The following is a 123493-nucleotide window of genomic DNA, read 5'->3' on the forward strand; positions in this document are numbered from 1 at the left end:
AACTTCTCTGCCCAGCAAATGAACTCCCTGCTTCCACAGCTGCCTCTCTGGTCTGTGCTCCACAGTGCAGCTGGGTGAGCTTTCTGAAACAATCTAGTTGCAAGCTTTTCCAGACTTCAAACCTCCTGGGTGCTCCCCAAGCCCCCGAGATAAAGTCCAAATTTGGGGAACACAAAGATCTGTGTTGTCTAACTCCGGCCAGCTCTACATCAGCTTCGCCATATGCCCACCTGTGCCAGATGGCTTTGAGATGCGGACCTGATGCTAGTTCTTCCAAGCCTTTTTTTTTTTTTTTTTGCGGTACGCGGGCCTCTCACTGTTGTGGCCTCTCCCGTTGTGGAGCTACAGGCTCCGGAAGCGCAGCCTCAGTGGCCATGGCTCACGGGCCCAGCTGCTCCACGGCATGTGGGATCTTCCCGGACCGGGGCACGAACCCATGTCCCCTGCATCGGCAGGCGGACTCTCAACCACTGCGCCACCAGGGAAGCCCCTTCCAAGCCTTTGCATTTACCATGTCTTCAGCCTGGATCCCTTCCTTTACTTAGCTGCCATGCAAACTTCTCCTTGATCTACCTGCAGCATCCTCGCCTCCAGGAAGTCTTCCTAGTTCCCAGGACCTCCATGGCACTCTCATAGCCCCTGTGAGGATGTCAGCCACAACACTCAACATATGGTGTGGATATTTGTCTCCCCATGTTGCTCCCTGCTACCCGGGAGTTCACTGAGTACAGGGACTGCCTCTTTCCCTCATTCTGACACAGTGACTGGCACAAGGGTGTCCAGCAAACGATGACCAAACAATGACCATTGTGGATGCAGCTGCCTTGGGGGCTGAGTTTAGGCCCGAGAGGAAAGGCAGGCATGGCGCCAGTAGCTACCCGGGCCTGGGCAGTACGGTTGACCTTCCTCTGGGCCTCGGCATCATACAAAGGATAAGCAAGCTGGGTTCTGGTGGGAGGGATTGAGGCCATCGCGCTGCAGAGGTGGAGGATGACTTTCCAGGCTGTCTCTGCTTGTCCAGCTGGCACTGTCACTGCAGTTCTGGGCCACTATTCCCAGAAAAACTGCAGGGCCTCACCTCTAGCCCAAGGTTGGTCTTTTGAGGGTCTGAATTCAAAGTGTTTTTCTGAATCTTTGAAGCCACCTCTGTCTGAAGAATAAATGTGTTTCGTGAGGAGACTCTTACAGAACAGAAAGGTCTAGGGACACCAAATGGCTCTGTGTCTGCAAGACAAAATATGCCCAGGCCCCATAGGAGAGGCATGTAGGCCCCCCCATAGGGGAGAGTCTTGATCTCTCTACCCCGCACCACCCTCTCCCCCAACCATGCAAAATTTCTATAAAAGAACGAATGTGCAAATGAATGGACAAGAGCCTCCTGAACTTGACCTTTTGTTTCTCACTGCAAATGAGTTCATAGATGTTCTGGTCCCTATGAACCTGGTCCATGAGAGTCTGCCACAAGGTGATGAGTAGTACACTCTATGTGGTCTGACAAAACAGATTTCCGGTCCTGAAATGCTAAGAGTACCTTCTGGAAAGGACCCAAGTTCACCAAGGGAAAAGCCTTGTGGTAAGAGCAGTGGACCTGCGAGCAAGATGCATGAGTTCAAATCCTGCTCCTGTCACTTGCTGCATAATCTTGGGCGAGTTACTTAACCTCCCCGTACTTCTGTGTTCTCACCTGGAAAACGGTAAGGTTACAGTATACACCACATAGGGTTGCTATGAAAATGAAGTGGGTGCTACATGTAAAGCACTTAGAACGATGCCTGGCAATGGTTAGTCTTCATTAGATGATAGCAGTTGTCATTCTAGTCTGTGGGGGCCTATTCCTCTCAGATGACACAGTCTCCAGGGCAATGAATTTTTCTCTGGAGTTTTCCTTCATGGAGCGGGGGATGGTAAGGTAAGAATCTGGGCAGTCATGCCCCCCCCCCACTTCCAACACAGAAGTCTGTCAGAGGATAGAACCTGGGCAGGGGTGTCCTTTAACAATTGGCCCTCCATGGTCAGGGGAGCTCTAATTTGTAACATATGCCAATCTCTGTGGTGTAAATATGCCCACTATGGCCTATTTCAACTGGCTCACAATATTCCTGAAAATTTAACAACTGTATCAAAGGACCAGGGAGTCTCAGATGGTCTATAATGAGTACAGAAAAACCTGCCATGGGATACAGAAACCAAGAGAAAAGGAAGAAGGGGGTCATCTTGTCTTGGCAATAAACTGGCATCCTTTAGACTAAGCAATGTTTCTCAAAGTGTGGTCCATGGACTATCCGCTGTGTTTGGGGTATTTGTAAAAATAAGTTCCTGGGCCTCAATCTGGATCTATTCAAGCAGAATCCTGGAAGTGGGACCAGGAATCATTTTTAAACAAGCTGCCCAGATGATTCTGAGGTTTGAGAACTGCTGGGTTAGGGACCCCTAACTTACCCAAGAAGTCAGGATGGGCCACAAGGCAGGTGTGAATTCTACAGAATGTTTTCATACCGCGGTTCATTATCCACTGTGAAAAATCAGAAACCCTGGCCCTGAGAAAGACCAGAATAAGCAGGGAAAGCACCTTAAATCAGGCACAAGGAGATGGTTCTAGATGAGGGAAATGACCATGGACTAGTTACATCAGTTCTTTCTCTGGTCTAACTGTTTAGGGTAAACTTTGGAGTCAGCGTGGAAAGGCCTTGCCTGGCACAGAGCACAGCTTTCTGTTGAGACTTTGCAGACCTACTGGGTGAGAAAGGGCCCACAGAGGGGGTGGGAGCTCTAGAGGTTTTGTCCTTGGAGGAAGGTGAGCACAGCCCTGGACAGCCCCACCCATGGCTCCAGGCTATCTGTGTATCGGCCCTACTCGGCATCCTGGACACTAGGGCTCTAACAACTTAAATAATTTTTATTACAAAAGGAAGAAAAGACCAAAACATCCCCAAAATTTTCCCATGGGCTTCCCCCTCGGTGCCAATAAATAAGGTGGGGGAGACTGACCGGAGGAGGGGTGGGGGGTCATGGTTCAGCAGAAGTGGGAATGCAGAGCCTGGGCAGGGGTGGGAAGGACATCCAGCCCCTCACCCAGTCCTGGCACTACGATTACATTGGCCGGAACACGGAACTCTGTACACTGATAGCGACAGTCTCTGGATGTGTCCCAAGGAGCGTGGCCAGAGAGGAAGGTCATGCCTCAGGATGGCCAGGCTGGCTGCCCCACCCTGCAGCCTTCTGAGTTCTGGGCAGCCTTGAGTCCAGCCGGCTCACTGCTGGCTCCCAGGGAATCTAGCAGCATCAACTGAGGTGCAAGCCCACTTAAGAGGGGCCTAATATGGATGGAATGAGCCCTCCCCATCGCGGGAGGCAAGTATGAAAAATCATAGTGAGAGCTGGCTGGGTTGGGACCCACTGGTCTCTAGGATAGAAAGAGAGGCCACCCCCCACTGCCAGCTCAGCTTGCAGCTTTGTCACTACACCAGGATGGGGGTGGAGGACGCTGGCATTGCCCAAGTCTCAGTGATGTACACCTGTGGTGGAGGAGATGGTAGAAACCAGTGTCCCCGCTCAGGCCCCTTCCAGGGCCAGCGCCCTCCTGGCAGGTAGGCTTTTGGACCCATTTGGGCAGTTCTGGGAGGGCAGTAGAGGGATCCTTTCAGCTCCCTGCCCCAGCCATGCCCAGTGAGTGGAAGCTGCCCTCTTCCAGCAAGAGACGTCCCAGGCGGTAGAGCAGCTGGGGGTACCAGTGCACACCCTCCCCTGGGGTCCAGCTGCCCCACGCCAAGCTGTGAAACAGTCGCAGGGGCCAAAAGGCCAACTGAGCCAGCTGGTGGTCAGCCACGGCTGCGAAGCAAGAGGCCACCACGTCCTCCACCACCAGTGTCCCATGCCTCGTTAATGGGGCGTAGGCCCCAAGGGCCACATGTGTGGAGACGGCTGCCACTCGGGCAGGCTGCAGGCCTGGGACCCCCGCCACCAGCACATACTGGCCGGGCTGCACTTGGCTGGCAAACGTGGCCCGGAAGTGGGTGGCCGGCTCTGTGTGATTGTTGGCCGTGAAGAGCAGGTGGGCGGGTGTGAGTGCCAGTCGGCGCGGGGGGTCCTGGGTCTCGATGACCTGGAAGGCCCTCAGCCTGTCTGGTTCGCGATCGAGGAAAATGAGTACGTCGCTGAAGGTGGGGTTCCCATCCTCCCCCATGGCCAGCACTCGGTCTCCTGGCCTCACGGCTGACAAGGCCACACGTGCCCCACTCTCCAGGCGCACCTGGGCTCCAGCAGGGAAGCAGCCGCCTGTCTTGGCCGCGGCCGAGTGCTCTGTGGGAAGAAGGGACATGAAGGCATTACTGCTGTGGAGCTTGGATTCCCGGTCACAGCATCCCTCCCCAGTCCAGCCAGAGTTCCTCTTGCTCCCAGGCTGCCCCCCATCACCATATCCTGTCCCCTGCCCCCCACTTTCCATGCAGCTTTGAATCCACCCCAGCCCACAGTGTGACCTCCTGCCCTCCTCCCCAGCCTAATGCTTTGCCAATGAGAGGAGCACACTGAGGCTTCAAGACCCAGTGGGTGGGAGGGAAAGGGCCCTCCTGAAGCCCATGTGAAGCCCCCCCATCTGCTCCCAATCCTGACAAGGCTGTGAAGTAGTCAGGCCAGAGGTCAGCTGAGCCAAGCAGTGGTCAGCTGTGACCTGACACCCAGAAGCTGCAGCTTCGTCGAGAAGGCAAGGTGCTTAGCTCCTCTGGCATCTGGATGTCCCATTATTTCTCACCCATTGCTCAGATGCTCCCCAAAATTGCCCTCTCAGACTGACACTCCAAGTTCTGTGCCAGAACCGGCCCTTGGAGTCTATACCCCAAGGGAGAGAAGGACCAGTCAGTGGCGAGAATACAGACTCCTGGGGAAGCTCAGAGTGAATGGCCAGGCCAGGGTGCGGCTCAGTGGCAAGGGTGAAATCACCATCTTCGGTTCATGTGCTGGGTCCTTGTGCGGGGACGGGACACCATGGCATCAGTGGGTGGGATGCAGAATAGTGTTTGGGGGTTAGGAGTTATGAAGGCAAGTGGCCACCCTAGGAGCTGGCACCTGGCCGACGTTAGCAGGTGAAGGGTTGATGTGACTTGAAGCAGACACAGTTGGCAGGGAAGTGCTGAGGGGAAAGGTCAGGGTGGGGTCACCACTGTGAGCCCAGGTGGGATCAGGAATAGTAAAAGCCTGCCTGGTCTCAGTGTGCCAGGTCTGTGAGTGTGACAGCTGCATGGGGCCGGCACGGAGGGCTGAGCCTGCAGCGAGGGGGGACCACGCTGGCAGTCACACAGGAACCATTTGAAGCATCCATGACTGGGTTCAATGCAGGTGACAGGGACGCTGACAAGATTTGAAGGGAGGGGGACGAGGCCCCAGTGCCTGCCAATTCTGATCAACAAGGCGGCCGATCTGGGAAAATCCACTTTATTAAGTCCACTCTGTTTATTCTTGCCCTCATGGCTGGCTTTGCCCCCAAATGTCCAGCTTCAGGGCCCTGGAGGAGAGGCTGGGGACGCCTGCGCCCCCTGAGAGGGGCGTACACAGTGCCTTAAAGGGCCTGACCTGCAGCTGGGCCGTGGGTTCTGAACCTCTGGGCTCCTGGCTCCCGCTCAGGCACGCTGGTGTCTGGGCACACTCTGGCCCCTGGTCCCACCCCACCCCCTAGCGTTCTGCACCACACTGGGTGGGGAGGCCGTCTCTGTCAGCCTGGCTTCCTCCATCTGGCCAGCTTGCTCTGTCTTGCACCTCCTGCGGCAGGCTCTGGACTGTGGACCGCCAAGTCAGCACCCAGCGTCGCTGGGACAGGGCCCTGTCTCCCTAGGCTCCTGCCATGACACTATCAGGCACGGGTCGAGCGGTTGGTCAGGAGCAGTAGCGGGGAGCGCCGCGGACGTCCTCTTCCCCGGGGTCCCCGCCTCCATCCCTGGGAGGGTCTCTTCACCTTCTTGGCCCCGGCGGGCCCAGCGCCGCCTCTCCACGCCCTGCGGCCCCGGCCCCGGGCCCAGCCCCCCGGCAGCGGCTCACCGGACTTGACGGAGCAATGCACGTGCGCCTTGGACTCGTAATACACCCAGTCGAAGCCGGCCTCCACTGCCAAGCGCGCCAGCAGTCCGTACTTATTGCGGTCGCGGTCCGACGTGGTGATGTCCACCGCGCGGCCTTCATAATGCAGCGACTCCTCCGAGTGGTGACCATCTTCATCCCAGCCCTCGGTCACCCGCAGCTTCACCCCGGGCCACTGGTTCATCACCGAGATGGCCAGCGAGTTCAGGCGGTCCTTGCAGCGCTGCGAGAGGAAAGGAAGCCGAGTTAGGGGGAGGAGCTGGCCCGCGGGCAGGTTACGGCGCAGCCTCGTCCCTCACTCTCCCACTGCACTCGCTGGAGTCGGGAAACCGGGGAGGGTGCTCTATCCCTCTCTCCTAGGAACAGAGAGTCCTAAAGTGCTCCTTCCCTTCTAGCATCAGCTGCCCCAGGGACCTGGCCCGCGCGGTGGCGCCACAAATCTGGAGGGCGCATTGATCCGCTCACCCTTGGGGGCTTTTCTCTAAGCTCTCTCTCTCTCCTGCTGGGATTACTGATCCCTCCACAGACAGGACTCCACCTTTTGAGCGCCGGGTCCCTCGGTCTCACCGCGGGACCAGGGGCCAGGGACCGCCTGCTGCCTGGAGAATAAAGGTGGTAGCAGAGCTGACTGCCGGCCGCCGGCCTGCTAGGCGTGCAAGCCTCGAGGCGCCCAGTAGGTGTCACCGTAGCCCCAGGGCTGAGGTCCCCGAAGCGGCCAGGGCGCAGCAGGCGCGGCAGGTGCGAAGCGCCTCAGCAGCCTGGGGGTGTGTTGGAGGGGAATCCCAAGCCTGCCTGGATCCCTCGGCGCCACAGAGCATTCCTGCTGGGACCCTCATGATCCAAAACCGGCCCGCACCCGCTCAGGGGAGGCGGCAGCCCGGGAACCAGAAGCTGGTGTAAAGGCCAGCGCCTGGCCTGGCCAGATGGAGGACCATGCGGATGGTCTCCCGCTGCAAGGGGTGCGCTCCGGGTTGATAAACCCAGGCAACGTTCTCCCTGAGTCGAGAGCCCTCAGCACCTCTGCGCCGCCCCTGTCTGGGAAGGGACCCGAGAAACTGAGCGTGTGATCTCAGGGAGCCGGCTTCATGCTCCGCCTCCCATGGAGTGGGAGTCGAGCTGTGCCCTGGGGGAAGGACCGCAGAGATCATCGTCTGTGCTGGCTCCCTTCGTGCCTGGAGCCCAAGGGACCCCGCAGTTGACTGGGGGGAGGGGCCTAGGGGAGAGGGGCCTTTCCACAGTCCTTCACTTTGAGGTGCCAGGCGCTCCCAAGTGTAGGCAGCACAAGTTTCGAACTACCCCCGCCCCTCAGAGCCCGGGCCCCACAGACCCTTGGACTCGGTCTCCCAGGAGCCAACAGCGGCTAAAACCCAAGGCCCTGTCGGTCCTCCCAGGATGCATCCCAGGATGCAATCTAGCTGGGGGTGCTCACTGCCCGGGGAGGGAGCTCCGTGTGTTCCTTGCCGCCAGGCTTCTAGCCACCCACCTATGTCCGCTCCGCGGCCCCTGCTCCCCGCCCTTCTATCCCCCACCACCCCTCCCCTCCTCGGGTCCAGAGCCCGGGCACGCGCTGTCAATGATTGCCCAGCCCGTGGCCCGGATCCTTATCTGCATTCCTCGGCGCCCGGCCCGGCCCGGCCACCAGCCAACCTTCGCCCCGACACCCGCCGGCCAGACCCGGCGCCAGAGCGCATGCTGAGGGCCGTGGTCTAGCTGCCGTTCCCAGAGCACCTAGAAAGCAGGCCGCCTGCCTGCGGTGGAAGCCCCGGGAGACCACTAAGGAAGGGGACGGAGATGTCTTCCCTTGCGAACCCGGCAGCAGGGAAGAAAGTTTGCTCTCCACCCCCCCACCCCCACCTCTTCCCGAGGCGCTTGGGTTGAGTGCTGGTCCTGTTCCGAGCACGCAGAGACTAAAGTTAGCCCTGCTGTGGGGCTGTCCGGCATCCCAGCCCCTCTCTTTCAATCCATCCCCGCCACCAAATCCAGGGACCCCCCGCTCCCCACCCCCCCGAAGTTAGGTCTCAGAGCCCGGAGGCCTGGCACCTCACCCTTCAACTGCAGCTGCGCCGCTCAGCTCTCGGGACAGACACGTGGGCTTGCCCTTCAAGTTCCCTTCCCCACCTCCACCTCCTGGCTCTAATATTCCCCGCTGTTCCTTAAACCCAGACCCCGCCGGGGCGCTGCTCCAGGAGGGGGCAGCGCTGAGAACCGAGAGCGCACGGGAAGGAAAGGCCAGTGGGGCCCTCCGCGCCCGGAGCTTCTTCGCCTCAGGGGTGCCAAATCGCCTCGAAATGAAAGGAGCGCAGCCGTGCGGAAGATTAGGCCGGGAGGGACTGGTGCATCCCGGAGGCGCAGGAGGCAGTCAGGTAGAGGTACCTCCAGGTGCCGCATCTGACCTGAGCTGCCAGCACTCCAGGGCAGAGGGGCCACGGCCAACCGGCTAGGCTGTGGCTCTTGGCAGCGGGGAGCTCTTCTCACAGCCTCCGGCGGGCTCCGGGAATGCTAACACTCCGCCGGGACCCCGGCCGGCCCATCTCGGCGAGAAGGGCAGGTGCCAGGGGGCGTGCCAGCCAGTCAAGGAAAGGTGCCAGGGGGCGGGTAGGGCCGGGCAGGTGGCGGTGCTTCGGCGGCGGCGCCCAGCGAGGGCGTTTCGCGCTCACCTGGGTCATGAGGCGGTCGGCGCCTGTGTTCTCCTCGTCCTTGAAGATGATGTCGGGATTGTAGTTGGGGGTGAGCTCCTTGAAGCGCTCCGAGCTGCGCGCGATCTTGCCTTCGTAACGCCCGCTGGCGCCCAGGGTCTTCTCGGGCACGTTGGGGCTGAACTGCTTATACGCGAGCGGCACGAGCTTGCGCGGCGGCCGACGGCGGCTGCCCACCACCCGGCCCGGCCCGCAGCCCCGCGCCGCCGGCACCAGCAGCAGCAGCAGGAGCAGGCAGAACCGCAGTCGGGGCCGGAGCCGGGCGGGAGACATGGCCGGGGAGCCCGGGAGACCGGCGGGAGAGGACGCCTGGTGGGCTGATGGGTGGGCGAGTCGACGGGAGCGCTGCGGGGTCTCAGGCGTCCGGGTGGCTCCGGGGGGCTCCAGGTGGGGGCGCCATGGGCTGCGCGGCGCGGCGCAGGGCCGGCGGGACTCAGGTGCAGGGCGGGGGCCCGGGGCCCTGGCTGGTGGCGGCGCTCTGTCCCCCTCGGCGCCTCGACTCTGAGCTGCCCGGCTCGCCGGCCGCCAATAAATAGGCCGGCCCGTTTGTTTTGGCAACGCGGCGACGGCGGGGGGCGGCGGGCGGCGGGGCTGCGGGCCGCCGGTCTGGGCTGGGCTGTCCGGGACGGCGGGCTGGCGGGCCCCGCGGTTAGCACCCCGGCCCGGCGGTCAGGCGGCTGGGGCGGAGCGGGAGCTGCTGCCGTCTGCGGCGCAGCCCGGGGCCGAGTGAGAGGGGAAATGGAAGAGATCCGGGCTCGGGCCCCGCGCAGACCGCACCCTACCCATGTCCCTGCCTCCTGTGCGCTCGACAGCAAACCTGAGGCAAGGGAAGCACAGCCTCCTCCCCCTCGGGCGGGCGGCCGCGGCACTAGCCAGCCCTCGTCCCGCTCGCTCCTCCGCCGCGCGTCCGCCCGCCCGCTGCCCTTGGCGCCCCCTGCACTGCCTGAGTCTGCCCTCCCCGCCCGGACGCGCCCCACCCCGCCTTGGCCTCGCCTCTGGGCTCCCCGCGGCTCCGGGGTGCCCCGCCAGGAGCTGCCACCCCCACAGAGACCGCAACCCACGGCGCGGCCGGACGCGAGGGGCGGGGGGCAGTGGCCGGACCGCATAGCCGCCTACGGTGTCCTTTGCGGGGATGTAAACCCAAAAGGCAGGAGGCCGCTCATAACCTGGTGCCCCACCCTGGCCCAGGAGGCGCGCCCTCTCAGCTTGCTGGAGCTGAAATTCTGTATCAACCCGGTGCACATCCCACGGCCGTCCGGTCTGAAGCTGGGAGTGGGGCATTTAGCCTCATGAAGAGTAAAGGGGCGAGGGTGGGGGTTGAATTGGAAACACTGTTAAAAGGAGCAAGATGAAGTTGCGAAGGAATAGGCCAAGGTGTAGAGAAGAGAGGCTAAATGGTGACATCAACAGAAAACGGGAGAACCCCGACTGACCACGTTGAAGACACGGGCAGGCACAGATCGCAGGGGCTGGGGCTTGCTGAGAATGCAAAAAATGATTCAAAGCCGCAGGACACAGGAGCTGCTAAATAACTCTCTTAGTTCTACTTCACAAATGAACAAGGGCAGAGAATGCGTGGTGGCAGTCAGAGATGTAAACACGGGTTGTGTGTGTATTTTAATATGACATTCAGGAAAGCTGAATGAATTAGGATTCATTCTGTTAAAACAAGAAAAGACAAGTGTGTTAAAAACAAACACCACCATCACAAATTATGTAATGTGTTTGCAGTATTTTCTACAAATTCAATAGAGATAGAAATAAAAGGGTGAGAAATAAAACGGTTTAAAAATTCTCATTGCAAGAATATTAATACAATAGGTACTGCTTATGTGCCTGATATATGGAAGCTATTAGATATTACTATACTAAGCATTCTACTTGCATTATCTAATTTAAACTTACAACTCCAAATGAGCTATTATCATCCGCATTTTGAAATTTTGAAGATTGTACAGTTCAGAGAAGAAAAGCAACTTGCTCCTGGCTGAGGGATTCACCCCATCCCCCACACCAACTGACCCCAGAGCCCGGGCCCTCACTGGGCAGCACTCAGCCATCCAGTACAGCCTGGGTTTTGGACACTGGTAGATTTTCACAGATGTACTCACATTTTCTCTGGATCGATTTTATGAACACAAATTCAGAATTGGAAGGGACTCAAAAGTGAGTGCTTAATCCAAGCACTTCATATTACAGAAAAGGAAACTGAGGCCCACAGAAGGGAATTTAGGACGGCTCCACCAGGGTGGACGGATGTCTGTCACTTGGAAACAAAATGGCTCGTTTCCTTTACTTCTCTTTGCCTGTACTTCCTCCCCACACCGCATGTCCGTTCTTATATTTGCATTCAGATTCTGTGTCTCCCAGTCACAGATTACTGTAACATTGCTTCTTTTCCTTGAAAGCTTCCAAAGTGCTTTAATGTATGTTTCTCGGGGTTCAAGAACTATCCCTGCAATATTCCCCACCCCCTCCCTCTCTCCTGCTCAGATTTCTGGGGCACACTGCTCAGCCAGGTCAGTACCTCTCCCAATCCAGACAAACAAGGCTCTGTTTTTCAGAGGTCCGAAAAAGAAAATCCCATAGGCTCCCATGGTCACCTATCCCGGTGTTCTATAATAACTTTTTAGAGAAGTTTTGCTTTAAATTCAATCTTTCTTTCTTCTTCGTCTCAAATGCAAATTCAACTCCTTTCCTCTTTTTCTGGCCATAGAGATTAGGGCCATTATCCGGCTTATTATCCAGTATGCATGGTCTTGAAGAGTTGTTAAATCCACTTTCAATCTTCTTTTCTCCAAGTGAAAGACAATTTCTTTCAGCTTCCCTCAGAGGTTCTACCTTATAACCATTTATTAACTTTACCATTCTTCCTCTCATTTCTTCTCTTAAGCTGTGATCCTGTTGAATACAAATCTCTGGCAAAGATCTGATCAGTGTCAAATAGGAATTTCTTATACAGGGCAGATATAGCTTGGCATCAGGGGTGCTTCCACAGCAGGGCAACCTTGTTGGTTTAGATTGCGCTGCACTAAGTCTAGACCCTCCTCGGCCTAGCAACTTAGGAGCAGTGACCAGGGTGTGTCCTGGGAGAAGCAGATGGGGGGCTAACATTTATTTAGTCCTTTGTCTATGACAGGTGCTTTAAGCACTTAGTAAAAACCTTCAGAATAACCCTCTGTGCACAGCAATTATTCTCATTTTGCCAGTATACAACTCTAAAGCTCTAGAAGTAAAGTAATTTGCCTGTGGCCCCACAGTCAAGACTTGAACCCAGAGCGTTTTTGCTCCAAACCTATAATCTTTTCTCAGGACACAATGGCTATTCAAGATCTGAATCTCAAATTTAGGTCGGCTTCAGTCCGATCTCCTTCAGTGGAGTTGGGGGGAGAGGACGACAGAGATTGGAAGCATCATAATTTCTACAGCAATGACCTTGGAGCACTTTTAATCCAATTTGGGGCCTAAGGACCTTGGTCATTTCTTAGCTGCCTATGTTCTTAGCTGTTCAGTTGATGTAGGATAGCTTCTGAGTTGGCGCAATCCATTTGACCTCTCAGACAAAGCCTGGCTCTTTTTCTGGTCACTGCCAGGCTTTTGCCTGCAGTAAAATTGGAGAACCGAGGTGTCCCATTCTGGAGGCACCAATGGCCTGAGGTCTGAGCAGCAGCAATAGAGCCTTATCAGGGCACCTCACATCTGAGTCCTGGGCCTGTTGGTAAAATCAGTTTTCTTCTCTCAACTTTGGATCTCTTCTACCCCTCAACCATCTCTATTTTGAAGAAAACAAAGTAAAATCTATTTCTTTGGATAATATGATTTTTTGCTTACAAGAGTAAAAGTTGGGAAAATAGTTTGGAAGGAAAGGGAGGGAGGAAAATACACCATTAGAACCTGATAATTTAAACATCTGTTTAGTAGATTACCATGTTGGCATTTTTAGTCAGTCTTGAATTTAACACCATAGTACAAATACGCTGTACTAATAGCGATACACACACACACATACACACACACACACACACACACACACACACACACACACACACAGTGTAGGTCCACACTTCTATAATCAACTAGTCTTTTTTCTCCTGATCCTGCTTCTTGACCAGATCTATCCTGCTCTAAATCCACAAGTGCTAAGCCACAACCAGACAAGTTTCAGGAATGCAGTTAGTCAAATATCCTCCACTGATTCAGTGTGCAGCAGCCCTGGCTCAGTAGAAAGAGCACTAAGGCCTGGAGTTGGCAGATCTGTGTCTGAAAACTCTCTTTGATATCTTTTACCTGTGTGGCCTTGAGCAAGTCACTTGACTTTTCTGAATTTTAGTTCTCTCATCTATAAAGTGAAAATTAATATCACCTACCTCGTAGGGTTGTTAAGAGGGTTAAAAATACAAGCCGTAAAATACAAATCTTAAGTATAATTCATTTTCATCCTCTGGACGGTTCACTGGCGGTAGCAGTTCTCTGATCCTTATTACTCGTCCACAGGAAATACATTAGGATGCTCATCTATGTGCACCCAAGACAGTGGTGGGGATTAAGAGGCCCTACTTCTTTATATTAGGGAAGTATCTACATTGTGCATGCTAGTGTAATAGCCACAAAAGGATGAAAAATGCAAACAGAAAAGTAGAAGACATAGTTGTCTTCAAGGTATTTACTATCTAACCTCAAATCATGAAAATAAAAGGCAGTTACAAAGCCATGAATGCCATTCATAAATGAGTACAGAATAATGCGTTCTAAACTAGATAGGTTAATAGATAAGATGAATTTGATCTAGAAGAATATGGAATTAAGATACAATTAGCGTGGGGTTAGACCTCTTGGAAGAGATGTTTTGAAGGAGGGAAAGGAATGACTGGAAGAAATGAAGAGGATACTCAGGAAAGGACAGTGGCCCGAGCAAAGATGCTGGCATCGTAATCATGAAGCGCCAAGTTGGATGATCTAGTAGAGGGGAGAAGCCCTAGTATTATCTGATGTAACCTTCACAAAAACCTTATGAAGTTCACACAACCATCTTCATTTTATGAATGAGGAACTGAGGTTCAGAGCTTCTAAGTGAGGAGGTTGGAGGAGTTGGAGTTGGAATCCAGGCCTGTCTGACTCCATAATAATCCAGTTTCTTGGTGAGTGATTCCTAGCGCAAGCATGCTGGGTTGCTGAACTCTGTTCAAGTCACTCATTTTCTCTCTAAATCTAGGAAACTCTTACTATCTTCATCTTGGGCTTTAAAAATTCATACTGTCTTTGACTAACCATTTCCCCAACTGGCTGGGATCATTCTGACTCCTACTGTTGATTTTTTGAAGAGGTTGGCAACTCCACCAAATTTCACCCAAATGCTGAAATGAAAGAAGCATGCCTGTCTTTCAAGCCTCTGATCAGTGCAGAACACATTTGGAGATCCAGTTAGAGCCACTCAAAACTAACAATGCTTTAAAAGCTGGTTATTGATTAGAAATGGGAATGTCAAGTTACCTTTGCCCTAACAATAAGCTCATTACAAGGCACTTCAGAGAGATTCAAGCATTAAAGACCTTGCTTTGATGACTTTGACAAGGTAGGAAAAAGTAGCAGAATTAGTTACAAAGAGAGTATTTTCCCCTCAAGTCAGAGACTTAAAGACTGTGTGAAACTCTCATAGACAGAAAGACACTTGCAGACAGAAAGACATACATATATTTCTGTATATGGATAATAACATGTTTACTAACTAATGGGCTTTATTTCCATCCCAGTGTCTCTATTTGGGAAGAAATTAGTTGCTTAAAGAGAATCTTGGAAGATACTAGTTCAGTGAATGAATGCAGTGGAGTGGGAAGGGGTTCTACTCTTTTACTACTCAAGCGATGCTCCTGACATGCCTGTCAGCTTTCTGTAACTGGGTCTGTACTAGTCCACCCACACTCTCTCACCCGTCTCTCTTGGTCAAGATAGCACCCTAAGGATGCCGGATCTATAGCCAAGGATCTATAGCCAAAGAAAGCAAAAAGGTGTATAGTAACTTACTTTTTAATAACGTGTATTCTTAGTTTCTGTAAAATGACAAATTCATTCTGTTATGGTTATAGCTAACAAAATGGTATTTAATCCCCACTCTCACCTTATGACTGGTTGCCCCAAACAAAAAAGATTACATCCATTGATATCCACAAATTTCTAAAACCACTTCAAGATACTGCTGCTGTGGAGGGGTGTGTGTGTGTGTGTGTGTGAGATAATCCTTCTTCACATATTCACTCAACAAGTATTTCTGAGCATCTACTACGTGCCAGACACTGGAGAGGTGCTCAAGATGGGAGAAAAAAAAAAAAAGATTCCTGCCCTTATGGAACTTTATTCTAGTGGAAAGGCATTGGGGAGACAAAAATAAATATAAAAATAAAGAATATTACTATATATAAAATAGATAAACAACATGGTCCTACTGTATAGCACCAGGAACTACATTAAATACCTTGCAATAACCTATAATGGAAAAGAATTTTAAAAAGAATCACTTTTCTGTACATCAGAAACAAATACAACATTGTAAATGAACTGTACTGCAATAAAAAATAAAATAAAAGTAAAAAAGCAAATATGTATTATAATGTGTTAGAAGGGAATAAGGGCTGTGAACACAAAACATGAAACAGGGTAAAAGGTTGAGAGTACAGCCAGCCTGTGGGCAGCAGTCCGAGGCCAGGAGGCAGGTGGCTCTGTTAAGTAGGGGGATTAGTAGAGGCCTCATTGAGATGGTGTGATTTAAGCTAAGAACTGAAAGAGGTGAGGGCTTCAACCAAGCAGACACCTAAGGGAAGAGCGTTCTAGTCAGAGAGAAATGCAAAGAGCAAAGGCCCTCAGGTGTTTGCATATTAGAGAAATAGCAAGGAGACCAGTGAGATCAAAGATGAAAGGGAGATGGAGTGAATAAGCTTGACTTTCTACTTTCTGATCATGGGAGTGTTTTTCAAACTTTTTATGAAGCTCAGAGTGAAGATAACTTATCCTTTAAAGAGATTTATGTATTGACATGTAAATACAGACACAATGCAGTTAAGTAAAGGCAGGTAACAGAACGGAATTTATCCATAGGATTCTTTTAAATTTTTTAAAAAAGAGATACATACTCATGGCTCTCACTTTCTTCTTCACACTTTGGGGGAAAAAATCTATGCTTTAAATATCATCTTTGGATTGTAGACTTCTTGAGAGCAGAAGATATGTCTTTGTGGCCATAAGACAGCAAGTAGCATAATGCCCCATTGGTGGGAATGCTAGTGAGTAAGCATTCAATATATATATATATGAGTTAATACATGTCTAGGTATTCCTGTTTCTTATCGAATGTGGGTTTTTCTATCTCATTCCCAACACATTTCCAACAAACCCATGCCATTCCTTTGAATTCCTTTGCAGTGATTTAGAATGTTCCTGTTGGACTTCCCCATTTTGCAGTTCACGTCTCTGTACAGCGTAACCAACTTGGTTTCTTACATCCCTTTCCTGGTCAGGAATATAGCCCATTCTTTAGAGATTCCATGGGGGATCTTTCTTCACACTGAATTCTTCCCACTAGTTACCCAAGTTTAACTGTTGAAATGTTTTCCGTCATCTTTAAATCATCTTGATATCAGTTTCATACCTGCTTCAATTTGATTTGATGACTGCCATTAAGGTATTTTTGAGATTCCCACACAGAAGCATACACCTCTCTTAGATTCTTAGTCCAAGGAAGTATTTCCCAGATGTCTTTCTGATGGGAAGCTCAGTTCCCACCAAGCAGTCCCTGCTTTAAAATGGCTTTGATGAATGACCCACAGGAGCCATGCCAGTCCCTGAATCATCACATGGCACCCCAGGTGGGAAACATCAAATGTCCTCTGATGTTGCTCCACTCCTGCCCTATATGAAGAGATTAAATACCTGCAGTTTCGTTTGGCACAGCTCTGCTATTTTCATTCTTCAAATCCTAAAAATGCATACACGTTGACCGTTCAATAGTCCACGGTGCTGGAACCAGGGCCTCGCTGTACTTCACCTCATTGACTGAGGACACCTCCAAAAGCAGTGTGGTGGCAACTTGTGCCCAGTGGGTGTGTGACAGCCAAGTACAAACTCAAAGTTGGCCCCTTCGCAAGCTGGGTGCCCTAGGATCTACAACAGGAACATCCTCTGCCTTTTCCTGAACGTAGCACATGTTAATTTTCCCCTTCCGCACAGTCCAGACACTGCATCTTTCTGGTTTTTTTCCAAAATGCCATTGCACAGCTTACCTATTCCCTCTGTCCTGCTATTCTAATTATATAAATTACCCTGCCACAGTTAATTCGTACTTATTCAAGAGAGCACCACAATGGACATTACCACTACCAGGAAAGCACTCAAGTTGGGGTATCAGTATCACCTTCATACATCATCACAGCATTATTTATATTGCCGATATATCAGGTTACTAAATGAAACAGAAATATTTATTACCAGCTCCCCTTCCCCCAACCAGTGCCTTCCTATTCCCCCATATGTGACATATGACCAACTGGCATTGCTTTGTGCCCTGGAAGCACCAGGCAGTAGTAATAAATGAAACTGGCGGTCTTTCCTTCTCATCTGGCAGGAGTCTTTTTCTGTCTTGAATAAGGGATCTCTTTACCAACCAGGATTCCCAGCAGTACTGCTCTTGACCCCTGAACACACACTCAGACCCAGCGGGGGCTTCCCCACCAGCTCCAACTTGTTTCACCACCGCCTGCTCAACCTTCAAGGCCTGGAGTGGGAGGGGAAAGACAGGATGGAGTGCCAGTCGAGAGGATTACCCTTCCCCTACTCCATCCTCCCTGCTCTTGTCACCCATTTCTGACTGGCTGTCGATCCTATCAGGGGTCCATAAAGCCAGGAGGACTCTGGCCCAGGAGAGGGGGGTAGGGGTTAGGCAAACAGGCCAGGGAGGCAGCTGGTTGAAATTTAACCACAATATTCTTGGTCTCTATTGTTTTGAGTGAGGCCCAATATTTCCACAGCAGGATTATAGGATCTGATTAACCATGTTAGACAACAATGCCGAGCTGGGATGGGCTTCCCCTTCCAGCTGCCAATATGAAAAAGTAAATACAACACCCAGATTTCAGAAGGGACTCCCTGCAGCCCCCAAGCCCTACTCCCCAATTCTAACCCCAAAGTGAGGGGAGGGAGGAAGAGTGTGACACTGCATGCTCCTTTAACTCCTGGCCCTCAGCCGCCGGCAGGACGAGTAACCTGGCACAATATTCCCAGGTGAGTCAATGGCTGTGTGCTCCCCACACCCTGGAGTTTTCCAATGCTTCTTCCGGGTTCCCTAGGCTGGCCCAGATTCTCACAAACCCATGAGAGTTAGGTGCTGAGAGGCTAGCGCTCACTCAAAGGGTCCAGGAGTGTGGAAAGCACAGCAAAATCTGTTGGGTTCCAGGACAGAGAAACCGAGGGCAGGTAGGATTTCACAGCTTTGAAGAGACTGAGCCTTTGCTAGAATGCTTTGGTGCTACCTCATGACTTCCCATATGCCAGGGTAGAAAAGTGAGACCCAAGAATTGAGGGGAAGCTTAAAGCCCACCATAAATGCAAGTCTCAGGAGAAAAGTATTCCTTGATAGCTCTGGGATGGAAGACAGAGGATAGATGGGCTTCTAGATCCTCAAGTAGAGATGGATTCCCTAGGGTCCCTCGCCCATCACAGACAGACAAGCTACCTCACACCCTGCCTTCTCTGAATGTTTCCCCTCAGGGTGGGATCTTCTGAAGCCCTGTCCAAGAGAACATGGAAGAAGAAGAGAGCATTAAGAAGCCCTCGACAAGAAGACCCTGCAGCAGCTTCCAGGAGGTCACAGCAGCCAGGGGAAATCCTCTCTCCAGAGCGTGGGCTCCCTTCTCTTCTGGCATTTCTCTCTGTATCTAAGTGCTAGCAGAATCCACCACAGTTCTGTGAGTCCGTGCATTTACTCATGTTGGTGACAGGGACTAGGAACCAAGGGTCTTGAGCTCTGAGTTTAGTGGCTTCCTTGTAGAATGTCACTTGCTCCTTTTGAACAGTTTCTTCTTCAGGAAAATTAGAAGACAGAAAAATACTTCTGGGAAGAGCTCAGAAAAGCATATCGTGATTGCATGAAAACCCAGCGAACATAACATTGCACCCCTTAGTAGTATAATCCCAACACGGTGATATTTTTTGATTTAGCGTTAAAAACTGACCCTGTTCTCAGAGTATATGCCAATGTAAGGATGAAAACAAAAAGCCCATAGGAAATCTGTATATAAACACTGATTATATTAACAGCACAAATAGCAAGGAGGTGGGCAGAACAGATAAAGTGAGCTTACTACATCACGAGGAAGGGTAATTAAGAGGATTTTAGGTTTCCCCGATACTCTCTGGAGCAAATCCCCTTAGCTTTGTAAACAGGAGGAAATGAAGGACAGAATAATTGGAAGAAGGAAATGCCCCTGGTGACAATGTCAAGAACGAGACCAAATCTAGGACGAGGAGAAAAGGCACGGGCTTTTCCATCCCCACTCCCACCATCTCTGTACAGACAATGACACACCGGCTCCTGCTGATCTCCCAGCAGACCAGGGAGGAGGAGGTAAGGGCTTCGGAAAATGGGAGGTTTAAGTGAACAGGAACGCAAGAAAAGGGAGTTCAAATGGACCACCGGATAAAATTAAGAAGTAGTGGGCTGAGTATTCAGGAGACTTGAGCATCTCTCCCTCCCCCAAGTGCTCACCGAAGGTGAACTGTATCAGACCCGTGGAAGGATCTTGGTCCAACAGGAACAGATTCTTTCCAAGTCCAGAGTACAGGAGCTCAGATCTCACTCTTTGCCACTTTACACCCTAGGGACTCCAGGGCTAGTTCCTCAGGATTCAGTGGGCAGAGACTAGAAGCTCCTTCCTCCCTTTTCAATAATTTTACTACCCCTTGGAGACACTCCTTGATCTGGGAGATTGGATGATTGGTGACAGAACAGAGAATGACCCTCGTGGGGTTTTCCAGGACCCAGCTCGGGCTCTGCCCTCAGGGCTGCTGAGAAAGCCCTCGGTGAGGCCTGAAGAGAGGAGGTGCTGCCCAGCTGGAGTGCTAAGGGATGAAGATTTCTCTCCCAGCAAAGAGCTGGCCTCTCCTGGCTGACCGTGGGGGAGGGGTGAACCACCAGCAGGGCCAAGTAGGCCTTGCAGCCTAGGTGGCGCTATTTCTCTACTTTTTAGGTCAAGTTCCTGCAGGAACTTCCTCGAGGTCCCTACTCCTGCTCCTGGTTTGCTGGCTTGCTGCTGTAAACCACCTTATATTATTTTTTTTTCTAAAAATACTCCAAAGCAATTGAAAGAGTCCCTTCTCCCACCAGCCAGCCCTGGCCCCAGCCCCAGCCCCGGGGAGCGGGTGGGTAGGCGGGGAGGTGGGCCACTGCTTTATTAAACACAGGGAAAACTAATATTTACGGAATAAAATTTATGGAGCAGCCACGAGAATTCGACCCTTTTATGTGCATGTGGAGTGGGGCTGGGCCAGCCTGGGGGCCTCAGGGAGGGGCCCAAGCCAGGGGGCAAGGCTGGAATACAGCCTGGCTAGGCCAATTTGTCAAGGCAGGGATTTCCCTGGAGTTACCCTGGGATGAATGATTTTCAAACACCACCCTTTGCTTTGGGGGGCAAGAGCTTCAGAGCAAGAATGACTGAGGCAGGGCCTTGGGGAGCAATGTTTCTCTAAGGGTGTGTTTGGGCAATACCCCCATGGGGGCAGCAATCTCTGGGGATAAAGGGGGCAGTGGGCGGGGAGGTCGTGAGGCATACTCTTACTTAACCTTTTTAAAAAGTTACACATTCTTTTGAGAACATGAAAAGAAAAATTCTGCTGTTAAGATTTTACTTATAATTTTAGGGGATTCTAAAACCCCTGATCCCTCTCTGATTAAAAATGCCTGCTCTTGAGACTGTGCTCTTAGGGCAGAAGGATTATCTAGGGTAAAGAACCCTTACTTTCCCCCAGCTTGCTGCGGAAGTCTTTCCATTTTTCATGTGGTCTCATACCTTGAAATCTGGCCATCTAAATTATGCCAAGAGAAACTAAACAACAAAGTAAGTCATCTGATAGATTGTTTTTACATAGTTCCCAATTCACTTCAATGACAGTCACCACCAGGGCACAGACTGGGTCTGAGGGTAAAGTAAGTTATCAGCAGCAACTGGGAATGAGCCCTGGTGGAGCTCTCTCAGGCTCTGCCAGCAGGTAAAAAGGCCTGGTGGTAAGTCCTGGAGTCCGCCAAGGCTCCTCCCTTGAAGAGCTAATAGGAAGTAGAAAGAACATCCTCTTTGAAAAGAGGCAGCCTCACGGGAGAAAGAAGGACGTTACATCCTTCCTGGAAAATGTTTTCGGTAATGTATGTAATAATGCAGTTTAGAACTCAGCTGTCTGGGTTCAAACTCTGGCTGTTACTTATTAGCTGTGTGACCTCTGATAAGTCACTTAGTCCCTTCAAGACTCCATTTCCTAGTGGGTTAACAGTATCTTCTTCATATGATGCTTTGAGGATTCAATGCCAGGCACTTATTAGAGTACCTGGTATACATTAACTGGTAGCTGTTTTTTATTGTTATTATAATCATTATTATTTTATGATTACTTGGATCATCCTCTTTCCCCCCAAGACTTGACATGGGGACAGACACACCAGTCCCAGCCAGAGAGGACATGTGGACGAGGAGGCCTTTGACCATCCTAAGTAACTGAACCAGAAAAGGCCTCTACCTAACAGCTCCCAGTGAATATCTGAGTTCTACTTTCCTTCCTGTCTCTCCAAGGTAAAGTTTCAGATGGTCTTACCTATAGAGGAAAACCTAGCAGAGAAGGCCAAGGAACTCTGCGAATCCTCTTCTGCTAAATCTTCTTTTTTTTTTTTTTGGCCATGCCATGCAGCTTGTGGAATCTTAGTTCCCCGACTGTGGCCACAGCAGTGAAAGCACCGAGTCCTATCCACTGGACAGGCAGGGAAGTCTCAAATCCTGCTAGATTTGTTCAAAGAGTTCACTTTCTAATTAAGATTCTGCCTATCTCATACAGTCTTTACATATTTTCCTGCTAAGCACTATTCATTCTATACATCAATTCTTTTGGTTCCAGAGAACTCCTCTGGACATATTTCCTGTTCCCTGTCATCCTATCTTTTCTAATTCTTCTAGTTACTATGTTATTTGAAGTGAAGTGAAGGATGGGAAAATAAAATTCCTTTTTCTCCCACTCCGGGAAACTAACTTGGCCCTAGGGCTCAGAGCTCTTTGTAATTTCAATCCCATATTCAATCCCATATTAACCTGTTGCCTATGCCTTGGAAATAGACCAAAATAAACCCATATCAAGTTGGATGAAAGAGCACAGAAACCATATGTTCTGCTATCTTGTGCCCACCATGGAGAGAGGTCTCAAGATCAAAGCTCTCGATTGGAGGCTTAGCACAGGCCACAGAAGAGAAGTATAAGAAGAACCTGAAGGATTAGACCGAGGGCCTAGACTTCATCCAGAGACAACAATGGGGTGGGACCCAGTAAAGTGAAGTGAGTTGGTTATGTGTTCCACAGATAAGCAATCTCAAAAGCAGGGGAGTGTGAGTGCTTTTTATTCCATGCTAAGGAGAGGAGAGGGTCTCTGAGGAACACCTGGGACTGGCTAGGGACTCTTAAGAAAGGTAGACAAGGCTTCCTAAGCATGCTGTGCCTTTCTGCAGACCTGCCCCATACACCTAAAGTCCATGGTAGATCCTGGGTCTAGAGAACCTTCACCAAAAGAAAGGAGGGTATGGGATTCCCAGAGATTGGCTTCCACTCGGACAGGGAAGGCCAGTGCCCGATGGATTGGAGCCAGGATTCCCTCAGTTAATAGTATCCATGCCTGTCAACATGAACTTCAGTTATCTTGCCCTTACAGTGGAGTCCCTGACTGTGTAACTCTGTGTCAGAGATGCTGCTGTCACAGGACCTCCTTTCAAGGTGACACTAGGAAACTACTCTCTGAGTCCATCCTCAGCAGCTGAGACAGTGACAGGTTAACTGAAGAGCCCCCTTAGCTTCTTCCTCTTGACCTTCAACAGCTGAGGTCTCTGCATAGGGCCTGAAGTAACCTAGAAAAAAAGGAACCCAAGTTAATAGAGGTTTTAAACAGTTCCACTTAAGTTAGGAAAAGAAATTCCTTCCTCCCATGGCTCTGGTTAAGACGGGTGGCTGACGCAGGAGTTCTGAAGTCCGTGTCAGGCAGTGAATGTGATATAAGACTCTATGCAGGAGATACGCACATCACTTCTCCCCTAGGGAAAAACCTCATAGACCATCACTGCAAGTGCGATAAGGCAAAAAAGGAGTCAAGGTCCATCATTCAGAAGAACCGCAGAGAGGAGACAGCAAGGGAAGATGTAAAAGACCATGACTCTGCATCCAGAAATCCACAATTTAGATGCCTGGTCACAAATATCCCCCAGTGCTGTTAAGGCAGTGTCAACTAGGTGACAGTTCCAGGGACCACTGGCTTGGGAGCTATAGGTGCAGACTCTCCCAAATCTTGAAATGCAGTCTAGGAAGCTGCTCACGACTTACTGTGGGCTCTTTTTCAGGCACTGGGAGGGATGGTGCTGAGGAGGCCGGCTCTTCTGGCTGATTCAGAAGTTGGCTATCAGTTCCTTGTGAGGAGGCACTGCTTGAGGTCTGGGGATCTTCTGATCAGAAAGATCAAGGGAAGATAGTGATAACTGCCTTCTTCTTACCAGAAAGGCATTAGCATTTACCAAGCATTCTGATAAAGCCCAGGCTTTGGTACTAATATGTAAACAGACACAAATCCACTTCCAACTAACTTCTGGAAAGCGCTGTTTCTATGATGAAGATTCTCCAGGCCACTTTAACCACGTAGGACAAGAGTTTCCCTGACCCAGAACAGCTCACTGTTCTTCTACATATTGCCTGCCATGTCTCAGGTAGGGAGATTAATTTTTTTCCTGGTTCTCTCACTAATTCTCCTAAGCATGTAGACCAGTTCTAATAAAGCTTTCTGCAGTGATGGAAATGTTCTGTATCTGAGCTGTCCAACCTGGTAGCCACTGGACACATGTAGCTATTGAGCACCTGAAATGTGCAAATGAGGGGATGAATTTTTCATTTTATTTAATTTTTATTTATTTAAATTTAAATAGTCACTATTGGCTAGAGCTACCATATTGAACAGCACAAACCTAGACCCTAACTCTAACCCCAGGAGACCAGGTACCTCTGGAGCTACTCACCAGTGCCTCGAAGCTTCTGTCCCACTTGGATCTCTTGTCTGGTGACTGCCATATACAGACTCTGTAGATTTGTGACAAAGGGTTTTCCATCACCAACACTGCATGCCTCTGGTAGTTTCTACAGGGGAGAGGAGATGCTATCATTGGTGACATGGTATTGCTAGAGAAAAGAAACTTGATATCCCACTGGCAGAACTGGCATCAACCCTAAAAGAATTTATACACAGAATTTAGATCCAATATAGGACATCCATATCCAAACCTGTTAGGACCAATATAAAGACCTCTTGGGAGGTCTTCTCCTCTGAAAGGCAACTCCAAACAAATATCTTTATTTCCTTCAATACTTATGTCTATTATGTTTCCCCATGAATACCTCATAGGTTTGTAGGTTCTTTTGTCCAAAAGGATGACCTCTTAGAGGACTGTTTTATGAAATCATCTTCCCTAAATTGTCCCTGAGTTGTACAGATTACTATTTTAATTAAATTCACTCCTAAACTTCTACACTGGAGAGAGAAAAAGGATGAAATCCAGGAAAGGGGAAAAAGAGCAAAATGGGAATGACAGACTGAGAGAGAAGAATAAATTATGGAGCTATGACATTCAGTCAAAGGAGATGGGAGAAACAAAGTTAACAAAGCTTTGGAGGCTTGCCTGCTATACTATACATTGTGCTTTACTATAATCCATGAACTCACATTGGGGGTGATATTTCCCCCAAGTGGGGAGAAAATTTGCTCTTGGGGGATGAAAAAAATCTTACTCTTTTAAAGTATAAAGCACAGATACACAAATAGTACATAAACAGAATTTTGGTTTATCTATGGTATTAAAATTTCCTGAGGGGGGATGATTAGGGAAAAATGTCTTAAAAGGTTCCTCAGGGAGGTGATAATGAAAAAAAATTGAGGAACACTGCTACAATCATATTATATTTATCTGTTTCCTTCATTATGGAATGAACTGTGGATTTATATCCACAGCAAAATGCTTTGCCTAGTTCAGGTTTCATACACTTGGCTGAACTGAGTTTAAGTAATGGCTGAAGACTTAAGAAAGTGCAATAAAAATGAGATGAAAGAGTATGGTGTCCAGTGGACCTAAACCTGGCTGTACTTCAGAATCTTGGAAAGGGCCCAGAACCACTTCGTCTGTCCCTATGCATGCAAATCGCCATGGCTCCCAGCCAAGTTAGCAGGTTCTCCAAGGGAAGCCAGGCCAGCAGCTCACATGGGAACAAGCCCAGGAATCCTGGATTGGCCCACGTCTTATGTCAAGGGCACTCTCTCTGTGCTATAAGGGCATTCATTTCTGAAAACCCACTGTGGGAGAAGGATGGAAGAGAGAAAGTGGGAGAAGCAGTGAACTAGTTGCTGAACCATGGTTAAGATTATACAGCTCTTTCCCTGAGCATGGTGGTAGCTGAAAAACTTATGGATCCCCAGGAAATGTAACATAGATTTCTACTCCAACCCTACTCACATAAAGACTGTATCAGTCTTGGACTTTCACTGGAAACCGCAGATGTAACATTGATTTCTACTCCAACCCTACTCACATAAAGACTGTATCAGTCTTGGACTTTCACTGGAAATCGCAATCAGTCAGGAGCCTTGAGTGCAGACGTTGCTTCCAGCAGTAATCTCACTAGGAGTATAACAGCCCTCCTCAGCAGCATCCCCTGAGGAATGAACTGAAACAGGCCACCGACCTCTATCTCACCTCACTCTCCTTCCTAAGTTCAGCTCTCCAACCCCCAAGCCCCAAGCCACCTCCTCCAGCAGAAGGTCCTCTACTCTACGGCCAGAGAGCCCTGACAGCAGAGAGGCAAACGGCTGTTCTCCGTCCTCACATCTCATGTCTCTGGGGTCTCCCTTCATACTGTGGCCTCTCTTAGGGTCACCCACACGTGGTTTGGTAGGCACTGCGCTGTCTGTACAAACGGGCCAGGCAGAATCTAGGCAGTCCAGGGTCATCTCCTCCTGCCCTTTCTATGGAACTAAACAGACTCATAAAATTTCCAGGGTGACCTTTAGCCAGTTCATCTATTTAATCTCAAAATGAAGTGCCAGAAATAAAAGGCCACTGGAGCTACTGCTGTCCTGGACCTAAGTCCAAATCCAGAACCTGTATCTTAGCCCTTCCTCCATCCTTCCCCTTCTCAGGGAGATCTGGTCCTGGAGCTGCTACCAAAGGTCATCCCACCCGATTGTCTATTCTCAGAAAAGTACTAGGAAGAGAATATTGGTACATTTCCTGCATATTTACTATGTGCTAGACACTGCTCTAAGTATTTAAAGGTATCAACCCATTCTGTCTTATTCACTGCTATTTCCCTGGCACCTAGAACAACCTGGCCCACAGGGGATGCTCAATAACTATGTATGAATGAAGGACTATGGTTGGCATGAGTATGACCCCATCTTGCTGAGGCAGTTACAGCTAGTAAGTGGTGGAACAAGATCAGAATCCAGACCATGTGGCTTCAGGGCCCTCGCATATAACAGCTACCCTATTTACCTCTCTGAAGCATAGAATTTTAGTCTAAAGGGCAATACAGCCTTCCCCAGGATTACAGCCCTTAATTCCTTGCATCACAGATCATCTGCAACACAGATCATCTGCGTCACAGATCATCAGCTGCACCCATCCAGCTCAGAAACAAGCGCCCTCAGGGGACAAGGAAAACGTGAGCAGATATAAAGGAGGCAACTGGCCCTACCTGGAACTCTCAGAGGGCTGAAGGGCCATACCCTTAATCCTGTCCTAGCTGTTCCCCATCATCAGTGATCCCTTGGGTATCATTCTCAGAATACGCTAGGGAAGACAGGTGGTGAGGCCTGAGCCTGGGAAGGAGAAATACTAGTTCCCTGTGCAGGACAATGGTAGGGGTGAGCTGGGGCGGGCAGCAGAGATCAAAGGGAGAAGCTGGAGTCAGGACTAAGAAAAGCAAATAGCAGTGCCCCCTGCTATAAGTACACCTGAGCCAGGAGCAAGGTGTACCAGCCACAAGCGGGTCATTGCCCAGAATGGGGCGGGGAAGAAGAGCCAGGTCAGTCTACTGTATAATATGTTCATCTGATTAACCCAGAATCAATTCTACTCAGCAGAAAGGTTACTGAGATTCTACCACGTGCCAGGTGCTACAGGACTGGGGGAGGGGAAGTGGATGCACCAGTCCTTCCCTCCTCAGAACAGGACAGAGTTAGTATAAAGATAAATAAGTCAGGGCTTCCCTGGTGGTGCAGTGGTTAAGAATCTGCCTGCCAATGCAGGGGACACTGGTTTGAGCCCTGGTCTGGGAAGATCCCACATGCCTCAGAGCAAATAAGCCCATGCGCCACAACTAACTGGGCCCGTGCTCTAGAGCCCGCAAGCCACAAATACTGAAGCCCGTGCACCTAGAGCCCGTGCTCTGCAACAAGAGAAGCCACCACAATGAAAAGCCCGTGCGCTGCAATGACGAGTAGCCCCAGCTCGCCACAACAAGAGAAAGCCCGCACACAGCAATGAAGACTCAATGCAGCCAAAAATAAATAAATTAAAAAAAAAAAAAAGATAAATAAGTCAGGGGCCCTGCCTCAAAGAGTTTACAGTCATACGTGGGACAGAGGCAGATGCAGGCATCCCCCACTTTTTGAAGATTTGCTTGATGTCACTTTGCTTTTAGGAAAAGCCTACATTAGTACCTGTTTTTGCTAACTGGAAGAAATCCAAAAAAGATTTTCGCTTTTATGAAAGAAGGTAATTTCTCCTTCACTTTACCCCATTTCAGCTTATGAAATGGTTCATAGGAGTGCTCTACTTTCAGATAGAAGGAGGAACCTGTATGTGTGTATGTGTGTTTTTCAGGCATTATGCTATTACAGAGTTATAAACAAAGGGTAATAAGAACCCAGAGAACAAGGAAGGGACAAAGTCTCACTGAGAGTCCCGCAAAACACTTCAGAGGTGGTGACATTGAGTTAAGCCTTTGCAAGGTTAGACTTTGAATGTGGTGGAAGTATTTGAAGCACAAAGGTGTGAAAGGACAGGACAGGTGGACAGATCTCATGGGAAATGAGACTGGAAGGCTAAATTCATATCCACAAGATGGCAAAGGACTTTGTTTTCTGAATTAAGGATATGCCCATGGGAATCCCTTTTGTTTCACAAAGTGGCTTTCTCTGCTATACAACTACTTGCCAAGGCTTCCTTGGCATCAAACTATTACTGATAAAACATCGAGGAGTCAGAAATTCCTCAAGGTTTCCCTTTCTAGGCTTTCTACATTTAGAACCTCTTCACTACTTACTGCTGGTACTGTGACCCTTTAAGAGCCACAAGAGCTACATCACTCTCCTGTCTCCAGTAGCTCTGTTACTCTCACCTCCAGTCCACGAGGACTTTGGCCCCTGCTATACGGCCACATCAGAAGCGTTAGGAAAACCAAAGTTACAGAAATCATAAAGGGCATTTTATTTCCCCTTCTTGTCCCTATGGCAGCCCATCTTGGTTGCTAGGCCCCAAACTCCCCTCCTTTAACCATAATTCCCATCTTCACTGAGTCTAAAACTCACTCCCAGTGGTCTGAAAATTCTAAGACCCCCTCCAACCCCATGATCCCAACAGGATCTGTTGGAGCAATCCCAACTGCCACTTTCAACTAGAAATGAAAGGTCTGATCCTACCTCCACTCCCCACCCCCATCTCATCCCTCCTTTCCTCTGAGGCTGCTTCAGAAAAGAAACCTTTAGAATCCTGGGTAAGGAAAGGCTGGACCCGGATATACTGCTCACCCTACTCAGTATGGACCCACTGGTCAAGTATACAGGTTTAAAAGACAGAAGAGAAGGGAGAAATGAGCAAACTGGAGCCCCCAACACTAGCCCTGAGTAGGTCTTTGGTTCTGGCACCAGCCCCAGAAGCTGGCACAGCCCCAAGGCCCTGACACTGACCATCACAATATCATAACCGCCAGGGCAGGGCCCCCAACAAGTGACTTCCCAAGGGTAAGAATTCTCTCCTCCCTCTTGCAATGTGGTAAACTGCTGTACTGGATACAAACTTCCCTCCCTAGAGGGCCCAAGTCAGGTTAGGAAATCATGGTAATCTTCATCATTAGCTCCTCTTTGCGGTAAAAGCATACTGAGAAACCCTTCTAACGTCTCAGATTACCAAAGGTTTACCAAAATAAATAGGGAGGAACAAGAAAACTGGTTTGGGAAGAGGACTCCAAGGAGAAAGACTCTTCGGAATAGAATTCCACCCCCCACACACCATCCATTCATTCGACAAATATTTACTGATTACCTACAGTGTTCGCGATGATGTGGGTGCTGGGGATACAGTATATTGAACAAAAGAGATAAAAATTCCCTGCCCTCGGGCTTCCCTGGTGGTGCAATGGTTGACAGTCCACCTGCCGATGCAGGGAACACAGATTCATGCCCCGGTCCGGGAAGATCCCACATGCCGCCGAGCGGCTAGGCCCGTGAGCCATGGCCGCTGAGCCTGCACGTCTGGAGCCTGTGCTCCGCAACGGGAGAGGTCACAATGGTGAGAGGCCCTCGTACAGCAAAAAAAAAAAAATTCCCTGCCCTCCTGAGGTTTACATTCTAGAGAGGGGAGATCAACAACAAACATAGCTAATTAAACCATATTCTCTATCAGATGGTGTTAGCACCACAGAGAAAAATAAATCAGCACAGGCTGATCACGGGATGGGGCAGGAATGTGTTGCAATTTTAAATAGAGGTCAAAGAAGGCCTCACTGAGAGATGACACTTTAAAAAGGCCTAAAGGAAAGTAACAGGATGATCCACTGGCTATCTAGATCAAGTGACCAGATTCCCAGTTTGCCTGGGTCAGTCCCAGTTTGTGCTTGTTGTCGTTTATTAGTAGAGCTCCTTTTCTCTCTTATAAGTGTCCCAATTTGGATGATAAATTAGATGGTCACCCTATATCAGAGGAAGAGCATAGCAGGTCTGTGGATATGTGTCTGTGTGTTTATTTGAAGTCGTGAGATAATGTAGCATATGATCTTTTATCCTGTAAGATGGGAAACCACTGGAGTTTATAAAGAGAAGAGTGAAATGATCTGATACACATTTTAAAAAGATCACTTTGAATGTAGAAAGACAAGTGGGTAGATCTGTTAGGCTGCTACAATAACCAAGTGGGAGAGGATAGTAGCTTGGGCCTGGGTGGCAACAGTGGAGGTGGTGAGAAGTGATCAGATTCTGGATACATTTGAAGGTATGGCCGATAGGATTCATTGATGGATTGGATATCAATCCATCAATGGATGGAATCCATTGAGAGGAATCAAGGATAGCTCTACTCCAGGGCATAAGGCAGATGTTACAGAGGGATGATCCAGAAACCTAAAATAAAATCAGAGATAACTTGAAATGGCTCATGGGTCGAAAACACAGACTCAACCTGGGTAGGAAAACAGGGAGACTCAGTGGGAAAGGTGAACCCAATGCCCAAGAGAAGTATCAAAACGTTTAAAAAGAGGAAGCCATAAGTGGCTTCTCACTCAAAGAGGACGAAACAAAACCGTCTAGGAATTAGGGGGAAAAATGTCTCAGAAAAAAAAGATAAGCAGAAAAAAGCTTTAAGTTCTGGGTTTAGAGTTACAAAGACTCGGATTTGTACCTAAGGTCTTCTATTTGCTAGCTGTGACACTTTGGGCAATTTACTGTATTTAATCAACGTCCTATTTTAAGAGAAAAAAAGAGATGGAGGGTTGGGTAGATATGGGGGGTGGGGAGGGAGGACTGAGACAAACAATATCTACATCATAGAGTTCATGAGAGGATTAAACAAGCCAGTAGAATAAGTACCCAAGAAATCTCTGTCCCCTCCCTTTGCAAGACAAAGGAGGCTCAAGAAATGCCCTAATGAGCTCTAGTACTTAGAGAAACCAGGGTCTCACCCAAATGTTAACCTTTCCCCACTGTGTCCCAAAGCATATGATCTAAAAATTCAGTGACTACTCAAAGCCCAGGTCAGGGAGATACAGTCACAGAAACCCAGCTAGTTACCTGTGGGTAGTTCACTGTCCACCATGGCCACACGAGCCCAGTCCTCAGTCTCCAGTAAGGACCAAGGTCCTGGCTTGAAACTCTGGCTTTGCCAGTTAGCAGCTATGTTACTAACTTCTTTTAGCCTTTGTCCCCTCACCAGAACAATGAGGAGACCAATACCTACTTTTATGAGACTGATAGAAGGATTATATGAGGTAATACATGTAAAGGTTGCCTGCTTCTTATAAATTATGTCTCCTGACCTCCCCTCAAATGCTCTTATTGCCTCTCAAATATCTCCTTTACTCTCCCAATGTGCAGGACCTACCCAAGACGCCAAGGTTTCACCTTCATTCTCCTCACCCTCCTTTTTTGGGAGGTGGTGGGTATAATAGTGGAGAGTAAAACTTCCTATTCCAGAAGCACACAAAACACAAACAGCTTACTCCCTGAAAAACTTAACTGAAGTCCAACAATGATTCCACCAGGACCCCTTTCTCACTGCCATTTCCTGCTCCCCAATGAGGTCTGGGCAAGGGGCTCTGCTACGGTGTTTCCATTGTAAAGTAATATACACTCAGTAAAGGCTATTTGGAAAGCAGAAAAACGTGATCTGCAGATATGTCATTCAAACAGTCAGTCATATGTTTTTGATGGGATTAATCTCACAGCTTCTTCAGAGCTTGAGAGGGAAAAAAAAAACATTAATAGGACAGAGAAAAGAGATGTGGTGGTGATGTCCAGGTTTTCAAAAGACGACCAGCTCACTCTCCCTTCGCCTCCCTTGAAATTTTTCCACAGCAGCTCACTTGGATGAGGTGTTTCAGGCAAGATCTAAGCCCAAGGGGTCCCTCTGTGTTGTCCCTCACAGAATACGCCTCTGAATTCCCTCAGTTCACTGATCACAAACCCTGGTGATTTGGGAGAGACCCGGCGCTCTAAGGATACGAGGCGCGCTGCCCTTGAGATCGTATGTGAAGCCGACGAGACAGCTGACCTGCTCCTGTGTTTCGTCTGGCTTGGCTTTGTTGGGTCTGCATCACACGAGGCCCACCCTGACCATTGTGCCCTGCCGCAGCTGACCTCACCATGCTCTCCCTTTGGCCTCTGGTTCCTGAGCACCCACCCACTCAGCACTGGGCGCTACTAGGGGAAAAAACACAAACAGACCTGAACTTAATCTTGTGTTTGAGACCTTGCAAATTAATTATAGTCTACCCCAGCCCTCCCCACTTTTAAAACTAGGTGGGAGAATGGATGCATGCGTATACTCACCTAGCCAAGCATGCATACATGCAATCCAGTTAAATCATTACAGCACCTTCTTCGTGGTCTGCCCTTCAAAGTGGGATCATTTTGCTGCCTCACTCTCCCTCACAGTGCTGGAAATGCAGCCGAGATAAAATAGGTGCAGAGTTCAAAACAGTTTGAGATAAAGTCCAGATGTCTCTGGTTCTGCTTGAGGCCTAGGTAGCTCCCTGAAGTGCACAGTCAGAAGAGAAGGGAGATGGGAAGAAAGACTATAAAGGGAGGTCCAAACAGAACGCTTGAATAATATTAGCAAGATGAACATTTTGGAACGCTTTCAGTGTACTAGGTACTAGGCTAAGCATTGTAATCCATTATCTCAATTAATATCCACAGTAAGCCTCCCAGGTAGGCACTGAAATCATTCTCAGTTCATACAGGGGAAACAAAGGCTCAGAGATGAAACTTGACTAAGGCCACAGCTAGAAAGTTGCAGAATGGGGCAGCAGAAGGCCCAGGAAGCTGAACTCCAGAACATACACGTGAACCACTTCACTGTATCTCCTTGTAAAATCACCCACTGAGACAGCCATTTCTCCCTCCTATCCCCCAACTCCCACTCCCCAGAAGGAGGACGGTCCCTGGTCTGAGACCTAGTGGTACTAGAATGTAGCTCTCTCGCTTTCCTTCTGAAACCTCCAAAGAGCCCAAGAGACTGATAGAGGGAAAAGACAAAATGCCCTCCAGAGAAGGAGAGCCTTACTTAAGTCCTTGACTGTCCTCCAACGGGACTAGAAAATCAGAAAAATGAATCTCTGGTATGGGGAGGCTCTAGAGTCTAAATCTCCTTTTAAAATAAGTACAGCCCCTCAAAGTCATAGCAGGAAGGCCCCTCAGCTCTGCCCCAAAAGAAAAATAATGGTAAAGGGAGTGGAAGTGAAGGTGGGGGCAGGGGCCGCCGCTCTCATAAGAGCCCTTTGTGGTGGCTGCCTCTGAAAGGAGGTTTTGCTAGACAAGGTGGAACTTCTCAAGGTGACAAGCAAATGGTACAGCCTGAGCGGTGACCCTCTGCTCGCTTGCAAGCACCCCCTCCCCTCCGGAGGGCCAGAGCCTACACTGTCCCCGAAGCCCCACCCAGCGCCAGCACAAACCACGGCTTTCTAACTAACAAGGAGCAAAGGGGCTGGGGGGACGCAAGTGGTTTCCTGGGGGGAAGGAATCCTCAGAGCCCCTCAGAAAGTGCAGTAGCAACTCTCATTCCTTCTTTTTCTACTCCCACTCCTTCTCCAGGAAGAACAAGCAGCTCCTGTCAGCTCTGGCTCAGGGTGGGGGTGCCAACCAGCCCATCGGGGACAACCAGTCTGAAGGATAGTTTAGCCCCTCTCTCAAAGTCAGCCACCTCACCATCCTTTCTCCAGGTGGAAATGAAACAAGGAGGTAAAAACCAAAAAGAAAAGAGCCTCAGGTTTAAGGACAAAAAGAAAATCACAACAATACAGCAGGCATCTGACTCTGAAAGCTTGTGATCCCTGCCCTGTGCCATGAGCACTACACAGGAACAGATACTTCACTTTTTCCCTGTATCAGTGGAGAAGAGAGGACAGTCAACTGGGTCTGTAGGGCACAGAGGTGATTTAGAGGACCCGGCAGTATTATCTGTAGGACCTCTACCACCAAAGGGATTCTCTTTCACTCCCCATTACACGCTTGACAGCTGGGAACACAGCCCACGGCGGCTGTGATCTCATGGGCTCCTTGCCCCCGCCCTTCCTGTCCTCTCCACCCCACGTAACACACACACACACACACACACACGCACATACGCTCATGATAAGGGCCTGATCTTCATGACCTTAGGTAGGCAAAGATTTCTTAACAGGACATTCATAAAGGAAAAGATTGATAAATTGGACTACATCAAAGTTAGGAACTTCTGTTCATCAAAAGATACAAATAAGGGCTTCCCTGGTGGCGCAGTGGTTGAGAGTCCGCCTGCCAACACAGGGGACACGGGTTAATGCCCCGGTCCAGGAAGATCCCACATGCCGCGGAGCGGCTGGGCCCGTGAGCCATGGCCGCTGAGCCTGCGCGTCTGGAGCCTGTGCTCCGCAACAGGAGAGGCCACAGCAGTGAGAGGCCCGCGTACAGCTAAAAAAAAAAAAAAAAAAAAAAAAGATACAAATAAGAGAGCAAAAAAGCAAGCTATAAAGTGGGAGAAAATATTTGCAATACATATAACCAACAAAGGACTCATTTTCAGAATATTTGAAGAACTCTGAAAAATCAATAAGAAAAAGACAAATAACCCAACAGAAAATTGACGAAAGGCTCGGTCATAGCTAAGTGATCAATAATTACATGAAAATGTACAGAACCTCATTAGTCACTGGGGGAGTTAAAAAGCCACAGTAGGATACCACTACATATTCACCATAATGGCTAAAAAGAAAAGGCAGATAACACAAGTGTTGACAAGGATGTGATACAACCAGAACTCTCATATACTGCTTGTATGAGTATAAATTGATACAGTCGTTTTGGAAAACCATTTGGCAGTATCTACAAAATCTAAACATATGCATAACTATGAAGCAAATGGGTAAATAAATTGTGGAATAGTCTTACAATAAAATATTATACAGAAATGAAAATTAACAAAGTACAACTAACATGGATGAATTTCATTAAAATTTTGTTGAGTGAAAGAAGTCAGACACAAAAGAGTACATACCATATAATTCTACATATATGAAATTCAAAACAGGCAAAATTAATCTATCATATTAAAAGTCAGGACGGTGACCCTTTGGAGGCAGTAGGTACTGAGTACTGGAAATTTTCTAGTTCTTGATCTGGGTTCTGATTACACAGCTATGTTCATTTTGTAATTCTTCAGGCTGTATGCTTATGATATGGGCACTTTTCTGTATGCATCTTATACTTTGACTTTAAAAGTTTATTAATAGAAGAAAAACAATTTGGCAGTTCCTCCGAAAGTTAAACATAGAGTTATTATATGATCCATATAGTTATTATATTGCGCTCCTAGGTATATACCCAAGAGAATTGAAAACGTATGTTCATACAGAAACTTACACACAAATGTTCACAGCAGTTTTATTCATAATAACCCCAAAGTGGAAAATGACCCAACTGTCTATCAACTGACGAATGAATAAACAAAATGTGGTATATCCGTATAAGGGCCTATTATCCTGCCATAAAAAGGAATAAAGTACTGATACTTGCTTCAATGGATGGACCTTGAAAACAATGCTAAGTGAAAGAAGCCAGACACAAAAGACCACATACTGTATGATTCCATTTACATGAAATATTCAAGAGAGGTGAATCTACACAGAGACAGAAAGTAGATTCGTGATTTCCAAGAATGGGGGGAGTGGGGAATGGAAAATGACTGCAAGTGGATATAGAGTTTCTCTTCGGGGGTGATGAAGAGGTTCTGGAATTATATAGTAGTTGTAGTTAAACAACTTTATGAATATTGTAAAACCACGGAATTATATACTTTTGCTTTATACTTTTTTGGTAAATGTTATGGTATGTGAATTATATCTCAATTTTTTCGAAAAGATTTTTTAACAAAGATAAAGTCTCTAGTCTCCCACAGTCCTCTGCCTGTCCTCCACTCTATTCCCTCTGTCAGGAAAAGACTCTCAGGCTCCCAACAGGCCTGGACAACGTTCAAAGGACTTTAACACAGTCAGTGGAGCAGATTCCTGCCTAGTGGCTGAGTAACTGGCGTTATCACAGAATGGGGACAGAGCACGGGATCTAGAGTCACATGGGCCTAGCTTTGAAAATAAGCCCACCACTTACATATTCTTTTTATGATCTTGGCTAAGTGTCTATTAATCTCTTTGAGCCTCAATTTTCTCTCTATGAAATGAGTAGAATAATTCCTATCACTGAGGGTTGTCGTGAGGATTGTTAAATGAGATCATGGACGTAACATATTAATTCTGCTCTCTTGGAGTTCCAAGGAACCTCAGCTACCTGAAGGCAGCCAGAAGCACTTTAATTTGGCAAAACAGTGTGGGCTCTGGAGTTGAATTGCTTACACTCAGATCCCAAGTCCATTACTTTATCCTTCTAAGCCTTAGTTTCTCCAGTTATACAATGGGAATAAGAATACTACGTGCATTTTCGAGTAATTCTGAGGATTAAATGAGATAACGCATGTAAAGTCCTCACTACACTGTCTGGCACATAGAAGGCACTCAATAAATATTAACTGTTATTATTAATTCAGCCATTAATCAAAACTGTTGACTATGTCAGATAGTGTGCTGTGTCCTAAGGATAAGATGGAGTTCACTGCCTTCAAGGAGCTCATAGTCTGGTTGGGGAGTCAGACACATAAACAGATAATTGTTCTTACGGCTGGGCACACACTGGAGCCTTTGACTGTCAGTCAGCAACACTAGGTCTAAGGCATTATAAAACCAAGCTGGATACGTACGGGATGGTGTGGGGTGGGGGCAGCGGTGAACAGACTAACCACGAATTAACAGTAGACCCCTTCTTTTTTCTACAAATAGCCTACAAGAACCTAGATAAATAGGCAGGCAGACTTCGACTTCCTCTTCAGCATTGCTACTAACTGGCCAGGGGCTTAAGGGCATCTCCTGTATGTCTGTCTCCCCCTACTCTTCAAGTGGCTGGTTCCTTCTCATCTTTCAGATCTCAGATCTCAGTTCAAACGGAACTTCTCCTGGTCCCCTCACCATGTCATCTAAAGTATTTGTTCTTATAGCACTCTATTCTTTTTCCTCAAAACAGTCATAAGAATTTTCAATTATTTATGTTTACTTGTTTCCTTTCTCTCCCAGGAGACTGTGAGCTCCTAGAGTTCAGGTTCATTCAGCAAATATTTATTGAGTATCTGCTACATGCTAGGCTCTGAAGTATGTGCTGGGAATTCAGTTTGGGGGTACAGACATGGAGCTTATACTCTATATTTGTTGCAGAGATTTGGGATGGAAGTATATCCCAGTCCTGGCTGAGGACCTCTTCTGATTAGCCCAGTTAGAGACAAGCCCTTGGCTGCCAATCTCTCAGAGTCCAAAACGCAAGGGGCTGGTACTCTTGGGACATCTTAGTTCTTCCTTTTGCAGTCCCAGATTCCCATGCTCACAGTCCAGCAGAGCTTAAGCGAGGGCAAACATCACAACCTCAGAGACATTTCAGCAAGTTCTTTCCTTACAAAGCTATTCACATCAGCATTCTAAAAGCAAGAACAGTCAGTATCGGGCAAGGGACGTACTGTCTGGGATGGGGGTGGGATGGGAGGTGGGGATAGGGAGGCAAAAGGCTCCTTTTAAGTCCTGCAGAGGAGGAATAACTCGAGTCCTCAGCACTTTTCAAATTCAGTGCCCTGAGATTGCTGCTTCCCATAGTCTGAGCTTCTCTAGCATTGATCCTGACCATTCCAAGGCTGCTTCCTGCTAAAACCAGCCTGAGGTCTAGGGATGCTCCATTAGACTTTAGTAAATATATTCAGCAGCAAACTCTCTGGGGATAGGCCAAGAGAACATTCTTTTCCAGGATTGGGAGATAATAAAATTGAAAGGAATATTTAAAAAGCTGCCTCGAATTCTTTGTTAAATGAACAAGAGTGTACATACACACACACAAAATCAATCCTTTACTGATTGATTGATCAATCTATCAATCAGTGTGACTCTGAGCCCCTGGCCCCAGCTAATTAGACCAAGGGTGGACACCTGACCCAAGAGAAGTCAATCTCTAGATCAACCAGATTCTCTTCATTGGGTGTGTGACCCGAAAGCCACAGCATGGATGCTTAGCTTTTTGTGTGTGCTATGGACTCCTTTGCAGTCTGGTGAAGCCTGGGGACCCTTTTTAAATGCATAAAATAAAATATATAAGATTACAAAGGAAATAAATTAATTAAAATGCCATATTCAAGTATTTTTAAAATGTGGGGACTTCCCTGGTGGCACAGTGGTTAAGACTCCATGCTCCCAATGCAGGGGGCCCAGGTTCAATCCCCGCTCAGGGAACTAGATCCCATATGCATGCTGCAACTAAGAGTTCGCATGACACAACTAAGGAGGCCACGATCCACCACTAAGAGGAGCCCGCCTGCCGTAACTAAGACCCAGCGCGACCAAATAAATAGTTTTTAAAAATAAATAAATAAAATAAAATGTGTAACAGAATAATATATGTACTTCTTTATTAACACATTAAATTATAAGATCTAGTAGTAGGTCAAATAACCACCAGAATTTCAAGTAGTGATGAGTGTAAATTATATTTCATGATATCTGTAGCAACCATAAAATGATATGAAAATATCTGTGATTTCTATTGGTGACAAAGTAACAGATACTGCTAATGACATGGTGAATTTTGCTTACATTTGTTTATTTTTTTAATTGAAATATAGTTGATTTATAATATTGTGTTAGTTTCAGGTTACAGCAAAGTGATTCATTTATATACATATTTTTTCAGATTATTTTCCATTATAGGTTAAGATATTGAATATAGTTCCCTGGGCTATACAGTAAATCCTTGTTGTTTATCTGTGTTTTGTTTTTTGGTGTTTTTTTCTTTTAATTAAAAAAAATTTTTTAACAGATTTATTGGAGTATAATTGCTCCACAATGGTGTGTTACCTTCTGCTTTACAACAAAGTGAATCAGCTATACATACACACACACACCCATATCTCTTCCCTCTTGCATCTCTCTCCCTCCCACCCTCCACATCCCACCCACCCAGGTGGTCACAAAGCACCGAGCTGATCTCCCTGTGCTATGCGGCTGCTTCCCACTAGCTATCTGTTTTACGTTTGGTAGTGTATATATGTCCATGCCACTCTCTCACTTTGTCCCAGCTTACCCTTCCCCCTCCCCGTGTCCTCAAGTCCATTCTCTAGTAGATCTGTGTCTTTATTCCCGTCCTGCCCCTAGTTTCTGTTTATCTGTTTTATGTATAGTAATTTGTATCTGTTAATCCCATACTCCTAATTTACCCCTCCCACCCTCTTTCTCCTTTGATAGCTGTAAGTTTGTTTTCTATGTCTGAGTCTATTTCTGCTTTGTATATAGATTCATTTATATTATTTTTTAGATTCTACATATAAGTGATATCATACACTATTTGTCTTTGTCTGACTTACTTCACCAGTATGATATTCTCTAGGTCCATCCATGTTGCTACAAATGGCAATATTTCATTTTTTACAGCTGAGTAATATTCCACTGTGTGTGTGTGTGTGTGTGTGTGTGTGTGTATATATATATATATATATATATATATATACCACATCTTCTTAAACCAATCATCTGTTGATGGGCACCTGGGTTATTTCCATGTCTTGGCTATTGTAAATAGTGCTGCTATGAACACTGGGGTGCTTAAATCTTTTTGAATTACAATTTTCATCTTTTTGGGATACATGTCCAGGAGTGGGATTGCTGGATCATATGGTAGCTCTATTTTTAATTTTTAGGGAACCTCCGTACTGTTCTCCATAGTGGCTGTATCAATTTACATTCCCACCAACAATGTAGGAGGGTTCCCTTTACTTAACACCCCCTTCAGCATTTATTGTTTGTAGACTTTTGGATGACAGCCATTCTGACCTTGTTTACATTTATAATAGAGGAAATGCTAAATTTGTTACAGGTTAATGAAAATAAAGATGCAATCCCCCCCCCGCATCCAATTCATGAAACCCTGAATTCTAAGCATGAATTCTCAAGGTATCCATGGATCCCAGGGTGAAAAACTCCTGCTATAAAGACTTGCATTAGATAATAGTGCTTGCTTACTTAGAAAGGCCATGCAGACCCAGTCAGAGTTAGCAGTAAGGCAAGCCAAAGCCACATGTCAGTCAATAGCTTACAGGAGCAGAAACAAATCTGTCAGTGGGTCTTGAGATGAGCGATCTTGAGATCCCAGAGAAAGACGCTAACTTTCCAGTTCCTGTGAGACATGGTTAGGTATCCTGAAATTAGACACGGACAGATCTCCTTGTGCCTTTTCAATTTACCTAAGCTAATTGAAGGGATTTTCTTCCTTACAATTAATTACTGAAATAATTCTTTAAACAAATGAGTGAACTGAAACATGTTTATAATATACTATGTTTATTTGTATACATTAACATCCTACCGGATTATGAATTCCTTAAGAGTTCAGAGTATGTGTAATCTTAACTCTGTAAAGCCCGTAGCTGCTGATGTCCATGAGCTCGCTGGAGCAGATACTAACAATATCAAATGCCTCTGAGGAGGAGGGAAAGCTGCCTTTCTTCTGCCTATGTGGCTAAACCTGGCAGGCAAACATAGGCAGTTTAGATAGTGAGCTCATAGGAGCCTGACGAAATGGATTAGGATGAAAAATCAAGAAAGAGGTCCTGGTACCATCTGAATCATTGTAGAGCTCTAGGTTTAGGGAGGGCAAGAGCAAGTAAAAATATTTTAAAAGACAGTGAAAACAAATCAAATCAAACATCCAAATGAAAGTGTAAAAAATATTTAACGCAACACTGCAGTGACTACCAAAGTCCAAGCATGGCAAACCTGTTGAGGGTCATGCTCTTCAGACTTGTACCAGTGCCTGGCCCCCCTGAACTCTGAGTTTAAAGAAGGGCACAGATTCCAAGAAATCTGAGGTTCTAAGAAAAAAAAAATTCTAGATACAAAGTCACTTTCCAGAAAATCAAGAACCCGGCAGGCTTCGAGGTTAGGAAGCTGAAGTGCTAGCACGTGAATCGCTAGGCCTGAGTCACCTGCACAGTTCAGCTCAAAATATTCATTCACAACAGGGCACCTGCCTGACACATAGCTGGGGTGGTGACGGAGGGGTGTGACCCAAAGTTGTCCACTCTAAACTCCAGTGCATAGGGAAAACTAGGCAGGCCTAATGAGGCATTAAAGAGATGCCAGAAAAAGATGGAATACTAGGAAAAAAGTGGAGGTTAAAAGATACGCTTCAGGGCTTCCCTGGTGGCGCAGTGGTTGAGAGTCCGCCTGCCGATGCAGGGGACACAGGTTCGTGCCCCGGTCCGGGAGTATCCCACATGCCGCGGAGCGGCTGGGCCCGTGGGCCATGGCCGCTGAGGCTGTGCTCCGCAATGGGAGAGGCCACAGCGGTGAGGGGCCCGTGTACCGCAAGAAAAAAAAAAAAAAAGATACGCTTCAACCAGACCACAACTCAGAACAGGAGTGTGGTTGCACTATGGGGGAGTTGAGGGTGGTGGGAGAAGGGGGCTGGAGAAACAGAGAAGTGTGACTCTGCAGAGGGGTCAAGGCAGGCTTGATTAGGAGGGAATTTTCCTAAATGGATGTAATCAGGCTTGACGCTAAAAGCTGCTTTCTGAGCCTTTCTAGTCCCTCAGCCCAGGATTTCTGCATCCCTTGTCCACTCTCCCCGCTGTAGTCCAGGGACCACAGGGACTCGAAGATGCCTGGATCATTTCTAGGTACAGTACATATCACACTCCTTTGGATCTAGGTTTCACTGAAGAGGAGAGAATGCCCTGGTTACCTAATTAAGCGTTTCCTAACTGATACACTCTCCACTTCCTCGTAGGAAGCCATAATCTTGTGGGTTTAAGATTCCCACTGAGTTTGCTAAACCCTTATCCTCAGGTTCACTTAGGAGGCAAGAACAGGCAGCCCTGACACCAGGCTGACCCTAGGGAACAGAACAGCTACTCCAGGGTTCATCTCCAGGTGAGGGGACGAAGGAAGGACCAAATCTAGGCTCTGGTTACAGGGTATCTGCAACACCTGCTGATAATAAAACATTATCTGTCAAGGCTTTGGCCCTCCAACCCACCAAAACAGAGGAAGAGGGTGGGAGAGGAATTTATTCCCTGTGATGCCCACCCCAGGGGCCCCCCACCCCCACACCACCCCAAAGGCCACTAGCCAGAGTAGAAAGACACCTAAGGGAGAGTCTAAAGAAAAGACTGACCAAGAGATGTGAAAGGCTGTACTGGTCCCTTCCTAGAAAGGGAAGGTGGGCAGTGGATATGAGAGAAAAGCTAAGGAAACACTTGGCCAAATCAGCTTTCTTCCTTTCCCACTTCCACTGAATCTAGTTACAGAGGTGGCTTTTGTAAGATCTGTGGGAGAATAAAGCAGAGAATGGAAAGGAAATATTCAACTTGAATATGTTGCGTTTGAGATGTCTATTTGACTTTCAAGTGGAAATGCTGAACAAGCAGCTGGAAACACAAGTGTGGGGTTTGGGAAGATCTGGGCTGGAGATACAGGCGTAAAGATGGTATTTGAAGCCATGAGATTGAATGCAATCAGTCAGAGTGAAGGTGGGTAGAGAACAGAAGAGGACCCAGGACTGAGTCCTGGAGGGAGTGCAGAAGAGAAGGAATCAGCAAAGGAGCTTGTGAAGAAGTAACCAAGAAGTGGAAAATAAAGCCAAGAAAGTGCACAGCTCTGGAAGCCAAATGAAGATAGTGTGTCAAGAAGGGTGACCCGCTGTATCAAAGGCTGCTTGTAGATCAAAAGAGATGAGAACCAAGAACTAACTATTGGACTTGGCAGTGAGAAAGTCAGCAGTGACCTTTTCAAGAACAGCTTTGGTAGAGTGAGAGTCAAACCCCACTGAAATGGTTTTAAGAGAGAACAAGAGAGAAAATGAGCATCATGAAAATAGACAGCTCTTAAAGGAGTTTTGTAGCAAAGGGGGCAAAGTAGGGTAGTGATTACTGGGCAAAGCAGGGTATCAAAAAATAATAGCACATTTGTATGCTAATATGATAAACTTATAGAAAGCAAAAAGTTAAGAGAGGGGAGAATTACCGGAGCAATTTCCTTGATAGGTAACATGGAATCTAATTGCACAAATAGAGGGACTGCTTTTAGATTGGTAGATGGCTAATTTATCTATGCAAACAAGCCAGTATATGAGGGTATATGTGCTAGCAGTAAGTAGAAGTGGTGGCGTAAGTCTGTTACCATTCACTTCTTATTGATTCTTCTTTTTCCCCCAGCAAATTAGGAAGCAAGGTTAAGGTGATAGGGACTTAAGGAAAGAGAAGAAGGTATGAAATAGTCATCTAGAATGATGGGAGAGTGAATGGATTAGGGAAATATAATATGACTGCCTGGCATTATTAAGGGTGCACTTGAAGTTCTTGGTCAAGAATTTAAATTGAAACTAGTCAGCATGCTTGTTTGTTTGTTTTTTTTTCTGACTATATCTGGCTGCATATGCAGGTATGGGAGAGGTAGAAAAGTTGGGTTTAACTGTGTATGACACAAGAGATGGGTAACAGAATCAAGAGTGCATGCAAGGGGGCTTCCCTGGTGGCGCAGTGGTTGAGAGTCTGCCTGCCGATGCAGGAGACGTGGGATCGTGCTCCGGTCCGGGAAGATCCCACATGCGGCGGAGCGGCTGGGCCGGTGAGCCGTGGCCGCTGGGCCTGTGCGTCCGGAGCCCGTGCTCCGCAACGGGAGAGGCCACAACAGTGAGAGGCCCGCGTACAGCAAAAAAAAAAAAAAAAAAGAGTGCATGCAAGGAAGTGATTATAATGATTGACCATAGAAGCTGGGTAAGGAAAGGAAGCAGGACATCAAAGGAGTCAAGACAATGAAAAGGAGGGTAAGGTCAATGGACTGGAGGTCTCTGTGGAATTAAAGGAATGTTGAGTCGAGGTAGAGAAGGAGAGCTGGAATGATAAGAAAAGGAAATGGTTGGAAAGTAGGATGTATAAAATTGAGATTACGGAGGGGTTGTGATAACTGGTGACGACAAAGTCCAGAGGAGACCCTAGAGCAGCTTCTAAGCAGTGGCACTACTGACCCTTTGGGTTAGACAGTTCTTTGTCATGGGGCCCATCCTGTGCACTACAGGATGCTGAGCATCATCCCTGGATGTTACATACTACACTAGATGCCAGCAGCACCCCACCACAGATGGTGACAACCAAAAATGTCTCCAGACATTTCCAAAGGTTCTCTGAGGGCACAACCTCCCCTTGTTGAGAACCAGTGCTCTAGAGTATGTCCACAGTAATCAGTGAATGAGACAGAGCAGAAGTCAAGGTAATCAGAGAAGACTGGAGAAAGTGGTGGTGAGTCAGGAGCTAAAGTCCCCAAGAAATGAGTTGGAATGACTCAGAGTCAGTGCGTTACAACAACAATGAAGAATAATGGATGATATAATCTTATGACACGAGATTCAAAGCCAGGCTTTTTAGGGAAGAGGAGGGAGAACAGTCGGAAAGCAGCAATTAGAAGCATGGAGGACACGCATCCCACCTTCAAACTCAGTGGTAAGAGGACTATGGGAGAAGAAATGGCTACCATGTGAGAGGGGTGTAAAAAAGAAACATCCTCAGGGGAAAGCCAGGTTTCTGAGCAGGAAGGAGAAAGAAATGCCCAGAGAAGAGACTGAAGCTAAAGAAGATTCTGCTGCTGATGTACTATTAATTCCAGAAGGTACAGTGGAAGGGTTCAGCAACTGGGGAAGGGTGGGAAAAGAGGACAGAATGGAGAAATGCAAGATGTGCTCCTCAAACTGGAAGGTGGAATCCAGTGGAAGGTCCACTAAGGGGAGTGGTGTTGCAGAGGACACAAATCTTCAGAACAGAAAAGAAGGAAGCCTCTGTTATCCTGGCAGGAAGGTGGACACAAGGTAACAATCTGCTGGGAATACAGCACATGCCACTAGGAGTCATGCTATAATTACCAACCGGAGGCTAGAACTAGTCTAGAACAAAAGGATAGATTTCTAAGCTCCAAAGAATAGCACCAGCTTTAATATTAGGAAGTCAACCAAACAGACACATATCTCTCAAGAGATGAGAACAGGGTTTTCAAGAGTCCAGGAGCTAAGGAAACTTTCAAGAACGGTGAAGCTTGTGTAAGGTTAGTGAAGATAGGCCTAAAGACCTAAGTAGAACTCTTGGGGCCCATTAGGAAAGTGCCTTCCTCATTAGATTAGAAATTAGGGCGATCTAAGAGGGCCAGAGGAGCTCTAAAGAAGCAATGAAATATGGCCAAGAGTCCAGAGGACTTGATCTCGTGCTTACACTCTGGAAGAGAATTAGAATTTGTAAATTCCCGGAGGGACTGAGAATTATCCCACCGGCAACACACCCACCAAGCCAGACAAGACTGAGGAAAGGAACAAGGACCAGTGGGCACCGGAAGCTAAACCAATCAACCAGTCTAAGAAGAGGCAAAGAACTCTATCAGGATAAGGAATTGGTGCTGGGTAAACTCATCCATTTATTTTTCTTCCTTTTAAAAAGATTACAGAGAAACGTACTGACTTAACACTTAAGTTTACACTTAACCCAAGTTTAAACACTACAGAAGTATATAAGTAAAAGACTCCCTCTCTTCACCTCCAGTCCATTCCTCAGAGGTAATCACTGTGAACAATTTGGTGTATATCCTCCCAGACATTTTTCTATTCTTATATAAACATACACAGAGGCGATTTTCCCCCTAAAATGGGATCATATTACACATATTTTTATGCATTTTTCTTTTTTCACTTAATAGTATATCATGGCCATCTTTTCAAGGTATAGACAGGTCTACCTCATTCTTTTTAATGGCTTCTTTGTACTACATTGAACGGATAAACCATACTTTTTCTTATTTACATAACAGTAGGCATTTAAACTGTTTCCAATTATAAAGAACGCTACTTTGAACATACTCGTGTATATCTTTGCATGTTAATAATTCTACAGATTACATTCCTACCTGCTGGATTAAAGGATATATCTGATACTGCCAAAAATTGCGCTCCAAAACTAATGTATCAATTTACCTTCCCACTAGAATTGTATAAAGAATGCCCAATTCCCCACACTCTTGCCAAAACTATAATAATCTACCTTAATTTTTACCAACTGATAGGAGAAGATCGCATTCTTGTTTTAATGTGAACTCCTTTTTGTTTTGTTTGTTTGTCTGTTTAGGTAGGGAAGGATATTTCAGTGTAATGATAAGGAGAACTAATTTCAAATCCATTTATATACATGAACATTGAACCAAGGGATGCCATCTTTATTAATAATACTGATTGCTAAATGGAAAGAAATATGAGAATAATAATTATACACATAACCAGTACCTTTGAGGGTTTATGATGTGCCCAGACACTGTGAAAAGTACCTAAGTATATTATCTTATCAAGCTCTTACATCTCTATAGGGTACATTAATATACCCATATTACAGAAAAAGAAACTGAAGCCAGATAGGTTAAGTATCTTTCTCAAAGTCACACAGCTAGTAACTGAGTAGAACCATGCTTTGAAACCAGATCACTTGACTCTGCAGCCCCCACTCAGACGAGTTAAGTAACTTGCTCAAGCGAAGTTGCACAGCCAGCAAGTGGTGCAGTCAACCCAGACTGTCAAACCCAGGCCTGTCTAACTCCAGAGCACACATATGTAAGGTGTTTGTTTGTTTAGTAGAACTTGCATTATTTATGTGAATAACGTAGTGATGGTGTGGGGAATAATTTAGTCCTAAGTAAATGTGGGGTTTTTTTGTTTTGTTTTTTTGGTTCTAGTTTTGGTATTTTGGGTTCTGTTTTGTCTAAGGTTTAAAAAAAAAAAAAGTACTGAGATTGCCTTGGCTGAACTAACGGCAGAGCCGCTCAGTGCGTGACTCCAGGGCATCATACTTTATGTGAACAGAACTCACTGGAGTTGTGCAGTACACGACCTGCAGGGCCAAATGTGGTGGCCCCAGGACCAGACACAGACTGACTAAAGGAAAAGGGATATTTCTCCCATAATTAGGCCAAAAGAGCTAAGGGAAACAGAGTGGCCCCTAGTGGCTCAGAACGGTGTTAACAACCACCAAAGTCTGGCTAGAAATCTCCAGAACTGCTGAACTAGGGTAGTTGCTGTAGTGAAATCAGGAGATATGAAAACTAATTGCTGCTCTCTCTACCTAGAGGGCTCCCTTATAAGGGAGTGCAAGATATATCAGGACTACTCTTTATAGAACAAATGGTTCCCTAGGGAACAAAGGGGAACAGAGGGTAAGTATCACCCACATCTTGGGTCTCAAGAATAAGATGCCTACAGAATAATGAAGAAAGGAAAAGAAAATTATTTTACTAATCTAGAGAAGGTGGTAGAGAAGAGGGGATACATAAATAGACTCAAGACTAGATAGTCAGTCCTGGAAACTTCTTAGCAATCTTATAAAAGGCACCGCCCCCTCCAAAAAAAAAAAAAAAAAAACCTAGAAAATTAGGAGAACCTTGAAAATGTTCTCAAGGGGGAAAATGATGCTAAAAGAAACCCAGATGTGGTGAATATAAAATGAATGGAATTTTGGATTCATTCCTACTGTCAGCCTCTCTTAGAATTGAGGCAAAGGCAATTGCAGACTTGGGAAGAAAGGCTTAACTTGACCAAATTAAAATGGCCTAAAGCCATGAAGAGACCATGGGTAAAACAGAAACATACATCAGCTGGGCAGAAGATGGGCCTTGAGAATCAGCACAGTAACTGAAAGAAATGGAGCAGATTCAGCCAAGGTAAATATGATTATAGTATCAATCACATGCTTGATTGAGAAGCGGATATTCTGGTTAATCATATTTTCTGCTTTAATATTTACCATTTGTAACATATACAGATTATCAATTTTCAAAGAATTCAAAAGTATACTGTAAAGTAAAAATAACAGTAAAATATAAGACATCTCATAATCTTCTAATGATATGGGGTGTTTATCAAAAGTATCCATCATCACTATTGCCTAAGGCTTGTGCAGAATCTGCTCTCTGTTACTGACGTGTCAAAAATCTAGCTAAGAAGAAATAATCTAGAAAGATGGAGATGGCACCACATAGGGAGATGACAATGCCCAGAGGGTTGAGACATGATCTTTTTCAGTTCAAAGGACTTAGTACAGTAAGAAGCATGATGAGTGATAATAGCAATGGGACAGAGGAAAAAGGTCACATTCGTTTAGACAACTCACCGGACTGTCAGTTCTCTGAGAGCAAGGACTTTGTTTTGGTCACTGCTCTATCACCGCACCTAGCACAGTGACCGGCACACAGTTGGCACTCACAAATATCTAAAGAAGGAATAAGTGTTGTTCTGTTTAATATGCCCCTTTCCCATTCTCTCAAAAAATATTTCTGGGAAGAAAGAATGAATGTTGTTTGCTGCGTCTAATATCCTTTTCCACATTCTCTACTTAGGGAAATTCTTACCCTTCAAGGTCCAGCTCAAATTTCTTCTCTTTCTCAAAGTCTTCCCTGATCCCTTCCTGCTGCCCACAACCCTACCTCCTTCAAAGAGCCAAAAATCAAACCTACTTTATTCTTTTCTTCCAGAGCACATTAGTTCGACCCATATTTGCTCTCATTTCATTCTGCACTGCATTACAGTTCAGTATATACACGTCAGGGGCCCTTCCACCGGGTTATAAACTCCTTGGGGGCAAAGTTCTGGATACAATTATTCTTGAACCCCCACCTTCTAACATAATACCTTGCAAATAAATAGTCATTACCTAAATGTCTGCTAAGTTTAATAAAATAGAATTATATTCTTGGTGTCTAATAAGAAGGAAGCATATAATAGGTGCTCAAGAAATGTTTATTACATGAATGAACTGAAAGAAAGATAATACCAACAAAAAGAAAGTTCCCTGCCTCAAATCCCAGGGCTGGGAGGCATCATGCCTTGAAGTTAGAGAAACGGTCTCTTTCCTGCCTGGTTCATGTGCCCAGTATTGGGCATTCTGGCACCGAAACTGTAGAGATAAGTTTGGGGGAGCTCCAGGAAGAGTCACATAACTGACTTGGGGTGAGGGAGGAAAGGATAAAAAAGGAGTGATTAGGGGCTTAAGCCAGGCAGATGGCCTATGACGTCTGAGACTGGACATGATAACCTTCTGCTAACATTGGGAGAGTGTAAACACCCAAGAGGGGAGGAATTGTTTAGCCTGGTCCAAAGAGCTAAAAGTAGGAGAAAGGATGAAACAAGGAATGGAAGATCAAAGCCCTGGGACAGGAAAGCCAACCAGGAGAGACACTGCTCTCCCTGGACTGAGAAAACAATGTCATATACATTTTCAGATATCAGCAAGTGTTATTATCCTCATCTCCAGGCCTAAAGGAGGTCTACAAGCAGACGGATTACTGAAACTAGAACTGAAACCTAATATCAAAGAGCCTATGCTTGGAACAGAAAGTCCTTTTACCATTATGCAAAATATAGTCCCATACTCAGTGTTATTAAAGCAGTGTCCAAAAAAACCACTGCTTCAGACTGCACCCGTAAGTAAAAGCACCTCCAAGAGAAGATGAAAGAAGAAACGGTAAAGAGAAAGAGATCAGCAAAGCAACGGGCCTGGAATCCCGTCGTTCAGTAAAACACATGAAATCTCCCATCTGTGCTCTAATTCGCTATTTTCCATTTTACTCTAACAAAGTCATCTCTCAAAGTGGAGTGTGCTGAAAACATATTCATTACTTCCTATGCCCAATCCCCTCCAAGTCTGCCTGCCGGCCTCTCAGAGAAGTATTAGTGGGCTTTAATGCTGCCTACAACATTCATAGTAAGTGCAGTGAGTGGCAGAGATAGAGAAGATATGGTTTCCTGCTTCAAAGAACTTGCAATCTACTTGAAGAGACAAAATATAAATATGTGAAAATAGCCAGAAAATAATTGCAAAGAAACATTTGATATATGCAAGGAAAGAAGAAAAATATATCCTGAAGAAGAAAAATAGAAATGGACTGATTGAAATCAATATATGGGTTTATAAAAGCTCGAAGGAACCTTATGGGATAGTCTATCAAGATTGCTCACTGACAGATGAATTAAACAGAAGCCCAGGGAGCTTAAATAATATGTCCAAGTGACAAATAAGTGGAAGAACTGGAATTCAAATCAAAGTAACACCACTGTTCATTGCAGCATTCATTACAGTAGCCAAGTTATGCAAGCAACCTAAGTGTCCATCGATAGATGAATGGATAAAGAAGATGTATATATATATATATATATGGGTGTGTGTGTGTGTGTTGGAATATCATATATATAATGGAATATTATATATATAATGGAATATTATTCAACCATAAAAAATAAAATCTTGCCATTTGTGACAACATGGATGGAACTAGAGGGTATTATGCTAATTGAAATAAGTCGGACAAAGATAAATACCGTATGGTCTCACTTATATGTAGAATCTAAAAAGCAAAACAAACAAACAAAACAAAATGAAAACAAACTCATAAACACAGAGAAAAATGGGTGGTTGCCTGAGGGAAAAGGGGTAAGGGAGACAAAATAGGTGAATGGGATTAAGAGGTACAAACCACCAGTTATAAAATAGATAAGCCATGGGGATGTGATATACAGCATAAGGAATATGGTCAGTGATATTGTAATAACTTTATATGGGGACAGAGGGTTAGTAGACTTATCATGGTGATCATTTCATAATGTGTGCAAATGTCAAACCATTATGTAGCACACTTGGAACTAACGTAATACTGTACGTCAACTATATTTCAATAATAATTTGAAAAGTCAAAGTATTCTGACTTCAAATCCAGGGCAGATGACAGGAACAAATGCAGAGAAGCAAGAATTAGCAATGCCTGTAAGGAGGAAGGTGAGCAGATTGGCTTAGCTGTGACAGAGGGCCTGTTTCATAGAGTGCTGAGAACTAAGAAGCCCTTGTCTATTCCCAGATAACGAGTGGCTCCATGTGAGACCCTACTTCTCTCCCTCCTCAGGAACACCCACCATATGTTAGTGACAGGGGCCCTGCAGGACTTCCGCATTTCCCACACAGCATGTCCTGCTCTGAGACCTTATCTTCTAGCAGTCACCATTTTTACTCCCAGATGCCCGCTAGTCCTGAGGGCCCCAAAAGCTCCAAGATACACATATGGCAAAACTAACCCAGAAGCTACTCCACATATGAACTTCTGGTTCTGCTCACAACCCCACCCTCCTCCTTTGCCCCCACCAATGCTGAAGAAACCAGATGTACAAATGGTTAACGGAGAAAAAAAATCCCACCCAGACCACTTGAAACGCGGCTAGCCTGGCTGGGCTTCGAGTCCACTCAGCGACTGCTCCATGTCTGCTATTTATAGCCTCTGGGTGCCCAGCCCGGCTTCCAGGTCACTAATTGTGGCCCAGCCCCGAGCCAACCCCCACTCCTCCCCCGCCCTGCAACACAGGGAACGAGAAGCAAACCCAGCTCTGTCCAGCCCAGGAAGAACAGCCAGGAGTGAGATCTGAATCCAAGACCCTATATTATATGTCCCGCGGAAGGTATCGGAACTGTCCCAAAGGGTCTGCCCTCGTACTGCATATCGTGGAGAGCTGAGTTGTATCTCTTCCTTCTATAGCAGGCATCCCTTCCTGAATTCTTCAAGATCATCCAAAGTTGAATCCTGAGTTCAGCCTAATCCATTCAAACACTAGAGAGGGGAGGACATCAGCCAACAGTCCATAAAGAGCATATCTCTTTGAGTAAGTGTCTAAGCATCCATGGATTGGCAGGCTTGCCCCTTCTTAGGGTCTATTTGTTAGATTATCTACCCATGTATTTGAATTACTACGCCACAACAAGGCAAGTACCCGAGTACTTTTTAGTTTTATTAGAGTTCTATGTATTAAAAATCCCTTCTGACTCCAAGACGCTATTACTTGAGTATTATTCCATAATGCAGATGATTCTGAGGCGGACAATGACCATTGTTTGATATGTGAAGCTTTGTGAAGTCACCCTGAGTGGAGAAAAGGGGTTTTGGGTTTTTTTTAAAATAAAGGCACAAAGATTAATGACAAAAAGACTTGGCAAAAAGACTCGGTGAAGCTTTCTGTGTTGGACCTGTATCTGTGCCGCACTGGGACAACCGCCAATGGGCCACATTCTCAACCATCAACTCTAATCTGAAGCCTTGCCTCCATCTCAATTAAACCTGACCATTGTCAATGATGTTCACATTCAGAGCAAAGGATTACAACTAGAAGTAAAAGAAGAGGTAAGGGCTTAGAATAAAAGTGAGAAGTCTCCTTCCTTTCCTGGTGCTCCAGTGCCTCGACTACGGTTACCATCCTTCTCAGACAGCCCAACAAGTTCCCAGCCCTCTATATCCTTGACCGATACTGCCCAAGACTATACATCCCAATGTCAGTCTTCTCCTTCTCACTTTGGGGTTCATTTGGGCCACTGGGTAATATGCCATAGATTCTGATTATTGGAGCCAGAACCAGAATGCTGCTGTGCTATCTCATCATCACCCACAAATACCAATTCCCAGCCCCAAATGGCCCCAAATCTTTCCTCCCAAGACCACAAGGGGGAAAAAAGTTTCCAAATTAAAAAACTAAAACTGGCAACAAAGGTGCCCCATGGCGGTAACCTTTAAAATTGGCCATTAAAGTTTATAAGTCAGACGGGCACCAACATGAACGATCAAGAAGAGAAAAACAGCCCCCTCCCTTGGGGACCTGGAGCCACAGCCTTCCCCCTAAAGCCACAGAGCTGATGTCACAAGAAGGGCTTGCCACCGTCAAGGGCTCTCTGTGTCCTGACTACAACCACTCACAATGTAGGCAGCCTCTGTGTGCTGGAGGTGGGTGGGTGTCTGACTGAGAAGAAAGGAAACAGGAGGGGCAAGGAGGCATGGGTTGGGGGTATATAGGAGGTAGGGAAAGGTGAAAAGGAGGAGAAAAACAACAAACAACAAATCTCCTACCATGAGGGTTGCCTGAAATTCCCAGGTCAGGAGGGGACAAGCCTGTCAGCCTGCCTAGGACAGTTGTTCTCGACCTTTTTTTCCCACCCCAACACATATGAGGCATACCAAGTATTTTCATCAGTAACTACAGGTCATTATGCAATGATCCTAACCATCCTGGGGTTGGCGGGGGCACATATTGGAATTTTTTTTTTGGTAAGGGTATGAATGCTCGGAAAAGCCTCCAAATCATTCTGATCACCTCCCCTGGGGGCTATGTACCCCCTATGAAGAATCATCGGTTTAGAGAGCCTACTTCTCCTTCCCTCCCTCCCTTCCTTCCATGTATTCAACAAATACATTTTGAGAGCTTACACGTGCCAGGCATTGTTCTAGAGGCACTGGGTAGATGGCAATCCCTGCCCTCATTGAGAATCCATGCCTTCACAGAGGAGGAAAACAACATAATAAAAAGGTAAAAAGTAAAATCTGGGGTACACTGGGTAATGATAATTACTAAGGAGAAAAACAGAGCAGGGAAAGGGGACAGAAAGTACTGGTGCTGGTGGGGGTGGGTGGAATTTTAGATAGGGTGGGCAGGAAGTCCTCAACTAGAAGGCACAGGGAAAAGGCCTGGAGGAAGAGGAGGAACCAGCCATGCAGGTATCTGGGGAAAGAGCATTCTTAGCAGAGGGCCCAGCGAGTGCCGAGGGCCTGAGGTGGGACACACGTCTAGGATGTCCAAGGAAGACTAAGGAGGTAGCCACTGAGGCTGGAGCCCACATCCCACTGTTCACATCAGAGTTCTTCCTCCACCTCAGATCCTGTGGCTCTGATCACCCGTTGGACTAAATTGTCGAAGCCAGGAACGTGATCACAAGCAGAAAAAATGTAAATACCTTGGTGAAAGGGGGCACAGGTCAGTAGGTAAGATGAGCTTAGTATTAAAGTCTTTCTCATTATTTAAACAGCTCAGAGTTCTTTTAAATAAAATCTCATCCATTTGCACAAAATCCCTCCAAGGAACAAAGGTCATATCCCCTTAACTAAGGACCAGAGGGAAAAATGGCTAGCTCAAAATCATTTGTTAAATGATTTTAAAGCTAGAAACTGGAATAGAATTTACTCTTGATACCCAGTCCGATGCTCCATTATTCATCAGATCATAGCATATTAAAAACTGGAGAGTCCTTAATAGATTATATTATGCATTCCCCTCATCTTACACAAGCAGCAGCTACCAAATTAGAACCCAGGGCTCTTGGATAAGGGTTAACACTCCTTAGAAAGCAAAGGAGGGGGATAGTGCAGATTTTAAAAGAAGGGACCATTTCTCTCAAATCTCACATTTCTAGAGTCTCTCCTGCAGAGGGAGGTGATGGTGATGACATTAGGATTACCGAAGACTAAATAGTGTTCTCTGTCCCCTGACCCCTAGAAAAAGTCTGTTATCTCCACATGCGAGGCCCACTCCCCTTTACCTAGCTCTCTTCAGCCCAAATGTCCTTTGTGAGACAGAGCCTGGCCAAGCCAGTGGGCCGCAGGTCTGGAGGCCAGATGAAGTCTACAGCATGGATACAGATACATACACACACACAGACCCACACAGTCAGGGGGAAGGAGGGAAAAGGAAAGCACACACAACACAACACACCAGGGCAGCTGCAGAAAACAACTGCTTGTTAAGTTAAAATTAAACTCTGCACAAATATTGACCTTTGGAGGGGACAGAAACCGGTCCCATATTTACCAGTTTTATAAATGGGACTGACCACAGCTGCCCCACGCGCTTGGCCAGCATGATGGCAGGATGGGGCGAGGCCATGCTTTGGGGGTGGGGGATGAATGAGAGGGGCAGGAGACGTTTTAAACACTCTCTTAAACGTAGTTACTACTGGTAGGTCAAAGTTCCCAGAAGCCTTAAAAGAGGAATTTCTAGGAAAGCAAATAAGGCAGTCTCTGAAAGTGGGGGGTCAGAGAATTAGGGATAGAGAGGAAAAAGGAAGTGTCAGAGAGAAAAAATTGCTAAAAATAGTAAGAAATATAACAGAGATTGAAACTGAATGGAGAAAACACTGGGGAGCTTATCCTTTTGAACCCTGGCCCTTGGTCAAACCAAGAGTCATAAGGTAGAAGACCAGGTGACCAACTTAACCCAGTGGAACAATCTAAACTGACTTGGATTGAGTCTTGGCTCTGCTGCTTACTTGCTATGTAACCTTGGGAAATGCAGGGACCCCAGCTTCTTCATCTGTAAAATAGGGGTAGTAATATAAAAACATTGTCCTAATTCACAGAGACCACAACCAGAAGACAATGTAAATGTAAGCACTTTGCCAACTATAAATACCACACAGATATAAATCATTACTTTTATTAATTCTATTCCAGCTAACTATGCACCTTTATGCTCCAAACTGGCCAATAAACTGCAGTCTCTCTAAGAGCAAAGTCAGGAGGGGTCAGAAGGGAGAGCCTGAGCTTCCCCTGAACTTGTTTAAAAGCCTCCTAAAGGCATATACCTAACCCTTCCCTTGCTGCAGGATGACAGGGAGGCCAGCTTGCTGAAATAGTCCCCGAAAGCCACACTCACAGCTGCAAAAGGCCTAGATAAGCAGGAGGAGAAAGGACTCATCAGTATTATTTCCCTGAAAGCTGATCTCTGGCAACCTAAGGTTTTGCAGGAACAAACATCACAGACGCTGGGCAACTTAGTTCTGTTCCAAACTCTGATGCCTTCACCCTCTTTTATCCTTTCCTTTACACACATGACTTTCATGATCAATAATAATACACATAAAAGGCCTGGATCTAATCTCTACACAGGGCATGATAACACCCTCTCCCCCAGTTGTGCCACCAAGAATCACAATTCTGAAAGTATTTCAACTTTGAACAATACATGAAAAGATTTTGCTGAAATTCGTCACCAGTTTTATATAAAGCTCCTGTGCCTTTATGTGGTACACTGTTTACACTGTTTATACTCCACACCTTAAAAGCATGGGGTAGACAAGCGTCTATCACTTACGGCACATGAGAAAGGTAGTGATGAAATTAAAGTCCTTTACCTCCTCCTCTGTACTAACCAGACACGTCACTAGTATCTTCCAACTCCGCTTCACTTGTTCAATGTTTTACCTTAATATATTACAGTTTATATTGTTAAACGTGTGTCATAAAACATAAACAATGTACAGCACAACCATGTCAGCAATTCAGGAGGAATTTCCAACGCTGCAGTCTCTGTGGTCACAGGACAGGAAGATGTTTTTTTTTGTTGTTTTTTTGCGGTACGCAGGCCTCTCACTGCTGTGGTCTCTCCCGTTGCGGAGCACAGGCTCCAGACGCACAGGCTCAGCGGCCATGGCTCACGGGCCCAGCCACTCCGCGGCATGGGGGATCTTCCCGGACCGGGGCACAAACCCGTGTCCCCTGCATCGGCAGGCGGACTCTCAACCACTGCGCCACCAGGGGAGCCCAGGAAGATGTTTTTTATTTGGTGCACCAAACACATGCTGAGGCAGAGACTCCAAACAAGTTGGGGAGGGGGAGACAGGAAAGAAAAGGGGAAGAGAGTGGGGAAATTACACTCCACGTGGGGAACCAGCTTCCCTGAACTGTGATCCAAGAACTTATTTTAAAATGGAATCTTTGTGAATTTCTATAACCCTCTTCCTATGGCTTTATCCTTCTGCAGGGACAAAGAGAAGTGATATGCCCCCAGGTCCAGCTGCTCAGGGCCTCTAAGAGCTTTTGTTATTCTTTCATAGAAACGAGTTCTCTCCTCACTCCCCCCACCCCCCTTTCCCATAGGCAAAGGACTCCTCCTCTGTAAGTTTTAGTTCCATCTTCCGTGAACTTTGGAGGAGCCAAGCTAGCTGAGCTAGCGGACCTTCTCTGCAGGAGCCTAAGATTCCTTACCTATTAAGCTATACCCAGAACTGATATTGTTTTCAAGTATTCCCTACTTCTAGAAAAAGGGAAATAGATGTTACCGTAATTAAGAGTGTCATCCATTTAATACTCCAAAAAAGTCCATCCTCACTCTAAGTGCCAGTGCTCCCAGGAGAAGCCCTGAACAGAACGTGTCAAGTCTGTCACTCTTCAAGATCCTCCTGCCTCAATGCTCTCATCCAAATAAAATCAATGCTTTAGATAGGGAGGTATCTAGGCTTGGAAAATGGTACAGGAGCTGGAAACAAGTATCTTCAAAAGCAAACTATTCTTAAGGAGAAAATCACAGCTAAGTAAATCTCCAAGAAAATAATAAAGGGCACAATGGGACAAGCGATTATTATCCAGCAGTTAGAAGTGACATGTCCAAAGACGCTTGACGAGGGGGTCTCTTGACCCTCCACCCACAGCTTCACCTGTGAGACCCTGGCGATCCCCTCTCAGACTAAATTCAGGCTGCCCAAATTCAACGGAATGCAGCAAAATGCAGCCCCACTTAGGATTTCTCGTTGAATACTGCTTGTTTCAGTGATCTCCTGCTCTCTCCTAGCCAAACTGAGAGACTGACCTCTCAGAGCAGCCCCTGAGCAGATCACGTGCCAGGGCAGATTCCCACTTAGAATGCCTTGGCTTGACCAAGCAAGCAAAATGTCTTTCTTGGGGGCTTCAAGACAGAAGGGCACTTTAATATCAAAGATGACAGCTCCGCAAATGCTCCAAAGGCCTATTCAGGCCTTTGAGCAATGCTTATTCAGGCCTAAGAAATACAAAATGAAGCCAAGGTCCCCAGAAATGCTCTGATGTAGCCCAACAGTAAGGTCAAGACGGGGACTCTTACACAGGGCCTGGATAAGGCTGGGAGCAAAGTGAAAGCTCAAAGAAGGGACCCACAGACCTAGAGAACAGCTCCATACACAAGTGCACATCTATTTCCTGTCTGAGGCTCAGACACTGCAGAAGCTTTTGACTGTGTAAGAACTATGTCTGTTACCCAGAAACAACTAAATTTCAAGCACATTAGGAAGCATCCTTCTCTGGGAATCTCTGAAGCCCCTAGAGAAGTAAATAAGGAAACACTGCTACCGGGTACCAGTGAGTGCTGCCGACTCACCAGCCCTGGGAAATGTCTGAACAGAGTCTTATTCAAGCCAAGGGAAAGCGCTGTTAAAATACACAAAACTCCTTTGACTAATGTGAGAGGGGGAAAGAGCGTCTATAATTAACAGAAACTGTCACAGGCATTGGGGGCTCCGACATGTTCAACGCAAACTGCTTGAAAAGACCTGGTCTTCTAGAAGAGAGCTGGGATTTGTGAGTGGGGAATCCAAGAGGCTGGGGATAGCTTTTCCAAAAGAATCCCACCATATTAAAAAAAGAAGAAGAAAAAGAAGAAGAAAAAGGAGAAGAAAAAAAGGCGGGGGTGGGGTGGGGTGGGGGAGAAAGGAAAAACCCAAACCTCAGCTGAATATTTTTCCACCACTGGAACTAAAAAGCAGAACAGAAGGAGAAAAGTCTGAATGCAACCAGTTTTCAATCAGGGCCTAATTAGAAAGAAAAGTGGCAGTGCTATTATTACAGAGCTGGGGAGGAAGAAATGCAGTCAATGACTTTCGCTTGGGCTGAGCCATCCACTTGAAAGCTGTGATGGTTAGAGGGACAATTTATGGTGAGAGATGCTGGAGGGGAAGGGAGCAACAGAGAGAGCAGGCCTAGGGGCTGACTGCTCGTGCCAATCAAGAGCCAAAGCACATAGTCAGAAGCATTTATTGATGACTCGCAGTTTGCAAAGCATCACATGAAAGGCTGTACAGAGGAATAGAATAAAGATCGTAACAGATGTAGCTCTGACCTGAAGAGGCTTATAGACACTATCCCTGCAATAAGCACCCACCTCTTAACTCTCAGCCACTATATACACATGCACAAGTCTTCAGAGAAAATTTAACCTCGACTTCTTTTACAAAGTCCACTCTGACCACTCATGTGGCCTGACTCTGCATTGCTCCCAGCTCCCTCCTCATTTCCACACACGAGACACAGAGACCTCACGAGAAAAAACAGGCCGTCATGGAATATACTTCCTGAATGAAGTTACCTGGATTCGCCTCAGCCCTCAAAAGAAGCCAGTCAAGGTCTACACCCTGGCTCAGGCAGGCTGAGACATCAAGGTGGGGAACCTGAGAAGAGCTGGAGGAGTATTTTCTGCTTTCCTTATAATCCTGAAGGATTCAGGTCCATTTTCTAGGTAAAAGTCTTAATGCATGAGAACAAGCAGAAAGGAACTAGGGATGGGCACCCTCATATACACATGGCTATAGGAAAGGAAGGGGTCAGCTAGTTCCATTCCATATTTACAAAAGAACAAAGCAGTTTGATTGGTAGAAGCGTGAAGTACTTTATTCCCTTGCTCTGGGGTACCCTGTCCTTTGTTGATTTAGTTCAGGCAACTTGGAGGAGGGACAGGAAGGGCTAGGGCAAACATGTCACAGCCTGCAGTGAATAGGGCCAACAGAAAGGAGAGGCAAAGAACAGAGCTGAGAGGAGAGGAAAAGAGGAGAGGCCTCTCTTCCCATCCCACAACCTGGGCTCCATCCAACACAAAGTTAATTCCTAACCTCGGCTCACCACCCTGCCCACTGCTTGCATGATTTATCCCCCTATCTGCCTGCGTCGCCTTTACAAGCCTCCTAGCCCTGCACACCATTATAAAAGCTGTCTGTGCTGCTGGCTCGACCTGGCCTGGCCCAGGCTCTTGCCACAGTAACCCTTCCCCACGCCTACATTTTACAAGCCTTCCACCATCATGGAAATCTGAAATCCCACGAAAGAACAGTAAACATCGCAGGGAAAAGAAAATACCTAGCCAGGCCACTCTGGACAGCAGAGTCACAAACGAACTGACGTCTATAAGCCACGGATGAAGCCCTCTAGGCAATAACAATGAGCTGCCTTCTTGCTGAGCTCAGTTGGATAATAACAAAGAGATGTACACCCAGATGCGCCAGTCCTTCATGGGGCACAGCCAAGCATCCTGGTGCCCTGGGAATTCCCAGGCTCAAAGAATCAGCCAGAATGTCAGGGAAACTCACGAGTAAACACAGGTGTCAGGTTTAGAGAACCACGTGGAAATGTGAAATTTTAAATAACATAAAGAGACTAAACATTATTCAGACCACAAACTAAGTCAGAATCAGCTCTATCACCTTCTTATGGGCTCCTTAGGGAGGCAGCATGGCGTAGTGGAAAGAGCATGGGCTTTGGATTTAGCTGACTCACTTTGAAAGCTGGCTTCATCACTTACTAGCTATGTGACTTTGGGAAACTTACATTCTCTGAATCTCAGTTTCACTCTCCATACCATGGGAAATACCAACTCATAAAAAGGTGGTGAAGAGCAACAAGATTTGTAGCCAGAGGATCCAGCACTCAAGAGGTACCCCAAACAGTAGCTATTATGATCATTGGGGATGTTACACACCCTAAAACGGGGCGGGTGGGGGTTCTATTGCTTCCTCACGCAAATTTTAGCCTGCTGAACAGGTTACCCCTTTATTCTAAGAAAACTTTCCCTTTCTAAACCAGATTCCACCGTTTCATCTCCTGGCCAGAGAATGAGCCAAAAGGGAGGCCCCAGGGGGAGTATTCTTTCCTACCCACTGTCTTGAGTACCCTTGTCACTTCATCACTTTGAACTCATATGACCCAGTTGTGCTCCAGACCCTCCTCACCAGGCCCCCGTTGGCTCCTCCGGCCTCAGTTCATAAAGGCTCTTCTTCTTTCTCTTCATATGCCTCAAGGGAACCTCCCACTGGGTTCCATTCTCTTCAAGTGCCTGACTGCCCTATTAGAGCAGAGTCTAAGCCAGAAGTCAGGGTTCATACCTTCCCCAGCTAATTGAGTGGAGAAATGGACACTAAAGAATTCTCCATGAGTCTCTGGAGTTCCAAAACGCTCTGCCAATGAGGCTGAGTGCTCCCCAGAGCTCTGTTACTCACTTGGGGGTAGGCAGTGGGGACACGGAGGGGGAGGGACGGGGGAGAGCAGGGAGAGAAGAGAGCCTTGATTCAGGGGCCAGACTGAGTCCGTGCCACAGGCCAGGCTCCGCTGAGGTTTCTCGGGTGAAACACGCCTCTGTGATGGCTGTGCCTGTGAAGCGGATGGAAATGCCCATAAAGCCGTATCAAACCCTGCGCAGAGGACAGGGATATATATAGAACCAGGAACCAAAGGGGCCACAGGGGATTCGGGCGGACAGCTCCGCCCAGCCCTTAAACCCGCCCCGGAGAAGGGGGGAGGCCCAAGGAACAAGCTCAAGGAATGAAGGTTGGAGACAGCCCGGCGGGTTTGCGAAGGGAGTGGGGAAAGCAGGGGTGTCGGGGACAATGGGAGAAGAGAGCTAACGACTGGGCTGTGGGAATCAGTCAGGGCTGGGGAGCCGTGCCTGCTCCAACACCTGGAGGCCAAAGAGCCGGCCTCTGAGTTTTGGCAGATCCTGAGGTGACTTCTAACACTCGCTTTGGTGTCCTACAGTCTGGACAGTGTCCTGCCGCCTTCTCAGAACCAAAGAGCCTCTCATGAACCAGCTTTCCCTGTCCTCCTCTGCCCTCCTGACCAGCACCTCCAGTTTAAATTCATCCAGGGGCCAGTGTTCTCCATTCCGCACTCCCTTAACCCCACTCTTAGCCTCCCAGAGAAACTGGGGTGGGGACAGGTCGAAAAAAGAGATCTACCCATGAGGAAAGTGTCCCAAAACAAGAAAGGTATCCCAAGGTGGGCATCTGTCAAAAGACAGGAAGAAATTCACAGAAAGGCTCACAGAATGAGGCGAGAGCCTCAGAATCCACGGCATCTGGTAGAATCAGGCCCTGAAGAAGACAGTCTTGCCAGGCACAGAAGGTGAGCTGGCCCTTCTTCCACTCTTGGATTTGCTGGGATCCCCCTCTCCTCACCAAACCTCTGGTCAAAGTAGGACATTGGAGGTACAGTCTCTGGGTGAGGGGGAGTGAGCAGACACTGAGCCCGCAAGGATTTCCTACCTGAGCAACAGCCGGGGCAGCCAGTCCCCGCTCCCTGTCCCCAAGAGAACCCTTCCCTCTCTCCACGTCGCGTCTTCCCCAAGTCAGCGTGAGAAGTAGGACGATGTGTTGGCGCCACCTGCTGTCTTTTCCTGACAGCTGAGTACACTAGATCCTAAAACTGGATGGACCTCAAATTCACCTTCTTCAATTCGTCACAAGCCCTAAAGGAACGGAATCCAAACAATGGACAAGTCCAGGGCTCCACGCTTCTCCCATCCCTTTGGACTGATGTCTTAGGAACCCCAACTAGCCAGAACCTTCTTAGTAGGTTCTGAGTTCCAGTCTTAACAGCCATTAGTCTGTGAGGTTCCTTCTCCAAGAGACTTGCTGATTTGAGAACTGTGAACACTCAACAAGCCCTTTCTCTAGTTGATAAATTCCATATATTTAAAAAATATTTCTGTATCACGCTGTCTGGTTTTCCTGGTTTTAAGTAGAAATTCTAATTTTGCACCAAGATGACATGATCCTTTGTCATCAAACAGTAGAATGAAAGCAGTGTCATCAACGAGCAGTGACTTAGATATTTCACACTGCTCTACCATTCCTGTGGTACTCACTATGGTCTGGGCAAACATTCTAATAAGCAATAAGCTCATTGAGCGGTCAGTTCATCTCACAAATATAAACATTTGTTCATCCATTTAACAAATATTTCTGTAGCACCTACTATGAACGAGGCACAAGCTGGAGGTACAGTGGTGAACAAGACACACAAGCACCCAGCTCTCGTGAAGCCTCCATTTTAGCATCATTTATCTGATTCTTTAAGGTAATCTAGCAATTTCTCACCCATCTTAAAGAATATCTAGGTGAACAGCAAAGATCAAGAAAAAATGTAAACAGACTTTGTAAAGAGACAGAATGAAGAAATATAAGAGGAAGGATATAGAGTGGGAAATGAATGTGTATAGAAAAAGGACTGTTAATATTATCCCTCCCTTATATCCCTTCTGAAGAAATGTTTTTTTCCTAAAACCCATTCCTGGACCTAACTCTAGGCACTGCATGCCAGCTTCCAAGGTCAGCTTCCTCAGACCTCAAGAAGGATCTAGTAGGTCTTTAGTAGAAAGTATGGAGGGATGCCTGGGATTGACAGCTTAAATTACATGCAAGTATTTCCCCAAATGTCACCATAGGAAATATGTGTGGCTCCATAAAAAGTATTGTCATCTGATAGAAGAGGGAGAAACTTCTGCTAGGCTGTAGTACAAACCAGCAAATCGAGGGGAATAGAGCGTTAACCATAGAATCTTAGGGCCAGCCATGCCCTCTCCTATTGCTTTCCAATTGTTTCCAAACAGGGACAACACCTGTCGTTAGGGAAACAGTCTTAAAGAATTCTAGGGGGATAGTTTCCAAAGCTTCCCTGGTAACATTAGAGTCAGGTAAAAAATTCTTCTCTCCACCTCAACTATATCCTTATTGCTATAATTCAAGTTTATCCTTTCTTGTAATATCGTGTATGAAATGTAGAAAAGCATATCCTACAGATGATAAATTTTCATGTTTAAAAAAATGAGCTACCACTCAATCTACTCTCTCAATTAATTAATCCCATTTTCCTTGAATATATTTTTCTTTTTTTTTAAATAAATTTATTTATTTTTATTTTTGGCTGCATTGGGTCTTTGTTGCTGTGCGCGGGCTTTCTCTAGCTGCGGTGCGAGGGCTTCTCATTGCAGTGACTTCTCTTGTTGTGGAGCACGGGCTCTAAGCGCGCAAGCTTCAGTAGTTGTGGCACGCGGTCTCTAGAGCATAGGCTCAGTAGTTGTGGTACACGGGCATAGTTGCTCCGCGGCATGTGGGATCTTCCCGGACCAGGGCTTGAACCCGTGTCCCCTGCGTTGGCAGGCAGGTTCTTAACCACTGCGCCACCGGGGAAGCCTGGATACTTTTTTAAGAATTCTGTTTCCATCCCTTTTATTATTGTCCTGATCTTCTTATGGGCACTAAGGCCCCATGCATCTTTCAAACATGACACCAAAATCCTAAGTGGCCAACTAGTGCTACAATGGAAGGGTGGCCTCAGGCTCTCCTACTCTTCTTTTAATTATGCAATCTGGAATTATGTTCATCCTTTTAAATAACCAAACTATGCCAAAACTATATCACAGTTGGGAGCTCTTACTAGTTAAATCTTTCAGGAAAAAAAAGGGAAATTTTCCCACCTAGGAAGTAGAAGGATACTTTCTAGGAAAGAAGTTCTATTAAATAAGATACTGGAATAGCTGAAGCATCTGACAAAAGGTGTAGCAGGCAAGGCTGGTAAGCAGGGCACCCCGGGGAGGTGGCATTTAGAGGGGCTTTACACCTTGTTGAGGGTTATTAAAGGAATCGCAGGAAATTCTATTTTTCTTTCCTTTCAAGAGCTCCCTGGAAATCCTTCACTAATTTCCTCACAGAGAACGACTTCCTCGTTTGTCTTCGCTCAGCGCTTTGTGTACGTCTCCAGAACAGTACTCTCACTTTGGATAATAGATATATGAATACCTAACTGTCTCCCCTTCTCTTCCACGTGCCTCTTGGGGCAGGAATCCCTAGCACTCACTGAGTACTTACCAATGCTAGCTTCCTACCCCACAGAGTACCTCATGCAAGAACCTAAACCCAGCAGTACTCAATACACACTGGACAAGGACGATGGCGTGAACAGCCGTCCAGCGCAACTCCGCTAAGTTGTCAGACCAGTTCAGGATATTGGCATGAAAATTCCTCTTTCTCTTGGCCCAGACATTTACTCTTAAGGTTTGCCTTCTCCTCAAGAGACTCCAGGAAATAGAGCTAGTTTTAAGTTCTAGAAACTCTAATCATTCCTGTTTTCTCCAAGCTGAGGGCCCGAAGGAAGGCTGCAGATACCTCATGAATATTGATGAGCCTCTGCGGTCACATGAATATTAACAACACCCTGTGGCTTTCGGGAACAGCAGCCCAGCTAGAAGGTCTAATGTTAACCTTGGCTAGTCCCACAAGGTGGAAAGAGCATATGCCCATACGACTCCGTGACGAGTAAAGAGCGAATGGCAGAGTCTAGTTGGGGGGGTGGCCCCTATGCAAACGCTGGGCACAAGGGCAGTTAAGAAAGGACTAAACATTGTGCCCACGTCCCTGGCACTGAGGACTCTGTTATCTGCTACCCAGGCAGAAATCCCCAATTCTCAAGCTCTACAGAAGTAAGGATACAGAAGCTAAGTCTTACTCAATTCAGAGAAGAACTGGTAGGGATACCCTGACCTAGATCAATCAAGAGCTACAGTAGAGGGGTAGGGAAGGTTCAAAGTCAGATCTCATTGGACAGAAACCAGAATCAAATAATAAGGCTCAATTAGGCACCAAAATACACAGTTAGCAGGTCACACGTTAACAGTAATGAAAGACCTACAGGCTGTGGAATTTCCAGCCCTACACCTTCCGTGAAACAAGCAGACACAGAGACCAATGACTTGGGTTTAAGGGAAAAGATGTTCTAACATTGAAGGAGCAAGAGATAAGAGTGATCGGGTTCCTTAAGCACCTACAGATTCTGAACCCAGGAGACACCAGTAAGAATGATGACTGTCATGAAAAATATATAAATAAAGGAAAAGTACCATGAATTGAGTTGACCAAAGAAACCCAGCCACCACTGGCCCTGGGTCTAAGCTCAAAACCTACTTCCATGGCACATGACAATACTATTAAAAGGAAAGGCAGGTTAAGTGTGCCATGCGAGGATTGGAATTAATGCTAATAATAGGATTCCTGCTGTACTTGACCACCAAAGCAGACTTTGCTTAAAACTAGAAAACACCTCTTTACTCCTCTTGCCTGATCCTACCCAAAGGCCTTGACCCCCAGCTCTGTCTGCACACCTGACCCCGCCCCCTTTGCACACACTCCAGAGGAACAGAGAGGCCTGTGGGCCTAACCCCAGCTGAGGTGGTGGAGGCCACACCTAGGAAGAGGGTGGGGACTGCTCATGGAGCTGTGTTCTGTCACACAATTACCATATTATGTAGCTCTAATAAAAAGAAACACTTGAAGCTTTACTAATGCCATATAATAAAGTATTTATAGAATCCAGGGGGTGGGGGGGCGGGGGGCGGGGAGAGGAATCAGAATTGTAATTGTTCGCAAGAGCCCTGGCAACAGCACCCCCAGTATTCATCACATAGCTCAACTTCAAAGGGTCAGCCTGGGCCATCAAGGTGGCTCCACTCCCTCTCCAGAACAGTCTGCCTCTGACTTCTTCCTGGTTAACAAAGAAAAGAGATGAGAAATTGAAAGGACTAGGAAGGAAGAAGAAGGAATGTCCGCAGAACTGTGTGGAGGCCTGAAAAGGCTGGGGACCAGAGTACAGGGGACGGCAGTTGAAAGAATGAATGGAATGTGAACTCTAAAAGGTTCTATTCTGAGGCTAACCGTCTACATCTCACCATCCAACATACCTGACAGTTTCGAAATTTGCCAAAACAGGGTTCTCTGTCATTGCTCTCTCCCCTCTGCAACCCCTCTCACACTCCCCGTGCCGACCCTACACTCCACTTGCAGCCACCAAGAGCGCGGTGCGCTTCACATGTATGACAACCACAGCGTGGCCCATACACACCCCCCTCACACACAGTCCCTACGGCCACAGCATCTCACACACAACACGCTCACCACAGCACACTCCTCCCCACGAGCTCTCACTGGCTGCCTGGATTTCCCGGGCACCTTCCCAACTTAAGACACATCCTAGATAAAAACATTTTCTGAGTCTACAACCCTCTTTAACATTTCAAAATTTCCTATTACCCAGAAAATCTCCCCAAAGAGAGAGCAGTGAGGGCTGTGGCATTATTACAGAGGAGACTATAAACAGAACAAATATAGAGCTGCTTTATTACAAGGCAGTGTGGGGTTGGTGGCTGGCTGATTACAGGGACACTCCCCAGAGCTCTCTGCAGTCCCAGACCTCAATAAAGGCCAGACTAGAGTTGCTTTCAACTGAGGGGCAATTGGATCCGGGGGGCCCCTAGAATCTCTTCAGATTCCAGGCCAGGATATGAACCTGCCTTGGTTGAAGATAAGAAGGAAAGCAAACACAATCTAAGAACAGCCATGCTTGGCAAAGAGCCACCAGACCATCTTCTCAAAGGCAAACACAATTAGTAATGGTTTGGGTTTCTTGAAATCAACAGATATCAAACTTCATATTAAAAAAAAAACAACTATTAAAAATCAAGAGCAAATTGATAGATTTAGAGACTACACACATCAGGGATGGTGTAGAGTGAGGAGACAGAATGGATTCGAAGACAGAAAGAGAAGCAGTGCAGCTTGAGTGACTAAACCAGCCCATATTACGCATAAAATCATAGAAGGAAAGAGTGGGAAATCCACAAGTCTTCTCCTCTGGGCTCTGGGCACACGGCGTCCCTTCCTGGGTGACTCACAGTGGGATCACCTTCACCCCTGCTTCATGTGGTAAGGGACTCTTTATAAGGAGACACACCGCGAGCCTTCTCCTCCATCGCTGCAAGCCAGGGGGATTGCGTCACTGACCTCCACACACACTCACTCCCTCCTCTTTCCAGCCGGCCACCACACAAGGGATCTTGTCTTGTGGTCCCCGCGATCCTTTCATCTAGGCTCCAAACCCACTGTCACCTTGGCCCTGAATCACTCCCCAGGAGACACTGGGAAAACATTGCTGGACAAAGAGCGTCTGGGTCCTATATGGCTAGAATTTACTGATCCCTGCTGGTGAGAGAACGCGGGCCTCGCTCTTCCCTGCCCAAAGGCCAGGGCGCAGGAATAATTCTGAACCTAGCCTTGTGGCCAGCTCTGCCTACAGACTAGGTTTCCGCTGATTTGGGTGATACCAATTCCCTCCAGCCCCCAAGAGCTGAAGGATAAAAAGGGCTGAGAGGCAACCTTAATGGTTCTAGCTCTGCCTTACTTGTTCAGTGGCTGAGAAATTGTTAGAGCTGGAAGAGGGCTAGCAAGTATCCCACCCAGTTCTGTTCTCATCCCACTTGGCTATCCTGTTCCCAGGGCGGCCCCAAGGGAAACATTTTGGCAGCTGAAAATGTCAGTGTTTCTCAGATCCTTCTCCAAGATAGAGGATTCCCCTCCAACTGCGTCTCAGCTCATTTCTATGTCCCATGGTCCTAACATTTTTCCTTGACCTTCTGTGTGATAATACTCCAGTTTGGTGCTTGGCCGTTTTTTCTATAATTTCAGACCTGTGTTTCAATGGGCAGAGTTAAGAAGAGTTACAGGAATGCTTTTTACTCTCTGAGTATCCTGCCTTCTGAAATATATTTCATTAGAACAAGAGTCTCTGAGACAGTGTGAGATAGTGGAAAAAAGCTCTGTACTAGAAAGTCAAAGGATGAGGTTCTGGCTTCAACTGCAATTACTTGTGGGACACAAGGTCACTTAATTCTCTTAGCCAATCCATCATATCTCCTTAATCTGAAATGGCACTAGTGGAGTGAAAAATATTTTTATGTAAATTTGTTCTTTCTTTTTAGCCTTTTTAAAAATCTGAGTAGGTGATCAATATATTATGTTGAATTTTCCTCAATGAAACCTGCTCATTTCATCAGATAGTTATGAGAATCAAATTAAATAACAAAGGCAAAAATTCTCTGCAGAATACATAGCACCACAAAATTTGCTGAGTACTTACAATGGATGAGACAAGTTAAACAAGACCAATAATATCCCTGCTTTCAGGGGCTCCCCTGGTGGCGTAGTGGTTAAGAATCCGCCTGCCAATGCAGGGGACACGGGTTCGAGCCCTGGTCCGGGAAGATCCCACATGCCGCGGAGCAACTAAGCCTCTGCGCCACAACTACTGGGCCTGCGCTCTAGAGCTCGTGTGCTACAACTACTGAGCCCGCGTGCCACAACTAGTGAAGCCCGCATGCCTAGAGCCCATGCTCTGCAACAAGAGAAGCCACTGCAATGAGAAGCCTGCGCCCCGCAACGAAGAGTAGCCCCCGCTCGCTGCAACCAGAGAAAGCCTGCGCACAGCAACAAAGACCCAACACAGCCAAAAATAAAAATAAAAAATAAATAAATTTATTAAAAAAAAGAAAATATCCCCGCTCTTGGGGAACTTACCGTGTAGTGGAAGGAGCCAGAAAAACCAGTAAGTACAATGCAGTGTCGATAGGGCCCATGATAGAACAAATAAAGTAGCACATAGGGCTTCCCTGGTGGCGCAGTGGTTGAGAGTCCGCCTGCCGATGCAGGGGACACGGGTTCGTGGCCCGGTCTGGGAAGATCCCACAAGCCGCGGAGCGGCTGGTCCCATGAGCCATGGCCGCTGGGCCTGCGCGTCCGGAGCCTGTGCTCCACAACAGGAGAGGCCACAACAGTGAGAGGCCCGCGTACCGCAAAAAAAAAAAAAAAAAAAAAAAAAAAAAAAAGTAGCACATAAGAAGGGCAACTAGGGAATTCCCTGGTGGTCCAGTGGTTAGGACTCTGTGCTTCCACTGCTGGGGGCCTGGGTTCGATCCCTGGTAGGGGAACTAAGATCCTGCAAGCCATGCGGTGCGGCCTTAAAGAAAAAAAAAGAAGGGCAACTAGCCTGAACTCAGAGGGCCAGGGAAAATTCCCTGGAGGAAGTGACATCTTCACTGAAATCCAAACAATAACAGGAGTCATCCAGGTGAGAAGGTTTTGCTGAAGGTTGGCAGGAGGTTTCCAGAGGGAAGAGCATGTACCCAGGACTAGAGATAAGAGAATAATGGGCTCTAGGAACTGACAGCCGTTCACTGCGACTGAAGCGAAGATCTGGGATGGGTTTGGGGGTGTAGATTTGGAAGTGTAGATTTGGGAGTGAGTGTGGCCTAGCAAAAGAGTGGGAGAGGTAAGTAGACGCCAGATCATAAAGGGCCATAATGGTTTTACTAAGGAGTTTGGACTTTATCTTAAGGTCAATAGGGAGCCACCGATCAGTTTTCAGCAGGAACACGTGACCAGATTTACTTTAATCAGGAGCTTCCATCTGGTTTCTTGTCCTTTCTTGAGTTATCACCCCCCCACTCTCCAATGAGGGCTGTCGGGTAACCCAGGCAATAGTCCACATTTCTAACCCAAGGGCCATTTCTTATCTCTTACTTGAATTCCACCAACTCTGCCAATATTTACTTTTCTCCTCAATCCTAGATCTTTCAACCTGTAGAAACAATTTGGTGGCCTCCTAACAGAAGGCTAAGATAATGCTGCCCAAACACATGATCGATCTATATAAGAAAGACCTCATAACTGGATGATAATGACAGACTAGCAAATGAACTGTATGAAAAACATCCCCTCCTTTTCTTTCTTTACCTCATTAAGTCACCTAGAGCCACAGTTTAAGGCTTAGAATCAATACCCTAAGGGAAAATCATCATGGTCATTAACTTTATCTCTTCGCCTCACCATTTAACCTTAGAATTGCAGAACCTTGGCACTGGGAAAGAAACCTTTAATCCTCTAGCCCAGCCTTCCACCTGAGTGTCAGAGCTCTTTGGCATGACTTGGCAATTGAGATCAGATTATTTCTTACTGCCTTAAATTTCCTTAAGAATTTATTTTTAGATTCATCCCCCATTGAACAGGTTTAGGGTGGGACCTCTATGTCCAATAAGGAATAGCTCAAACTCACTACGTCTTAAGGTTCTAGAATAATGCTATTCAAAGTGTTATCAACAAATTGCTCCTGGTCCATGGACTCCTTGTTACCAGCCCACACATAAGGTAAGTACAGAAATCAAGCGTAAGCATTTGAAAACTTTTATAGCAACCTGATATTGCCATGATATCTAAACACGTGTTCAGAGGACTCATCTCAATGAACAGGGTATAAAACAGCTTGAGTATTATTGGACTTGTCACATGTGACACCTGCTGCCTATGAGTTATGCACAGTAAGACCATGTGTCAGATTACTTTGAAAAGCACTGTTCTAGAAGGTTCCATGGGAAAAGAAGAGGAGCGGTCTTGGGGTAGGAGGGCTAGATCTCCTCCTCCCCCCCTCCCTTCTGGGTACAAGAGAGCGAATCTGCTGCCGAGGATGAGGAACAGGAAGCTGCTCCCACTAAGCCACTGGCTGTGTGGGGTGAAGAGGAGGGCAGGAGTTGGTGGCCAGGTTATCAGGCAATAACAAACTCAGCATCCAAGCACGCGACTTCCAGCAATGCAAGGAGTTTCCTTTGTTTTGGGAAAACAAGAGCTGCAAGAAGCCTCTCCTTGACACGTTCTTGCCTGGCTTCGGGAGGAGCCCAACCACTCCTGACACACAAACAGGACAGTCCTGGCCAGTGAGAGACAAGCCAGTACCCTGACCACAACCCCTGTTTGCTTTTCCTTTTCCACCACTTCCTCAGTTGGAGGGCCACTGTGGGGCCATAGGGAGCTGCCAGCCTAGGTCACCACTCAAGAACTTCACCCCCAATGACCCAGTACCTACTTCATATGACTCTTCCGATGCCCTTTCTACAGCCTACTTTCTCTCCCCAATATGGTACTTTTGGTCTGAGACCAAGGGCATCCTTCCCTAGAGTTGTAAGTAAAGCTAAGCTTCAGAGCACCACTCTGACAAAGGTCATGGTATGCTCTAGCAAACTATGCTATTTTAAGTCTAAAACCAAGAAAATCAGCACCTATACGAGTGCCCAAGAAGAACAATATTTGAGCTTTCAACAAAATGTTCTGAACAAGTATTTTTAAGTTATCTGAATAGTCACTTAATTATATTAGGTTCTCAGATTCAAGAACCCAGTTATCACCAAGACTAACATACATAAAACAATGCACCTCTTCATGATGCAGAATGTTGTCAAAACTAAACTTCTAGTAGCTAGCTAGGGAGTGAGGACCCAAGACCCAAACATCTGACACCACCTGGAAGTCTAGCTCCTGGGGTATAAACAGAGTAAGAGCGTCAACCTCTCAGACTCACAGGAGAGCACCTTCTAAGACCAAAGACTTAGGAACATTTTCTCCAAGAGCACTGAGAAGTAGGGCTGGCAAGTCCTATTTATGACTTTACTATGATCAATCAAGAGCCTTGGGGACCAGGAAACCTTCCTCCCCTTCGGATTAATCAAGGGAGCTTACCCTTTACCCTGGCTCAAGAGTCCAAGTTTCTATGAAGACTCATTTGTCCAGTAAGAGGAGGGGTGTAGCGGCGGGACTCCCCCCACTCCAGGCCTCCTTCATGCCAAAGAAGGAGGAAACAGAATAAGCAAAATAAAATTCATAAAGCGAAGCAGTAATTACGGTGTGGTCAACAAGAGGCTGTCCTCAGGCCCATCATTATGTGGCTAAATTTAACGCCCTGCGCGGCCAGGGGAGCCGTGCGCCCCGGGCACCGTGTGTCCACACAGACGCCAGCTTCGCCACCTTCACCCGCTCGACAGCCGCCAGGGCTGCCAGAAAGCAGGTCACAATTTTTTTTATAGTCTGTTTACCAAGATGCTGTTTTTACTGCGAGGTTTCTCTCATTTTATCTCTTTTTCCCTTTTCCCCAAACAGACTGGCCTGTATTTTCTGTCCTGGTTTTTTTTTTTTTTTTTTTTTTCTTTCTCCCTCTCTCAGTACTATTTTCAGAACTCTAATTTTATATGGTATGTCCCTTTTTTTTTTTTTTGGTAAATATTTGCCATGACTAAGCCAGGCACATCCAGTTTAAAAGGCTCCGTCCCACAAAACATCGGGTCTCTAATGATATGCATCTCATTAGCCTTCCCCATGAAAGGGGGTATAGAAAAAAAAAAAGCAACTTACAGACTCTCTCACTTTTTATATCTAGAGAGACCTATATTTATATATGAGGACAAGCTGGAAACTGACATTCTGAGCCTCGATATGAGGTTAGTACAATGGCCATTTGATTCAAGAGAGAGGAGCTACTGGTCTGTGTGTCAGTTGATTGCTAGTTGATCCAGGCGGTTCTGACCAGATCAGTACAGCCAGAAACAATGCTCGAACTTCTGAGATATCAGGGCTCACTAGACCAGGGGAACAAAACTCCGGGAAGTTCTCTGACACTACATTTTCTAAAATGGAACAAAGAGAGTCAAAGGGGCACCGATATTTCCCTCCTCTACCGGTGGATGAAGTCAAAGAAAAGAAAGCTATGAGTTAAGAGAGCGCTGAGAGAGACCCCCCGCTTCCAGTTAGAACTTCATACCTCCCTTCACCAAAGGGCTTCTCCAGCTGGGCAAAGCCCCAAAATTGATGGGAGGATTTCTTACTGTACATGTTAGGTTTGACAAAAGGGGCCGTGTGTACATTTACTGCACTGAACAAAAGGCACAGCATCCAATACCCACTCTCCGAGGACTGATCTGTGATGCATTTAAAATCACCTTGATCCTCCAAGAGGGAGTCAGATGAGCCCCTGCTATTGACAGTTTTCCATAAGAAATGTTGGGGGAGGGAAATAGATACATGGATTGAGACACCCTGAGTGGCTGCCGAAGCAGCATCTCATGGGCAGTCTCTACTTTGTTGGCATCACCAAAGGTCCAGAGTCTTTAACTTGGTTTCCATTGGTTAGTTTAGGGATAATCAGACTCTAGAGGGTTAACTGATGCTAACTAAAATCATAAGAGACCAATTTAGACAGTAAAGTACCAATGTATTAGTTTACAAGGTGAGGGCTATACTATGCCAGTGACTGATATATCTTCAGCCGATTCTTCCTGGGACGCCGAATAAACACTGAGAGTGCTACTTGCTAAACACAGAAAAAAGGCAAACACAGCAAATGACTTTATGTGATAGTTCATATACACTGCGGAAAAAACTAGCCATTCATCCTCATTCTACTCTAGCATTGCTTTGGCACTGTGCTAGACAAATTAATCAGTTGTCACTCCTTGGCTTTTCTTTTCCTAAGTTCTATCCAACTCTGCTCCTCTGTTAGTACATCTCCTCAGACCTCATGAATTAACTATATAACAGTTTTTCTCAAATTGCTTGTAAGAGCCAAGAGGTGTGCAAGACGAAGAGTTGGAAGAAAGGGATATGGGGTAAGAAATGAGGCGGTACTTGGGGCAGAGTTCTCTAGCCATGGACCACTTCCCTATCTCAAAATGAAGTTACGGAGCTTCCCTGGTGGCACAGTGGTTGAGAGTCCGCCTGCCGATGCAGGGGACACGGGTTCGTGCCCTGGTCCGGGAAGATCCCACGTGCCGCGGAGAGGCTGGGCCCATTAGCCATGGCTGCTGAAGCCTGCGTGTCCGGAGCCTGTGCTCCGCAACGGGAGAGGCCACAACAGTGAGAGGCCCGCATACCCCAAAAAAAAAAAAAGAAGTTACGAGATAGTTACGAGTCTCCCTATTGCTCATAGATGGGTCTCAGTCTTGCCTCCTGCCCACAGAAAGTTCCAGGTGTAGCTGTGTAACATGCGGCAAGGCAATGGGACATGATGGAAGAACACTGGGCTGGAAGTTCAGAGCCCTGGGTCCTGGTGCTAAATTCTGGGTCCTGGTGCCAAAATCTACCACTGTTTTTCTACGTAAGAGTTCTTTTACCTTTGTAGGCCCTAGTTGCCTCATAAGTAGAACAAAGAGGCTTGATATATCCTTAGATTGATAAAGTCCCTTTCAGCTCTTAAAATTCTATGGCTCTAATCTTCTGAACAAGATATCTGAGATGCCATAATTTCCTTCTTAGGTACTAGCCTAGGCCCTTGAGATCTATAACCTCATCTCATAAGCAATATATTTACAAACAGTTGGGTGGATTACTTCTGTAGGTAGCTAATCTCATCCACTTTATATTGATTCTTATTTACCTCAGTATCAGAAGTGATCCCAAATTGGGGGGGATATTCTGCTTGAGACTTGCGTCTCCTTAGGAACCCACTAAATTCAGCAGCTTCACTGTGCTCTTCCCCGGCTGCTGGGTACTACAGAAAACTAAATGCTAAGATGCTCATTGACTATTCCTTCTTTACACCGAGCAGTATCATCATCCTTGTCTCTAAGCTCCTCTTCATTCCTAGCTTCACTCACACCAAGTTGGAAGGAGTTCTTTGGAATAAATATTCGAAGAAGACAATGTTCAGAACTGCTTAGGCTTCAAGGGTAAGAGTACCAGTAGCCAAAGAGCTTTTGAAGGATTCCCTCAAACCACCACACTTAGGGAAAGCCTCTCAGATTGTATAAATGAATAAAATCCTTAGATGTGTCTTTCCTTCAGCAGCTATTCACCGTACAAAATCTCTCTGAACTTGTAGCTCAAGATTCACCTCTCCCAGAAGTACCTTACCCAAACTAGCCTGGTATGAACCCCAGATCCCATCCAAATGAATCTATTTCTTCCTCCTCTCAGACAACATATATTTTATGTATTTAGAATATTCTTTGCATATGTGTAAACATGGTCTAATCTCTCTCTTCAAAAGTCCATCTTTCGGGGGTTCCCTGGTGGCGCAGTGGTTGAGAGTCCGCCTGCCGATGCGGGGGACACGGGTTCGTGCTCCGGTCCGGGAGGATCCCACATGCCGCGGAGCGGCTGGGCCCGTGAGCCATGGCCGCTGAGCCTGTGCGTCTGGAGCCTGTGCTCCGCAACGGGAGAGGCCACAACAGTGAGAAGCCCGCGTACCGCAAAAAAAAAAAAAAAATGTCCATCTTTCAAGGGCAGAAACCATGTTTTAACTTCTCAGTATGACTCCACGATGTTTAATATTTCACTGGTGCTTAATAAGTACTGTCTACACAGAGTTTAAATTTCCAAATAAAAAAACAAATAAAGATCACCCACACAGAATGAAAAAAATGCTTCCTGAGACTCCGGGGCAATTTCCCCTTTGACAATTCCCTTACGGGAGAGAACAAGGATGCCCACGAATCCTGCTGTCTTGTTCCCTAAACATTGGACAGCTGAGCTGCCAACCTACAGGACTCAAGACTCCCTCTCATGTTTCACTGTGACTCATTATCCAAAACAGGTTTCACCCACAAGCGAAGGCCACTTTATATAAGGCTATATAAAGTCAATAGATCAGGCAAAGCTTAAAGGTAAGTCGTTGGATACTTTTGTTTTCTCTCTTCCTTTCTATAACCAGAGACATTTACCAATGTGAGAAACTTCTCCAATGCCAAGACCTTTGAGCTACAAGCACGCATTATTGTGTACCTCCTACTACAGGGCACTGCAGTAGGTTCAGAAGAGGAAACAAAATGAGCAAGACAGTTTTGCCCTGATGGAATTTATCACCTAACAGGGGTGATAAGTACAGAAATTCTTATATACAAGGCCAAAGTGATAAGAGACACAGGAAAGATACAAAGCATTGTGGGATCTCAGAAGAGGGAAAGAATATAGCTTATACCTTGACTTCTGTCCGTTTCACTATTTCTAGCATAACAGAAACGTCACGGAACCATCTGATTCTCTTTTTAAGTAAGGAGAATTAAATGCCCTTGGAAAGAACTGCAAAATTCCTGGATGAAAGGCTACATCCCCTGGGGAAAGAAGAGGGAAATAGGCAGAAATCAAGTCATCTATCTTCAAAATATCGCCTGTGCTTTCATGCCACCCACAAATCCCAGAGGAAGGCCTATCCCCTCGCTTTGCTCCACTCCGTAGGTCCTTGCTTTCACACTGTCATTTTCCCTTCACCACCGTAAGTTTCTCCTTCTCCAGTGGCTTCTTTGTTTTCAAACATGTATGTGTCTTCTCTTCTTTAAAGGGGAGTTTTGCTGGGCCACTTCTAGCTCTCCAGCTAGCTCTCATTTCCTTTTCATTGTGAAACTTCCCGATGAGAGTTCTACACTTATTGCCTCCATTGCCTTATCAATCGACCCTTCTTTAGCTGCCTACAATCTGCTGATATTGCCCAAGATTCCGAACTGCCTGATGATCTTTCCTCGGGCAGTCAATCTAGTCTCTATCCAGCACGTGGCACGGTGGACGACCCTCCCTGGTGATGGGAGGAGCGTGGGATTTGAATAGAGACAAATTCTGTGAGCTGAAGTGACCCTAAGAAAATTACCTAGCCCTTCAGCTCCTGCTTCTTTATCTTTAAAATGAGGATAATATCACCAACCTCATAGGTTTGTTTTAAGGATTAAAAGTTATAACTTAGCTGAAGCACCTACTGCTGTATCTAACACACGAGCAGTATGTACTTGATAACTGCTAGTTCCCCTTTCTTAGCTAACTTACTCCTCTATCCAGATTCTCTTCCTATCTCACGTTTCCTTCACTGGCTCCTATTACCTTCCAATTGGGATTGTTCCCCAAATCGCAATCATTGGACTTCTGTTCTTTTCTCCATGCTGTTCCCAGCAAAAGATGCTTCCATTCTCATGCCTTCAAATGCTGCTCCTTTGTAGAACATTCCCAATTCTATTTCTAGAGGTCCTTTTTCAACCTAAGCTTCAATCCTATTTTTTTAACTCTTTCCTGAACATTCCCACTTGTATGTCCTATAATCAATTTAAATCCAACATGTATTGAAAAAGATTTTCATCTTATGTTTTTAAATTAACTCTAATTATATATAAGGCTTTTTTTTTTATTTTAATAAGCTAAGGCATCGTTAAGTGGTCACACTGGAATGAATGGGCTTTTATGAAACCCTTCCTCTACTAGGGGACGACAAGGGAGACTCAACTGTGTGAATTGTGGCAAAATGTTCCAGAGGTATGTGAAGCTTATAGGTTAGACCTAAAAGGACTCGATATTTGCCAGAAATAAGGTATCAGTTATCACTGCCTCACTACTCAATTCTCAACTAAGTGGATTTCTGAGACCAGAGATTGAAACCAAATGAGAGACTAGCAGTGGATTTGGTGAAGCTAAACAGAAAAAAAGAAAAACAGTTTTCATTTTAGAAGAGTTGGTAACTTCCTTTGAATGAAATAAGGTGCACAGCCCCTGCGGCAGTGTCTGTTAAACTGTGTTAGCCAATCTGGGTCTAGATGTATCCAGACATGCAGGATTTAGTTTTCCACAGGCCCCTACAAACTCTGTTGTCTTTTATCCAGCTGGATACATGTTTCTGTTATATACCTACCCCCTGTAGTCATCTGAGTTTGTAATACCTGGTTTTGAGCGTTTTAGGATAAGAGAATTTAAATGTGATAAAGCCCTTTACTACTGGGATTCTCAGAATCAGAAAGCCCAACTTTTGGAAATGAGTAATTTTAACCCATTGGTATTCTCTATATTGATTTCCTTCTTGTTTTCCCACAGATTTTTGGTGGTTTTTTTCCCCTCAGACTTTTAATAAATTTTCTTTTGAAAGTATAAGCCCTTATAGAGCTTTGTAAAAGGAAAATAAAGAAAGAAGCCTTTTTATACATTCTTGGGGCAAAAAGAGAGAAGTGGTGACCCCTGGTAGCAGGGCTCAGTGGTGACTACAGGAATCCCAGTGAGAAAACCCCAAAGAGAAGGCAAAATTCAGAAGAAATATGGTTGAGAAACATGTGCAGCCATCCCTTCCTCCCTGGAGATTTTCATTCCAGACCTCAAATACTGGTGGACTTGTGTTTTAAATAAGGAAAACCATTCCTTTATATGCCCAAGATTAGATTTAATTGAGCCCCACCCATGATTTTTCCAGTCTGTCAATGGCACCACTATTCTTCAGATCACATAGGCAAAGCACTGACAGCCTAATCTTCCTAAAAGATCACTTTCATATGTCACTTCTCCAGTCAAAACTTCCAATGGTTTCCCACTCTCTATAACAGTAATTAACTGCAAGAAGGAAGCGCCCCATCTCCCTCCTAGGAGACGTGCCGCTGTTTGAAAATCACTGCATGTAATGATAGATGTTAATAACTGGACTGAAACAGGCAAATAAATGGATTACAGGCAGAAAAGAGCTAAAAAACATTTACCTTCAGAACAAAGCACCAATCTTCCAGGCCAGCATTTAAGGCCTCCCCACAACCTAGCCTCAAGTTATTATCTTGCTAACTTTATTTTCTACTAATCCTCACCCACTCTTCTTCTTATTTTACATCCTTTGCCCATGTGTTTCTCACCTAAAATGCCTTCCACATAGTTCCCTAGCAAAATCTGAAAGGAAGACTAAAGTCCAGTTCAAGTCATGCCTTTTACAGGAAGCTTTTTCCAATCACTCCACTACTGTGGCCCCTGTAGCCATTCATTAAGTACAGCAAGCTCTTTGATGGCAATATTGCCATTTATGCTCATAATACATATGCACAACACTGAATACTGTAAGGATGAACTAGCTGCAAGTCTCGCGAGATCAGAGAACTGACACATACACACAATCGTATGGAGGATGTTCTCATGCAGGTAGACTTATCCTTCTTTGTGATGCCCATGAAGAAAACTGAAAAAACATCCTCTGAATGCTATGTCTTCCTCTACATATTGAAAAACAGATATATGGCAGAGGAGCAGCCCTTCCAGCCTTGGAAGTAGAGCCCAGAGAGAGGAAAGACTGAGGAAGGAAGAAACTTAATAACTTCTTTGGGTTCTATGACTAATGTTCTTCCCAGGATTTTGTCAGGTTCTTATTCCTTTGGTTTTTGAGATATTTAATTTCTTAACTGGCTCTAAAAAAAGAGGTTCTAGGATCTCTCAGTAATAAAAGATTCAAGGTTTATACTTCATCCCAAAATTGGGACTGTCTCCCAGTAAACTAAGTGTCAAAGAAACAAGGCAGGTAGTAGAATGGCAATCTGACAGTGATCTTCTCCTTAGGTTACTCATCTGTTTACAGTAGGGCTGTCTAAGTCTCAGGCTACCGACAGGTGATGGTTTCATGGCCTAGTCATAAGACAGTAAAAATAAGGAAGAATGGGAAGATATGATTCCTTCATCCATCAACAAATACTTCCTGAGTGCCAACTATGTGTGGAGGCACTGCTTTAGGCACTTGGATAAACCAGCACGCAAAACACACATCCTTGTCCTCATTGAGTTTATACATTCGGGCAGGGGGAAGACAGGCCATAAACCATAAGCATAATAAAATAAGTAAACTTGATGGTAATATGGAAGATAAGTGCTATGGCGAAAAAATAAAAAGTAGAGCATGGTAAAGTGAAATGGGAGTGCCAGGTGCAGAGGGGCAGGGATGTGGCTTACAATCTTAAATAGGATAATTAGGGTAAACCTACTGAGAAGGTGACATCTGAACAAAGACATGATTGTAGTCCATGGAGATATGCCGGCACATTTCTTGACATGCCTCCCCTTAAGAGGTGGAGCTTAATTACCCTTTCCCGGAGTGTGGCCTGGACTTAGTGACTCACTTCTAACGAAGAGAATATAACAAGACGGTGATAAGGTGTCACTTCTGAGATCAAGTTATAAAGAGACTGCAGCTCCCATCTTGGTCTTGGTCTTGGTCTTGGTCTCTCAGCCTCTCGGATTATTGGCTCTGGAGGAAGCCAGGGCCGTGTCATGTGAGCGGCCTTATGGAGAGGCCATGTAGCAATGAAGTGGCACCTCCTGCCAACAGTCACATGACAGAGCTTGGAAGTGAATTCTCTAGCCCCTTATGATGACTGCCTTTCCAGCCGAGATCCTGACTTGCGGTTTCAAGGGAAACTCTGAGCCAGAATCACCCAGCTAGCTGCTTCTAGATTCCCGACCTTCAAAACCATGTGAGATAATAAATGTTTATTGTTTTAAGCCACTAAGTTTTGGAGTAATCTGTTATACGGCAATAGATAACTAATACAGACAGAAAAGAAGGGAGGGATTTGGCCATACAAATATCTGAAGAAAGAGCATTCCAGGCAGAGGGAATAGGCAGTGTAAAGGCCTAAAGGAGGTGATGCTTAGAGTATAAGAAAACCAGCAAGAGGCCAGTGTGGCTGCAGTGGAGTGGGAGTGGGGGGAGAGGGAGGAGATGAGGTCAGAAAGGTAATAAGATCCAGATCATGTAGGATTTTGTAGGTCATCATAAGGTCTTTGGGTTTTACTTATAAATGAAATGTGAAGCCAGCTTTGAGCGGGAGAGTATCACGATGTGATTTGTGTTTTAATAAGATCACTTTGTTGGTAATGGGCCCAGAAGGGAGGAGAAGTAGCAAGAGGGATACTAATAAAGAGGTTAATGCAAAAATGTGGGTAAGAGACGATGGTGGCTCAGACAAGAGTGGTAGCAGCATAGGTGAAATTACAGGTGTACTTTGAAGGTAGAGCCAAGAGGCTGATAAACTGGATGTAGGATGTGAAAGGACAGAAGTCAAGGATGACTCCAAGGTTTCTGGCCCTAGCAAGTAAATGGATGAAGTTTCCATCAACATGGGGGGGGCGTGGCTTTTAGAAAAGCAAATATGGGGGTTAGGATTAGGAGTTCAGTTTTGGACATGTTGAATTTGAGATGCCATTAGACTTCCATGTAAAAATGTTGAAGTTAGGGCAAGGTCTAGAATTAAGATTAAACTTGGGATTCATCAATAAGATGTTATTTAAAGCCATGGGACTAGATGAGATCACTAAACGAGTGAAAAAAGATCAGAGCATCACGGACTGAGTCCTAAGGCACTCCAACATTAGGAGGTAAGGGAGAAGAACCAGCAAAAGATTCTGAGCAGGAACAACCAATGAGACGGGGAGAAACAGGAGAGTATTGTTCTGTGGAAGCCATGTGAAGAAAGTATATTGAAGAGAAGGAACTGACAAGCATTATAAAGGAAAAACCTAAATGGGAAAGGATTAGTCAACTCGATTGTCCTCTGTCTCCCTGCCCTTCTTTTCATTTCCACATCCTGCCTGATGTCAAATTCTACAGCAGTGATAAGTACAGGGGGCTGTGGGGCTAGCAGGGTAGTGTACTTATCCCTGGAGGAAGGAGAGCAGACTGAGAAAAGGAAAAACTGTCATGGAAGACTCACAAAAGGGATGACACCAGCGCAGAGTTGGGAAAATTGAACAGGAGTTTGGCATGAGGACAAGAGAATACCCGGCAAATGGATCACGAGACGTACGGGCAGGAAGCTGTCAATACTGGAACATGATGAAAGGGTGGGGTGCTACTGGGGAGTGACAGAAGGTCAGGCTGAAGAGGTCAGCAGGACCAAATCATGAACCATCTTGTGTGGCATGCAAGGAGTTTGAACTTTACCCTGCAGCCTGTTGGGAACCACTTAAGGACTTTAAGCGAGAGAGTGACATCATCATGTTCCTGTTTTAAAGAGATCACTCTGACATAACTGCAAGTTCAACTGGAGGAAAATAAGCATTGACTGGTAGACAAGTTAGGAGGCTGTGGCATAGTCAAACCAGAAACAGGGTGGGGAATGGCTAATGTAAGGCAATGGAAGCCGGAATAGAGAAGAAGAGCAGATTCAAAAAAGGGTTAATAAGTTAGGCTCTGGAAGTAAGGACAAAGAGAAGAGGGGATAACTCCCAAGTTTCCAGCTTAGAAAACTGAATGGATAATGGTACAATTCCCCAAGATAAGGAATATAGAAGAGAACTGGGTTTGGGGGGAGCAGATGATTAATTTTGGACACGTTTAGGGTATTGCATTTGGGACATCCAGGTGGGAATGTCAAATATGCAGAAAGAAATATGGGCCTGAAACATAGTGGAGATATAAAACTGGTACTCAGGGGTGTACTAGTGATGGCTGGAACTGGGTTCTGGATGAGATCACCCAGAGAGAAAGAGAGTGAAGGGTGGAAGGATGGAGGACCCAACCCTGGGTTACACTAACATTTGAGGGTAGGGAAAGGATGGACAGCCAGCCAAGGAAACCAAGTAGAAGCTGTCTGTGAACTTCACAGGATAGCAATTTTCAGGTTAAAGAACTCTGCATCTTCCCCAGGTGTCACTGATATAAGCTCTAGCTTCATAAGAACAGCAATGAATATCTTCATAGCTTGAAGTCTCTGCTCTAGAATCAGGCTGCAACCAGACAGGGGATGAAAATACTAACAAAAACTAGACAGGACACAAAGGCCATGGTTACATTTAGGATGCTGAGTCAAATCAATGTTAACTATAGTTGTAGAACTATAACTATATAATAGAAATTGGTTAAGATATTACACGGAACAGATTCTTTAAGTCTTACAAGGCATTCGGAAAGCAGCTAACGGGAGTGACTGCTATGCTGAATATTCTCTTCTGAAGATAGAGAAGGAGAGAACTGCAAAAATCTCTATCTCTGCTAAGGCCTCCCTCCCCAAGGAAGCCAACTTCACGCAACTGCCCAGGTTTCGGTGTACAGGGCTGATTCCCAGCCAGGGGTTGCCAGCTGCAGAGGGCGGGGCTCTATTTTGGGCTGCCTGCTGTCCCTGAGCCCAGCCGCGTCTGGTTTGAGCAGCATGCAGCCCCAGTGACTCACACACCCATGCAAACCGCCTGTGGCTCGTGGCATGGCCTCGGAATGCCAGCTTTAGGCCAGCTCCCTCCTCACCCCATTACACTGGGATAAATAAATAAAGAGCACGCCAGCAGCCATACAGCCTGATGGCAACCAGATGAAGAGAGGGAGGCATGGACGCGGCCAGGGGAAGGAACTCCCTCCAGTGGACCCTGCTGAGCGTGGGCCATGCCAGCCCACTCATCCTAAACTTCCTCTTTAACACTGTTCATACTGGCATGTAGTAATAGCCCTCAATTCCTTGACTGGTCTTCTATTCCTAGCCCCTAGTCCTAGGAAATGCTCTACATGGGGATGTTGCCTTCTGTGAGAACAGGGCCAGCCCTGACTTGAATGGGCACTGCCACGAATCCCCCTCTAGTTAGGTCACCATCGATTGTCCCCCTTGGGCTCCCTGGAAATGAAAATCAGGCTCCTAAGGGGAGAGGAAAAACAAAAGGACTAAATATGGAGAAGTAACCCCTGTTCGATCCTTAAATATTCTTCCTGGCCTTAGTATCCTAGAAACCTCCCATCCTACTGCCTCCTGTGCCCTATCTCGATGTCCTCTTGCCTAGCAATAGTCCTAATGAGAAGTAGGAAAAACAGACCCCAGGCACTGACCGCATGGCCCTCTGACATCAGCCCTGGCCCCCCTGCACCTTCATCCCGAGCTCTCTGTCCCTGGTTTGTTTATCTTCCTATGTTGCTTATTTTGATGGCACATCCTTTCAGCTCAGTCTTGGGTGACCCCGTGACCCTTCTGTGTCCTGTTTGTAGGACCCCAGGCAAGCAGAGTAACTGAAAAGATGCACTGGCCATAAGAAATGCTGCAGTCCCGGTAGGAAACCTTTCAGTTCTAGCAGTTCTACAGGACATTCCGAGGACAGGGCAGTGATCCCAGAGGTCACAAGAATTCTACATTATCCTAGCCCTTGACTCTCCTCTAATTTGTGTGTACGACCAGTAAAAGTAGCAAAACAAAATAGGGATAATCCTAGACTATGAGTCAAGAAGTGTGGATGGTCCGAAACATACAGCTACCACCATATGACCTTAGGCGAGTCACTTAACCTCTCTGAGGCCCAATTTCTTAATCTATGAAATGGAAAGCTACAACTATCTATCGTCCAGATCCTTTCCAGATATAATGAAATTCTACAAGTCTATGCAGTTTGGATGTGATCCACCCAGAACCTAGAGGACCAGAGTTCTTGAAGTAGTTGGTTCCAAACACCAATCCCCTTCCTGGGCTAGCACCTGTATTCCGCATGCTTTCTCATTCAGTTCTGCAGTGTTCCTCCACCCCAATGTCATGAAAGAAATGAGACTTCAGTTCTACAAATGAGAAAATAGAGGCTCTGAGAGAAGTGATTTATCCAAAGCCGCAAAATAAATCAGGAGAATAACTGAAGATCCCAAATATGGGTCTAACAAGCAACACTATATCCACAGCCCACACCACCACAATTTTCATAAAATCCCCTCCAGTGTAGGTTTATCAACATATTCACCCACAAACTCGTTGAGAACCTATTACTTCTAAGCACTATGTTTGGTGCTGGGAACATAGAAACACATTCAACGTGGTCCTTGCCCTCAAAGAGTCCATAGATCAGTGGAAAAAGACATAGTCTTGCAGACATACAAACAGCATCATGACAAAGTTATAACTAGTAAAATAGAGGCATGAACCAAGGCACTATAGTAGCAGGAAAGAAGGATTATCTTTACAAGGACAGTCCGGAAAGGTCTCCCAAAGAAGCTGAAGCTGACACTTGAAAGATTAATAGAAGTTTACAAGGTAGATAAGACCAGGGCACTGGGCATTCTAGATAAAGGAACAATGTGTGCAAAGACACAAAGGCTAGAGAAAACAGCATTTTTGGTAATTCAAAGCCATTCTGTGTGGCTGAAGCATAAAACACACAGAGAAAAATGTTGAGAAACCAAGCTGGATACGTATGCAGGCACTAGATCAGGAAGGGACTTCCCTGCTGAGCTAAGAATAAGCATCTCATTGTTTGACTAAGGGGCTGAGGTAGGGAACTAGTATGCCATCCCAGCCCACATTAACCTCCTTCACACCCAGACCTATCTGAGAGAAAGCGATCTGAGAGAAAAATGGGGGAAGCTATCTGAGAGAAAAATGGCCTAGGAAATCTCTCTCTGTCACAAGTTTAGGTTTCATGATCTCTCTTTCCCCATGAAGACCTGAAACCTATTCTGCTTCAGGACTTAGCAACACATGCTTTCCTTCTCCTCCAGAATTACAACTGCTTCGGTAGGTGGACCGAACGCTCAACTCACATGTTGTGTTCTCACTGTTGAGACCTCAAGCATCATGAGGCTACTGCTCAATGGACAAAGGCAGAACAGAAGGTTCCAAACCACCTGCTTTGCTCAGCCCTGTGAAAAGCATTAACTTCAGGTTCAAAAGAAGTAGGAGTCACAGTCCCTGTCCACAACAAGCTTACAAATTAGCCTAGAAGACAAGACAGAAATATAAATAATCTATACATAACACAATATTTGAACAGCATTATTTACTTACACAATAAAGTACCAACCTGGGTAACATGTATAATTAGAAAATAGTGCAATAATACTAGGGTACTAACTGTACAACCAACAAGTCTCAGAAGAGTTAGAGAAAAAGATCAATATTGACTGGTTATCAAAGGTCACTACTATTCATATTACCCCTGCTTGGCATTTAATAGATGTTTCTTTTGGCCAAGCTCAATCCTTAGAAGGGAAACCTAGGCAGGAGCTTCTGACAGGCCACAATTATCTACTCCCCATTCATTCCTTTGCCAGTCCCCTTGTATAAACACTGTGATTTTCCACAGCCTACTGTGCCCACAAGACAGTCCCCAAATGGTAGCCCTGTGCTTTTCACCTTCCTCTACTGTGGGATGTCGAAGGGGCCCAGACAAGTAATAATGACTAGCCCCCCGCTCCACAATCCAGACCTGGGATCAGATCTCAGCAAGCAAAAATTTAGCAACTGGTCAACCAAGGTTTCCAAGAGAATTCCAAACAAAATCCCTAGGTACCTTAGCAGAGATGTTTTACAAATGCTAATCAGCTCACTTTTGCCTTTTACATCTTTCCCCCTACTTCTCCCCATCTTCCCCAGGTACATCTTAAGCTTTATCAGACTTTCTATAGGTAACTTTTCCACAGAAAGGGCTCTCCAACGATGCAAGCAAACCTAACACCCAAAATGCAAGTCACCACTCAGGCACCTGGAAAGAGGAAGTAAAGCAAAGCTGCACAAGGAGAAAGGAAATAGCAAATACTCTACCTCTACCATAAACTGTTCCAAGAAGGAATTCTCTTCAAATGGCTCTGTCTTCAACCGATCTGTAATAAGAAGGGAGGCAGAAAAGAAATATGAGTCTTAGAATGAGCTTCCTACCTGTGAGATGGAAAGGGAACAGAGCCCAGGACTTCTTGGGAAAGAGGATAAAGATGCAACACCCAGAGATACCTAGTCCAGTGGGAGAAGAGGACAAACAGGAGGAGGAAAGGGTGATTAGCAATAAATGACAGGTTCATTGGCAGCATGCGCTCTAGAAGGTTTTCCCACCACAAAGACAGGTGAAATTGAATTTTTAGTCTGAAGTTGGAGCTATGCAGCTTCCTAAAGTCCCAGGTCATTTTTCCCTCATGCAATTTTATATAGCTGTTGGCCCTTTCCAGAGTCTTTCCTTCCCATTGTCTAGGGCATGTCTGGATTCAGTTACAGCTTCTATTGGATACTTGGGCCCCAGCCAGGTACTTGACACAAAAGAAGTGTCATCTAGTCTCCAGTCCTGGTCAGCACCCAGCACCCACCCTCGGTAAAGCACCTCCCTAATGCAAATGAGTCTCCCCCTTTGCTAAGCCTCTTCGACTGTCTGTACCACTCCCGACCCAACTCCTCAAAGGATGTCCTCTCACCTCGGCTCAGTGTAGCCCCACTCTCCTGGTAGTCCTGGATCTCCAGATCTTTCATACGAAGCAATGTTGCTAGGTCCCTCACCTGGCACTGCAGTGCCAGACTCATGCCCATCAGAGGACGAATCAAATGTTGGGAGACCTTCCATGGAAGAGATACCAATTAGCCAACAGATAAACACAAAGTACTCCCTAACAGTGTATAAGGTACCAGGAAAAAATACTGAAAAACAAATGTTTTCACGGGAACTTGTATTTTCATAGTCAAGCAACCCATTTACATGAATGTAAACACAAATATAATAATTAAATAAGTATATGAAATAGGTTCAAGGATTTTCTTTGTGGCACAGATAAAAGGATGGGAAGAATAAAGGAGAACATGTATGAATAGATAACCTAGAGCTGTGATTTAAAGAGAAGGATGTGGGGTTCCCTGGTGGTGCAGTGGTTGAGAGTCTGCCTGCCGATGCAGGGGACACAGGTTCGTGCCCCGGTCTGGGAAGATCCCACATGCCGCGGAGTGGCTGGGCCCGTGAGCCATGGCCGCTGAGCCTGCGCGTCCAGAGCCTGTGCTCCGCAACGGGGGAGGTCACAACAGTGAGAGGCCCACATACCGCAAAAAAAAAAAAAGAGAGAAGGATGTGATACAGGTGATAAGAGGTAAGTGTGGACTCAACTCTCAGCAAAAACTGAGAGATGAAAGCAGAAGATCCAAGTAACCTCCAAGCAAGTAGGTGCAACTAAAACAGAGTATGCTAGCTGGAGTGTAATAGAAGACAAATATCAACAGAAAGTAGAGAACTGTGAAAGTCAAATCAGACCCAGACACGGCTTATGAACCATTTCAGGGCTGATGATAGCCCAGAATGAGGCCAGAGTTTCCATCTGTTCCCACAAATGCAGCAAAGTCTAAGGTCACTGTTGTAATAGAAACAAGCCAGTCACCAAGAGACCAGCCTAGGAAGGAATGAACCACCCCTCCACACAGCTTGCTCTTAACCAGAGGTAAGAAGGATGTAAGCATGGCTACACTGCGGCACAGCTAGAGTGATGTTCTCATATGATAATGCATAGCTATATAGAATAACCATTCCATTCACCTATACAAGGTGTCCATTAGCCGTCCAAAAAATTAATTAGCTAAAATCGGTAATTTGTGGCTGGGGGGTATTATGAAAGTTCCTTTCCCTTCTCCCAAGGAGATGAACTAAAGGAGGCAGTGAGAAGAAACGCCCTAGATCAGAGGTCAGCAAACTTTTTCTGTAAGGGCCAGAGAGTCAACATTTTCAGCCCTGTGGCCCATATAGTCTCTGTCACAATATTCAACTCTGCTGTTGTAGCAAGAAAGCAGTCATAGAAAACATGTAATAAATGAGGGTGGCTGGGTTCCAGTATAACTTAACAAAAATAAGCAGCAAGCCAGGTTTGGCCTGTTGGCTATAGTATGCCAACCTGTACCCTAGACCTAAAAAGGATAGCTTTTAGACAAGAAACCCCACAGAGGCTTGAAGTGAGGAAAAGGTACTAAAGTGGCCCATAAGATGTGCAAGCCAGACTCATCTGGATCAGGATCAGAAGTCTGGACTCTTCAGACTTGTACGTTTTCATTTCCATTAATTTTCAGGTAAAACTTATTACTAAAAATTTCAGGTGTATTGTGGCTCAAACTAACAGGAAATGATTCTTTTTCCCTAAAGACAGAGTAGAGGAGAAGACACTGGGTGTGCGTTAGGGTTGCGGGAGGTTAGGGTTTAGTGGCAGCAGCTTTTGCACCAGCACTAGGACCCAAGGAACGCAGGGTAACAGTGCAGAGTGGAAGGCCGGCAATCAGGTCCAGCTATAGACACCTGTCACTTCTTTCTGTCACATAGCACATCCCAACCTAGAACTGTCTCCCAGCTCAGTCCTTAGTATAAACTTAAACCTCCAGGAAGTACTGTTCAGAATGTGACAGAAGCTCTGCTTTTGGAAAATGTATCTGCTCTAGACTCAACTCTCTTTCCTAGGAATTGTTTTAAGTTTGCTCCTTCTCAAGGGAGATCAGGAGGAAAAATAGGTGAATACTTGTATGAAAGCAAGCCAATGTTTGGGGAGTTGAATTGAAAATAATTGCCACTACCAACCAAGCAGCATCACCATCCATTTGCTGGCAGCACTCAAATAACAGAAATTCCTAGAGTTAATGACCAGCCTTTCTCTGGGGGCTACTTTCACAGCAATTCCTTTGAGTAGTGGTAAATATAACAGCATGAAACATGATGAGAAACAGTTTTTAATCAATGCTATGTCTAATTAAATGTGGTAATTATTGAAATTATTGATAGGACTCCAATGTCTATAGAGCATTTTTTAAAAGCTTTTTATCCTTAAATATTTCAACTTCTCAAATAATTTCATAGGATTGGGTTACACCACTCTGACTCATTGGGGTATAACTCATTTCAAAGTTAGTTGAACCCTAACTTAGATCAATTAATTAGAATAAAACATTGTGGCTGAAGCAACAGATTTCAAAGCAAATCCACAGACACTACAAAGAAAAATCTTGAAGTGCTTTAGGAGGCTGGGACACTCCCTCCCCTTCATTTACAGACAGCAACATATGAAAAGATGCAGTTCAATAAATCAATTCAACAAATACCTACTGGGTGCTGAATACACGCTCTGACCCTGTGAGGCTTCTGCCCTCAAAGAGATCACAACAGTTAAGGAAGTCAGGAAGTGTGGTGGATACAGAACAGGAGTCGCCAATCTTCTCCAGAGGAAAAGCTATTTATAATTTTCCCCAGCATCTTCAGATTTCCCATAGAAATGTTCATAAGTCATAGGCAGAAGAGCAGGATGGCAGTTACCAATCCCAAGATGAAACGTATCATGTTTGGATATAATGAAAAGAATAGTAGACTGGGAATTAGGAAACCAAGATTCTAGCCCTGGCTCTCATAGCACCTAGATGTGAAAATGGCTTAACCCCAAGTACTCTCATGGTCCTTGTCTTTTTTATTTTTATTTTTAAAATAAATTTATTTTATTTATTTATTTTTGGCTGCATTGGGTCTTCGTTGCTGCACGCGGGCTTTTTCTAGTTGTGGCGAGCAGGAGCTACTTCTTTGTTGCGGTGCGCAGGCTTCTCATTGCGATGGTTTCTCTTGTTGCGGAGCACGGGCTCTAGGCGCGCGGGCTTCAGTAGTTGTGGCTCGCAGGCTCTAAAGCACAGGCTCGGTAGTTGTGGTGCATGGGCTTAGTTGCTCTGCGGCATGTGAGATCTTCCCAGACCAGGGCTCGATCGCATGTCCCCTGCATTGGCAGGTAGATCTTTAACCACTGAGCCCCCAGGAAAGCCCCTTGTCTTTTTTTAAAAAGACAAATTATGGAGTTGGACTATTTGCTCTCACAGGCCCACTATAATGCTAAGGTTAAGTAATATTACATATGTTCTCTTATTTAATCCTCACGTCTCTGTGGTAAGGTCAGGATTGGTATCGCCATTTTACAGATGAAGAAACTGAGTCTCATAAAAATTCAGTAACTTATCCAAGGTAATACAAGTAGTCAAAGTGATGGAGCTGAGTTACAAATTCAGGTCTGCCTGTGCTCCTTCTACCACCCAAAAAACCTTCAGATGTGACTCCTGGGAATCATAATCTGGCCAAAGAGGTGACAAATTTGAAACTCAAAATATGGAATATAAAGAATTACACTAGAAGAAAAAGATAAGAATAACAACAACAAAAAAGAATTACATTAGATACTAGGAAGAATAGACAGTGGGAAGGAGGAGGGGGTGATGAAGAGAAGCTGGCCAGAAGTGGAAATGGGCTTAGTGTTAGAAAGCTTTGTATATTCCATAATATCCTGCAGAGACATAAAAAGTATTACATTATTAATGTGAATGTGGTAGGGAGTGTGGGGAAATAGGTACTCTCCTACTCTCCGACATGACTTGGAGGAGTTAAGCTGCATAGTCTCTCTGGAAGACAACACAACATTACGTTAGCGAGATCAAAGATGCAAATACTCCTTGATTCAGCTATTCCCCTTCTAGGAATTTACTCACACATTTACACATAGAAAAAGTAAATGCAGGGCTTCCCTGGTGGCGCAGTGGTTGAGAATCCGCCTGCCGATGCAGGGGACGCGGGTTTGTGCCCCAGTCTGGGAAGATCCCACATGCCGCGGAGCGGCTGGGCCCGTGAGCCATGGCCACTAAGCCTGCGCATCCAGAGCCTGTGCTCCGCAATGGGAGAGGCCACAGCTGTGAGAGGCCTGCGTACCACCAAAAAAAAAAAAAGAAAGTAAATGCAGGATATTCACTACATATAAAAACAAAAGAATAGAAACAATTTAAGTGTCTACTAGCAGCAGAGCAATTAAACACACGTTGATAAACTCATTCATCAAAATGCTATGTTGCCATTAAAAAATATTAAGGCAGGTCTTCTAAATGTATTGCTGTGAATGATTTCTATGTTCTAAAACTAAGTGAAAAAAGCAAGGTACTGAACACTGTGAACAGAATGTTGCCATTTGTGAAAATACATATATCTAGATATGTATTTGACTATATGAGTATATTCATATGTACTGATATATATATATATATACTGATATATATATGTATATATACATACATATACACACACATATATATGTGGCTTTGCTTGAGAATTCACAAGAAGCTGACAGCAGTAATTGCTTCAGAGAAGGAAAATGAGGGACTGGAAAGGGAGTAGAAAGAAGACCTATTTCTTCCCTACATACCCTTAAATGCTATTTGAAGTGTTTGCCTTTTGCATGAGTTACTCATTCAAAAAGAATTAAATAAAAACTATGACAAGAATGAGTAACAAACAAAAATTATGACTGTGTGACCTCACAGACACACACACAAGCCTGAAGTAGTATCCGCCTACATCCTCACCGGTGTCTGCTGGCTCTAACTTTTTCCCTATAAAGCTTCCTCAGGTACAGGGATTTCCCTGGGATGGCATTCTTCTTTTAATAATATACCTTGAAGCATAATTATTAATAAATTGTTCTCCCCATGGCCAACCAAGATTCATTCCACTCTAAACACTGTTGCCTCTTTTTAGTTATTTATAATTTATTTTATTTATTTATTTTTTTGGCTGCATTGGGTCTTCATTGCTGCATGCGGGCTTTCTCTAGCCGTGGCGAGCGGGGGCTACTCTTCACTGCAGTCCGCGGGCTTCTCATTGCGGTGGCTTCTCTTGTTGTGGAGCATGGGCTCTAGGCATGCAGGCTTCACTAGTTGTGACATACGGGCTCAGTAGTTGTGGCTCATGGGCCCTAGAGCGCGGGCTCAGTATTTGTGGTGCACGGGCTTAGTTGTTCCGCGGCATGGGGGATCTTCCCGGACCAGGGCTTGAACCCGTGTCCCCTGCATTGGTAGGCGGATTCTTAACCACTGCGCCACCAGGGAAGCCCCTGTTGCCTCTTTTTAAATTGCAGCTCTCCAATTAGAGGAATTTGCCTAGAATAGCTAGGTTTTCTTCACCCATTACTTTCAATTATAATATCATTATACAAGTGTTCTTTACTGTATTCTTTTGAAAGAAAAAACTATTAGAGCCCATCAGCTTCCAACAAGAACTGCCTCCCCAATCTCACTCTTCTGAATTTCCAGGGCTGTGTGATATAAAATGAGAGTAGCTATTGCTAGGGCTTCCCCAAGGCTGCCCTAATGTTTTGGTGTCATAACAAGCATTATTGAGGGAACAGTGCCTCCTGGTGTTACTTAGAAAAAGTTACAGGGGTTTTGAACAAGATAAATTCTACCTAAAGCAAGGTGGAAATTTTCACAAGAAGTTCAATTAAAATCAACAAAATTGAGTGATTATTATTTGCTAAGCACTGTTAATGGGCCTTAAAAATTCAGAGGTTAATGTTCTCCGAACACTCAAGACTAGTTTGGGTCAAAAATACTAGATCAGGGCTTCCCTGGTGGCGCAGTGGTTGAGAGTCCGCCTGCCGATGCAGGGGATGCGGGTTCTTGCCCCGGTCCGGGAAGATCCCACATGCCGCGGAGCGGCTGGGCCCGTGAGTCATGGCCGCTGAGCCTGCGCGTCCGGAGCCTGTGCTCCGCAACGGGAAAGGCCACAACAGTGAGAGGCCCACGTACGGCAAAAAAAAAAAAAAAAAAATACTAGATCAAAAACAGGGAACAGTTTATTGAAAAGCACTTTGTTCCATCACCCTATTGTTGCCAAAGCATCACACTACCTCTGGGAAACTAAAGAAGGGAGACAGGAAATGATGCCCATTTGTCTTCAGATCCCTCTGCTGATAAACCTACAACCTTAGGACCCCCAAAGAAGACCCTGTCCTCTAATGCTAAAACAAGATCTGTTTATATAAAAGGGTAGAAGGACAAGCAGAAGTAATTCCTGCAAACTAGTTCTTCACTCTAATTGCTAATAAAAGCTCTTGGGGCCTAGAAAGCTACAAGTGAGCAGAGGACATTATCTTCTGAGTCCCTGAAAATGGGCTCTTGAATCAGACCTACCTGAGTCAAATTCCAGCTCATTCATTTATAAACTGGATGACTTTGGACAAATTACCTTCAATCTCAGCTTGCTACTCTGAAAAATGGCAATAATATTTATCTTGCAGGACAGGACAGTTGTGAGGATTAAATGACAAGATAATGTTCAGAAAGGTACTCAACACTGGTATGTAGCCTACCCTACTACCAGAGTGATCTTGATAAATTACAAATTGGATCGTGTTAAACCCCTGCTTAAAGTTGTTCAGTGAATCCCTGTTGCCTTTTGGGTAAAATCCAAACTCATTAGAATCCTTCAAGATCTGGCCACTGTATACCTCATTTCTCACAGCTCCCTGTAGTCATGAAGTTCCCCCACTTGCCCCACACTTATACATCTCCACACCTCTCAGAATGCATTCATGCCTAGAATGATTTTATTTTCTCCCAGTTATTTCCTACTCATCTTCAAAACTCAGCTCAGAAACTCTCTCTTCAAAAAGGTTTTTCAGATCCTCAATCATCCTGGGCTTATCTCAATCAAAGTATATACCATAATTTATCCTGTTTCCTGTCTGTCTGCCTTCTCATTAGATTATGAACTCCAGGAATAGGCTATATTGTTTTAGATCTGGACACCCAACAATTAGCCCATAGTAGATGCTTAATAAATGTTGAATAAACCAAGTAATGAATAAAGATACCCGGTAAAGCATGTAGGCCCAAACTACGCTCCTTTTGTAAGGAAAGAATGTACCAGTCAAGAAATCTTTTTGCCTTCTTTCTAGTCAAGGAAAGTTTTCTAATTGGAGACAAATGTCAAATGGGGTTTACCAAAAAAAAAAAAAAAACCCACCTAAAGCTTCATTTGAGAAGGGGAAGCAGCTGGCATCCCTTTCCCTACCCTGTATTTGAATTGCACTTACCAGCGAAGGGCTAGCTAGGATGCAGTGGAAATTCCAATAGAATGGGAGACCAGAGAGCTCACTCCGCACCCGGAGTATCAGCGCCTCTGCCACACGATCACAGGAAAATGTAGCTTTGCCAGGGCAAGCAGTGTCCTTCAACAATGGGCAAAGCAGATCATCCAAATGACAAAGAAAAGCCGCAGGAGGAGCAGTCAGGCGCTTGTTCAGCTCCTAAGAAGAGAGCAAGCGTTGCACAGGGTGAGAGGGCTAAAAGGAAACTGACTCCCTGGTAAGTAACAGCAAAGGAAAGCTCTGGTTAACATGAAGACAGTGGGCAGAAGAGGAAGGGAAGGGAAAATAAAAACATCAGAACAGGAAAGAAGAAAACAAAAAGAAGAGAGATCAACTGGCCTACTCCACAATTCTGCCTTCCACTGAATGCACTACAGAAACACACATACACACACACGCACACACACACACACACACACACCCATATGGAAAGATCCTAGGGCTAGAGGCAGAAGTGCAGAACATTAATGGGAATTGTAGCAACCTAATTGGACCTTCCTTGGCTACCTATAGGCCAATGAGCTGGGTGATGTTAATGCCCCCTGACCTTCACTAGGAAAGAAATTATGTCCACTGCCACCCATAGCAGTACTTCTCTTCACACTTACCTTGGCTCGCTGGCTGATCACACTAGTGTCCACCTGTTCATGCCACACCTGTTGAAGATCTGAAACCAGCAAGGCATAGCCCTGCTTGCTGATATAAGCCTTGGCCAAGAGGGAATTCTCGGCAAGCTGTAGCCATGCCCATGGCTGCATCAGCAGGCCTTGCTCCAGTTCCTCCATCTGCAGGAGAGTCTTAATTTAGCAAAGTGCCCCCAGGGTGTTGTAGGCCTGGGGGGACACCACTCAGAGAGTTCTCTATCAAATACATCTTGTGAAAATCCTCCCTAAGAAAACAGAAGGCATTGATTTACATTCTACCCCCTCTCCTTCACCCTCCCAGTATATAACCAGCTGAGCACCAACCTTACCACCTCTTGCCACTAAAAATCGATTTAGAATTTTGAGGGTTTTTTTTCCCATATTAAATTCCTAGAAAACATAAAAGATCTCCTTCTTCTATAGCGGTTAAGCCTCAGCATATTGGTACTAATATTTCTGCTTTCTAATAATATAACAATATGGAAACCTAAACCATTCTTGTTGCATCTTTATCACATTCCTAATAAATATGTCAATGCTATCCTTTCCCAGAGCTTCTAGAAGAGAAGAAATAGTTCTTGTTTTACAAAACATCATGTCATAAGTGTCACGCGCAGGAAATTCAAATTATTTGATCATTATCTCTGGGCTTCCCTGGTGGCGCAGTGGTTAAGAATCCACCTGCCAATGCAGGGGACACAGGTTCGAGCCCTGGTCCATGAAGGTCCCACATACCGTGGAGCAACTAAGCCAGTGTGCCACAACTATGGAGCCTGCGCTCTACAGCCCGCGAGCCACAACTACTGAAGCCCACACGCCTAGAGCCCGTGCTCCACAACAAGAGAAGCCACCGCAATGAGAAGCCCGTGCACTGCAGAGAAGAGTAGCCCCCGATCGCCGCAACTAGAGAAAGCCCGCATGCAGCAACGAAGACCCAACACAGCCATAAATTAAAAATAAATAAATAAATAAAATCTAAATGAAAAAAACTCTGGAAGCTCTCAGAATTTTAAATATGTGTGTGTGTGGGTATATATATATATGTATTCCCTAAACATATATATATATATATATATTTCCTAAATGAATATATGTATATATGTGTGTGTGTATATATATGCATATATACATTTATATGCCCCCTAAATATATTTTTTCCCTAAATATATATACATTCTCTAAGTTAGGGATTCTTAATCTAGAGTCTATGCATGTAAACCCTCTGGAATTATGTGCAAAATTTGTGCATACCTGCATATACCCATTTGGAGGGAAGACGTCCACAGCTATGGTCAAATTCTCAAAGGGATCAATGAGACACAAATAAAGAGCTAATAACTGTGTCCAGAAGCAAGGAGAAAAGCCCCAACCCCATTTCAAGAAGACCCTGAATGGCTAAGAAGTCAATACAAGGCACAGCACATCACATCACAGAGGTAGAGACCACGAATTAACTCCACTTCACTCATCCACACCCACATCCAAGGCACTGCCATCAATGATATCATACCCTGCTGCACATCCTGGAAACCAACCTTTGACTTCAGCAACTAAATTTGTAGCCTTAATCTAGTAGATGTTCAGTAACTATAGCTACTTTACAGGCAGTTTGATCATTTTTCCGGAGGGTAAAAAAAAAAAAGGGTGGACCTCCCTGGCGGTTAAGACTCCATGCCTCCACTGCAGGGGGCACGGGTTCAATCCCTGGTCAGAGATCCTGCGTGCGGTGCGGCGCAGCCAAACAAAAAAAGTGATGTAATTTCAGTTTATAAACACAAAGTGAAGTTGGTGGGGGGGGGCGGGCGCAGATCTTAGAATACAAAGAAAACAATGAAAATCCTTGGATTTCATTAACGTGGTTAACACGATGCTGTTCTTCCAGTCATTTTCATCTCAATCTAAGCCATTATTCTTCCAACCATAACCTAGTTTTTGAAGCGTGGCCTTGTAACATAATTTGTACAGTCATTAGACAGGTGAAATAGAACTATATATATTGTGATTTTTATCTGCAGCAGCCTCAAAACCTTGTGTTCAGATGATGGTATTTCAGTCACATTCCCACCTGCTGTTCCTACTGGGAAGAGAAGATCTTGGAATGATTAAGCTAGTCCTCACGGGACCAGAGTTCCACATTGCTCAAGGTCAGAAACAGCAAGTCGGTCACAAACAGCAAGTCGCCAAGCCCTTCTCTCCCTTACAGGCACTCCCCAGCGTGCGCTCTAAGAGTCACCAAAATTGGGTTGACTATCCGAGCCTGTCACTTCGGAAAGCCTGGAAGCTCAGGACCCTCACACAGTATGTTTTGTTCTGCGGGCGGGGGAGGAGTTTAAAATGTGGGATCTGGGATCAACAAGCCCCCTAAAAAGGTCTGAGAAATTCAGCATCAGACCTGGGTTTGCTGCTCCCACCACGCGTGTCCTGCTTTGAGGCCTCTATATCTCACCTTTCTCATGTTTCCTTCAAGGATGCCTTTAACCCTCACGTTAACCAGAGTCACCCGTTTATTATTTTGAATGAGGATGGGGAAGCGCCGAGGGCCAACAGAGCAGTGGGGTGGCCTAAAGCGGGTCGGCACCCAGTCCCGCACCTTGGCCGTGAGCCCCTCCCTCGGCACAGTTCCTCCGCCATCCTGCAGAGGGCAGCAAAACCCCGGCGACCGTCCGGGCTGGGCCACGCCCCGCCCCTCGGTCCCTTTACCACAGCTCTACCCCAGGAGACCCGCCTGGCGTCCAGTTTCCATTCGCCCTCACTAGAAAGGCCTTCACCGTCCACGTTTCTATTTTTACAGCACCGGCTGCATGAGGCGCGGCTCGGGACCCCCTCAAAGGGCAACAAGCCGAAAACCGGCTACTTGGTGGCGCCGAGCGGCCCGCATAGGAGTACCCGCACAAACCCCGCCTCGCGTCCCGGAGGCAAGCTGCGCACGCGCGGCCCCCCGGCCCCGCCCACGCCCACCCTCGGAGGCCTGTCCCAGAACCCCGGCCGCGCGCGGGTCCCTCCTGGGAGGAAAATTCTTGGAGGAAGCGCGTTGCCAGGGCCAGCCCGCAGAGTCCGAGCAATCTCTCGCCGCCCGGCCCCGGCCCTGGCCCCGATTAGAGCTCGACCCCACCTACCGTGAGCGGCCTCGAGAGCTCTCACTCTCCCCGCGGCAAGCTGGCCCGCCCGCGCAAACCGAAAGGCCTAGAGTAGGGGCATTTCCCGCAACCACGGGGAGGCGGGGTCTTGGGACACTGGGGCGGAGCCCAAGCCTGATGTGGGCGGGACATCTGGGCCCACGGAGCTGATAAACTGGATCCGTCAGAGGTGGAGGGATACCGTGGCCGGGAAAGCGAGAAGAGAGGCTGGAGGACTCCCAGGTAGAGAGGTGGAGGGGTAGTGCCGCCCCTCAGTGTCGCGCTGGCAGAGTAGAAAGAATGCAGGACGAAGTGCAGGAGAGGGGACCCCGGATTTGGATTTGTTGATAAACCCAAAGTCATTTCCCTTCCCTACGCGTCCAGCCTTTTTTGCTGTTGTTTTGTTTTTAAATAAAACGAGGGGATTGAACTTCACTAGATATCTCTTTTGGGTCTCCACCAGCACTCGAGTTGTTTAAGAGATGAGTCTCCCAGGCATAAATCCCATGGTCTGACCTCATCCTTTACCTCTCCTGTCTCATTTCTCCCTCCATGCACCCCCAGTTTGTGCTCCATCACCAGAGAAGCTTGAAATCCTTCAACTCATCTTGCACCTTGTACAACTTACTGTTTTGCTCGAGCTGAATACTTGAGCCTAAAAAATTCTCCCCATCCCTGTTCCACAACGAAAAATTCTCTTGTTAAGGCCAGCCTCAGTGCTGCTTCTGTGTAAAGCTTTTCCCACTATCCCCAATCAGAATTCATTATTTCTTCCGCTTTGCTCCCATAGCATTGTTTTGATCTTTATTGCAGACTGCTTTCTGCTTTGGATTTTAGTTGGTAATTACATATCTTTTTAAACCATAAGTGTTTGAGAGGGCAGGGACCCTGCCTTATCCATATCTGTATTTCCAGGACCTTGCACATAGGAGGCATAATAAGTATCAGTTAGTGAATGCTGGGGTTCGAGTATAGATAGTTCACAGGCAAAATATCATTCAATCATGGCCCATAAACCATGGCCCTGCTCTGGAACAGTTGGGCCTAATTAAGAGAAGGAAAGGCAAACACACCTGTTGGGAAATGAGACCTTTAGGTGGGCCCGTGTGAAACACACACACACACATCCTCTCCCTGGGAGAAAGTAGAGCCTGGGATCTGGCTCTCCAGCAAGCTGAGAGATAGGGCTAAAGTAATCTGGAAGCTGGAGTCCTGGTAATTACTGGGACCTAAGTTCTTCTCTGCTAGACCCGGGGCACTGCTCCCCAAAGCCAGGCAGCAAGTCGGCTGTCTCTCCTGGCTCAGAGGGCACTCCTTCTTCATTCCCAGAGTCTTCGGGAAGTGGGCAGAGGCAACGGAGGGGATGGGGAATGCAGGGACACAGGTTTTGGATGGAGAAAGGAAGCTCATACTCTTGAGCAGGCTTCTCCCTGGACTTCTGAGGCATCCGAACCTCTTGGGCAGTGAAAGAAGATGGCAGCCCTTGACCTAGGCCTCGCTCAAGCTGTGTGCCTGCAAAAGAGAGGGTGGTCAGGGCTTCCCTGGTGGCACAGTGGTTAAGAATCCGCCTGCCAATGCAGGGGAAACGGGTTCAAGCTCTGGTCCGGGAAGATCCCACATACCGTGGAGCAACTAAGCTTGTGTGCTGCAACTACTGAGCCTGTGCTCTAGAGCCCACGAGCCACAACTACTGAAGCCTGCGTGCCTAGAGCCCGTGCTCCACAGCAAGAGAAGCCACCACAATAAGAAGCCCGCGCTCGCCGCAACTAGAGAAAGCCTGCATACAGCAACGAAGACCCAACAGAGCCAAAAATAAAATAAATTTAAAAAAATATTTTTTTTTAATTCAAAAAAAGAGAGAGAGAGAGGGTGTTCAGGCCATTGCCCAACCCAGGAAGTGATGACTTCCTGGCCATTCCCCAGTCTGCTGGGGCCTGGCCTCAACTTACCAGGAATGGTGTTCTCTAGGAGGAAGCCCAAGAGTCCCGCCAGGAAGATGGGCTCTGTGAGCAGTGAGCGTAGTAACACATCCAAGGGGCTCCAGCCTACAGGGGGTTGGGGCCAGGCAGGAGGGGAAACTCTGATCCTATGCAAAGCCAAGGAGCCTAATACTTCCAACCTAAGCCTAAGTCTTGGACCAAGGACAGATCTTTCTGAATTGTTCCATGCCCCCCCTCCTTTGTCCTCTGCTCTCTATTTCCCACACCCAGGCCCACTCTCCCAGGAAGCATCCCCCAGCACTCTACCTAAAGGGGCTTCCCTTACTCAACCACTATCCCACCCCCACTTTGTTTTCTAAATAGCACTGCTCAACACCCTATCTTCTGAGCATACACATGCCCTCCAGATATGCTTCGATAGTTCCAGGCTCCCTGTCTCCTGAAAGTTTGGTATTAAAAGCCCCAACCTTATTTCCCATTTCTTACCTTCTGTGCTCTAGCCTGGGTTCCTCAACCTCAGTACTACTAACATTTTGGACTAGATACTTTTCTGTTTGAGGGGGCTGTTCTGTACATTGCAGAATGTTTATTAGCATCCTTCTACCCACTAAGTGCCACTAACAATCACCTCTCCCCTGCTTATAACAACCAGAAATGTCTCCAGACATTGCCAGATGTTCTCTGTGGGACAAAACCATCCTCAGTTAAGAACCACTGCTATTTGCTAAGCTAAGCTAACTAAGTTACTTGCCACTCCCAGGACATACCCTATGACTTCCTACTTCTATGTCTTTGTTTATGGTGGTTCCTCCACCAGGAATGACCTTCTCACCAAATATGTTTTTAAATCTTACCGTCCTTCAAGACCAGCTCAATGTTACTTTCTCCATAAAAGTTACCCAGATCATCTCCAACAGAAGCCATCTCTCTCACCGCCGAGCACCATAGCTCTTTATCTAAACCTTTCTAGTTATGTTTCTACACATCTCATCTCTTTTTCTAGACTGTCACATCTACAGTCACCTTTGTATCCCAAGGGGCTAGCACAGTATTCAATAAATATTTGCTAAACAAATGGATGGACTATACCAAAGCTCTTCTCTGGGTGCGGGGGCCTGGAGTCCAGAGAAACTCAAGCCTTGAGCCCTTGCTTTCCCACTGCAAAGCAACTTGTCTTTCCATCCCCCCTCTTCCCACCTGTGCTCAGTAGGACTGGAGCTTCCCGAAACCATCTTGGCAGCAACAGGGCCATGAAGATGGAGAAGCCAACAATGAAGACGTTCCGCCCAGAGTCAATGTCAGCCAAGTGGAAGCTGGAGAATCCAGTAGACAGAACCACGGCCTGGGTCACCCCCAGCACCCCACCTGTCTCATACAGAAGTAATTGAAGATGTTGGGAGAGGGCTGGCACAGCAGAGAGTATTGTAGGCCAGGGCAGGTTGTAATGGGCAGAGACCACCAAGAGGCCCAGGAGCAGAGAAGGCCAGTCAAGAAGCCAAGATATGGCTGAGAAAATAGGACAGCTGACACGTACATCCATATATTAGGGAGGCTATTCAGAAAGAAAGGGTGCTGACTACCAGCAACCAGTTGGGCCCTGCTGGGGGGTACTGGTTCAATACCAGTCCTGCTGATACATCCACTCACCAAGCACAGGCAGTGGGATGGTGGTGATGAGCTGGACCAGCCTCGGGGAGAGCCCAAGCACCACGCAGAGCAGCCCCACCAAGTGGGCCACTCGCCGAGATCCAGCCTAGAAAACACAGCCACCTCCTCGACCGTTCAAGGTTTTCACCTGGCCGACACCTTCTCATCGTTTGGATCCCAACTCAAATGTCACTCTCCCAGGAAGCATCCCCCAGCACTCTACCTAAAGGGGCTTCCCTTACTCAACCACTATCCCACCCCCACTTTGTTTTCTAAATAGCACTTATCACTCTTGGAAATTATCTCTTTTTTTTCTTAAATTGTCCACCTCTCTCTCTCGAAGTCCCCAAGAGAGCAGGGACTTCATCTGACTTGCTTCTCTCTAGAACCTCAGCCCTGGTACAGTGCCTGAGGCACAGAAGGAGTTCAGTAGTGATTTAGTGTCTTCCTCACACTCCTAGCCCTTACGACTTCTAGGTACCTCTCTAAATGAGATCACTGCTGTGAAATGCCTGGCAGAGGGCTGGGCACAGCTGGCAATCAGTCCCCTTCCCTCTCCTGCACCTCCAGCTCCTCTCCCCCCACCCCCATCCACATACCTGGAGAAGGCTCACCGTGCCCACGTTGGGGAAGCTGGATGCAGTGCCCATGGGGCTCCCCAACAGCCCGGCCAGCACACTTCCCAGACCCTCCAGGCTCAGCCCTCGGCTACAGGCATGCGGAGGTGGAGAAGGCAAATGCAGCAGCTGACCACACAGGGCGTAGCAGCCCAGGGAGCTGATGGAAGCTGCCAAGGCCATAGAGATGCCTGCAGCCAGAGCCCTGGGTGTCAGCAAGGGCCAGTCCCACTCAGCTGGGGAGGGAGAAAGAGCTGCTTTGGGGCCAGACTCACGTCTGAAGCATCCCCCTGCCTCTGACAGCCTATGACACAAGAACCCTAAAGGCCCCATTGTCTCTGAAGATAATGTCTTGGGACAAAAGCATCAAACTCAGGGTAAAGACCCATCCCTTTACTGTGGTCTACAAGGTCCTCTTTGGTCTGACCCGTACCCATCTCTCTAGCCTCATCTCCCACCACACTCTGCCTCACTTCTTTCACTCCAGATACACTGGCCTTGTTTCAGGCCCTTGTACTTGTGTTGCTGGCCACTAGAGGGCCTTTGCATATGCTGTTCTCTCCACCTAGAATGCTCTTCACTCTTGCCTTTACCCAATAAGCTCCTACTCATCTCTCACATCTCAGCTCAGTGATCACTTCCTCAAGAATGCCTTTCCTGGGAATTCTCTGGTGGTCCAGTGGTTAGGGTTCCATGCTCTCACTGCGAGGGCCCACGTTCGATCCCTGGTCGGGGAACTAAGATCCCACGAGCCACACAGTGCAGCCAGAAATTTTCTTAATTAAAAATTAAATAAATAAAAACATAAAGAGTGCCTTTCCTGAACTCTCCAATAAAGTCAGATTCCCCATTATGAACTTTCATCACACAAGGTACCCGCCCTTTTTAATTCACCGCGTGCAATTTTACATTTACTTGGGTGACTATTTAATTAGTATCTGTATTCCCCAACAGATTATAGGCTTCATGAGTGCAGGTACTGTGTCTGTCATGTTTATCACCATGTCCCCTATCACGTGCCTAGCACATAATAAGAACTCCACGGACCATTATTAAATTGATGAGAGAGCAAATTTCATATACAATGCCTCCTCAAAAGCAATCTTTGTGCACAGGTCACCAACTCAAATGTCTGTGGGAGTAAGTAACATAAATGTGTAAATTGGTTAAGGAGTATCAACATGCAGTGGTGGGGCTTACAGATGTCTCTGAACAGTAACAAAGACACCTGTGGTGAGCGGCTGGCATTGCCCCTCAGACTGGCAATTTCTCTCCCTTGTGTTTTTTGAGAATCCGTACAGCTAATTTCATTAACTCAGAGTCCGAAGAAAGAGACACCTTTATTTGAGTAAGAAGATGGAGGAGGAGAAAACCTACCTGGGTGAGGCAGCCAAAACCACGGTGCCTCGGCGGACAGCTCCCAGGGGGTGATGCTGAGACCCAGAAGGGCAGAGATGATCCACACACAAGCTACTGGGATCAGCACCTAAGGGACAAGACTGAGACGGAAAAGAACCCCTCCCCCAGAACTTTTCAAGCTAGCCTTGGAGGGGTAGACAGAAACCAAAAGGTAGGGGGCCGAGCGAGCATTCCGTGCCAGCCCTTCTAACTTCAACTGCCCCTGCCCAGACCTCCACATACCGAGAGGAGCCTGAAGACAGGGATGTGAGTGTGGGTCGAAGAGGTTGAAGCTCGCCTCCAGGGGTGAGGCGGTAACAGGCGGGCGCCCAGGTGCTGAGAACAGACCACCATGAGCAGGATAAGCCTAGGAGAGGGAAGGAGCTTTAAGAGCAAGAGGAAGAAGTCATCCTGAGGCGGGGCAGTGGAGGTGGGAGTGGTAGAATACCATAAAAGGGGGTCCCGGAGAAGAAAGCCCCCCATGGAGGGGGAAGGAGGGCACCCTGGGGGTCAGTGGGAGACAAGGTGAAAGTCAGGGTGAACAAATGAATCCAGCAAAAGTCCTGGATTCCAGATCCACAAAGTGTTGTCCCTTTCAAGATGGCAGCTAAACCTGGTGGAGCCAGCATCTCTGCCCTGCCCCGCTCCCACACACCCCACCAGGCACCACGCCTCTCAGGACTTACGTACAGCGATGCCAGGCCCCAGTGAGCAGAGCAGAACAGGGCTACCTCCCTGTGGGCCGAGAGCCCTGCCACAACTAGGCTGGGGGCCAGCACCAGGGGCCCACAGTGGGGGAACAAGTGGCCAGGACCCCCGAACAGCCCCAGCATGACCTGCAGCAGCCCGGAGACCACCACGGCCCCGGACACCTGGTGGAGTGGAGAAGTGGACAAAGAGAAAACATTCTGCTCAATTGAGATGACCTCAGCCTGGACATCTTAACTAATTCCAGGGAGTTCTCTGGTGGCCTATTGGTTAGGATTCTGGGTTTTCACTGCCGTGGCCCGGGTTCAATCCCTGGTCGGAGAACTGAGATCCCGCAAGCCACGTGGTGTGGAAAAAAAAAAAATTCCAGGAGAGGTTCCCCCCACCCAACTCTTTGCCCTAGAGCCTCTCAGTCCCTGTAAAGTGGAAACAAGAGCCTCCCCAGTCGGGCACCCACTCTTAGCTTTCCTCCTCCGCATCCCCACGTACTCACTTCTCGGAGAGAAGTGTTCCACAGTTCCAGGCCGTGGCAGCCAGGTCCCCCACACAGGCGCAGCACAAGGGAGGCTGGGAGAAGTTGGGGACGTGGAGAGGAGAGAGATAAACAGGTTGGAGACCCATTGCTCTACAGTTCTGCCTAGTGCCTGACACAGCTCCAGCACCCCATGGTGCCTAACCCTCCCATTATTGCCCCATCTCAATCCTGCACCCACTTACAACTGTGTGCTCAGGTGAGCACCCAACCTCACCCTCACCCTGTGCCCTTGCTCTGTGCTCACAGTTTCCAGGTGTCCGGGTGGTCAGAGGTAGCTTCTGACTGGTCAGCACCAGACCAGGGATAAGAAACTCTAAGGATGGAGCCTGGATAAGAGGCAGCCTGTAGGAACAGCAGCCCAGGCAGGTCTGGAAACATGGGGCAGCTGAAAGCCTCCCCGAGCCTCTCCTATGCGCTGGGACCCTGTTCCCTTCTCTCCAGGGAGTTCCCCTCACCTGCTGCCCATCCAAGTTTGCAGGGCTGTAGACACGCCACATGAAAAGAGGCTGGAGGCCAGGAGCTGGGCAGGGGAGGAAGAGAGTCCTCCTGCAGGGAGACATTGAAGCAGGAGCAGGTGGGAGGCGCAGAGCAGAGAAGCCAGGACCAAGATATGCTGCAGGCAGAGGAACAGTCTTCAGAAATAGGCAGAAATACCTACTTCCAGAGGGTTTCTCATGCCACACCTCCTCCCTCCAAACACCCGCTTCAGCCAGCACCAGCTCCTGCACCTCTGCTCCTACCTGCAGAGCCAGAAGACAGCTGAGGCCCCAGGGAGGAGACCCACACACAGAGGCCCAAGAGTGAGAGGAGGGATTTTGGACAGCAGACGGCTGCGGCAGGGAAGCCATGGTACCCTGGGAGCCCACGGATCGGAGTTGTATGGCGTTGGGGGGTGATCGGCTCATGTTGCCCTGCCTTTCGTCTTGTCTTGCCTGCCCTGGAGTTAAGGAGGGAGAGTAAGAGGTCAGAGTTTGTGTGAAGTTAGCTGCCTGGAGCGGGCAGGGGGCGGGAGTGTCAATGAAGCAGAGCGAAGGGATGAGGGATTTGGGGCAGGACACGGCCCTTTCACCTTTGCCCAGCTCTTGCACAAATTCCGTCACCCATTAACCGGGGAGCCAAGTTCTGGACCCCTCCCCCCAAGAATCTCCATCTAGAGCCCCTGTCCCGGGATAGGAGTGGTGGGGAGGAAGCCTCTAAAATAGGCTGGGGAGATTTTACAGACTGTATTCCCTCCTCACCACTGCCATTTGGAACCATCACGATTACACTGCAGTTCTCAACCCTATTAGGGTCCAGCCCCGTGGACTACCTCAAAAGGAAACATCCCTACATCGTGTACGACAACAGTGACCACAACTCCGTATAATGTCCTCACTGTAATATAAAGGAGAAATACAAGTAATTTATCCTTTCAGTGTGTGAAAGCTTGGGCCCAACTAAACCAGAAGACAATGAAGTCGTCCAGTGCCCACCCCCATATGTGGAATCAACGTGGATGTGACAACTGCAATGCCAACTGATATCGGTACTTTCCTGATGACACGTGTACCACAGGCACTGCTGCCATTAGTGACCTGATGTTTCAAAATAGTGAACAAGTTCTTGGTAAAGTGATGAACAAAGCATAGTTTTAATTTACACAGAGGTGCATTCCTAGCAAACTGAGTCTTTTTCCAAATGTGCAAAATCTATTCTGTGTTTACATGTAAAACACTGCATAATTCTAGGCTCAGATAAACAGGCTTTTCATATACGTGACGTACATCCGGTGGTTCAAAAATTGTCTCAGGAATTCTTCATAATAAGAGGTGGGGTTCCTGAGCATTTCAGGACGTGTAGCGTCCTGTACAGGGCGACTACATGCCGGCGAGTTCCTTCCCTTCAAATTTTTGTCAATCAAAAAATGTCCCATAGGGACTTCCCCGGTGGTCCAATGGTTAGGACTCTATGCTTCTACTGCAGTGGGCATGGGCTCCTTCCCTAGTCGGGGAACTGAGATCCCACATGCCACACGGTACGGCCAAAAACCAAACAAAAAGCCCCATAAATTTCCAAGATGCACCCTAGGTAGCAGCACCACCCCTGCTGAGGATCTTCTTCCATGGTCCCAAATAACCCTAGTCCAGCTGGCTGCCCGGTTTTCCTTCTTCCAGTGATAACCCAGCCTTGGTCTTCTCTTTAATAATGACGACCTAACGTGTCAGACCAGAAAGACGACCACGTGTCATACCAGAAAGGATGTCAGGAGAGAGATAAGGTGTCCTTGGGCTTGCCCTCAAGCTCATGGGGCTCCGCTGGATACTTGGCTTGGCCTCTCTCCACGAGATGTGCTTAGGGATCCACAAAGACGGTGCTCAATCAGAACTTGTGACAGACAGGGCTACAACCCCCTACCGTGGCACAGTCACCTTCTGGGCCCCACTGCATCCAAGTCGAGCAGTGCTTGGGGCCCCAGGGTGCCGGGAGCAGGGATGAGGGAGAAGCTTGATATGGGAGCCTATGACCATCAAACAACAGGGAAGTTCTGGAATGAGGCTGAGAGAATGAGTTGCAAGATGATGGCATCAGGGAGTAGGGAGGCTGAGAAGGTAGATATGGGGAGGAGAGTTCTTCGAGGGCTGCTGCAGAAGGAAGAGTCCAAGCCACGCAACTGAAATTGTTTATTGAAATCTTGGTTCTACAAAAAGTGTGAAAAACCCAGATACAAAGCAGTGGCCAGAGAGGCCTGTGAAGAGAACACCCGGGAGAGGAACCAGAAGAGAGGGAAGCCCAGGAGCGGGAGACTAAGAGAAGGGTGGAAGACGAAAGGGCCAGGTTGCAGGTCCCAGCAGTCCCTGGCTCTTCTAGACTAAGTCCCAGGGACGGGTGTGGAGAGGGTTTCCCCGCTCACCCCACCTGCCCGCAGCAGCTCCCACCATGGGTGGCCCTGTCAGTCCCTGCCTCTCCTGCATCAGGGACATCACACAGACCATGGCCAATGTTTCCTCCCTCCCTCCCCCCATCCTAGGAAACTCAAAAGTCTAAAAGAGCCCAGGGGAAATGGAGGGACAGGGGCTCCTCCCCTGTCCACCTGTGACACGCCCCTGGTCGCTGAGCTGAAGCTTCTCCCGGCACCACCACTGCCCTGGCCAATCAGCCAGCCACTGAGGGACGGAAGAGCAAGTGACCTTCAGTCCTTCTGCCCCACAACGCCCTTAAGCTCCATCACTCAGGAGGACAGGGGACCAGCCAAGAACCCAGATCACGCTTTGCTCCTCCAGGTTCTCAGGGACTCCCAAATCCTCTTAATGCGTTCCTCAGAACCCTACCTAGCCTGGAAAAATGAAAGACTTAAGGCGGGCCAGTTCCATGATGCCGAAGAGGGAACACTGCTGGGGCTGTGGGAGCAGCGGGGGCATCGGGCTCCAAGGCCAGGGGGGAGCCAGGCCGTGGGAGTGGTACCGGGGGCTGGGGGGCCCAGTGGGGACGGTATGGTTGGGGTGGTGGCAGGTACGGCAGGCTGGGGAGTCCTTCTGGAGCTTCTGGCAAAGGGGGCAGCTGTGGAGAAGAGCGAGAGGAGCCGGAGCAGCCGGGGGAGGCAATGGTGGCGGCGCCCGTGAGGCCAGAAGGCTGCCCCAGAGTGGACGCGGCCCTACGTCGACTTCCAGGCAGCTGGAGACGTTAGCAGGAGAAGGCAGGCACCGTGGCACCGAAGCAGGTATGCAGGGTTCCGAAAGGCACCTGGAGGCCAGTCCAAGGTCTGGGGGGCCAGGTGGGGGGCTACAGGACTGCCCCAAGGACTGGTGTATTACGGCCATCGATGCCACAGCCAGGGCCACACTGCTCACATATGCCATAGCTAACAGGCAGGACACCTGCAGGAGAGGGATTAAGAAAGGTCAGTGCCCAGATCCCCTTCCCCCAAACCCGCTTCTCACTGTCCTTAACACACCCACCCCTTATTTCTGGACACCTGGACTCAAGTGAGAGCTCTCTATCACCATCTACTCCCAAACCTCATCTCCTGAGCCTTTCCGTATTTGCTTTCCATCATCCCGCCCTACACCGCAGCCGGCTCAAGCTCCCTATCCTTCCTGACCCCTCCTCACCTTTGCCAGCCACTGGCAGAGGGAGCCCAGGGCCAGCTGCCAGGCAGGCTGCTCCAGCAGCACACACAGGTCTGTGTAGGTGTACCAGCCCCGCCGGCGGCCCTGCTGCTCAGCCACGCTGCACAAAGAGGAGAAAAGACAGAGAGAGTCTGCAACCCTCCTGCAGCTGGCCCACTGGCACGCTCTTTCCCCTGGGGACCCACCAGGAAGCACTAGGGAACTTGTTAAATGTACAGATTCCTAGACTACCCGTTGATCCAGAAACTGAGAATGAGACCAAGATCTGTATTTTAAATAAGCTTCTCCCACCCTCCCAAAGGTTATTACAAAGAGGACCGCAGACAGCTTTGAGAACCACTACCTTGGGCCATTCTTCTTCCCGTCTTCTCTCTCCCCCAGTTACACACACCCTCATCTCTGTTTAGCTCCTATGGCTGAAGCCTCCCCCCAAATCCCTTGACCTTTTTCTAAATCCTGGAACCTACCAGCTCTCCAGCCAGCTCAGCACCTCAAAGATCTCCCGAGGGTCAGTGTAGAGACGCCAATCCTGTGGGTAGGAAGAGAAGAGCGTCGAACCAGGCTTGGATATGAGGCACAGTCAATTAATAACCAGACCCAGAGGAGCAAGGACAACCACTGCTACGGGTAACACTTGGCTCTTACTGTGTGCCAGATACTGTTCCAGAAGTTTTTATTTTATTATTTTTTAAAAAATATTTATTTATTTTTGGCTGCATTAGGTCTTCATTGCCGCGCACGGGCTTTCTCTAGTTGCAGCGAGCAGGGGCTACTCTTCGTGGCAATGCGTGGGCTTCTCACTGCGGTGGCTTCTCTGTTGCGGAGCATGGGCTCTGGGCACGCGGGCTCAGTAGTTGTGGTTCATGGGCTCTAGAGCGCAGGCTCAGTAGGTGTGACACACGGGCTTAGCTGCTCTGCGACACGTGGGATCTTCCTGGACCAGGGCTCGAACCCGTGTCCCCTGCACTGGCAGGTGGATTCTTAACCACTGCACCACCAGAGAAGTCCTGTTCCAAAAGCTTTTACGTATTAACTTACTTAGTCACCACATATCTGGTTTCATATTGCAGCCTCCATTAAAAGCAAGGGGAAAAAGTATTCTTGAGGATGGTCCATACTCATAGGGAGCCCAGCACCTAGGGACAGACAAAGTCTGGAAGCAAATAATCAGAGCCCAGTAAGATAAGCTCTGACCCAGAGTGTCCCCTGTGGTGCCTGGAGGATTGGTGATGAGGGATGCTCCATTTCTGGCTTCACCATGCCAGGAACCTCCAAAGGGTGTGCTTATTCCAGAAAAGCTAGAAGGGAAGACAGTAACAAGGGAAGGCACAGGGAGGACAAGCAAAAAGAGAAATGAAGAGACGGCAGAAAGCTGGGAGATAAAAGACAAAGGGTGAAAGGAATATAAAGATGGGCCAGGAAAACAGAGCGAGAGAGAATAGTTACTCACCATGGCACTCAGGAAACCCCTCTCCAGGGCATTGAGAGTGGGCACGGCCACACCCCCAGCAGCTCCCCATTCATCACTGAAGACTTCCTCCTCCTCCCCTTCATCATAGAGGTACTTACTGGCCACCATCTGCAGAGGAACCAGAGGTTGTGGTGTCAGTAGAGCTCACACCGGGCTCCCGGCTCACCAGAGAGATGAAGGGAAGAGGGCATCTTACCATGGAGATCAGGAACAAGTCAGACGATGACACATGCTGTAGGTAGTCTGGGTTTCGATGCCGGAGCCGCTCAATGTACACCAGAGCTAGCATCATAGCACACGGGGAAATGCATGCCTCCCTGGGTGGCGAAAAGGATTAGTAATTAAACCCAAGGGTCTTTCAGCTCTTGTAACTCTTATGATGCTCATCCCTGTATCTTTACAACTTCTCCTTAGAGATAACCCTTCCCCTCTCTCTAGAGCCGAAACACTCTCACTCCATCTCTCTCTATTGCAGGCTCACCGGGACACATGGGCTACATATTTCTTCTGAAGCCTGCGAATAGGACTGGGGGCTGCCTTCTGGAGCAGTTCCACAGCGATGTCTGCAGGGGGCAGAAGGAAAACAGTGAGCAAACAACTCCTCCAAAGTTGTCCCCACTGTTATCACCCAAAACTGTATTATCTGAGGCCTTGGGGGCAGAACCATAATAACAAAATAGACATCGAATTCTCCCACACTGAGAAGAAAAGCCCATTCCAGGTTTGAATTTCAGCTTCTTCCAGGAGGAAGGCTTATTTCCCTGTCACCTGAAATTATCTAGATTTGTTCTTTACTCTAATTCATTTGAAAAGGTACACATGCGTTGTTTCGGAAATATATGACATGTATCCTCGGAAAATTTAAAGTTTCTGGTATACAAATCAAGAATGATATAGACTTGTAAAACAGCCATGTCTCCTCCTCATCTAGGCTTAAAAAAAAAAGTGAAACACAAACCTAGTGCTTACACCAATCAAATGCACCAGCTATGAAGAGACAGTGCAGTTCCCAGGGTACACCTAGAGTCATTTTGGTGACCACTGACAACCCCATTTTCAGGCTTCTCGTTGGCCCATTCGCACAACACTGTCTAACCTGCCACAGGGCTGGAGAGCTCCTCCAAGCTACAATCAGCTTCCCAGTCCCAGCCATAATAGAGTCTCCTTCGGATCCGGGCACTCAGCTTCTGGTGTCCTGGGAGGAACTGAACAGGGCAGGAGGGTGGTGGAGTGCGAAGGGCAGGGAAGTTTATGATGGAGATCGTGGATCCCGGCTGGAAGGGGGATGCCGGGCGAGAGGCCTGCCTCACCGCTAGCGCGGCCCATGCCCCACCCAGCCCCGCATTCTCCGGACTGTTTGCCAATAGCAGTCTGTCCACGGGGGGTGGAATCCTCTTCGCTGAGGGCTCTGGAGAAGAAGTTCTCTGAGAAAGGCCCCGGCTGGCCACCTCCTACTCCATAGTCCTGTACCCCGCGGCTCACCCCCGGGGCCCAAGCAGCCAGGGCCTCGAGTAGGCACGGTTAGAGCGACTACCGTCTGGCTCCCCGGCAGAGCCATCAGGCGAGATCGCGGCCCCGCTCGGGCCCCGACGGGAGCGCCCGGAGTCCCGGCTCCAAGCGCGGGGAGGCAGGGGAGGGGGCGGGCCGCACGCTCACCGTGAAGTCCTGGAAGCCGGTGAGGGAGAATGTGCCTTCTTCGTCCAGCAGGAGCCCGGCCAGGTCCATCGCGCCGCCAGCCGCCGCCCTGCGAAGGTGGAAGGAAAGGGAACGAATTGTAAGGGGGCCGTGGAACCGCCCCTGAACGCCTGTCCGCCTGCCCGCCGGCCTCCCTCAAGCTGGCCCCCACCCTCGCCGGTGGAGCAGCCCCCGCCACTGGCCAGAGGCGGCAGGCGGGGCCGGGCAGGCGGGAGCCTCTTCCTGTTCCGCTCCGGGCGGGGCTCCGGGCTCCCAGCTCCGGGATCTGGGCTCCGGACTCGGGGAGTGAAGCTCGAGGGCCAGGACGTCCACCTCACCCAGTAGAGGAGACCCGGCTTCGAGGCGCGTGTTGTGCCTTTGCCGCGCCGCGCGTCTGCCCTGCGTTTAGAGGCCGCGGGGGCGCCGCTGGCCAGTCAGCGCCCGAGACTTCCTGCCTCCCGCTGGCCCGAGCCGCCGGCCCCGACCGCCGGGAAGGAGCCGGGCTATTATTCCTGGTATCGCTGAGCCCCAGCGTGCCCTCGTCTGAGAAATCGGAACAATTCTTAGGGGACCATGGCGCAGTGAGGATGAACGAGCCCGGCTGAACTTTTCATACCGATGTAAATAAAACAAAGACTCAGGACAGGGAGTTTCTCGCAATTGTTTTTTTAAAGAGGAGATAATACGCACACACAGAATAATATACCTAAAAAAGCGTCAGGAAGAGTATACAAAAATTTAACAGTAGTGAATTGTGTACAAAAGGCAAGAGCACTTTTGGCTGTACATCTTCCTTTTGTACAGCTTGGAATTTTAGACCTAATTAAACACGAATTTTGTAGGATTATTGCAGAGATTAAATGATCTCAAGGAAACACAAAACGTTTGTTATATTTTAAGCCTCAACAAATGGTGCTGGCTGCCCTGGTGGCGGAGTGGTTGAGAGTCTGCCTGCCGAGGCAGGGGACACGGGTTCGTGCCCCGGTCCGGGAAGATCCCACGTGCCGCGGAGCAGCTGGGGCCGTGAGCCATGGCCGCTGAGCCTGCGCGTCCGGAGCCTGTGCTCTGCAACGGGAGAGGCCACAACAGTGAAAGGCCCGCGTACCGCAAAAAACAAAAACAAATGGTGTTAACATGCCCCCCAAACAGTAAACAGCACCTAAACAGGGTTTTATTTTTAAACTCACCCCCAGACCCCAATCTCTTGCTTAAGCAAGGGACTGGAAGGAGTTTTCCATGCGTAAAGGCGGGAGAGTTTACAGAAAGATGGGAAGGAAACTACTCTTAATAGCTGGAGCTGTTTTTGAGTCTGTCGAGTCACGCGCTGCTGTTTGTTTATTCGCTGAGGAGAGGGAACTGGGAGGACTAGTACCGTCGAGTGTTGCGTAAAGGAACGGTCGCCGCCCTACCACAGCAGAAGCAGGTCTCTCGGGGTATACTGGGCATCTGAAGCCCACTCCCTGACCCTGTCGGCCGCATCACGCCAGAAATACCGGGCCAAGACCAGCCTCCCTAGCCTCCCTGACTACACAGGGAGAAGAAAATTGGCTGGGGTGGGTAAAGGCGGAGATTTCCGTCCTTCCGTCCGAAAGAGGCAGACACTGCTCGGCGCAGCCAAAACACGAACCTGCGTAGGAGCAGGGTCACCGGCAACCGCCTGCGCGCAGGCTCCGGCCGCCCTAGCTCGGCGGTTAGGGCTTGTCACGTGACGGATTCGTCGCTTCCCCCGTCACGTGACTCCCGTCCGCGGCCTCAGCGGCCTTCTCCGCTGCGTGCGCCCCCTTCCGCCTGACGCGCCCCCGGCGGCGGCCGCGCAGCCCTGGCTCCTCGCGGGCTCGGGCGGCGGCTGCGGCGGGGCCATGGCGAGTGGCGGTGGCGGTGGCGCTGGTAACACCGGCGCAGGTGGGGGCTCGGGGCTGGGCCTGAGCCTCGGCCTGGGCCTGAGCCTAGGCATGGGTGAGGCCACCGGCGAGGCGGAGGAGGAGGCTGCCACGGCCGAGGCGGTGGGACGCCTGGCCACGGCTCTGTGGCTGCGGCTCCGCGGCTGGGAGGCGGTGCTGGCGGCAGCGCAGCGGCTGCTGGTGTGGGAGAAGCCGCTGCACAGCCTGGTCACGGCGGCCGCGCTCAACGGCCTCTTCTGGTAAGGGCCGCGCAGGAGGGGGGCGGGGCCGGGCTGCGCGGTAGAGCGGGGGCGGGAGAGCCCGGATTCCTCTTTCTGGGGAAGATGCTTGTCCTGGGGGACTGACCCATCAGCTGTTTTTTAAAGGTCGTCGTCCGCCTGGGTTGCCCCATTTCTCTGTCTTCGGGTGTCGAGTTAGGCCTGGAGGTTCCCATTCCCCCATCAGTGGGCGCTTTTCCGCCTTTGCGATAGATGTGGGAGCCTCTCTCACCCACTCACCGCTGAGCTGCCTGTCTCTCCCTAAGGTTGCTGTCTTCTTCCTCCCTACGGCCCTTCTTCCTACTCAGCATCTCACTTTTGGCCTATTTTCTGTTGGATCTCTGGCAGCCTCGCTTCCTCCCTGACATCTCAGGTGAGTGTTACTTCATTCATTCAGCAAGCCCCGTTGAGCACTTGCTTTGTGCCTGACTCACCTGGCTGGGTTGAATGGTGAGAGCGTACAGCAGGCCACCTGCCTCCCAAAGCACAACTGCTTCCCCAGATGGGAAATATAATTTCCCCTTTCTCAAAATTAATGTTATTGTGTGTAGTAGTTAAGACTGCGGACTCTGCAGCCAGATGGCCTGGGTTCCATTGCCTGCTCTTCCATTTACCCTGTATGTGACCTTGGGAAAGTCCCTTGATCTCCGATTTGCGTTTGCCTGTTTCCTCAACTATAAAACAGGGACTGTAAAACTTATTTCGTAAGGAGGTGGAGAATAAAGAAGTGGACTCACTTTATGTGCCTGTGGTAGGGCTTCGTATATGATAGGAACTATAGGAGCATTAGCTCTTCCTGTGTTTTTTGTTGTCCACATACTCACTTAATTGACATGTTGGAGTAACTAGGTGCCAGACAGTGTGTGAGTTGTTTGGGGTGTAAACCTGAATAAGATGTCGTTCCCATTGTGGAAAAAGGTAAAGTCTAAAGAAGGAGACAGACATACAAACGACAATAACAATGTAACACTTCCTGCAAATGGCATTTCAAAAAAGCACTCTGGGACTGCAGAGGAAGGGCAGCTGTTTCTGGCTTAGGGAGTGTTTCCCGGAGCTCTACACCTCAATAACTTGTTTTCCTTCTCTCTCTAAAGCATCATCCCCAGAGGAGCCACACTCTGACAGGTGAGTGCAGGCCACCCCTTGAAGACAAATGCCCAATCCCTGTCTTGCTTTCGTGCCAGTGTCTCACCGCCACAGTGCATAGCAGTACTGCAGCTTCTGCAGGCACAGGCCCCAGCATAGTGAATGCACTGGTAACAAGCTTGGTCCCAGGTTCTTGCGTAGGTGTTTGTGTGCCTGCTCCTTTCAGGGCAAAGGGTTGGGAGCTCTGGGCTTTGTTCCCCAGGACCCAGACGGCCTCCCTCTGGGAGGTGGGGTTGTCCACTTCCTTAGACTAAAGAGCTCATTGACATTCTCAGAGGGATTTGAGTGCCTAGGAAGCTGGTGTCTGAGGCCTCCAGGGGTCGTGTCATGTCTCCCCAGTGAGGGTGCGGGGTCAGGCGCCCGGCCGCACCTGCTCAGTGTGCCCGAGTTGTGCAGATACCTGGCTGAGAGCTGGCTCACCTTCCAGATTCACCTGCAGGAGCTGCTGCAGTACAAGAGGCAGAATCCAGCTCAGGTAACCTCCCCCACATCACACAACAGTTCTCTACGCTGTGGAGAAATAGAGGCGGGGGTGGGGAGGAGTGACTCGAACTCCCCAGCTGGAGACTGAAGGATAAGGCCTGGTGCCTTCTTGAGGCAAGATGTACAGCTATAGTCTGGTACAGGAGGCAGAATAAGCTTCTGCCATTCTGACACGGTTTCTTGCCGAGAGAGACCAGTTTGAATTATAGGTGTTTGGCAATGTTTGTTGCAAACTTCCTAGTTGGTGGTCCTGGGCATCCACTTGACTAAACTGGATCACCGCATTCCTAGAGGGCATTCGCCTCCTTCCACCAGCTGAGCAGTAATATTTCTTACCCAGATAAGTGGAGCGCATACCTCAGCCTACAGTTCTTAGATCCTGTGCTCTCCTCTGCAGTTCTGTGCTCGCGTCTGCTCTGGCTGTGCTGTGCTGGCTGTGCTGGGACACTATGTTCCGGGGATTATGATTTCCTACATTGTCTGTGAGTAGGGTCTGACCTCTCCCCTTTCCAAAGCCCTGTCTTTGTTTTTTTCCGTGGACTGACCCAGGGGTGGATGGTACACTGTCTGCCCAGTTACCCATTTACAGAGACCTCCAGGGGATGCTGTAGTATTAGTAACAGTGGAATAGTCATCTGGGGAGGGCAGTGGATGTGGGAAGAAGTTGGAACAGCCTCAGGAAGGGACTTTGTCTTCCTTCAGCCTTTTCTGTTGAAGCATCAGTTGAATGAGGGCCCTTGGGAAATAGGCTTAGGGATCTCTGAGTGGACACTGTAACCCCCAGTGCTGAGTATCCTGCTGTGGCCCCTGGTGGTTTATCATGAACTCATCCAGAGGATGTACACTCGTCTGGAGCCCCTGCTCATGCAGCTGGACTACAGCATGAAGGCGGAAGCTGATGCCCTGCATCACAAACACGACAAGAGGAGTAAGGGGATCCCATGACCCAGAAAGGGGGAGAATGGGGGAGGACCTTGGCCTGTAGCTTGTGAAATGCCCTGGGATTTAGATACTTTCCATACCTTTGGCAGTGTTTGTCCCCCACCACTGTTGCTGCTTGGTCACTGCCCAGCTGTTCTTGGTTCTCTAGAGCGGCAGGGGAAGAATGCGCCCCCCGGAGGTGATGAGCCACTGGCGGAGACAGAGAGTGAGAGCGAGGCAGAACTGGCTGGCTTCTCCCCAGTGGTGAGGTCCAAGGGAGGTGGGCTGGGGGAGAATTGCTCTGCTTTAGAGCAGCCACCTCTCCACGGGGTGGGGGTTGGTGGTGGGGCAGGGATGCTCCTGGAAAATGGGCTCTCTTAGCCCCTTGCCTGTGACATTCATCCTGGTTCTCCTGCAGGTGGATGTGAAGAAAACAGCACTGGCTTTGGCCATTACAGACTCAGAGCTGTCAGATGAGGAGGCTTCTATTTTGGAAAGTGGTGGCTTCTCTGTATCCCGGGCGACGACTCCACAGCTAACTGACGTGTCGGAGGGTATGGTCCTTTGTCCCCTCCAAGCTTCCTGTTCCCTGTCGTGGGATGCTGGCTGTGCTCTCTGGCAGTTGCCCCCATAAGTGTTTTCTGTGGGGAGCTGATCCTCTAGTTCTACTCCAAACCCCTGAAAGACCTTAATGCCTAAGGCCTGGCCCAGCCTTCCATGTCTTGAGTTCTCAGCCTCGAGCTGATAGGCCTGTTGCAGCTGCTCAGCACAGCAGGCCCATTCCTGGCCCTTTGTTTTCTGCCCAGATTTGGACCAGCAGAGCCTGCCAAGTGAGCCAGAGGAGGCCCTGAGTCGGGAGCTGGGGGAGGGAGAGGAGACAGACCTGGCCCCTCCCGAAGACCTGCTGGGCTCCCCTCAGGCCCTCTCAAGGCAAGACTTGGACTTGGAGGAGGAAGAAGATGTGGCATCCAAGGAGACCTTGCTTCGGCTCTCATCCCCCCTTCACTTCGTGAACACGCACTTCAATGGGGCGGGGTCTCCCACAGATGGAGTGATGCTCTCCCCTGGAGGACCAGTGGAGACACTGAGCCCAGAGGCAGTGAGTGGTGATCTCATCACTCCACCTAGTGCCCTGTCACCCCTACTTTGCCTTGCTGAAAATGACCCGGCCCCTTCCCCCTCAGTACTCCCGCCTCTTCCCCAGGACTCACCCCAGCCCCTGCCTGCCCCCGAGGAAGAAGAGGCACTGGCCACTGAGGACTTCGAATTGCTGGATCAGGGGGAGCTGGAGCAGCTGAATGCAGAGCTGGGGTTGGGGCCAGAGACATTCCCAGAGCCCGCTGATGCTCCCCCCCTAGGGCCCAATACCCCGTCTCTGGTACAGTCAGCCCAAGAGGCTCAGGCCATGGCAGAGCCATGAACCCCAGGGGAAGGAGTTGCAGGCACAGTAGGGCTTCTTGGCTAGGGATGTCACTGTTTCCTCCTTTCCCTACTGCCCTGGGGAGGAGCAATATGTGGGGAAGCTGGCTATCAGATGGAGCCAGTCCGCCCTCTGCCTGCCTGCCTGCCTGCCTGCTGTCCTGGGCCTGGTACAGTACCTGGGATTGGTTTTAAGCTTGTAAATAATTTTACATCTGGGTTAGTGGATGTGAACAGGGCTAGAAGAGTCCTTCCCACTTGCTTCCCTGCCTCAACTCTAGTCTCATTCCACGATGCCCCAAGCCCTGGTGGTCTGTCCCTTTCTTTTTCCTCCTATCCTCAGGGACCTGTGCTGCTCTGTCCTCGTGTCCCACTTGGTTGTTTAGTTCAGGCACTTTATCATTTTTCTCTCCTGTGCCACGCTCCTCTCTGCTTTATTTCCCTGCTGTGTCCTGTCCTTAGCAGCTCAATCCCCACTCTTTGCCAGCTCTTCCTTCCCAGCAGGCCCCGGCGAAGCTTTAGAGAGGCTCCTGTCTGGGAGGTGCAGACGAAGCCCGGGGTGGTGGGTCAGGTCAGTAGTTATGCACTTAGTCGCTGTAGCCCGTGTATCCTCCACTGCACCCTTGCCCTGGTTCATCCCAGCCTTTCCCAATGCAGGATGGGAGCAGGGATCCCACAGCACATGCGCCAGCACTACGTTAGTGAGCAGGAGCTCTGTCTTGTGGGGCGAGGGGGCTTTCTTACTATCTTAGGGAGGAATAAGGAGACCTGCTTCTCTGGGCCATGGTCCAAGTGTGGTGGGACCCCCCCTACTAGGGTCAGGAAGTGGACAGTAACATCTGTGCAGGTGTTGACTGGAACAATAAAGTATTGATGGCTAGAACTGCTGCTGCCTGCCTGCGTGCCTCACTGTGAGCTATCGCCCTCACTCTGTGCTCTGCCCTTATTTCGTTGTCCCCCACCTCGCTCCTGGCTGTTTATTTACCTTTGTGCAAAACAAGGCAAGAAGCAAGGATTTACCCTGACAGACGTAAGTAACCTGCCCTTAGCCGTGTTCTCTGATGCTGTGATATGCTTGGTGAGATTGAGCACGTCCAAATAAATTGTATGCAGGAGGAAATTGCTTTGGCTTCCCAGTCAGTAGAAATTTGGGACCGTAACAGTTGTTTTCTACAGTGTTGCCCACAACCTTAACACTGTCTTCTCAAGAAGTCCTTACTCGTCTACATGCTGACAATTAACTCCTTCGGTCCTCATTTATCTGTCCTGGGAGAACCAAACAAGCGGGACCTATACCTGTATTAAAAGTGATTCCAGGCCCAGGAACATTAAAGAAATGGTGTCTAGTGCTAATTGAATGCAAGATATGTGCTTGGCACTCCTCTAGGTGATTTATATTAACTCGTTTTTCCCTCATGACCCTGAGATAATAGATACTGTTATTTCATTTTACAGATGTTGACTTTCACAAGGCCACGGCCTTAGTACGTGGTGGAGCCAGAATCCAAACCCAAGCAGTTTGGCTCCAGCAATCACCCTGGAACAGGAAGCCCCTGTCCATTAGTAGGGCGCAAATGGGAAGATGCTCAGGGCGTGGGAATGATAGAGCACCAATCTGCATACTATCTCAGCTTCACAAAGAGTGGTCTCTTAACAATCCTTGCTCTTTGGGGGAGAACAACGTTAAAGGAAAGCCCAGAACTGGGCAGATGGCCTTTTTTATGAGTTCACATCCTCGGCCTTCAGCTGGAGACACCATATGGCAATGCTACCTGGCTTTTTGAGGTTGACTTCTGTGCTGCATCTCTCTTAAGTGTGTGAGAAATTTTTCTTTTCCATTTGTTTTACATTTGCCTGAAAGACTCAGGGTTTCAATGGCCCTCCCTGTCTGTCACTGAAGGCATAAGAACTTGTAATCATCGAGAAATTTCTGAAGAGAATGAGAAAACAGTTATAATCATCAAACAGGCAATTCAGGAAAAGTAGAATTAATCAGAAAAACAATGGCTGCCGTCTGCCCCACCCATAAACTATTTCCTTGTTAAACTTGCAGCTTGAAGATAGAGCCAGAAGCCTGTAGTTGGGTCAAAACATTAACCATATGTTTGGAGTTCCATGAGAGTCCATTCTTGACACTTGCCTTGGTCTGATGGTTGCTATATGTTTGTCTACAAGTTTTTATTATCAGGTGTCCTGGCCGTTTCCTGCCCCATGATGAAAGAGACAAGAAGAAAGCTTTTCATATGAGTGAAAGAAAAATGAGCAGAAATGTGAAACCTACAGTTAGGCTAAAGAAAAAAATGAAGTACAGGCTGGGGGAAAAAGGGTTGCTTACATGTTTATGTTTGCAGGGGGAGGGCAGTGCACTTCAGTTAACTACACATTCAAACAGCTAATAGTGTAATGTTGCTGCTCGTAAACTTAACTTTAGGCTGCATTACTGGAAAGAACAATACCTAGAGTGTACTGTGCACAAGTTAGACTACTTCCAGAGGATGGCTTGCTATGCTTGTGGACAAGTTGGCAAATAGCAGAGTGCCACAAGAGGATCACCAGAGATGAAGGCCGAAGATGTCATCACGTGGAGCATGTGGGGAACTGTGAAGTAACAACGTTCAAGCCAAGAAGGGAATGCTGAAGTAAGTCACGTTAGCTGCCGTCAAACTTTGCAGGGTTATCTGTAGTACTGCAGAGGGCAGAAATTAAATCTTTGAGAAGAGTTTGATTAATAAGAGTGTAGGCAGAATTTGTTTTTCTGGTCAGAGATTTTGCAAAACAGATTTAAGTGATCTTTAAAAGTACAAAGATCGGGCTTCCCTGGTGGCGCAGTGGTTGAGAGTTCGCCTGCCGATCCAGGGGACACGTGCCCCGGTCTGGGAAGATCCCACATGCCGCGGAGCGGCTGGGCCCGTGAGCCATGGCCGCTGAGCCTGCGCTTCCGGAGCCTGTGCTCCGCAATGGGAGAGACCACAACAGTGAGAGGCCCGCGTACCCCCCCCCCCAAAAAAAAAAAAGTACAAAGATCAAAGACAGAGTATAAGAATTTTCCATCATGCAAGGCCAGTATATCACCATGTTGTTTTGCTTTTTGTGTCCAACTAAAGTCTCTTGGACTTCCTCCTCCTGCTCCCTTAAATGTTGGTTTTTCACTGCGTCTATCACTGGCTCACTTTTTCCTTGCAGTCTGCCTGGGCAATTTCACTTGTTCACCCATTCAGTTTCCACTCATATGCTGATGACTTCTAAATCTTAGCTCCTTTCCCAGAACTTCCGACTAAGCATCTCCACTTGAATGTCCCACGAGCACCTTCTGCTCAACATAACAAAAACTGAACCCATGCTCTTTCCACTCTGCATTCCATCCCACTACTCCCCTACACAGATAGGCTTTTTCTGTATTTACTATCATGCTTGTCGTCACCACCAACTCAGAAGGCCTGCTTTTCTCTCATCCCACACCCAGAGTTGGGTGTGGAGTTGCTGCTAATTGGGTGTCCTAATTATTTCTTGATTCAGCCCCCTCACAGCCCTGATTCACAACCTCCTCATCTCTCGCTTGGCCCAATGCAACAGTTTCCCTGCCCACACTCTTGACCCCCACCGAAATTTATGCCCAATAAAGTAGCTAAATAAGTTAAAAATACAAATTGGATGAGCTTTCTGCTATTTAATAGTAATCAAGGCTCTCCTCCTACAAGGTATCATTCAAGGTCCCTGATATGGTTAACAAGCCTTCTGAGGGACTTCCCTGGTGGCTCAGTGGGTAAGACTGCGCTCTCAATGCAGGGGGCCCAGTTTTTTGTTTTTTGTTTTTTTTGCGGTATGCGGGCCTCTCACTGTTGTGGCCTCTCCCGTTGCGGAGCACAGGCTCCGGACGCGCAGGCTCAGCGGCCATGGCTCACGGGCCCAGCCGCTCCGCGACATGTCAGATCCTCCCGGACCGGGGCACGAACCCGTGTACCCTACATCGGCAGGCGGACTCTCAACCACTGCGCCACCAGGGAAGCCCAGGGGGCCCAGTTTTGATCCCTGGCCTGGGAACTAGATCCCACGTGCATGCCGCAACTACGAGTTCGCATGCCACAACGAATACCCGACGCAACCAAATAAATATTTTAAAAAATAATTTCAATTAATTTATGAAAAAAAAAAGAAGTCTTCTGAGATCTGCCCTTGCCCTGTCTTGCTCTTTACACCACAGCATCAACCCCAGACAGAGTCTTTCCTTGGCTCAGCTGCACTGCCCTCCTCCACCCCTGCTCTACACCCACACCCCTCATCCCTCCGGTTGCTAAACATTTCACTTGTCTTTTAAGATGTGCTTCAGACCACGTTCCATTTTCGAAGCCTTCCCTGATGTTCCACATCACCCACCCCGCCCCCCATAGCAGACCTGCTCTCCTAGTTCTCCCTCAGTGTACTGCTGTTTTTCCACATATCACGTAGAATCTTCATATGAGTACGGTGTATGGAGTACAGAGGTGTATGTGTTTATGGATAGATAGCTGTTGACAAGAGGCCTCAGTTCCTCCTCACACTGACCTCTTCCTATGGCTGCTTGAGTGTCATCACGACATGACAGCTTCCTTCCCTAGAGCAAGTGGTCCAAGAGAGCAAGAAGAAAGCCATAGTGCTTTTTATGACCTAGTGTCAAAAGTCACACTCCATCACTTCCAATGTGTTCTATACATTAGAAGCAA

General features: G+C 47.4%; 5 protein-coding genes across 9 annotated transcripts; 1 reads left to right on the plus strand and 4 right to left on the minus strand.

Moving 5' to 3' along the window:
• Window positions 1-2876: 2876 nt before the first annotated feature.
• On the minus strand, window positions 2877-9262 carry IHH (Indian hedgehog signaling molecule). The gene is made up of 3 exons (XM_065880535.1): window positions 8727-9262; window positions 6031-6292; window positions 2877-4299 (listed from the first exon to the last, which is right to left on the minus strand). Exons 1-3 carry the CDS (start codon window positions 9036-9038, stop codon window positions 3641-3643), a joined length of 1233 nt encoding a protein of 410 aa, XP_065736607.1. The 5' UTR covers window positions 9039-9262; the 3' UTR covers window positions 2877-3640.
• Window positions 9263-22377: 13115 nt separating this feature from the next.
• On the minus strand, window positions 22378-98679 carry NHEJ1 (non-homologous end joining factor 1). 2 transcript variants are annotated; one of them, XM_065880861.1, is made up of 8 exons: window positions 98571-98679; window positions 95419-95699; window positions 94757-94969; window positions 87326-87464; window positions 86688-86746; window positions 24052-24169; window positions 23369-23487; window positions 22378-22899 (listed from the first exon to the last, which is right to left on the minus strand). In XM_065880861.1, the coding sequence occupies exons 2-8, from the start codon at window positions 95593-95595 to the stop codon at window positions 22825-22827; spliced, it is 900 nt and encodes a 299-aa protein (XP_065736933.1). In that variant the 5' UTR covers window positions 95596-95699; window positions 98571-98679; the 3' UTR covers window positions 22378-22824. The 2 variants fall into 2 exon arrangements, with proteins under 2 accessions (XP_065736933.1, XP_065736932.1); XM_065880860.1 differs by having other exon boundaries at window positions 95419-95595; window positions 98571-98614.
• A 731-nt stretch (window positions 98680-99410) lies between these two features.
• On the minus strand, window positions 99411-106320 carry SLC23A3 (solute carrier family 23 member 3). 3 transcript variants are annotated; one of them, XM_065880655.1, is made up of 12 exons: window positions 106156-106320; window positions 105871-106028; window positions 105636-105757; window positions 105374-105447; window positions 104863-105044; window positions 104416-104539; window positions 104152-104260; window positions 102757-103010; window positions 102158-102263; window positions 101708-101875; window positions 100520-100615; window positions 99411-100082 (listed from the first exon to the last, which is right to left on the minus strand). In XM_065880655.1, exons 1-12 carry the CDS (start codon window positions 106318-106320, stop codon window positions 99790-99792), a joined length of 1851 nt encoding a protein of 616 aa, XP_065736727.1. In that variant the 3' UTR covers window positions 99411-99789. The 3 variants fall into 3 exon arrangements, with proteins under 3 accessions (XP_065736727.1, XP_065736728.1, XP_065736729.1); XM_065880656.1 differs by having other exon boundaries at window positions 99790-100082; window positions 105660-105757; XM_065880657.1 differs by lacking the exon at window positions 102757-103010 and having other exon boundaries at window positions 99790-100082; window positions 104152-104191; window positions 104416-104508; window positions 105660-105757.
• A 1741-nt stretch (window positions 106321-108061) lies between these two features.
• Window positions 108062-112810, minus strand: CNPPD1 (cyclin Pas1/PHO80 domain containing 1). The gene is made up of 8 exons (XM_065880748.1): window positions 112649-112810; window positions 112089-112197; window positions 111474-111555; window positions 111189-111309; window positions 110972-111100; window positions 109989-110050; window positions 109504-109621; window positions 108062-109269 (listed from the first exon to the last, which is right to left on the minus strand). Exons 1-8 carry the CDS (start codon window positions 112715-112717, stop codon window positions 108724-108726), a joined length of 1236 nt encoding a protein of 411 aa, XP_065736820.1. The 5' UTR covers window positions 112718-112810; the 3' UTR covers window positions 108062-108723.
• A 1643-nt stretch (window positions 112811-114453) lies between these two features.
• Window positions 114454-119673, plus strand: RETREG2 (reticulophagy regulator family member 2). 2 transcript variants are annotated; one of them, XM_065880398.1, is made up of 9 exons: window positions 114454-114806; window positions 115091-115197; window positions 115919-115949; window positions 116310-116445; window positions 116851-116935; window positions 117238-117381; window positions 117544-117638; window positions 117793-117928; window positions 118181-119673. In XM_065880398.1, exons 1-9 carry the CDS (start codon window positions 114526-114528, stop codon window positions 118792-118794), a joined length of 1629 nt encoding a protein of 542 aa, XP_065736470.1. In that variant the 5' UTR covers window positions 114454-114525; the 3' UTR covers window positions 118795-119673. The 2 variants fall into 2 exon arrangements, with proteins under 2 accessions (XP_065736470.1, XP_065736471.1); XM_065880399.1 differs by lacking the exons at window positions 114454-114806; window positions 115091-115197; window positions 115919-115949; window positions 116310-116445 and having other exon boundaries at window positions 116917-116935; window positions 118181-118473; window positions 118579-118794.
• Window positions 119674-123493: the final 3820 nt, after the last annotated feature.

Source organism: Phocoena phocoena, chromosome 7, assembly GCF_963924675.1.
Source record: "Phocoena phocoena chromosome 7, mPhoPho1.1, whole genome shotgun sequence".
NCBI classification, from domain to species: domain Eukaryota; kingdom Metazoa; phylum Chordata; class Mammalia; order Artiodactyla; family Phocoenidae; genus Phocoena; species Phocoena phocoena.

Coding starts and splice junctions, on each gene's coding strand:
- IHH (XM_065880535.1), bottom strand. CDS start 9,038: ATGTCTCCCGCCCGGCTCCGGCCCCGACTGCGGTTCTGCCTGCTCCTG. Junction 6,293..8,726: donor CCGACCGCCTCATGACCCAG/GTGAGCGCGAAA, acceptor TTCCTCTCGCAG/CGCTGCAAGGACCGCCTGAA. Junction 4,300..6,030: donor GCATTGCTCCGTCAAGTCCG/GTGAGCCGCTGC, acceptor TTCTTCCCACAG/AGCACTCGGCCGCGGCCAAG.
- NHEJ1 (XM_065880861.1), bottom strand. CDS start 95,595: ATGGAGGAACTGGAGCAAGGCCTGCTGATGCAGCCATGGGCATGGCTA. Junction 86,747..87,325: donor TGGGGCTACACTGAGCCGAG/GTGAGAGGACAT, acceptor TTCTTATTACAG/ATCGGTTGAAGACAGAGCCA. Junction 24,170..86,687: donor TGGAACAGTTTATGGTAGAG/GTAGAGTATTTG, acceptor TCTCCCCTGTAG/AAACTACCAGAGGCATGCAG.
- SLC23A3 (XM_065880655.1), bottom strand. CDS start 106,320: ATGAGCCGATCACCCCCCAACGCCATACAACTCCGATCCGTGGGCTCC. Junction 104,540..104,862: donor CACTGGGGCCTGGCATCGCT/GTACGTAAGTCC, acceptor TCCCTCTCCTAG/GCTTATCCTGCTCATGGTGG. Junction 102,264..102,756: donor GCACGGTGAGCCTTCTCCAG/GTATGTGGATGG, acceptor TGTGTTTTCTAG/GCTGGATCTCGGCGAGTGGC.
- CNPPD1 (XM_065880748.1), bottom strand. CDS start 112,717: ATGGACCTGGCCGGGCTCCTGCTGGACGAAGAAGGCACATTCTCCCTC. Junction 110,051..110,971: donor GGGGTTTCCTGAGTGCCATG/GTGAGTAACTAT, acceptor TCCTACCCACAG/GATTGGCGTCTCTACACTGA. Junction 109,622..109,988: donor CTGAGCTGGCTGGAGAGCTG/GTAGGTTCCAGG, acceptor CTCTTTGTGCAG/CGTGGCTGAGCAGCAGGGCC.
- RETREG2 (XM_065880398.1), top strand. CDS start 114,526: ATGGCGAGTGGCGGTGGCGGTGGCGCTGGTAACACCGGCGCAGGTGGG. Junction 116,446..116,850: donor AGAGGCAGAATCCAGCTCAG/GTAACCTCCCCC, acceptor TCTCCTCTGCAG/TTCTGTGCTCGCGTCTGCTC. Junction 117,382..117,543: donor TCACAAACACGACAAGAGGA/GTAAGGGGATCC, acceptor TTGGTTCTCTAG/AGCGGCAGGGGAAGAATGCG.